This window comes from Siphateles boraxobius, unplaced genomic scaffold, assembly GCF_051911475.1.
Source record: "Siphateles boraxobius isolate OS27281-9 unplaced genomic scaffold, OSU_SipBor_1 3, whole genome shotgun sequence".
NCBI lineage: Eukaryota > Metazoa > Chordata > Actinopteri > Cypriniformes > Leuciscidae > Siphateles > Siphateles boraxobius.
This window is the reverse complement of record NW_027508919.1, coordinates 3,792,136-3,912,431: the sequence shown is the minus strand read 5'-3', so window position 1 is coordinate 3,912,431 and position 120,296 is coordinate 3,792,136. Positions and strand designations below refer to the sequence as shown.

The window sequence follows — 120,296 nt, the reverse complement described above, 5'->3', positions numbered from 1 at the left end:
AGTCACTGAATCATCATTGATCTGATTCGTTCAAAAACGCTGCTGCATTTCAGAAACAAGCCAAGTGACTGGCTGCATCAGAAATCGCATACTCTCTTGAGGAGGTAGCATACTTATTTTGAATAAGTAATTACTACAAGACTGTTATGTTCTATATAGTATGAATGAGTGTAGTATGAATCTGGACGTACTACATTCACCCTGCTGTCATTATCCTGTGACCGACCAGCGACAGTTACGTCTCTTCACTGCCATTTACAAATCCTCTCTCGTGGCCTCATGGGATAGTAAAGTGTCCATCATATGCATACTTCAGAATCTCGCCAGAAGAAGTAGGACATCCTGGTCCTATTTGCTTACTCTTTTATGAGTATAGCTGCTGTAAATTCAGACATACTGTTTTTCACTAACTATAGGGAAGTATGCGATTCCCAAATAGCATGCACAGTTGGGCTGATTCCGGCTGAAATGCGTCACTGTTGTCTTACTGTCGGGATCGGTGAAGAGATAAAGGGCCTAGGGTCTCATTTATAAAACTGTGCATAGGATCCTTACTAAAAGTGTAGATGCGCCCGAAAGCTTAAAATGGCGTACACAAAAAAAATATTCAGACTTATAAAACAGTGCGTACGCCAGAACCTGCGCAGAATTCACTTTATAAATCCCAGTCAGTGGAAGATTGTGCGCACATTAGTTTCCTCCCCGAAATAACCATATATGGAGCTTACAACGCCTAATTGTACTATGCATATCCTTATCTGCATATCATTTGCATATGATTATTTATCCACGTGATAACATGTTTAACAGTAGCCTACATTAGGAAAATATGAAATACGGATGTGCCGTCAAATTAGATTAATACAAATCATTTAGAAGCCTATCCTTGCCTTGTTTTTTTAATAAAGAAATCAAATAGTGTAAAATACATTTCAGAGAAAGTTTTTCTCAATCTTTTCCACAGGCCAAATAGTATTTTTAATTGATTTAAATTTTTAATGGAAACAGATAGACCTTGTTGTGCATTATTTGAACAAAACTATTTTCTCAGACAATCTGCTATTATCATAAGCAATTATCTCTGAAGTTAAAACATGAAAACACAGCATGCCAGAGGAAACGTGTTTGCATCCACAACAAATATTTATATTTATTGAATATAAAAAATGTTGTGTAACTTCTCAATAATGATTTCATGTAGTTTAAATGTTTAACTCCATTAATGAGAATGGCATATTTAATCTAAATGTATATATCAGAAGTAACACATAGTTTAAATCATTCTTTTGTTTATTTAAACTTTTATTATGAACATGCACTGTATTTATGATTAGGACTCATAATGAAGATTTACGGTTTTACTTCATCTGCCGTTATAGCCTATGAGTCAGTTTCACTAAATGATGTTTTATTAACAATATTCCGGAGGAACATGTTCTAATGATCAAACATTCAAGTCATTCCAGCCAGCAGCAATCAGTTATCAACAGGTCCGCTCAATCAACATGAGTAAGGCCTATAAATATATGCAGTCGACTCACCCTTATTTCTCTGCAGTTTTTAGCATCCCTCCACCACCCCATCTCCTCACACTTGCCTGGTTATCTTCCTAACTAGAGATACGGGGGGAGTAGGGTTCGGGCCAGATTTCCGAGCTCGGAGCCCTCCCCTCGGACAGCACACCAAATACGCATAAGGTTAAACATTTACTCTCTGATCATTTGTAAGTGTGAACGTGTGAAACGGCCCAACGCGCTCGCTGGCGCGGACATATAAGAAAGGATAGATATTTAAGTGGAATATTATAAGTGATAGGCTTGGTGAGTGAAATTATATTTGTATTATCTTTCTGTATATGTATAATGTTCTTTAGATTTTCTGTCTAAAAGTTACCAAAAATACATTTAACTCCAGCACACCCTCTGTGTCGCCAAACTGCTCCATGTCCAAAACATTCGTAGGACTACTCGTGGGTCAGAGTTTGCGTACAGGTGCGCAAATTTTCCCGTCAAGTTTGTTTTTATAAATCACAACGTATGCGTCGGAAGTGGCGTACGCCTCTTTCAGAGCCTGTTTTGTGCGTACGCAATGGTTATAAATGAGGCCCCAGATACGACGGTTTTGCTGACTGTGCATAACACACCTGCATGACTGACGGCTTTTTCTGTATATCGACTGAAAGCAGTATTAGCCTACTGGTGTGTCAGGTCCATACTGGTGTAGCGTTGTGTATTTACCACCGGCCAGAGTTCATTTTGTCCTAAGCGGTCAAGATAAACATGGGGTTTTTAAAAGATGTTTGTGATGATAATTACGTAACATCAGAATACCCATTCGGTCCCGTGGAGAGTGTTGATGAGAAGGCCTACTTTTTAGTATGATTGTTTTTTTGTTTTTTTTTTGTTTTTTAACAGAAAAACTGCTGTGCATTGTAATGTTGGCTAATGAAATGATATTGAGTTATATTCCATTTTGTTTGCTAAAATTTATCAACTCGTCTTTTCAACGAGTAATTAGTTATCGAATCATAGGAATCGGACTACGCTTTCAGCGGTTCTCACGGGCGAATCTTTCTGATTTGATTCACTAACCTTTCAAAAAAGTCATTTATTTGTGAATCAAACTACACTGACCACCACGTTGTTGCTGCATTACACCCGCGGAAACAACGTATGGCGAGCCTAAGTCTTCTTTGTTCTTGTTTCAAAGAAAAGTTTAACTTCAAATCAGAGAATGTTCAAATCCTCCAGAGTCGCGGCCAAAGCCGAATCGAAAGACCACTGTTCGCCAGCAGCAGCAGCCATTCTTTGGGTAACACTTTAGAATACGGTTCCTTCGTTAATGAATAACTACACAAGAACCAATGAGTAACACAATATAATAATCTAGTAACTATTATTAACTAACAAGAAACAATAGGTTACTATCGTAACCCCGGTTCTCTGAAACATCGAGTGGAGAGATCCACCTATGGGAAGGGCATCCGTACCTGACCTCTGCAGAAGCATCCAATTGCACCAAGTCTGGCTAGACAGACAGAAGCGCGCAGCCAATGCCAGGTGAGGCCACACCCCCTCACCTAAGGGCATATAACATCTGGGCGCGCTGCTATTCCTCAGTAAGTATATTCGCTTCTCGTGCAGCAAGCGGGGCAAAGCTGGTGGATCTCTCCACTCGATGTTTCAGAGAACCGGGGTTACGATAGTAACCTATTGTTCTCTTTCATCATCTCGTGTTCGAGATCCACCTATGGGAGAGACATGGACAGCTCCCCGATTGCCCAATACACTCACAGTGAGGTTCTGAAAGCCAGAGAAAGACGGTCACCCCGGGGAGGCGGTGCCTGACACGTCCATTAATCATGAACCTGCAAAGGTGACGCCACACCGACTGCTGTGGACACGCAGGACATGAAGCATGCATGAGACACATACATGAAAGTACCCCCAACCCACCAAGGCACATAAACTAAACCCATAACGGGAAGTAAATGTTTGGTGGCAAGAATGAACATGACCAGCCGGGCCATTCACTCTTATTGGTTTCAACAGGGTACAGGGAAGAGCTAAGAAGACCCAACCCCTAAAACCGAATGTGCTACCGAGGTTCTGGTGACATCCAGCCGGTAGTAACGCACAAAGGTATGAGGAGAAGCCCAACTGGCAGCGGAGCAGATGTCCTGCAGTGACACTCCCCTAAACAAAGCCCAAGAGGCGGCTAAGCCCCTTGTGGAATGAGCTCTGATGCCCCTTGGGGGCTGCACTCCCTTTGCTTCATAAGCCATAGTTATAGCGCCCACAACCCAATGTGAGAGGCGTTGCTTCGATATGGGACTCCCTCTGTGCGGAGGGGCCCATGAAACAAAGAGCTGGTCGCTCTTCCGGAAAGCGCTGGTCCTGGTCATATAAGCCTGTAAAGCACGGACTGGACACAGAGCATTCAGCCTCTGATCCTCCAGAGAGGTAAAAGGTGGAGGGTGAAAAGCGGACAGCTCCAACACCTCCGAAGTGAACGCAGGGAAGCACTTCGGCATGAAGGCCGGGTTAGGCTTAAGGGAAACCTTATCTCCACTGAGGGAGAACTTAGTGCACGAGGGGTGAACCGAGAGTGCATGTAGCTCACTGACACGTTTGGCAGATGCCAAGGCCAAGAGCAAAGCTGTCTTGAAGGACAGCAGCTTAAGGGAAATACTCCCCAGGGGCTCAAAAGGATGTTGAGACAGTGCTTCCAGCACCATGGAGAGGTCCCATTCCGGAACAGTTCTCCTGATGACTGGCAACGAGCGGCGTGCACCCTTCATGAATCTGCGGATTAGAGGGTGCTGCCCGACAGTAGAGCCCTCAAAACCCACATGACAGGCTGAAATCGCAGCCAAATAGACCTTAATGGTGGAAAAAGACCTCCCTTTTTCCATGAGGTCCTGAAGGAAACACAAAATATCAGGAACTGAGCACTGATAAGATGTGAGACCGCGCCCATCGCACCACCCTTCGAACACGTGCCACTTACAGCCATATAAGGACCGTGTAGAGACGGCCCTGGCATTCTGAATAGTGGCGACCACACGCGGCGAAAGCCCAAGTGCGTTCAGGTTCGTCCTCTCACGGGCCAGGCCCAGAGAGCCACCCTGTCCGGGTGGGGGTGGTAAATCTCCCCGTTGGCTTGGGACAATAGATCCGTGCGAACGGGAAGGCGCCACGGCTCGGCGTATAACAGAGGAATTATCTCCGCCAGCCATGGTGCCTTGGGCCACCTGGGTGCTATCAGAATGAGAGACAGGCCCTGCTCTCTCACCCTGGCCAATGAGGGAATTATCAGGCACAGGGGAGGAAAAGCATACAGGAGCACTCTGGGCCATGGGTGGGCCAGTGCGTCTACCCCGAGGGGCGCGTCCATGTCCCTTAGAGAGAAGAACATAGGACAATGGTAGTTTTCGCGCGAGGCGAATAGATCTACGCTCGCCCGTCCGAATCTCATCCATAGCATTTCCACTATCTGAGGGTGAAGACGCCAATCTCCGTAGATTGGGTTTCCCCTTGATAGCAGATCCGCACCTCTGTTCAGAATGCCCGGAACGTGAGTTGCGCGTAACGACAGGAAAACCCGTCTGCTCCACACCAAAAGCTTGTAAGCTAGAGCGTGGAGTTTCGACGAGCGCATGCCGCCCTGACGGTTGATATAAGCCACAGCCGTGGTATTGTCGCACCGTACTAGAACGTGATGTCCCTGCAGGCGAGGCAGAAAATGATTCAGAGCTTTCCAAATGGTTAAAAGCTCTAAATAGTTTATGTGCGCTGAACGTAGTCTGTTTGGCCACAGACCGTTCACCGTTCTGCCCTCCTGGGTGGCACCCCAGCCTGTCAAGGACGCATCTGTCGTCACAACTTTCCGCATCGTAACCGCCCCCAGAGGGGTTCCCCGTGCGTAAAAGTTCTCGCTCTCCCAGTGGCGCAAGGTCGCCGAGCAGGCGCGTGTCACTGTTACCGAGCGGCAAAGGTCGCGAATCGGGCTGAAATGTAGTGACAAGACCCATTTCATGAACGCCCTCATCCTCAGAAGTCCCAATGGCACAACTTGGGTGGATGAAGCCATGAGACCCTGTAGCCTGAGACATGTGCGATATTGCACTTTCGCCCCTTCTCTGAACTGCGTCAGACAGTTCATCAGAGAGCGAACGCGCTCTTGAGAGAGGCGCGCTCGCATGGAGACCGAATTCAACTCCAAGCCCAAGAAAATGACATTCTGACTGGGCGTGAAATTGCTCTTGCTCACATTCACTTGAAACCCGAGCGATGTGATGTGCGCGAGCACACGGTCGGTGTCCTGCAACACCTTCTCCTTTGATTCGGCTATGATGAGCCAATCGTCTATATAAGTCAGGATTCTCAGACCTGATATTCTCAGAGGTGCTAAGCCCGCCTCCGCGCACAGACAGAAAGACCGGGGACTCAAACTGAGTCCAAACGGAAGAACTGTGAATTCGTAACATATGCCCTGGTAGGCGAAACGAAGAAACTTCCTGTGCGGAGGATAGATGCTTATGTGAAAGAAAGCATCTTTCAGATCGACTGATGTGAACCAGTCGTTCTGTTTTATGGCACGGGCGAGTGCGCCTTGTGTCAGCATTCTGAAATTGTATTTCCTCAAATGTTTGTTCAACACTCGAAGGTCCAAGATAGGGCGGAGAGAGCCGCCTTTTTTCGGGACCAGAAAATAACGGGAATAAAAACCCTGGTTCATCAGATTGGGAGGTACCACCTGAATCGCTCCCTTGTTTAAGAGAGATGAAATTTCCTCTTTCAGAATGTGAGAGGCGTTCTCTTCCGTGTGAGAAAAGAGAATGCCGTTGAAATGCGGGGGTTTTACTGCGAATTGCAATCTGTAACCCTGCATTACTGTACGCATCACCCACTCGGGAGCTGAAACGGTTCGCCAAGCCGCTTCGTGACTCGCGAGAGCTCCCGCTCGGGCCAGAGCGGAGCTGTGTGAGACCGACAGGTTTATTTGTGATGCAATGGCGCCATCTAGTGGGTACACTAGAGGCGACATGCAGGGGTTCGGAGGGATTTCCTCTCTCTGCAGTGAGATGAATTCTCTCTGCGGAGAGAGGTTTTCCCGCCGAAACGAATTCATTTGATTCGTATTTTTTTGTGTTTTGTGTGTTATGTGTTGGGCAAACACTGGGGCCGAAGCCTTTATTGAGAGAGTGAGGGGAACAGAGTGTGGGCAGTGTGGTGTCACTGAGCTTAAACTTTCCCTTACAAAGGGCCCCCTGAACGTGGGGGGAAAACACACATCTCTCGAACACACGAGCTGGGCAGTCTCGTTTACACACGGAGAGCTGACCCATCCGCGGGACCCCCTGGGTTTTTTGGACGGGGGTCCTAGAAGAGGAGGGGAGTCCGAAGGGCTTGCGGCCCGTGAACATGGACTCGAAGCCCCCATCGGCTGAACATCAGGCAGGCCGCTTGCGTTTCGAGTCGGTGGGGTTGGAATTCGCAGGTCTCCCGGCCGCGGCCGCGGCGGGAGCGGGCTTACCCCAGTGCTTGTGTGTAGGTGCTGGGTTATGTTGCCGAGGGGGTGGTTTGTTGCGGGGCTTTTCTCTGCCCTGATGAAACTGTCGTCCCGTGGCCGGTGGGTTAGGCAAACGCACAGGGGGCGCCTGGCGTGGGACTGACTTCCTAGGAAGGCAAAGTTTGAAGGCCTCATCCTCCTTTTTCTTATCGTCACACCGTTGTTGCATCAGTGCGACGGCGGGGCCGAAGAGAGCCCGGCCGGGCTCCACCGGCGCGCCCGCGATGCGCCGTTTCTCACTGTCAGGGAGTCCCGACAGTTTCAGCCAGAGCGCGCGCTCTCCGACCACGGAAAGCGCCATGGAGCGCCCGCAAGCTTGGACGGCCTGCCGAGCGTTACGGAGGACGAGGTCGTTCACCGTTAGGATCTCCTTCCACAGGGTTTCAGAAGGATTTCCCTTTTCCAATTGTTGCCCTAACTCTTCAAGGATCTCCGCCTGGTAGGCGGAGAGGAGCGAAGAAACGTTAAGGGCCCTGACAGCCACGGCCGAGGACTTATAAGCTGCCTGGTGAACGGAGGCAGCAAAACGGTCCATCTTGTTGGGCAAGACCGGCTTGGGGGGAGCGAGCAGCCCGCCCTGAGCGGGGTTAAGGTGCCTGGCGATGGAAGGTTCGACGGTGGGAGGTTCGCCCATACCGTGCGCCGCCATGTCCTTAACCTCGAGTCCCGTGAGACCGTGTTTGAAGTCGAGCGGGTCGCTCCAATAATTTCTCATGTGCTTCGCGCACGCCGGGAGGATGGGGAAGAGTTGTTTCCTCGGGCCGGGAGGGGGTCCCAGCACTTTCCCATCATAAATATCCCTCTCCTGGTCGGTGGCGCTCTGCGGTGCCGGCCATTCGATGTTGAGACGAGCGGCCGCTCGCTCACACACTTCCAGGAGGATGGCTTGAGGCAGAACCGCGTGGGCCGTAGCCTGGGGAACACCAGAGGGCGGGATGGCCTCCTCGTCCTCTGAAACCCCAAGAATGGCCGCATCCTCCTCTTCGCCAGAACCGGGCAGGTCGTGGACGAGAGTGAGGTTGTCCCCGAAGATGTCCTCCTCGGGGAAGGCGGGATTGGGCTGGTCAGCCCAGACGAGAGACGTTGCGCCCCGGGAGGCCCCCGGTAGCGCGTCGTCATCACCGTGTCCCCCGTCCGAGTCAGAAGGGCTGAGCCCGGTGCACTGTGTCACTGCCACCTTAAGACGGCGTTTTAGCAGCTTCCTAGGCAGCAAGAGGCAGAAACTGCAATTCTCCGGGTTTTCAAGGGCTTCCCGAGCGTGCTTAAGACCCAAACAGACCACGCAAAGCTGATGAAGATCCTTAGCTGCGATGAGGGCACCACACGCGGCCGGGCAGGCCCGTGACATGCTATCCCCTGGAGAGGCTGCAGGCTTAGACAGTGACATACCAGCGAAGAAAACGGAGAAATCCGTGGCGGGCAGCCGTGAGGAGAAACGGTGAAAATAGCGAGAGCGTGGGCGGCTCCGAATGCAAAGCAGCAGTAGTTGAAAAATAAACAACTGTCACGTCCGGCGGAGGCTGATCTGGTCGATATGTCCTCCTGAAGACACGAGGTGAGCAGTGTAAAAATCCAACCGAGCTGTGAGATGCAGAGATCGCGAGAAGCGAATGTCAACTGAGGAATAGCAGCGCGCCCAGATGTTATATGCCCTTAGGTGAGGGGGTGTGGCCTCACCTGGCATTGGCTGCGCGCTTCTGTCTGTCTAGCCAGACTTGGTGCAATTGGATGCTTCTGCAGAGGTCAGGTACGGATGCCCTTCCCATAGGTGGATCTCGAACACGAGATGATGAAAGAGAACTCTGATTAACGAACTAGTAAGTAATAGCGCACAGATGAAAGTGGTAGTTCACTATTAACTAATCAATAACTACTATTTTTTTAATGCTTCCCAGAGAAAAAGTTTATCAACAATCTAGTTACTATACTATTAACTAAAAAGAAACACTGATTAACAAATTAGTAAGTAATAGTGCACAGATGAAAGTGGTACTTCACTATTTACTAATCAATAACTACTATTTTTTTATGCTTCCCAGAGAACTACTGAAAATTTTCATAATTCATACAAAACTAATCAATAACCAATGCAGGATAAATGACTAGCACTACATTAACATTTGAACTGCTATACTGTAAACGAATACACAAGGTTGTTTACATTATCAATATGTAATAGCACAGCAGACTTGGCAGATTTGGGAAAGCTGTTAATAATTGGCCTATGCTGTCTATTTATCAACTGAATAATTTTAAAGAAATGGATTTTTAAATGCAGTTGTCGGGACCTTACTTGTCCAGTGGCTAATTTTCCGGCATTCCTCTGGACAGGCATTGAATCACTAGAGTCACGGTGACTAGGAACATATTGAGTTATCAGCCATCCAAATACCATATACAGTTATTTTATTATTTAACCTATAGCGCTATATATATATATGTGTGTGTGTGTGTGTGTGTGTGTGTGTGTGTGTGTGTGTGTGTGTGTGTGTGTGTGTGTGTGTGTGTGTGTGTGTGTGTGTGTGTGTGCATGTCTTGTGAGTGAGAAGATTCTACACTTTATCGGCTTTTCATTAGTAACTACTGTAAGAATCATGGGAACAAACTAGTAATGACTCAAGTGTTACTACATACTTCTAAAGAAATTTTCTAAAAGTATACTAAAGTTCACCAAAAATCTCAAACGCTTGAAATGACTTTTGTGTTTGGTTGGACAAATCATGACTAGATCATGTAGTAACACTTGAGTCATTACTAGTTAGTTCCCATGATCTTCACTTTAGAATACGGATCCAAATAATTAGTAATTCCCATAGAAGTATGAAATAGGCCTACCACTTTCATCTGTGCACTATTACTTCCTAATTCGTTAATCAGAGTTTATTTTTAGTTAATAGTAGTTACTAGATTGTTGATAGACTTTTTCAGTAGCCTTGTTCTCTGGGAAGCATTAAAAAAATAGTAGGCTAGTTATTGATTAGTTAATAGTGAACTACCACTTTCATTTGTGCGCTATTACTTACTATTTCGTTAATCAGTTTCTTGTTAGTTAATAATAGTTACTAAAAAAATAGCGTTTTTTCCACCAGTGGAGCTAGTTGATATATTAAACTTTTGCCGTATCCGGTCGGCAAAACTCCAAACACATCTTCCTTTTTTAAGAATGACTTAAGTGCCGATCTTTTTTCTTTTCTCAAAGAAACTCCAAGACCTCCAGAGTCGCGGCCAAAGCCGATTCAAAAGACTGCTGTTCGCCAGCAGCAGCGGTCATCTACTTTGTTTTCAAGTAGCAGGGGATTCACGCGGAACCGTCCCAACTCTGCAGTCATTATGTTAAGCCCGCCCACCAACTCTATACACAATGTGATTGGCCTGACTAGAGTTTGAGTTTTCCAGCTCAAAAGCCAATGAGAGTTACTAGACTACCCTGGCTGCTAAATAAATGTTGCTGCCGCTATATGGTGCGTCTAGATTCCTAGGCTATGGTCCCCTGACTGTCAGAGTCTGTTATTCTTTCTTCATTCTGTCACCTGATGGAGTTTGGGTTCTTGCCACTGTTGCCTCTGGCTTGCTAAATTGGGGACACTTATTCTTAATATTATTGATCTGCCTGCAATGACACCATTATGAGAATTGAACTGAGCAGGACCATGACATCACTGTTTTCTGCAGAGCTACTTAATGATTAAAATGAACTCTTTTTATAATTAATATACTTTATACAGTTATTAAACAGAACTGAATCAACACTGAACTGAATTCAGCTGAACAATGACACTATTTTCTTTTTCGAGCAGCTTTACAGCCAAATTAAACTCTGTTTGCATCATTGATCATTTTCCTGTTTAACCCTGTAAAGCTGTCTTGAAACAGTCATTACTGTATATAGCGTTATATATTTAATGGTGACTTGACATTTGCAAAATGAATTTATTTAGTGTTAGAGAGTGAAAGAGAGTTTGTGTGAGAAAGAGAATGATGTTTTTCTTTTAATCATATTCAGTAAATATAATTTACTTGATATTTGTGGTTTAAAAATTGTGTCAAAAAACATATTTCAACAATAACACATCAGAAAATGTTGTAATGCAGGATTTCATTTAAGAATTGATTTATCTATACCTGTATGTGCTCTTTTTTTTTTTTTTTTTTTTTTTTTTGAGAACTTGTGAAATAATAATTTTTAGTCCAAGAGCACGACTACAGTGGAAAAAGCAGTAGCAGAAGATTTGACAGTCCTTTCTACAACACATCCTGACGTCAGACGTCTTTACAGGATGTGTGTGAACGCACTCGCAGATTCCAGAAAATCACTGGCAATGTGAATGAACCAAAATCAAACGATCCTGGGACAAATCCCAGTAGGCTACACATTATCCGTGTATTTTCCGGAATCTCTGTGTGAAAGGGGCTTAAATGAGTCCCTGAATCATTCATTCAGCTGATTTGTTCAAAAACACTGGTTCATTCATGAATAAATGAGTGACTGGCCTAATAAACGAGTCACTGAAACGTTCATTCAATCGATTCGTTGGAAAACGAAACAAGAAATAAATCAAGTAATAACTGTGTTTTGCATGTTGCAACGGTTCTTCTGTGGCTGCATGGCTTCATTGTTCATGGTTTCTGTTGGATGTGGCAAGTGAAAAGTTATTACACTTCACAGAGGTTTTTCTTATTCATAAAAAGATAATTATTATGTGTTATGTTTGTATAGTTTATGGAACTCAAGGCTGTTTCATCAGAGCTGACTCATCTGAGACAGCGCAGGTCAGGTCGAGAGTCCGTTAAGGGCAGGGGATTTACATGTCACTGACTTTTAATTTGGTCATATTTGCATTCTTTGTTGGCTTTATCTGTACTAATTAGCATTTATTTGTGTTTGCACAAGAAGCACTTTGTCCACCAAATATCATTCTAAATTACCATCTGTTGATCTCATATGTGATGTTACAACATGTTTTAGAGAAATATGCACCATCTGTGTTTGGAGTCGTATGTGAATATTATAGTCTATCCCTCCTGCTTTCAGCAGTATATTCCATTGGAGAGAGGGAAGATAAAATGGAGAAGTATAGATTACCTGCTGTAACACATCACAAGCTCCTCAAGCACCTCATTGATCAATGTATAGCCTACGTTTGACAACTACTGTACTGGGACACATTTTGTTGTTACAGTTAAATGAGAGAATGGTTGAATGACTGGAAAACATCCTAAATTAAATAAACTGAAAAGCACTGTTATTTCACAGGTATTTCCTGAATTATCATGATCGTATTCCTTCATTGTAAAAAAAAATCATAAAAAATTGTCAAATGATTGGATGCTAGGGCTGCTAAACAAAAATGTAAAATTAAAGTAAAATATTCTAATTAAAATAAACCAAAAAAAAAAACACTGTTATTTCACAGGTATTTACTGAATTATTACGATCAAATACCTTCATAGTAAAAAAAATCGTTAAAAACAAAGGGTCAAATGACTGGCGGCCACTGCTGCCAAACCAAAACCATAAAATGAAAGTGAAATATGCTAATTTAAATAATGTGCAAAAAACTTTAACATAAATTTGATGTCACCATGATGGAGATCAGTGTTTGCTTTAGTTGGGCTCATAACCTTTAACTTTTAACATTAGCTTTTCCCTGGCTGTTTTAACTATGTTTTTGATACACATTTGTTGGCCTCAAATGCAGAAGAAAATCTCATCAGATGATGTGTGTCACTTATTGGTGATATTATAATCATTATGGTGACCAGATTCACTGATATGACTTCAAGTCAAATCTTTGAGTATAATAACGGAATTTACACAATATGTAGAGAGAATTTAATTTAATACATAGAGTATGTTTATTGTCACAATTATTCATCTGACCGTTGTGACATCAGTATTATGACAGTCTGATATTCTGAAATTATAAAATATATTATACAGAAAATGTTTTGAACTGGGGTTTAGAGACATCAAGAATCAACACATGAATCTCAACAATGGTGACAACAAAGCTTTTTTGTGACTTTAGTAGCTTGTTTTGTGACGAGTTCAGAGTTGATCAGAATTTTTTTCATTGTCAGCATTGTTGCGATTCAGATGCTGATATTTTATGTCTGTGTGAGTTTAGATGATCCTGTCAAAACATTTTCTGTATAATGACTTCATAAAATCTTTCAGAGTATCGCAGCACAATTGACATGCAATTGTGTAATTGTGTACAAATTGTGTACAATAATGTACAATTGTGTACAAATACATTGGCATGCAATTTCCCTTCTGAACAGTTAACATATCTCCCAAGGCATATGCCTGTAAGTGCAATACTCCCACTGTTTAGTGCAATATCTTAAAAATTCAGGTGATATTTATATGTATTTATATTTATTCATACTATTCAAAATACTGTAAATATGTTCATAATCTGTAAATGTTTATTCTGGCAAAAACCCAACTGTGACCATATTTTTTTTATAATTTTATTTGTAGTATTTGTATTTGTGCACTGGAAGCTTCAGTACCAAGGAAAATTCCTTGTGTGTGCAAGCACACTTGGCAATAAAGCTCTTTCTGATTCTGATTCTGATTCAAAATCAACATCCAATTTTTTATGACTTTATCAAATATTACTTAAGGTGATATGATTAATTCAGGCCACTACATGATAAAAAGTGATCAACATCATCTGATCTGAGTTTCTACAAATTTATTTCAGAGACACACAGTTAAATAGCAGTCAGAGAGAAACTAATATTAAAAACGTCTACGGTTACGTATGTAACCCTCGTTCCCTGAGTAGGGAACGGAGACGTTACGTCGGATGACGACGAATGGGGTTTCGCTTAGAAAGCCTATCAACTTCGAGTATTACAAAACGAGCCAATGGCAAAGAAATGCCATGGGTCTGCGGAATTTGCATGGCGTAACTCCGCCCCACCTCGTGGGTATAAAAGGAGGAAGCCGGCAGCAAGCAGATATGTTTCTTCGCTGAGGAGCCAAGACTGAGCTCAGGCGATCCCCGCGGTACAGCGGAAAGTGGCAGGCAGACGTAACGTCTCCGTTCCCTACTCAGGGAACGAGGGTTACATACGTAACCGTAGACGTTCCCTTTCGTTGTCACTCCGAGTTACGTCGGATGACGACGAATGGGGTTACCAGTCTAATCACGCCACCTTCTCAGCTGTCTTCCAGTGCCCTGCGTAAATCGAGATCCCTGTCAGCCTGGACAAAGGACTCCATATAACACAGGAATACCAAGGTACACTGGGAAGCATATCCCAAGCTTAGGGGAAGTATGCAATTAATGCCAGCCCGGAGGGGGGGGACTTAGAGAATACACATATGACCCGAAGGAAGCATATGGAAAACACTGGGGTGTCCAGCCGCAGGTGGAATATTTCAACCCCAGGGGTGGCAAGGTGGCTTGCCAAGGGAAAGACACACGCTCAGAGAGGCTTACAGTGGAAATACACATGTGGGGGTCGCTCAGAGGAGGGACCATGCACACGGGAGGCACCTAGCCGACGCACAGGTAATAGACACTGGCGCCGACGTCAGGAGTGCTGGAGGAGCTCAGGGCTTTCGGAGAAGCTCACCTGAGGAAAATATCGCACGTATCCAGTCCGTGGAGTGGAATGGCGAGCAAGCGAAGACACCTGAGCGGGTCCGGTACTAGCTGGTTGAAGCGAGTACACGAGAGGACACAGGCTCCACTCGGAGATTATAGAATCTGGCGAATGTGTTAGGTGTCGCCCAGCCTGCAGCTCTGCAGATGTCTGTTAGCGAGGCGCCATGCGCTAGAGCCCAAGAGGACGCCACACTCCGGGTGGAGTGGGCAGTCACACCAAGGGGGCACGGTCGACCTTGCTGCTGGTAAGCCAAGGCAATGGTGTCCACTATCCAGTGAGACAACCTTTGCTTGGAGAGAGCCTTTCCCTTCAGCTTCCCACCATAACAGACAAAGAGCTGGTCTGAGGTCCTGAAACACTGCGTTCTGTCTACATAGGCGCGGAGAGCGCGTACTGGACAGAGCAGTGCCAAGGCTGGGTCTGCCTCCTCCGAGGGCAGCGCTTGCAGGTTCACCACCTGGTCCCGGAAGGGAGTGGTAGGAACCTTGGGCACATATCCAGGCCGGGGTCTCAGGATCACGTGAGAGTAAGCCGGCCCAAATTCCAGGCACGCTTCGTCAACGGAGAATGCGTGCAGGTCCCCAACCCTCTTGATGGAGGCCAGTGCAACCAGGAGCGCTGTCTTCATAGACAGGAACTTAAGCTCAACTGATTGCAGGGGCTCAAAGGGAGCACTCTTCAGGGCAGTTAGAACCACTGAGAGGTCCCAAGAGGGAACGAGAGGAGGACGAGGAGGATTCAGTCTCCTCGCTCCTCTCAGGAACCTGATGATCAGGTCGTGCTTCCCCACCGACTTACCTTCGATGAGGTCATGATGTGCGGCAATGGCGGCAACATAGACCTTCAGGGTGGAGGGAGACAGCCTTCGCTCCAGCCCCTGTTGAAGGAAGGAAAGCAAAACACTGATCGAGCATCTCCGGGGGTCTTCTCGGAGAGAAGAGCACCAGTTGACGAAGAGGTTCCACTTCAACGCATAGACGTGTCTCGTGGACGACGCTCTAGCGGAAGTGATGGTAGCCACCACCGCTGGTGGTAGGGTACTCAAACCTGCCTCGTCCCATCCAGGAGCCACACGTGGAGGTTCCAAAGATCGGGACGAGGGTGCCATAGGGTGCCCCGTCCCTGAGAAAGAAGGTTCTTCCTCAGAGGGATCGGCCAGGGAGGTGCTGTCGCGAGGAGTACTAGTTCGGGGAACCAGGTCCGGTTGGGCCAGTAAGGGGCAACCAGAATGACCTGCTCCTCGTCCTCCCTGACCTTGCGCAAAGTGTGCGCAAGAAGGCTCACTGGGGGAAACGCATACTTGCGGCCCTGCGGCCAGCTGTGCGCCAGAGCATCCGTGCCGAGCGTGCCCTCGGTCAGGGAATAGAACTGGGCGCAATGGGTCGAGTCGTGAGAGGCAAACAGATCTATCTGCGCGTCCCCGAACTGGTCCCAAATCAGCTGAACCGACTGGGGATGGAGTCGCCATTCTCCAGGGAGGGGCTGAAGCCGTGAGAGCTCGTCGGCTGCACAGTTCAGCGCTCCGGGAATGAAGATGGCTCGAAGCGACCTCAGATGCTTCTGACTCCATTGGAGGAGGTGGCGAGCGAGTTGTGACATACGGCGGGAGCGTAGACCACCTTGATGGTTGATGTACGCTACAGTGGCGGTATTGTCTGAGCGGACTAGTACGTGTTGACCCCTGAGCAACGCCCGGAAGCGGTGCAGGGCAAGGCGTACTGCCAACAACTCGAGGCAATTGACATGCCACAGCCGCTGGGGTCCTGTCCAGGAGCCCGCAGCAGCATGTCCATTGCACATGGCGCCCCAGCCCGTGGTGGAGGCATCTGTTGAGACAACAACATGCCGGGAAGCTCGAGCCAGGGGGACACCGGCCCTGAGAAAATCGAGGTTCGACCACGGGGTGAAGAACTGACGGCAGGTCGGAGTAACTGGTACTCGGAACGTGCCGTGTAGCCATGCCCACCTCGGGACTCGGTCGCGAAGCCAAAGCTGAAGCGGTCTCATATGAAGCAATCCGAGCGGCGTGACCGCGGCTGCAGATGCCATATGCCCCAGGAGCCTCTGAAAAAGTTTCAGTGGAACCGCACTCTTGCCCTCGAATTGTCTTAGGCAAGTCAGCAGTGACTGCGCGCGCTCGCTCGTAAGCTGCGCGGACATGGCGACCGAGTCGATGTCCATACCGAGAAAAGAGATCCTCTGCACGGGGCAAAGTTTGCTCTTCTCCCAGTTGACCCGAAGGCCCAGACGGGCTAGGTGCCGGAGCACTAGGTCCCTGTGTTCGCAAACCTGATCTCGAGAGTGAGCTAGGATCAGCCAGTCGTCGATATAACTCAGGATGCGAACCCCTTGCTCTCGAAGGGGAACAAGGGCCGCCTCGACGACCTTCGTGAAGATGCGAGGAGACAGGGCTAGCCCGAAAGGGAGAACCGCGTACTGGTATGCCTGCCCCTCGAAAGCAAACCGGAGGAACGGTCTGTGTCGAGGAAGAATGGAGACATGAAAGTAGGCGTCCTTCAGGTCGATCGCTGCAAACCAATCCTGGGGCCGTATGCATTCGAAAACGCGTTTGGCGGTGAGCATCTTGAACGGCATCCGGTGAAGGGAGCGGTTCAGCACGCGCAAGTCCAGGATTGGCCGTAACCCACCGGTTTTCTTGGGGACAATGAAGTAGGGGCTGTAGAAGCCGGACCTCATCTCGGCTGGAGGGACAGTCTCGATTGCACCCTTCGCCAGCAGGGTGGCAATCTCTGCTCTCATGATAGGGGCATTGCCACCGACCAAAGTGGAGCGGACTCCCCTGAAGCGGGGAGGAGACCGTGCGAACTGAATCGCATAGCCGAGCCTGACGGTACGCACGATCCAGTGGGACAGACGGGGAAGCTCTAGCCAGGCTCCCAGGAACTGAACCAACGGGATCATGCGAGCCACAGGCGTCCCCCCGGAGGGGCAGCGAAGCGGAGTAACTGGCCCAGATGTGGACGGCATAGCGGCCCGGAGAGGGGGCACAGTTAGCAACCGCGCCCTGGCAAAGGGGGCCAGGGGAGGACCAGGCTGGTCGTCCCGCGGGGGCCTGCTCTGCCAGGGGTCTGGCGACAGAGGGGGACAGCGGCGAAGCGGTCCGTGGACGGCACGCCATGTCAACCACCTCTGGGACAGAGGGGGACGAGGAGAGCACGGCTTGTGGGCGGCGCTCTGTGACGTCCGAGAACTCTGTGCTCAGAGACGGGAGAATCAGCTCTTTGGAGAATAAGGATTCTTCCCCGGCCCTCCCCGGGGAAAGGAGTGGTCCTGCTACCAACTCCTGGAAAGAACTGAGTCCCATCTCTGAGGAGCCCAACTCAAGAGCGCCGCTTAACCCGGCGTGTAGCGGGGTGCGGGGCTGGAGAGGACTGTGGCGTCCGACCGCGGCCTCCAGAGCCGACCCGGGTGAACGGGCGGGGTGGGAGCCGCGGGGGGCGCCCTCGGCAGTGGGCAGACCGAGGGATCTGAGCGGACGGCGGGGCCGTCGGGACAGAATCAACCTCAGTCTGCTCCATCGCCGAGGTGCCCGTCTCACGAGCGCCGCTTAACCCGGCGTGTAGCGGGGGGCGGGGCTGGAGAGGGCTGTGGCGTCCGCCCGCGGCCCCCAGAGCCGGCCCGTGAACGGGCGGGGTGGGAGCCGCGGGAGGGCGCCTTCGGCGGTGGGCAGACGAGGGATCTGAGCGGACGGCGGGGCCGTCGGGACAGAATCAACCTCACTCTGCTCATGGGCGGCTGAGAGCTGTTGGGCAAGCCCTCAACCGCACCGCCGAAGAGGCCGACCTGGGATATGGGAATGTCGGACAGACGGGTCCGCGCGACATCCAGCACATCAGACAGGTTCAGCCACAGACTGGTGAGCATCACCTGACCCAGGGAGCGTACGGCCACTTTCGTCGCTCAGAGAGCAAGGTCAGTGGCGGCGCGCAGCTCAGTGAAGAGCCCTGGGTCAGTCCCGCCCTCGTGCAGGTCCATGAGCATCTGGGTCAGGTGGACCAGCAGAATGACCATGGCATGCAGTGAGGCGGCTGCCAGTCCCGTGGCGCTATAGGATCTCGCCACAAGCGTAGACGAAAAACTACAGGCCACGGGCGGGTGCTTAGGATTGCGCCGAGAAGAAGCACTCTGAGGACACATAGCATCGCAACAGAGCGTTCAGCCGGGGGAACCCCAGTGTACCCATGGGCAGCGGCCCCATCGAGGGGAGGAAAGGCGGATGAGATCAGCGAGCGGTCCCGAGAAGACAAGGGGGTCTTCTTGGACTTCGAGATCTCATCATGCACGTCCGGGAAGAGAGGTATTGGGGTTTGCCGTGGACGAGGGTCGGCGGCCTTACCCAAAACCCATCGTCCCAGGAAAGCATGGTCGTCATCTCCGGATCAGACTCAGGCACAGCCGTATGCACACCGGAAGGTGGCAGCTGTGACGAGCCCTCACTTCCAGAAGACTCAAACCCACCTAGTGATGCTGCAACAGACATGGCATCTTCCTCTGTAGCTTCAACTGAAACACGCGGGCCACCAGAGGGTAGACTCGCGGGAATCAGCAGTTCACTAGCGGGCACCGTCATTGAAGAGGGGGGCTGGGGTCACGGACACATAGTCGGCGCCTAGATCCAGACCGTAACCCTCAGGTCACCCTGGCCACCAGCCGAAGATCGGGGGGTGGATGAGGGGACTCTCACTCTTGCGAGTTCACCGAGTCTCGACCTATATATGACGCGATGATCACGTTCCCAGCGAGAACATGAGTCACCCACGAGCGCTGTTCAAGCATGATCAAAGCCCAAACACACTAGACAGCGCTCGTGCCCATCAGAGTCCGATACCAGTCCGCTGCAACCAGAAATGCACGGGCGAGCCGTCTTTAAAAAGACGTGCCACGTGTAAGCTCTTTTAGTGAGAGAAAACTCAAGTGTTGAAGCACCCGGGGAGAAACGCACCGACTGGCAGACCACTGCAACAGATCAGCAGGAAGCACGCTCTCGCCGTAGATCGCCGTCACACCAACACTCGAGGTACTCGTTTGTAAAGCTGACAATTCAGAGATGGCTTGTGGAGAGAAGAATACACTTGGCTCCGAAGCGAAAACATATCTGCTTGCTGCCGGCTTCCTCCTTTTATACCCACGAGGTGGGGCGGAGTTACGCCATGCAAATTCCGCAGACCCATGGCATTTCTTTGCCATTGGCTCGTTTTGTAATACTCGAAGTTGATAGGCTTTCTAAGCGAAACCCCATTCGTCGTCATCCGACGTAACTCGGAGTGACAACGAAAGGGAACTGAAGTTGAAGTGAGTGTTGAAATTATGTAATAAAATATAATTATTTAGGCCCTACATTTCTTGAAACATCAGCTGTGCCAACTTTTTTTGCATGAGCATTTTCAGGTAAAATGGGCCAGTCAAACTGCAAAGGGAAATAGTAGGCTAATTTATTCTCAATTTTAATTTTAAAACACAATTTCTTATACAGCCACATGACATTTAAACTGCATTAAACAAACATATTCATATGCGCCATAAAAAAAAACATTTTGCGTGAAAACCCACATTTTCAAAAAACTCAATTTTTGGAACAGCATCAGTAAACTGATGTCAGTGGTGTGTGTGTGTGTGTGTGTGTGTTTGTGTACTCCCCCACGGAGGTAGCCCTAAAGTAAGACTCATGACACACTGGCAATGCGAGTTGAATGAATCAGAAAAATCCAAAAGGTTCATGCATATTTTATTCAAGAGTAAAAAAAGAGATTTGTCCCATAGGGCATGCTCACACTGTCCGTACTGTAGGTCAGGAAATCATGATGCTCAGAATGAAGCTCCAGAGAAAAATACAAGATATAGAATCACAAATAACTCATGAACATTTTCATTATTCATAACATAAAGCACAATGAGCAACCAAATCAAGGATGAGGCAAATTGGAATAAACCAGCAGAACTCTTAATAATAATTAATAATCATAAATAACCAGAATATTGTTAAGATTAGAATAATGATCAGAATATACTTCTCCTTAAAAATGTGAGACACGTTAAGGTGTGTCTATATTCGATTTACATTTGAAATAACCATGCAGTCATGCTTTGGCAGCCTGGATGTCTTTTCACAGAATTATATGTCCCTTCACACCACTGGATAACTTCTGTACATCCATAAAGTAACGCAAAAGATTTAACACCTCAGTGGAGCTTAATTAACTTTACAGCAATGTAAACGAAAAAAAACGAACAAACAAACAAACAAACAATAAATAAATAAATAGCTTGAATACAAAATAAAATAACATGAAAATAAGCAATAACAAAACGTTCCTTAAAAATATACGCCATTTATATACAAAATAAACTCCCATGAATTATGCGTAGCTGGAAATCCGTTCAGCCTAGTGCACCTATACAGAACAATGACCTGTTTGAAACCACCCAGAATGGCCCGACACAATCCCTCAGGTCAAATCACCTTCCTGTTCTCTTTCATCATCTCGTGTTCGAGATCCACCTATGGGAAGGGCATCCGTACCTGACCTCTGCAGAAGCATCCAATTGCACCAAGTCTGGCTAGACAGACAGAAGCGCGCAGCCAATGCCAGGTGAGGCCACACCCCCTCACCTAAGGGCATATAACATCTGGGCGCGCTGCTATTCCTCAGTTGACATTCGCTTCTCGCGATCTCTGCATCTCACAGCTCGGTTGGATTTTTACACTGCTCACCTCGTGTCTTCAGGAGGACATATCGACCAGATCAGCCTCCGCCGGACGTGACAGTTGTTTATTTTTCAACTACTGCTGCTTTGCATTCGGAGCCGCCCACGCTCTCGCTATTTTCACCGTTTCTCCTCACGGCTGCCCGCCACGGATTTCTCCGTTTTCTTCGCTGGTATGTCACTGTCTAAGCCTGCAGCCTCTCCAGGGGATAGCATGTCACGGGCCTGCCCGGCCGCGTGTGGTGCCCTCATCGCAGCTAAGGATCTTCATCAGCTTTGCGTGGTCTGTTTGGGTCTTAAGCACGCTCGGGAAGCCCTTGAAAACCCGGAGAATTGCAGTTTCTGCCTCTTGCTGCCTAGGAAGCTGCTAAAACGCCGTCTTAAGGTGGCAGTGACACAGTGCACCGGGCTCAGCCCTTCTGACTCGGACGGGGGACACGGTGATGACGACGCGCTACCGGGGGCCTCCCGGGGCGCAACGTCTCTCGTCTGGGCTGACCAGCCCAATCCCGCCTTCCCCGAGGAGGACATCTTCGGGGACAACCTCACTCTCGTCCACGACCTGCCCGGTTCTGGCGAAGAGGAGGATGCGGCCATTCTTGGGGTTTCAGAGGACGAGGAGGCCATCCCGCCCTCTGGTGTTCCCCAGGCTACGGCCCACGCGGTTCTGCCTCAAGCCATCCTCCTGGAAGTGTGTGAGCGAGCGGCCGCTCGTCTCAACATCGAATGGCCGGCACCGCAGAGCGCCACCGACCAGGAGAGGGATATTTATGATGGGAAAGTGCTGGGACCCCCTCCCGGCCCGAGGAAACAACTCTTCCCCATCCTCCCGGCGTGCGCGAAGCACATGAGAAATTATTGGAGCGACCCGCTCGACTTCAAACACGGTCTCACGGGACTCGAGGTTAAGGACATGGCGGCGCACGGTATGGGCGAACCTCCCACCGTCGAACCTTCCATCGCCAGGCACCTTAACCCCGCTCAGGGCGGGCTGCTCGCTCCCCCCAAGCCGGTCTTGCCCAACAAGATGGACCGTTTTGCTGCCTCCGTTCACCAGGCAGCTTATAAGTCCTCGGCCGTGGCTGTCAGGGCCCTTAACGTTTCTTCGCTCCTCTCCGCCTACCAGGCGGAGATCCTTGAAGAGTTAGGGCAACAATTGGAAAAGGGAAATCCTTCTGAAACCCTGTGGAAGGAGATCCTAACGGTGAACGACCTCGTCCTCCGTAACGCTCGGCAGGCCGTCCAAGCTTGCGGGCGCTCCATGGCGCTTTCCGTGGTCGGAGAGCGCGCGCTCTGGCTGAACCTGTCGGGACTCCCTGACAGTGAGAAACGGCGCATCGCGGGCGCGCCGGTGGAGCCCGGCCGGGCTCTCTTCGGCCCCGCCGTCGCACTGATGCAACAACGGTGTGACGATAAGAAAAAGGAGGATGAGGCCTTCAAACTTTGCCTTCCTAGGAAGTCAGTCCCACGCCAGGCGCCCCCTGTGCGTTTGCCTAACCCACCGGCCACGGGACGACAGTTTCATCAGGGCAGAGAAAAGCCCCGCAACAAACCACCCCCTCGGCAACATAACCCAGCACCTACACACAAGCACTGGGGTAAGCCCGCTCCCGCCGCGGCCGCGGCCGGGAGACCTGCGAATTCCAACCCCACCGACTCGAAACGCAAGCGGCCTGCCTGATGTTCAGCCGATGGGGGCTTCGAGTCCATGTTCACGGGCCGCAAGCCCTTCGGACTCCCCTCCTCTTCTAGGACCCCCGTCCAAAAAACCCAGGGGGTCCCGCGGATGGGTCAGCTCTCCGTGTGTAAACGAGACTGCCCAGCTCGTGTGTTCGAGAGATGTGTGTTTTCCCCCCACGTTCAGGGGGCCCTTTGTAAGGGAAAGTTTAAGCTCAGTGACACCACACTGCCCACACTCTGTTCCCCTCACTCTCTCAATAAAGGCTTCGGCCCCAGTGTTTGCCCAACACATAACACACAAAACACAAAAAAATACGAATCAAATGAATTCGTTTCGGCGGGAAAACCTCTCTCCGCAGAGAGAATTCATCTCACTGCAGAGAGAGGAAATCCCTCCGAACCCCTGCATGTCGCCTCTAGTGTACCCACTAGATGGCGCCATTGCATCACAAATAAACCTGTCGGTCTCACACAGCTCCGCTCTGGCCCGAGCGGGAGCTCTCGCGAGTCACGAAGCGGCTTGGCGAACCGTTTCAGCTCCCGAGTGGGTGATGCGTACAGTAATGCAGGGTTACAGATTGCAATTCGCAGTAAAACCCCCGCATTTCAACGGCATTCTCTTTTCTCACACGGAAGAGAACGCCTCTCACATTCTGAAAGAGGAAATTTCATCTCTCTTAAACAAGGGAGCGATTCAGGTGGTACCTCCCAATCTGATGAACCAGGGTTTTTATTCCCGTTATTTTCTGGTCCCGAAAAAAGGCGGCTCTCTCCGCCCTATCTTGGACCTTCGAGTGTTGAACAAACATTTGAGGAAATACAATTTCAGAATGCTGACACAAGGCGCACTCGCCCGTGCCATAAAACAGAACGACTGGTTCACATCAGTCGATCTGAAAGATGCTTTCTTTCACATAAGCATCTATCCTCCGCACAGGAAGTTTCTTCGTTTCGCCTACCAGGGCATATGTTACGAATTCACAGTTCTTCCGTTTGGACTCAGTTTGAGTCCCCGGTCTTTCTGTCTGTGCGCGGAGGCGGGCTTAGCACCTCTGAGAATATCAGGTCTGAGAATCCTGACTTATATAGACGATTGGCTCATCATAGCCGAATCAAAGGAGAAGGTGTTGCAGGACACCGACCGTGTGCTCGCGCACATCACATCGCTCGGGTTTCAAGTGAATGTGAGCAAGAGCAATTTCACGCCCAGTCAGAATGTCATTTTCTTGGGCTTGGAGTTGAATTCGGTCTCCATGCGAGCGCGCCTCTCTCAAGAGCGCGTTCGCTCTCTGATGAACTGTCTGACGCAGTTCAGAGAAGGGGCGAAAGTGCAATATCGCACATGTCTCAGGCTACAGGGTCTCATGGCTTCATCCACCCAAGTTGTGCCATTGGGACTTCTGAGGATGAGGGCGTTCATGAAATGGGTCTTGTCACTACATTTCAGCCCGATTCGCGACCTTTGCCGCTCGGTAACAGTGACACGCGCCTGCTCGGCGACCTTGCGCCACTGGGAGAGCGAGAACTTTTACGCACGGGGAACCCCTCTGGGGGCGGTTACGATGCGGAAAGTTGTGACGACAGATGCGTCCTTGACAGGCTGGGGTGCCACCCAGGAGGGCAGAACGGTGAACGGTCTGTGGCCAAACAGACTACGTTCAGCGCACATAAACTATTTAGAGCTTTTAACCATTTGGAAAGCTCTGAATCATTTTCTGCCTCGCCTGCAGGGACATCACGTTCTAGTACGGTGCGACAATACCACGGCTGTGGCTTATATCAACCGTCAGGGCGGCATGCGCTCGTCGAAACTCCACGCTCTAGCTTACAAGCTTTTGGTGTGGAGCAGACGGGTTTTCCTGTCGTTACGCGCAACTCACGTTCCGGGCATTCTGAACAGAGGTGCGGATCTGCTATCAAGGGGAAACCCAATCTACGGAGATTGGCGTCTTCACCCTCAGATAGTGGAAATGCTATGGATGAGATTCGGACGGGCGAGCGTAGATCTATTCGCCTCGCGCGAAAACTACCATTGTCCTATGTTCTTCTCTCTAAGGGACATGGACGCGCCCCTCGGGGTAGACGCACTGGCCCACCCATGGCCCAGAGTGCTCCTGTATGCTTTTCCTCCCCTGTGCCTGATAATTCCCTCATTGGCCAGGGTGAGAGAGCAGGGCCTGTCTCTCATTCTGATAGCACCCAGGTGGCCCAAGGCACCATGGCTGGCGGAGATAATTCCTCTGTTATACGCCGAGCCGTGGCGCCTTCCCGTTCGCACGGATCTATTGTCCCAAGCCAACGGGGAGATTTACCACCCCCACCCGGACAGGGTGGCTCTCTGGGCCTGGCCCGTGAGAGGACGAACCTGAACGCACTTGGGCTTTCGCCGCGTGTGGTCGCCACTATTCAGAATGCCAGGGCCGTCTCTACACGGTCCTTATATGGCTGTAAGTGGCACGTGTTCGAAGGGTGGTGCGATGGGCGCGGTCTCACATCTTATCAGTGCTCAGTTCCTGATATTTTGTGTTTCCTTCAGGACCTCATGGAAAAAGGGAGGTCTTTTTCCACCATTAAGGTCTATTTGGCTGCGATTTCAGCCTGTCATGTGGGTTTTGAGGGCTCTACTGTCGGGCAGCACCCTCTAATCCGCAGATTCATGAAGGGTGCACGCCGCTCGTTGCCAGTCATCAGGAGAACTGTTCCGGAATGGGACCTCTCCATGGTGCTGGAAGCACTGTCTCAACATCCTTTTGAGCCCCTGGGGAGTATTTCCCTTAAGCTGCTGTCCTTCAAGACAGCTTTGCTCTTGGCCTTGGCATCTGCCAAACGTGTCAGTGAGCTACATGCACTCTCGGTTCACCCCTCGTGCACTAAGTTCTCCCTCAGTGGAGATAAGGTTTCCCTTAAGCCTAACCCGGCCTTCATGCCGAAGTGCTTCCCTGCGTTCACTTCGGAGGTGTTGGAGCTGTCCGCTTTTCACCCTCCACCTTTTACCTCTCTGGAGGATCAGAGGCTGAATGCTCTGTGTCCAGTCCGTGCTTTACAGGCTTATATGACCAGGACCAGCGCTTTCCGGAAGAGCGACCAGCTCTTTGTTTCATGGGCCCCTCCGCACAGAGGGAGTCCCATATCGAAGCAACGCCTCTCACATTGGGTTGTGGGCGCTATAACTATGGCTTATGAAGCAAAGGGAGTGCAGCCCCCAAGGGGCATCAGAGCTCATTCCACAAGGGGCTTAGCCGCCTCTTGGGCTTTGTTTAGGGGAGTGTCACTGCAGGACATCTGCTCCGCTGCCAGTTGGGCTTCTCCTCATACCTTTGTGCGTTACTACCGGCTGGATGTCACCAGAACCTCGGTAGCACATTCGGTTTTAGGGGTTGGGTCTTCTTAGCTCTTCCCTGTACCCTGTTGAAACCAATAAGAGTGAATGGCCCGGCTGGTCATGTTCATTCTTGCCACCAAACATTTACTTCCCGTTATGGGTTTAGTTTATGTGCCTTGGTGGGTTGGGGGTACTTTCATGTATGTGTCTCATGCATGCTTCATGTCCTGCGTGTCCACAGCAGTCGGTGTGGCGTCACCTTTGCAGGTTCATGATTAATGGACGTGTCAGGCACCGCCTCCCCGGGGTGACCGTCTTTCTCTGGCTTTCAGAACCTCACTGTGAGTGTATTGGGCAATCGGGGAGCTGTCCATGTCTCTCCCATAGGTGGATCTCGAACACGAGATGATGAAAGAGAACAATAGGTTACTATCGTAACCCCGGTTCTCTGAAACATCGAGTGGAGAGATCCACCAGCTTTGCCCCGCTTGCTGCACGAGAAGCGAATATACTTACTGAGGAATAGCAGCGCGCCCAGATGTTATATGCCCTTAGGTGAGGGGGTGTGGCCTCACCTGGCATTGGCTGCGCGCTTCTGTCTGTCTAGCCAGACTTGGTGCAATTGGATGCTTCTGCAGAGGTCAGGTACGGATGCCCTTCCCATAGGTGGATCTCTCCACTCGATGTTTCAGAGAACCGGGGTTACGATAGTAACCTATTGTTTCTCACACACATATACACAGTCAGCCTATAGTCTGTGATGCAGCTGACAGAATGCTTGCTTCCCGCCGCTCTGCTCAGAGCACGAGAAGAGGCGGGAAGCGCCAGACTCACTCCGAGGGACACTTGGGAATGCCATAGCAACCACAGCACGACTTGACAACGGCGGATTTAAACAACGCAGCAACGAGCACACAGCTGAACAGCATGAGGGGCGTTACGGCGACTCCAAACCTCTCATATTTGCGGATTAATCGTGATAATCTGTGTGAAGTTATTTTGTGTAATATTAGTTATTCTGTAGATATAAAGATTACTAGAGTAGCAAAACATAGAATTGCGAGAGAAGTGTGAAAAGGAAATGGTTATAAGCTCCTCGCGCACGTTCGAACGCAAACGTACACTCCTCCGCTTTCGAATAAATAGAGCGTTGGCTTGATGTTTAACGTTCCAAGGCAGGCCAGGAAAAAAACGGTAAGCGTTTGTGAAAACCTACTTATCATCATATAATTATATATCACATGTCTCCCACACACACAGACACGCACGCAGAAGTGCAAACACGCATAAATAAACATCTCTTCGGACAAAAGAACAGGAAATGCCCTCTTCTCTGTTCACATTTCCATTACATAGCCCCATATCCATAAAACTACATATCCCATCATGCAACTCTCATGCATGATCTCCTTCGTGCGGCCGTTCCGTCCGTCTGTTGTTGAGGCCGTTGAACGTCAAGCAGGGAGTTCTGTTTAAATATATCACATAGTCCATCTGCTACATAGACTGTAGCAGTGAAAACGAGGGGAAAGGGGAGAATTGCATTATGGGAGAAGGAGCAGGGGCGAGCGAGGGACCGGAGGAGTAGATGAATCACTGGATATTGCTGTTGTCGTCCGTGCCGTTGGATTCGGCCATGTTCATCTTGCCCATCGACAGTCCCACGCTGTTGACCACGTCTCGGCGAGGGGGCATGCGCTCGTTTATGCGGTCCAGACCCTTCGCCTCCTCGAAACTGTTGATCTTGTGCTGAGGAGAAAAGCCACGGATGGCTATGAGGAAGAAAAGAGAAGAGTAGTCACCAATTGCGCATTGGCGAAATCGAAAACGGACTATCACACATAGGGCCTACCACAAATGATCACATACTGCTAGATGGGTGTAATATGTGATACAATCACAAAGTGTACTCTTGACATAATGATATATAGGCTTTAGTATATCAAGAGATACACACATGTCCGGGTCATATTTCCCTTCAAAATTATTTGAGGCTTTTTGTGAAAATATTTTTTTCATTCAAATTTTATTATTATTATTACTGTAATGTGAAAACCAAAACAATAAATACAATATTTATTTTAAACACACAAACACATTCTTGTACTCTTGTATCTTTGTGAGGACATTCATTGACCATGCAATCTCTAGTCCCTCTCTAGGACCGGACGAAATGTCCACACTTTACTCTCTTTGTTCTCACTCCAATGATATAAAACTCAAACTGGTCCTCACAATGATAATTGTACAAGTACACACACACACACGTCCAGATGGATAATGGTACTGATATTTTCAGGAACAATAAATTGAATAAAATTAATAATATCATAATGCAACAAATCTTAATATTCTTAATTTGTTCAATATTTTACATTTACTTTTTTGGAGTGAAATGTGACCTGGAATGACTTTAAATTTCCCTCATATACAGACATCTCTTTAAACACTCCACTGATCCTGCTATGTATTAGTCACAGTATTGGCACAAATTCACAACTGCACGTATTTCACAACCAAACACATACACACACAATATATGGTGTACAAGGAAATAGCTGTGGTGATGACACTGCAAGTTACATCTTATCACATTCCCTTCCAGCTCAGCTGGAAAACCCCACAAAGACCTATAGCACAGTCAATGTTTCCATTAGAAAACAAATCCACTTCGCAAGCATCAAATTTTTTTGTAATGTAAATTGTATAGGTTCGAAAATACTTTAATCAGTTCTGATGGAAACAGTGCTTCATCATACCACAGTCAGAGATGATGTGAGACCCTCTCTTGGGTTTGCTCTCAGACCACACAGAAGATTTTGGCTTTCAGATGTATAGAAACTCTTCCCATCTCACCCTGTGTGCTGGGAAAAGAGCTCTGGAAGTATTTTTGCCACTGATTTTCTCCATAGGCATTCCAAAATATTCTTTGATAAGGAGCTATATAAACCTTGAAGCAAATCACCCAACTCTGAGATAAATCACAAAACTACAATATTTGAATTTATTCTTTGAGCTATTTAAAATATCTGGAAAACAGATTATGTACAAGTGTTTTCTTTGTTAAATAAAACTAAGTGCACGTTTACAATGTACTAAAAGCCTTCGCGTTTTCCCGTACAGATGACAACGATGTCAAAATGATCCTCGTTTATACGGATCTTTAAAAGCAACTAAAAACACTATTCTGCTGCCAGGCCAGTAGTTGGCGATGTCACTTTTTAAAAAGACAATACGCGCCTATAGACTGAACACGCAATACCGTTATCGCAAATTTGCGTTTTGTAGTTTACATAGAGACGATAACAGTATAATTTTCAAAAACTTACACTTTGAATCCTGTTTTCAAAAGTTTGCATTTTTAGGCCCGTGTTCATTAACTTTTATTTTGATATTCTGTTGTTTTGTATTGTCTGTGTTTAGTTCCTGTGTCGTTGGCTGACATATAATCATTCAATAGTATTCGTGTGTCCCAAATCGTAGAACCTTTACATGTGTATTCCAAAGATACCCGGATGGTCTACTTTTTCCGGTTAGAATCCAAAGTGCAGATCCGTGTACACTCTAACGGCAAATACTGCCTACAACCCAATGCGCGTTGGACGAGGTTTCGATTAGAACTACAAACACAAATAAAAAGTGTTTAAAAAACTACAAATATGGCAGATGTGTGAGACCAACGGTTAAGAAGAGAGGTTTAGATAAAGGGGTTTGAGGGATTAATTATCAGTATCCAACCGGACTAAAAGATATTTATTCAATGTTAACCACATTATATTTCATCTGCAACAGCATTGTGAACTTTTGTAAAGATACGTTTGGTCATTAACCTTTACATGCATCATTATGCAAACACATGAGGAGAGTCTGCATGAAAGACCCATGCCTGGCAGATCGACGTGCTACTACATGTCTCCCCGAAATGGTGGGAAATAAAATTGAATGTGGAAATTTTTAACCTCTGTTACTCACTCGCTTCACAAAAACAGTACATACCTTTAGGGCATAGTATAAGGCGAATTGGGTCGCAGTAACATTGATTATTGTCTAACCTGTTCCTCGTCATCCTGTGCATTTCAGTTTTCTTCTGTTCTTTGTCTTGTGATAATGTTTCGTGCTGGTATGTATCTGTTTGGTTCCAACTGTTAGGAAATGTTATCTCATCGTTCTTCTGCATCTTTTGTGGATTATCAAGTCAAGCCAGTGCGTGACAATGCTTGGTCAGTCTCACATGGTTAATATGTTAATGATTAAAACCCTATTTTACTGGAGAATTTAAATACCATTTAAACTTCCAGAACCCTCATTGCCCTTTAAGTCATTTGTTTACCAGATATCCGTGACAACGGTTTAGACTCTGAATGAGTTTAAAAACAAACCCTGTCATTGAGAGGTCACATGATCCCTGCAGATCACATGGTCACGACAGACCAAACCCAGAGTGAGTGCGCGAGGAGCGGCGCTGGGGTGATCAGCGTTTGGGGTGTGTAGCTGTAAGAATACTGGGTCATTTGTAAGAGGCAAGGGGCGCATGCCCCAACCCGCCAATGGCCCAGATTGAGCAGAGTCTAGCATTTGCATAAGCAGGAAGACGTGTGTGTGTGAGTGTATGTGTACGTGTGTTTGTGTGTCAGTATATTTCTATAAAACACTATTCAGACTGAATTATCAATTATCAACAGAGGATGTCATTATATATATATATAAAGTGATGAACAAACGACCTGACATTCTTATCTAATGTAATCAGTCACATTAGACCGTTTCAGGGTAGAGTAAGGTTAACCTATAGTCTTTATAATTAGCAAGCCTATGGTACACTACCATATGATTTTTTATGTTTTTAATATTTAACATTGCTGTTTTCTAATTTAACATATTTTACAATGTATTTTATTCCTGTGATTCATTTGCTGCTCAAGAATCAATTCTTATAATTATCAGTGTTTATAACAGTTGTGCTGCTTAATATTTTTGTTGAAACTGTCTATTCATTTGTCTGTTCAGATTAATATAAATTTCAACTTTTGTAACATTATAAATGATCAATTTAATTCATCCTTCCTTAACAAATGTCTTATTTGAACATAGTGTATGTCCCGATTTAGATAAATGTGTGTGCCTGTGTGAAATACACAATCCCTGACCAGTCATAGCGCCCACACGCTCAGTTAGCTAGGCTGCGCTGTCTAGCTAGCGAGCGTGTTACAGAAATCTCTGAGCAGCACAGAGAGATAGAGGCCGGCCAGTTTACCTTCTCCATCCTCAACCGTCTCGACTGCTTCAATGGCCTCGATGGTAGCTGAGGAGGCACAGAAAGACAGACGGAGAGAAGGAGAGAAGGAGAGAGGGAGAGAGGGAGGATGGATGGGGGAGTTTATTGTGACAGTCATGCACGCAGCACAATCTCCCAGCATTAGCTGCCAAGTAGCTGCCACGAGCAGTTAGCATTAGCCGGTTAGTTTCCCAGTATGTTCGTGTGTGCACATTTCAGATGGTTCAATTAGCGAAGAGAATGAACAAAAGTGTTTCACTAAAAGAGAGGGGTTAGCAAACGTGTGCTTGAGTTTGTATGACATTGTCTTAGTGACCTTGAAAGAGAAAAGAGGTTGTGATTGGAAAGTGAAAGAGCGATGCTTGGTTTTGTAACTCACCGCTTTGCAAGGTCTGTTTTCCTCCAGACAGTACACCGCTCGGCAGCATGCCAGTCGGGGTCAGACCTTTCAGGGTTAACACATTCTCACTCTCCTCTCTGTCCAAATACAAACCAGCATACAAGTTGATGTACAATTTAATTAAATAGAAATAGAAAATATTAAAATGTAAAAATAAAAGCTAATTAAAAATATTAACATATGTTATAGTAGCTATATAAATAATGCTAAAATATTACTAAAACCCTATACTGTACAAATCAAGCTGAATAGAAATATAAAAAACAATAAAAATGACTTAAGCACATAATATAATTACTAAAACTTAAACTAGTTAAAATGAAAACAGAAAAAAAATAAAAGCTAGTATTTTTATTTTACAAATGCTATTATAGCATATAAACAATACTATCATACTGCTCAAACTAAACTAAATAGAAATTCAAGCTAAATAGAAATATAAAAAACGAATAAAAATGACTAAAGTGCATGACAAAATGACTCGAACTTAAACTAGTTAAAATGAAAACAAAATATCTAAAAAATAAAAGCTAATTCAAAATATTAACAATTAATTTTATAGTACATAAATACTAAAATATTACTAAAACTAAAATAAATAGAAATTCAAGCTTAATGGAAATAAAAAAACGGACATAAAAATTACTAAATCACAACAAAATGATTAAAAAGTAAAGTTAAAAATGAAAACAGAAATATGTAATAATAAAGGTTAATTTAAAATATTAACAAATGTCCTTATAATATGTTGATTAAATATATGCATATAAATATATTTAAGTTTATTGCAAAATATGCATAATGTTCATAAAATATGTATTTGGAGAGCATAAGAAGACAGACTTGATTACGTCACTTGCAGTGCTTCATGGGAGTGGGTGGAGCCAATGAGCTTTTTTGTCACATTTTGCTTGTTTTGACTTGGTGGAATTTTACAGCATCATGGCTAATGTAGTTTTTCACCACGAATTCCACTGTTAAATACGATTGTTTTAAAAAATAAGTTGAAATAATGTGGGCTGATGGCTTCAACAGCAGCAAATAATCCCATAGTTCATAGTAGGGCTGTCTTCAAAGTTATCGTTAAAAATCAATTTCCGTATGGAGAAATGTTTTACTTCCGGAATCCAACTGTTGCACTTTATTTTAGTTAATCATTATAACAGTGTGTCTCAGGCCATGCAAACATACATATATTGGTGTTTTATTTTAAAAAACAATGTTGTAAACATCCAAACCACAAACATGTGTTCCCAACCCCTTCTAGACTCACCGCAGAACTGAGAACATTTTGGCCATTTTGCCGATGGCACGGATCTTGTTTCTGATGACCTCTTTACGGGCAGCTGCAGCATTAGCTGAGAGAAACCGGCAATCAGTCATATAATTCATAAACAACACACTGAAGCTGAATATTCTGTACAAGAATTTAAAAATTAATTTTTATTAAAGCTACAATATACTGAAGTATCCACAATTGACAGAAAATGCTAAAAAAATGGACAATAGGTTCATTTTAGTTGTCATTTGGTCATATTTGACACTTAAAATTTGGTGAAATAATTTTAAAAGTCTAAACGTGTGTTTCTGAAAACCTTAGAGGAAAAAGTTGAGGAATGTGCGGCCCTCACCATCAAAGATCTCATCTCCATCCATAAGCTCGTCATCAGAGCAGATGCTGAGGACATTCACCAACATCTCTGTCACTGTGGAGGCGTTAAAGGTCAAAAAGGCAAGATGTCGTGATATTTTAGCAAAAACTATGAACAATTACATTAACAACAACAAAAACATAAAGTGTCACTGTAACATTTATACACCAGCTAAACTCGATCTTTTAATTTCCATCTTTATCATATGAGTTTAACTTTTAAAAAAGTTTGACCTGATAGTTTACTTGTTGAGACAGAAAAGATGAAACACAGTTTCGTATCAGACCTATTCCATCTTCTTTGCTTTAACAAGTCAAGACAAACCAACAGAGTATTTCCCTCACACACCCAGAATGAATAAAACGTAAGGAATTTGTGTAACCACAAAGACTGTTTGTCTCCTGGCAGAATCATGATGTCTCATGCTGTTTACCAACACTGTGTTTCCTCTTTCCCACCTTTCTCTCCAACAAACGGAAGCGACCAGGTGAAGACGTCCATGAAGTTGGGCAGCCAGTACGGATGTGGCGAGCAGTTGAACTGCCGTATGTTCATTACGTTGTTCTCATATTTAAGCACAGCCGCTGAGGAGAGGCATTAAGACAGTTATATTCACACATTACATGTTTTAATGAACATAAGAATCACGAATTCTCAAATAAACATCTGTACATTTATTTCTCTTTGCACATGACTGTCATTAGATAAACACAACAAAAACCAAAAAATTGCAACTATCTATTTGATCTATCAATCAAAATAATAATAAATAATTATAATTAATACATTATTGTGTATTATATATTCAATATACATGTATTATATACTTTATTTTAATTAATATAAAAATGTATCTACATTTATAATTAATAATGTTTGATAATAATGTTAATCAAACAATGAACCAGACTATTTGTATGTTGAGCAAGCAATCTCATTGCGCCATGCAATAATGGTTGCTTGTAGTTTGCATATATATATATTATATATATATATATATAAACTTAATTCAGACCTTTGTTGTTGTAAACGTCCAGGTAGTTCGGAGCAGAAAAGATGGTGATGAGAGAGGGGAAACCTGTAGTCTGACTCTTCCTGTACATACGGTAACTAAAAGAGCAAGAAAACAGAAAAGAGGTCGAAGAAAATTACAGAATGACCATCAGAAACATGATTAGAATTACACTGGGATATTTTCATAAACATCAATAATAAGTACATATTTGTGATAAAACCCTGTTCTACTGCAAATATTTGAAGCCTAATGGTTAAAAACCTTTCTCAAAGCGTAGTCTCAGGTCATAATTGTTTTGAAGCCTTTATTCATTATTTCTTTTAAAGAACTTGGCCTTTACTGTGCGAAAGCGTGCAATACAACACAACATTTTTATTATTATTATCTTTATTAGACTGTGTAAAATGAACTAATTTACTCAGTGAGCATGTTGTGTGCTGTTGTACTGAGTATTGTAGATTGTTGTGGAGTATTTAGTGCATTACTGACTGCTGTTTAGTTGACTGCAGGGATTCCTGAGACAGTGACGGATAAAATGGCCTGGGCTTAGGTGAATGTATGTGCATTGGTGACATTTCAGATCAATGAACACTACTGAACTGTAATGTATGTGGATTATGGAGAATCAATGTCTCTCTGCGTCTGTCGGTCAGCTGTATCTGCACACTGATCGTCCATCAACACAAACTCAATCCAGTCGGTCAATATACACATACAGTGAGTGTGTTTTAGGGTTTCTATATCAGTAGGAGGCGAGGAAGAGAGCTGAAGAGAAAAAAAGCAGACATATAGAAAAAGAAAGGAGTCAAAGGTGACGTTGCGTGTTGTTTTCTTACCCTGCGTCCTGCGCCTCATGTGCCCTGATGACCGACAGTAAGTTGTTGGTCTGTAAAAACTCACACACTGCAGGATAGCTGTGTGGATAGCCAAATAATAAAACAGACAAAATGAGGCATGGTAAACAATATTTACAGTTTTTGATAAACACTGATAAAACACTAATTTGGCTAAATAACTGGTTAGCTGGTCTGTTTTTGCTAGTTCTAGAGGGGGTTCCGTAAGCTAATTAAACCCCGGCTAACAGGAAACTTTCTGACAAGGTTCTCTCCTTTATGAACAAAATTTGATGAAATCAAACGACAAATCAAATCAACATTTAATGTTCTTCCAGTAATATTAATAGAATGTTGATACAAAATGATATAGTCCGTAAAACGTTAAAAGGTAGCACAAAAACTTTTCTAAACATTGTTCATGAAACGTTTTTTCTTGTCATGACCAAGTATTTTTTTAACCATTTAAAAAATTTTCTTAACTTAACATTCTTATAACTTATTTTGTTAGCTAAATACCTGCTTAGCCAGGTTGAGAGGCCAGCTAGGATCAGACTGTTTTTTATTTCCAAAAGGATTATTTTAGTGTCATGTCAGTACTAATAGTCCAGCTAGCACTTGTGATTTATATCTAACATCACTTTTGAAAGCTCTTCCTCAGTTTATTATGGTTTCATTTGATTAATATACAACCATCCTGATATTTCTGAGATGCTCAGGAGAGGTGTCAAAAACCATCAAGAGTGGGTTTTAACCGTTTGCTAGCATGTGTATTGTTGTCTTACCACTACGAGCCACCAGGGGGTAGCAGTGATGTAAATATGCAGCATACAGTGAAAACCACCATCATTTCCTGCTCAAAATATTAGAAGGGTCTAAATGTGTTCCTAGCTAAGAAATGAAGGCTCAGATGTTGTGTGGTATGATGCAATGTTGAAGACTAGCCGTGTATGTTATTTATTACTTTAACTTGGCAGTCTTGTCTATTTTTGTCTAGTCTATACTGGCCTAAAGCGCTGCAAACTCTGACACACCAGCCATCCATTGTGTTTCATTGATTTCAAAAGGTTTCATAAGAAGTGAAAACATCGAGGATTGTGGGTAATAACATTCACACGCGAGGCTGCGCAATATTAGCTGCATTAGCTTAGCATTAGATGTCCATTTTTCCCCTCTCTTCACATATATTTTCCATTAGGGCTGACTGAATCTAATTGGGAATTTTTTAAGACAAAAATTGTAATGGCGGTTTAAAATGTGATTTTATGTTTTTTGTTTGTTCGTTCCAGGTTTGCTCTGCTGCTTTTGTTGGGCTACACAAGTTGGCTAGAATATCATATTGTAATGTGATTGTATATCTCTGACTATATATTGTTATTATATTATATTATGTTATTATATTATATATTATTATTATCATCATTAAAAATAAAGAAAGTAAGAAATATATTACTATTGCAATACTTTCATTCACTGTAAGATAAAAAAAGTAATAATAATTTTTCAGTGCAACAGTCAAATTACAACACTAAAATTTAAATCTAAATTTCTTCCATTTCAAACATTAAACTATCAAATGTTTATTTTGGTGTAAAACTGAAATGCTTCTCCCTTTGTCTAAAGATTCTCCTTTGTTGGCTACAGGTTTAAAAATGCTTCACTGTACAAATGTGGTGAAATGCTTCACATAAAATGTGCAGTGTATATATTTATTTAATTAAATCGCAGTCTTTGCAATTTGACAATCAAACATCGAAAGTCATATTGTGATTTTGATTTGATTTCGATTAATTGTTCAGCCCTATTTTCTATCCTCTCTCCTTTTCCTGTTCCATCATTTCTGTCTTTCTCTCAATATCTCTTTCTCTCAAAATTTCTCACTATATCTCTGAATCTTCATATCTCAGCGGATCTGGCAGTAGTAGCCAGTTGTCATGGTAACGGCAGAGTGCAGATTCCCGTGGGATTGTGGGGATTCTGTGTTGTGGTGAAGCTGGTCACCGTTTGGACTTCTTTACAGTTCCAATTAAACTCCCTCAGCACTTCAAGCACTGGACTTTTATCTACACCTTTATTTCACTGTACTTAACCGGTCCTTGAGGAACATTATTTTGCTCAGTGGTTGCTCTTTCATGACTCAGGAGACTTAAAGTGTGACTCTGTCTCAGATGTTTCTCCTAAAATTTCTTAGGGGAAATATAAAGAGACACAAATTACACAATATGTTGACACACAGCAGAGGTTCTCAAACTCTTATGGTCACGCCCCCTTTAAACCTTTAAAAAATGATGTTCTTCTTCGGCTGAATGTAGCAGCTCAGATCATTTGGTCTCGGAAGAATTCATATTGAGATCTCTTCTGATTGTGTACTTTAGGTATCTTGTTAAATCTGAGCACAGTGTGAGAGATTGTTGAGCTGTCTAGGGAAGCCATATGTGAGGTTACTGGTTATGAGAAGCAGGAGAGACTTCATTTGCTGTCTAGGAGAACTCATTGAGATACTAAAGAGATCTTGATTGTATGCTTCCTTCTCTTCCTGTCATTTTTATAATTTCTGCACCTCATCTATCACTTCTCAAAGCGATCTCCATGAAGAAGGCTGAATGGTTTACCTGTAAAAGTAGGAGCATCCACGGACAGAATTGTGGCTGAAGTAATCTTGGCTTTTTTCATTGCCGAAGTCCTCCAGCGGGTCGGCCCACAGCAGATCACACATGGGGCCAAATGCTGGGGGCTCCTTGAACCTGTCCAACTGAGAGAGTGAGAGTGAGTGAGTGAGTGAGTGAGTGAGTGAGTGAGTGAGTGAGAGAGAGTGAGAGAAAGAAAGAAAGAGAGAGAGTGAGAGAGAAAGTGAGAGAGAGAGTGATAGAGAGCTACCTAGTGTCACCATCACTACAATTAAAATATTTTTTTCACACTTTTAAAGTCCCTGTAAAGTCAAAATTAAGTACATGTTCTGAGTTTGTCACGCCACAGAAAAATTTGTTATCAGCCACCCAGCCAAATTTGAATGATAAAAAAGCCGGCAAGTACATAAAATAGTACATAAAATAAGCTATCAAAATCTTGAAAAAATGAGCAGTAGTCTCTGCTCTCAAACGCTGGAGGCGTGTCTGCTGTCTGCGCTGAAACCGCGCCCACTCGTGGGAAAGCTGCCGTCGACACACTCAACTGTCACCGTTAGGGGAGGGGCCAGCCTCAGTGGCTCCAGTGCGTCATCAAGACCCCGTTTTAGCCCCGCCCAAAAAATCCGGAACACAGCAATGATGAAAAACTGTTTAAAGGGTTAGTTCGCCCATTTAAGACATGAAGTTGTATGGAATCCTTACCAGCACTACAGTGCATACACACTGACCCACTCTGTAGTCACCTCCCTGGTCAGAGTTCTGGCCGCTGGAAGTTTTTCAAGAAAGTACTCCCGGTTAGTTTCCAGGGCCTATATATATATACTATAGTTCTGGTAAGGATTCCATACAACTTCATGTCTTAAATGGGCGAACTAACCCTTTAACAGTCTAACTCCACAATTCAGTACTTCACAGTTCACAGTCTTTGTAATATGTTTTAGCAATACATTTCTAACATTTATAATGTGTTTAGAATTTTTTTTTAAATTGCCTTTACAGGGACTTTAATACTACTTTTTTATTGCATAGTTATTTTGCTTTTATTTTTGTTCTGTGTTGGTGATAAAAAAATACACTATTCTTTGCTATAATAAAGCACACTAAATTTAAAAAGACAGGGAATAATAGTTTTAAAAAGCATGCGCCTGCATTTGTGCACAGCCTGTACATTGATAAAGAAAATACAGCAGAAGCATAAGGGGAGACTTATAGAAGATCCGTCAAACATCTGTTGTTAGAGCTCAGTCTTAAAGGCCCACTGAAGTGCCTTGAAACGCACGGCATTATTCAATGTGGGGACGTAATTGCGTCTATTTATAATGTAGGGGGCGGAGCTTCAGATTCTAGAGATCATTTGATTGGGCAGGAAATCTGAAGAGAAGCTGAAGTGCAGAGTGATGTCATCAAAATCATTGATCCATATTGGCGTAAGTGCACGAGATTGTATGTTTTGAATGCTTATATCTTCTTAATGCAATTTTTTGTCATTGTTTTGCAGCACACTAGCTTATAGATAACTGTAAGTCTAACATATACATACTAAAAAACTAAAAACGTCAATTTTGATTTCATGGGAACTTTAAGTGTAAAACATTTTAAATCATCCAGTAATGCTGAATTTTCAGCATCATTACTCCAGTCTTCAGTGTCACATGATCCTTCAGAAATCATCCTATATGCTGATTTGCTGCTCAAGAAACATTTATTACTATTATCAGTGTTTAAAACAGTTGTGCCGCTTAATAATTTTCTGGAAACCCAGATTATTTTTTTTCAGGATTCTTTGATAAATGTTCAAAAGAACAGTATTTATTTGGAATAGAAATCTTTTGTACCAATATCGAAGTTACTTTATATGGATTTAATGCTGAATTTATATATACTAGTCCAGCTCACCCTCTTGATGTCGTCTAACGTGTGTATTTCTGGAGACAGGCCGCCATGAACACACAGAAACTGCTGATTCATCAGTGCAGCCAGAGGCAGACAGTCGAACGCATCCATGCACGCATCGTACACCTGCTCCGAGTATTTGATTTTACCTGAAAGAAAGAGAGACAGAGATCACACACCTGCAGATCATCTGATTTCACCCGAGAGACAGACAGAGAGAGATAAACAAAGATAGCGCAGGAGAAATACAGATGGAAGAGTATGAAGTAATGTCATTCCAGAGCTCAGAAATGAAGTGGTTTTATTTTCTCTGTATGAATCTAATTTGTATATTAAGCTCCTGCATTCATTTACACTTTCAAAGGACACTAAAGGTGTGTGTGTGTGTGTGTGTGTGTGTGTGTGTGTGTGTGTGTGTGTGTGTGTGTGTGTGTGTGTGTGTGTGTGTGTGTGTGTGTGTGTGTGTGTGTGTGTGTGTGTGTGTGTGTGTCTGACACAGACAGTCTGTGCTGTGTCAATCTCACTGCTCCAAATCTACCAATCTGTTCAGCCACATCACTGCATTATCTCTCCATCTCTCCCTCCATCTTTCTTCACAAATACTGTCTCACTAATGACATTGGGTCAATCAATATGTAAAGTTTCTGCTATGCTGTAGTGTAGTAGTACAAGAATACGAATGTGCTATGTGTGGAGAATCAATACTGAACGTGATTTTTACCTTTTCAAATGTGCATCACAATGAGTGAATGTTTAATTTAGTTATACTCTGGAGGAAAATTTGCTGGAAAATGAATCCACAAAACCTTTTATTTTTCATTTCTTACAAGTTTTTTTTTAAACAATGTTATGTATAAATTTGTGTAATATATTTAATCATTAATGGAGTTATTAATGCTCCGTATTAAAATGTTTATTATTTGATTATATTTATTTAATATATATGAATCATAATAATAGTAATAATTGATTATATTAAATATTATATTATACAAAATAATTAATAATAATTTATGTGTATTTATTTATATGTATTCTCATAATATTATTTTAAATATATATACATTTATTTTATTTATTATTTATAAATTATAAATTAAAATAATTATAAAAAACAAGATATTTATAAAAAAAATCACATATATAATTTGTTTTATTTTTTAATGTATCAGATTTCAAACTTGCTGTAGAGAGGAAGATTATTATTTAATAATGACCTAACGTTAAGTTACAAACATAATAATCACAGAATTTTTATTTCTCAAATGAGATATTTATTTTAACTCATTTATTAATTTAATAATAATAAAAATAATATTTTTATTCATATAATAATAAAATGACACTAACTTTAGTTGTATGGTGTGTCCCCATTTAGATAGCACAATAAACATTTTTGTATAAGTTTGTGTGTGTGTGTGTGTGTGTGTCTCCTGGTAAACCCTACGATATGGGAATGTCCCCAGAAAGCTGGCAATATCAGAAATCCTTGTCCTTTTGGGGATATTTTTTGGTCACTGAAAATATAAACAGCTTATAAATCATACATATTTTTACAGGGTCAGTGTACATTAATAAACATAGATGTTAATATGCCAGAATTAACCAAAAAGGGTATTTTTCATCTGTAGACCCTTGACAGAATATTAAGAAGTCACCCTGATGCTCCTGCCGCCATCTTGCTTTTTAAAAATTAGTAGTTTTTTAAAAATTAGTATTAGTAATAGTGTAAGGGGAAAGAAAACAGTTAGTACAGTATAAAAATCATTATGATTAAGGAAAGTCTCATAAAACATGGAAACCCAACGTGTGTGCGTGCGTGTGCGTTTGTGTGTGTGTGTGCGTGCATTTGTGTGTGAGTGCGTGTGCATGTGTGTGCGTGCGTGCGTGTGTGCGTGTGGGTGTGCGTGTCTGTGTGTGTGTGTGTGTGTGTGTGTGCGTGTGCGTGTCTGTGTGTGTGTGTGTGTGTGTGTGTGTTCTGTCAGTCAGCAGATGGTAAAGGAGGGCACTCACTCCTTCTCACTCCTCTCATCAGGGAAATCACACTCACAGGCTCCCTGGGCCCAATATTAACAGGCAAATTAATTTTCTGCTAATCATACTCCCTCTTTCTCTCTCTACATCTCTCTTTCTGTCTAACAAGAGACTGCTCCAGAAAAAGACCTCCTTCTGAGGAAATGAGAGGTGAACTGATGTGTTTATGGGAAATGTATAGTTTTAAACTTTAAATGTAAGTGTAGAGACACCGAAGAGTTTTCCTCATGTCAGTACTCACATTCTTGTTTGAAAGTGAAATATTCAGTCAAATGTCTACATTCATGGTTTCCCCGCAGAAGAAACAGCGTCTTTGGGTAGAGGATTTTCAGTGACCAGAGGTAAAGGACACACTGAAGGAGAGAATATAGATATAAATAAAGATGCTTTCACAGACCACATCAAGATATCTGGACAAAGATGGTGTGTACTACAAACTAGGGTCCCTAAACAGGGTGAAGGGTGACTTACCTCAATACTGAAGTACCCTCGGTCCACATAGTCCCCTAGAAACAGGTACCTCGTTGTTGCAGGAGACCCGCCAACCTCAAATAACTTCATCAGGTCGAAGAACTGTCCGTGGATATCACCACACACTGCAACAACACAAAAAAGATCAGCATTAGCTGAAGGAAACACGAGCGCTTTCAAAACAATAAAATAATTATAATAGTGAAAAGGTTTTAGCAGAATGATCATTTAAAAAGTTATAAATATAGAAAGAGAGGGATTGAAAAAATGATTTATTTATTGAAATGTTTAATAATTTTAACCATATTTAAAATAAATAATAATAATAATAATGTCATTTGTAGTTATCAGTGTAATTGAAAGGCAGATATAAAACCATTAACCTTAAGAATCTTCTTGACAAAGTTTATTAAAAGTACTAAAAATAATGCAAAAAAGGATTTTAGGATTAGAGTTAAAATTTATTAAAATGTCTTACTTAAAATAATAATAATATCATTGGTATACAGATAGTTATCTGTGTAAATCAAAGGCAGATATTAAAACCTTCTACTGAACAAAGATTATTAAAAAAAAACATACAATTCTAAACAATAGTAAAAGTATTTTACATTAATATAGCATTAGTTATAATTTATTAAAATGTTAATTAATTGCAAACATTTAAAATAAATAAATATCATTGGTGCACAGTTATAAGTGTAAATCAAAGGCAGATATTAAAACTTGCATCTTAAGTTTGTACTTACAAAGTTAATAAAAAACAAAACTGCATAAACTTAAGGCTAACCATTTATATATACAAAAAGTTTAATTGCAGTCAGTTTAAGTGCATATCACTATTAATGAATATTTATATAGACAGATATGACCATGAGTTATGTCTATCTATCAGTCTAAACCTTGCTTTCAATGGGAAATACAAGTCAACACAGGAAAGAGAATTATGCTTGTAAACTGATTTCATGTGGTCACGCAAATCAAGTGACATCCTGAAAGCCCTCTTTTTGTATGTCACCTGCTATGAGCTCAAAGTCACACAAGCATTTGTAGTCATATTTGGCCACAATCATGTAAACTCTATGGAGAAATAGTTGTTGTTGTTTTTTAAATTACCTCATTTTAATAGGTCCTATCCAGGACTTGACATCAACTTTTTTGCTCACCAGCCACTGTGGCTAATGGTTTTCCAAAGTTACTAGCCACTCAGCATTTTCACTGGCCACAGTTTTGACATTGATACCATTGGGAAAAACTGTCATATAGATATTTTTAATATTATCTCATAATTTGGCAGCAGATATATTTAGCTGCTGTCACTTTAAGACCTGACGCACAGATCCATTATACTGTTACACATGCGTTTTCATTCTCAACCTTTTACGTTCACTTAAAACATAACTGACTGTGTTTATGTGAATACTCGTCAAGATCAGTATTTTGACATTATTTTGTTTGTAGTTGACTGTTCAAGTGAAATAAGGAGTGAAAGAGAACTCAATTTAGAACTGAAAGGCGGCATTATGTGAGCACACTTTGGGTGTGAGCACAAAATCTGCAGGAAATTAGTAAAATAATGCGCAGTACGTGCAATCCCACGCCGAAATTCAAGCCCTGTAACACCAACGATATTCATCCGGAGCAAATGAAACGAGTGAGTGAGGAAAGGAGGGTTTGTGTGTAACTTGCTGTCGGAAAGGTGAGAGAGAGAAAGAGCAGCTGGTATCGTATCTATTCTGTGGATATCGATTGAAATGTATTGAAAAAAATATATTTTTGACAACACTACATTACACTTAGTTTATTATTTTAGATGCCTTTTTAAAAGACTACAACTGCAAAATGTATATATTATACTGTATTTAAATTTCATTACTGTTCTACACGCCACTGCTAAAATAATGTCAAGTCCTGGTCCTATTAGCAACATTAGCAAATCTAAATGGTTTCTGCATTTAATACATATGTGATGTGCAAAATATGGTTGTTTTGTGTCTGACTGGTAACAAAATTAAATAGTTGCAGCTGAAAATCAGTTTGAAACCATCCAACAAACATCTCGTATATTGAGATGGGAAGGAAAAAGCTGTGTACATGCCAATAGAAAGATCACCATCCTGAATGAAACGTGTGTGTGTGTGTGTGTGTGTGTGTGTGTGTGTGTGTGTGTGTGTGTGTATCTGAGAAAAAGACAAAGATGGAGAAAGATAGCAGAAGATATGGTGAGTGTAGTTTTACATCTAATGAAGACGTCTAATTGGAGCTATTCTCATGTGAGTGTGTTCCCAATGGGAGGTCAAAGGGTTTAAAGGCCACGAGGTCTGGAATGCCTGAAAGCACACAAAGCTAACCATCTCTTTCTCTCTGTAATGGGTTCCAGGGAATTAAATCAGTTATCCAGCGAGCCATTAATTTTTAATGACTCCTGTGTGTAAATTTTCACTAGGCCACCAGCTGATTAGGGTTCAGAAATGCATGCTGGGAGAGAGGGAGAGGTTCGGTCTCAGGTGTGAGGCCAACGCGAGCGGGGAAAGGTCCTGCGTTTTGCCTCTCTGCCTGCTAAATGACGGTTTCTTCATAGCTGAGGAGCAATCTCTTTGTCCTGTGTCAGACCTGCTGAACCTCGCTTTGACTCATGGGAAATTAGAGTCACTATAGGTGCGGTTCATTATCTCACCTCTCCTAACAATATCATTTATTCTCTAATGTCATCTCAGCCTGTATTTTCAAAGTTTTTCTGCTAAGATGAGAGATGTATCTTTTTTCTGTTATAGAATTCATATGTAGTGTAATTCTATGTAGTCTCATCACAGGGAATTACAAAAATATGTGCATGTGCATATCAAACTCCCTGTTGTTAGTCTCTATCGATGTATTTTGTACATTATCATATTATAGTATGCTTATACTTGTGAATGTATCTTTTAATCCTCTGACACGTGCAATTATTCAATCTCAAAGGACAAAATCTTCTATTTTTACTCTAAAACATGAATATAATCATCCCCCCCCCCCCCCCCCCCCTCAGTCACTCAGAACATAAAGGTAATATTCAGCAATGTTGAATTTGTTGTCATTCATAAATAAATAAATAAATATATACAATGACATGCACTACCATTCAAAAGTTTTGGGTCTCTCTTATGCTCTCCAAGGCTGTATTTATTTGATCAAAAATACAGAAAAAACAGTAATATTTTAAAATATTACAAATATTTTTCTACTGTAAAATATTTTAATATGTAATTTATTCCTGTGATGACAAAGCTGAATTTTCAGCATCATTACTCCCGTCTTCAGTGTCACATGATCCTTCAGAAATCAATCTTAATCTAATATGCTGTTTTGCTGCTCAAGAAACATTTCTCATTATTATCATCGTTGAAAACAGTTGGGCTGCTTCATATTTTTCTGGAAACAGTAATAATTTGGGATAAGTAAGAATAAATAAAAAAAGAAAGAAAGAAATTTGTACTTTTATTCACCAAGGACGCATTAAACTGATCAAAAGTGGCTAGGAATAAATTACATTTCAAAACACATTAAAATAGGAAATAGTTTTTACTGTATTTTTGATCAAATAAATGGAGCTGTGGTAAGCATTAGAGACAAAATCTGAATTATTCCAAACATTTGACCAATAGATTATGTATTTGATATTAGTTTATTTAGAGATGAAAATAACCTATAATGATCATATATGTTGATAATAGAATAACAATATATGTTTTTATCAACAGATCATGCCCTCTTTTCTAGTTAGAGATGAGTAACCTGTGACGGGGGCCTCTATGTCCAGCATGGTCTTCTCCTGGCGCAGGATGGCGCCCCCCTCGTTGATGATGCGCAGGGCGACGGGCTCCTCGACGCGACCCTCTTTAGTGAGGTGAGCCTTCAGCAGGTCCACCCGCGGTTTGCCCTCACTGTCGAACACCTCTCGCATGTTCAACCTGTGGCTCAGCGGAAACGGCACCGCTGCCGAGAGAGAAAGAGAAGAACCTAGTAAATGGTGTAGAAAACCAAGAGGGAACAAGATTACAAAAAACATCCAGTGTATAGAGACACATCCAGAATGCTGAACAAACTTTATTCCTGAATTCAGCTAGCATTCAGGCCAGGACGTACAGGACACACTCAATAACACACGTTTTGAGGGCTTTCAGACGACTTTGAGAGGAAGATGAGAATGAGAACCTGGACTGACTTCACAATTTAGATGATGGAAACTCAGGAATATCAAAAATATTCTACTATAATGCTAAATAATACTATACTGTTGATTTCTCAGTGACCAGGCATACATTTTTCAAATTGTGGACGACAAAACAAATGAAAAATCCCATAGACTGAAGGAAGGATCAACTTGAGGGTGGGCCAACATTCCTAGACATGCATACCAGTAAATGTTAATGTACTAATTAAACACTAAAAAACTAACACATTGACTAGAATTTCTAAACAGCTTATTTACAGTTGTTTCAACCAATTTAATTAGGATTTTACAGTCACCATGATCATCAAAATGGACAATTTTTATAGAAAATTGCAGTATTTATTATAAATGATATATCCATGGACATCTTTTTTTTTTAAATTAATGTCGCTTTGTAGTCTTTAATCAAAATAACTTCCCCTCCATCTTGCAGCGACATCTCTTTTCTTCTCTGATGACATGTTTGCTGGCGTGAGGGCGGGGCAACCTGTCACTTACAAGAGATCAACCAATAGCAAACTACGACCATCCAATCAATACCCTGTGGACAAAATTGAGTCCCACCCAACATTTCTTTTCTTCTTTGAGAAAGCGATTCACTCATAGTAAAGTAAATCTCTTTAATATCTCAATTGTTTCTCGAAGACAGAAATCATATGAAATCAAGAGCAAATGAAGATTTAAAGGGATAGTTCACCCAAAATTGAAAAATCTGTCATTAATACTCACCCTCATGTCGTTCCATACCCGTAAGACTTTTTTTCATCTTCGGAACACAAATGAGGATCTTTTTGATGAAATCTGAGAGCTTTCTGTCCATCCATGGACAGCTAAGCAACTACCACTTTAACGCTTCAAAAAGTCCATAGCGATTGTAAAACTAATCAATATGAATTATGAGGTTTAGTCCACATTTTCTGAAGAGACTCGATCGCGTTATATCAAATCAAAATCAAATCAAATCCTTTTATTGTCACACAACCAAATACACAAGTGCAATTCTTAGGTGCAGTTCCGAGCAACATAGCAGTCATGACACGATGTGACGTAAACAATTACACCAAACATCAGATTTACATAGATTACACATCTAATGTGCGCACAATTACTCACAGTACCATATACACTAACAGAACAATAAATAATATACAATGTACAATATACAATATACAACAATTTACAATATACAACAATATACAGGTCCTTCTCAAAAATTTAGCATATTGTGATAAAGTTCATTATTTTCCATAATGTAATGATAAAAATTAAACTTTAATATATTTTAGATTCATTGCACACCAACTGAAATATTTCAGGTCTTTTATTGTTTTAATACTGATGATTTTGGCATACAGCTCACGAAAACCCAAAATTCCTATCTCAAAAAATTAGCATATCATGAAAAGGGTCTCTAAACGAGCTATTAACCTAATCATCTGAATCAACTAATTAACTCTAAACACCTGCAAAAGATTCCTGAGGCTTTTAAAACCTCCCATCGGAGAAGGACCGATTCCAGACCTTGGGGGACCTGCTGAAGCAGTGGACTGAGCCTGGAGTAGAAACATCCAGAGCCACCGTGCACAGGCGTGTGCAGGAAATGGGCTACAGGTGCCGCATTCCCCAGGTCATGCCACTTTTGAACCAGAAACAGCGGCAGAAGCGCCTGACCTGGGCTACAGAGAAGCAGCACTGGACTGTTGCTCAGTGGTCCAAAGTACTTTTTTCGGATGAAAGCAAATTTTGCATGTCATTCGGAAATCAAGGTGCCAGAGTCTGGAGGAAGACTGGGGAGAAGGAAATGCCAAAATGCCTGAAGTCCAGTGTCAAGTACCCACAGTCAGTGATGGTCTGGGGTGCCATGTCAGCGTCTGGTGTTGGTCCACTGTGTTTTATCAAGGGCAGGGTCAATGCAGCTAGCTATCAGGAGATTTTGGAGCACTTCATGCTTCCCTCTGCTGAAAAGCTTTATGGAGATGAAGATTTCATTTTTCAGGACGACCTGGCACCTGCTCACAGTGCCAAAACCACTGGTAAATGGTTTACTGACCATGGTATTACTGTGCTCAATTGGCCTGCCAAATCTCCTGACCTGAACCCCATAGAGAATCTGTGCAAAAAGAGGTATTTATACATACAATAGATACACTTAAGGTGAAAAAAAAAATATATATATATATATATATATTATGTAATATGCAGTAGGTTATGTTGTGGTGTGTTGACAGTTAGACTGTTTATGGTTATTGATCATGAGGGATCAAGAGTTCCCTCAAGAGTTCAAGTAGAAATCTAATTGCTTGTGGGAAGAAGCTGTCATGGAGTCGCCTGGTGTGTGTCCTGATGCTGCGGTACCGCCTGCCTGATGGTAGCAGTGAGAGCAGCCCATGGCTCGGGTGGCTAGAGTCTCTGATGATCCTCCGAGCTTTCTTTACACACCGCCTGGCATAAATATCCTGGAGGGAGGGAAGCTCACCTCCGATGATTCGGCTGGCAGTGCACACCACCCTTCGCAAGGCTTTGCGGTTACGGCTGGTAGAATTGCCATACCAGGCAGTGATGCAGCCAGTCAGGATGCTCTCGACGGTACTGGTGTAGAACTGTGTGAGGATGTGACGGTTCATTCCAAACTTCCTCAGCCGTCTCAGGAAGAAGAGGCGCTGATGAGCCTTCTTCACGACGGCCTCAGTGTGGACGGACCATGTGAGTTCCTCTGTGATGTGGACACCGAGGAACTTGAAGCTGCTGACTCTCTCCACCGGTGCTCCATTGATGGTGATCGGGCTGTGATCTCTGTCGTTCTTCCTGAAGTCGACAACTAGCTCCTTGGTTTTGCTGATGAGGGAGAGGTTGTTCTTCTGACACCAATGTGTCAGAGTGAGCACCTCCTCTCTGTAGGCCGTTTCATCGTTGTCGGTGATCAGATCTACGACGTCGTATCATCAGCAAACTTGATGATGGTATTGGAGCTGTGAGTTGCCTCGCAGTCATTTGTATACAAGGAGTACAAGAGTGGGCTAAGAACACAGCCCTGTGGGGCTCCAGTGTTGAGGGTCATATGATGAACAGACGTAATTTAGGCTTTTATTTACATATGCTGTAATGTTCATCAACTCATGCATCAGTTAAGCTCAATGTTCGCTTGACGTGCGAGAACCAGTGAGGTTCATTCTCGTGTGACGCAGCACGTTTGAGCTTCTTCAAGAACCATTGTGGTTCATTCTCATTCTTAATTCATGTTCAGAAGATGAACGAAAGTCTTATGGGTTTAGAACGACATGAGGGCGAGACAGAATTTTCCTTTTTGGGTGAACTAGCTAAGGCTGACAAAAAAGACAAAGAGTCTGTAAAAAGGTGAAATGAGAGCAAAACTGTGGCAAAGTGTTACCGGGCAACAGCAGCCAGAGGTTGGCATGCCACCAGTGAAGCGCATCACACACACACTGAGTCATAGCAGCCCACATGCTAACCCATTTCTATATCCAAAAAATGTTTTTTCAAAAACTTATTTTTCAGCCTTTATTTAAGAGTTTGAGCTGCGCAGACGTGCTGCAGCATCCAAAACAATAACTGTGAAGAAGATGAATTCAGTCAGGTAACATTTACATATTTCAGAAACAGAGGAATGGAGTCACTTCCATGATACAGAGCATCAGATCATATAAAGAGCAAAGTTTCATTGCTCAGAGGTTGCTTTTTTGTTAAATTGAAGTATTAACTTTGTCTCAGAAGTTTTTTTCCAATATTTCTTGGAACAAATAAAAATGGACGGAATAGAGACAAAGGTTGACAGAGAAAGTATAGAGCTATATAATGAATGTGGATTGTAAAGTTCAGATCATTTGATCTTCAGGGTGTGTTCACACTAGGCAAGTTTGGTCCAATTAAAACGAACTCTGGTGCGATTGCTCTGTTAGTGCGGTTTATTTGATTAAGTGTGAAGGCTGTCATCCGAACCCTGGTGTGCAGTGCACCAAACAAGCAGACCGAGACCCACATTTTCAAACTCTGCTGTGGTTTGACTGAAATATGAACGCAACATGGATTTGGATGAGGAATATTTAAATTCATAACATAATCTCTGGCTTTTGATTGGAGAACATCACAAATGAAAGCTCTTTAATATCTTAGTTGTTTCTTGATAAAGTAAATCGAGAGCAAAAGTCTTTTGCTTATGTCTGCTGCCTATCAGTTATTTTTCCCACGTGTGTCTCCTCTAGAGTTTCAGAAGAGACATCAACAATGTCTAAATGAATCTGGGATGAAGATTTGTAATGGCATAGAATAGAGTTTATAGAGTTTATAGAGCCATAGAGTTTTCGAAGCTCCAAAAAACGCATCCCATCCATCATAAAATAAATCCATTCGGCTCCAGGGTGTAAATAAATGCCTTCTGGAGCGAAGCGATGGGTTTTTGAAAGAAAAATATATTCATATTTAAAACTTTGGCTTCCATCAACAGCCATACGTGTGTGTTTACGAGAGAGTTGCGTTCTGGCGGTCGGGTGAACTATTTGAACTATCCTCCTTCGCACGGTCGAGTGGGGCGATACTTCCGCTGGCGCCCGCGACATCGACATGACCTTTCAACGTGATGACGTTATATATATATATATATTTTTTTTTTAAATTGACGTATCGATTCGCTAGATAAGACCCTATTCATCAGCTGTGATCGTGCAGAGCATGTGTTGAAGCACTTCAAAGACATTTGAAACTGCATTGATTTGGACTTAAAAACCCTAGTTGTCATTGAAGTCCATTATTCGAAGAAAAATCCAGAAATGTTTTCCTCAAAAAATTTATTTTCTCTTCCACTGAGGAAAGAAAGACATGGATATCTTGGATGGCATTGGGGTGAGTAAATTATTAGGAAATTTTCATTTTGAGGTGAACTAACCTTTAACCCACTGGATTCATATGGATTACTTTTGTGATGGATGGATTCGCTTTTTGGAGCTTCAAACACTATTCAAAGCTGGGAAGAGCCAGGATATTTTTTAATATAACTCTGATTGTGTTCTGCTGCAAGAAGAAAGTAATTTACACCTATGGCTTGAGGGTGAGTAAATTATGGGATAATTTCCATTTTTTGGGTGAACTATTTGTATTTCTCCCTTATATAGAACATTTTAGCATAAAGTGTTCTTTAAAATTGATTCAAGAACCCTAGGGTTCTATGCCACCACTAAACACCAGGTGTAAACGAGTATGTGACTCCCTCGTCTACTTGTGATCTGATCAACCAAAACGCATCGAATCCCACTGAACCTTTTTTTTCAGAGTATATGCGCAATAAAATCTTTCTCTGAGTTTGGCATCTGAGTGTGATTCTAGTCATATATATAGAACATAGTTTAAGACACTGTTGAAATCTTTTCTAAAACACATGTATGAAGTGAAAAATGTGTGAGATTACTAGGGTCTTTTTCTAAGGAGAAACATCTGAGAAGTAGGAGATTCTCCATTTATTCTTCATTTAATCCCAATCCAGTCTAGGAAAAACATTTGATCTATCAGAGAGATGTCATCTGTGATTTTCCTTTCCTGCTGATCAGAACATGACGACATGCACAGTGAGTTTGGACAAGCTTCAGAATAAGCGTCCTGAGAATCTGATCTGCTCTGTATATGATTTGTTATTGTATGTGTGTACAGTATGAGTGTGTACGTGTCTTTATTTAGCAGTATGGAAGTATTATTGAAGTGCAGTATGCAGCAGAGATATCTTACATAACACTGTCTCCTCAGGCAAGTGCACTGCTCTCACACACACACACACACACTGCCGACTAAACAAGCATTCACATGCATGTGATAGATGCACACGCGCGCTCATGAGAAGAGAAAAGAAGTATATGCACGACTCGTACAAAATGTTCATAAATAAACATGTGAATGCACTTATTTTGTGCATGCATTTTTTCAAATATTTTTCAAAAATACTCAAAAATACTCTTTAAAAACCTCTTTAACCTTTCAACTGTTTCTCCAAGAGGGAATCAGATAATTTGCAGAGCAAATAAAGATTTAAGGTTGCTCAGATCATTCTACTGAGAAAGAGGCCCTGTTTTACACCTGGTATTAAGATGCGTTTTGGTCGATCGTTGGACGACTCTAAATACAGGTGTAAACGGGGAAAAAAAAATATTGAGCTTGTTCATTTTCGTTCGCTTCCAGAGGTAGTTGAAAATGCATTCGACCGGATTGATTTCGTAGTGGAAACACTCATGTGGTAGAATGCGTTCAAACTGCCACAAAAGACGCGGACTCTCCACCAACTGACCTAACGCGTAAACATTATGGGAACAGCTCTAGCCAGACGGGATTTAAACTTTGTCGACTAAAGACCAGGTTTGGTTCGAAGATGAAAAACGTACCAAACGCAGTGTTCTCTCACCATTCCTGATTTCTATCACATACTCTGTCAGAGCAGAAATGAAAGCTAATACTCTCCGTATGTTTTTCTGTCATCTCTGGGTGCATTTATATGTAAATTACTTATTTGATCCATTACATGGAAAGATCTGGAAAAGCCCATGCATTTACTCGCCCATAGACCTTCTACTCGAAGAAATCAGGACAGAAGTGGTGAAAGTGGACACCAGGTGTAAACGGGTATGTTTCTCCCTCGTCCACTTGTGATCTGATCAACCAAAACGCATCTTAATACCAGGTGTAAACAGAGCCAGAAACCCCAGTATTCTCACATGTGTCTCCTCTAGAGATCTTAACAACGTCTCAAACTCTGCTCAGATATGCCAAGTTACCAGAGTCTGCAATACAATGAGATTCAATATCAATTCTCATATATTTCTCATCAAATTCTTCCAGGATCAAATTATCTACCCACATAAATTTTATCTCTGTAATCTTACTCCATGTCAACAACCGTCTCATTTGTGTCTATTTTGATTTCTCCAAAGGAATTATGGGAGTACCATCTGAGGAAAAGCTGATACTTAAAACGGTCATAACTGAGAACGTGCAAACTCTGAACAATAACATTTTCCTCTGGGTACCTAAAACACTTGCAGCAACACAAACACACACAGTCCAGATATTTGCATACATTCCTTCTGAAAAAGCACATACACTGTCCTCTTTCTGAACATGAGAGTAATTACTGTTGTCATGGACACTGTCATACAGCGACGGGCTTTACACGCCCTCTCATGTCAACAAACACACATGTGGTGCATCTTTTCACAAGCATTTTAATGTAAATAAACATGTTGGATTATGAACCACAAGATTGAAATGAAACTCCATGAATCATTGATCAGACAAAGGGATGAACCTGCGCGAAACAATGTGAGCTAAATATAAACACGACTGTTGCAGGGACACAGCTCAGGCCTGAACAATAAACACAGTATAGTTGATGTATAATGTGTCGTGGAGATTTATCTCTCTCTCACTCGTGTGTGTGTGTATATATATATATATATGTAATGTGTGTGTATACAACCCAGTTGATACAATAAGCTGATAAATGGTCTAATGATTAATTATTTAAATTCTATACTATTTTATCAAAAGACAAAAATTTTAAATAAACTGAATTTTGTGAATTTCGGCATCACAACATTATTATTACAGAATGAAAAATGCATATTCATTTTGGTAAAAATGTTCACTATTTTTAATCACTTTTTTGACTTCAGTAGTTCACTTGAATTGTTATGCCGTGATTTTTTTTTAAGTACAAATATTCCATGTAGACCCTAAATTATTTTTTAAAAAGCTGATAATTATTTTCATTATGGTCAAAAAATGATAAATAGCTATAAGCTATCAATAGCTATAGCTATTAAAACTATAAGCAAAATTGCCTAAAATTAAAAGACAATTCAAAATCAACCATTTTAAATACTGAATTTAGCTATAACAGCATTATAATGTACAAATCGAAAAATACATATTTTGAGATAACTTAAGAGTATTTTTTTTAACTTTAGAGTTAATTTATTTGTATCACTTTTCTTCAGTAATTCATTTTAAATGGTCCTGCATTGAGTCAATACATTTTTTAAAAGTACAAACATTCCATGTAGACAATTAATGAAAAGCTAAAAAGCTTATAAAAGCACCAAGCAATTATTTTAAATAATCTATAAAAATAAATGAAAACAAATAGACAAAATGCAGCTTAAAATAGGATACGCAAGACATGGTATTACTACCCAGTACCCAAATACACATTTTCACATATTGTGATCAGCAATGTCAATACGGAGCAACCATCTGCTCTGTGTCAACAGTGGTGTTGACCTTTGACCTCTGGTATGGAAAGTTAATATCAGCATTTCATGAATACTCGCTGCGCCTTTATTTTATTTTATCTGTCAAATTTCCTTCTTGCCCTTTCACAGCCTGTAAGCTCTCCACATGTGTGTGTGTGTGTGTGTGATGGAGCAGGTCAGGGCAGGACAGGCAATGGCAGTGTGAGGTCAGGATAACTGACCCACGTGTGAGAGCGTGTGTGCGTGTGTGCGTGTGTGTGTGTGTGTGTGTGTCTGTGTGACACCCTCCAGCTGCAGAGACAGATGCTGAGACTCCTTTTGAATCTACTAGAGACTCAAGAAAAAACACCAGACCAAACTCAAACACACACACACAGATCTCTAGCTCTCACTCAAATGCACACACACAAATGCACTCGCAAAGCATTTGCAAACAAACAAAAAACATTTCTGACTGCTCACATCTCATTTCTGGCAGATATTTCTCTGACTTCTGCTGAGTTTGGTTATCATGGCTTCCCCATATTCTGTCATTTACTCACTCTCATGTCGTCAAACCTGTATGACTTACTTTCTTACACTAAACAGAAAACGAGACAGTGTTTACACTGCTATTTTCCATATAATGAAAGCATACAGTGACCATCAAATATAAAAGGATATAAAAGGGACGAAGAAAGCACCATGTCGGTAGTCTATGTAAATTAACAATGTTTACTCGTTCTCGTGTTACCTAGACCGAGATATTCACGTTTATTTGTCACCAAAATACTTTTGACAACTCCAGTGCTTTTGTGAAGACTACAGATTATACTTCTGCGGCATTCTCTTCAAGATACAAACGTATTTGGATTAGTATTGTGGTTGTCAAACATTAGTGGAACTATGGTTAATATGATTAACTATGGTTTGATATTTTGCTATACACTATCGTTCAAAAGTTTAGTTTTTTAGAATTTTTTTTTAAAGAGAATTACATTACAGAGGTTAGTAAAAACAAAAGTTACAGTAAAGACATTTATATTTACATTTACAAAAGATTTATATTTCAAATAAATGCTAATCTTGTTGATCATCAAAGAATCCTGAAAACAAATGTATCATGATTTCCAGAAAAATATTAAGCAGAACTGTTTTCAACATTGATTATAATAAGAAATGTTTCTTGAGCAGCAAATCAGCATATTAGAATGATTTCTGAAGTATCATGTGACACTGCTGAATGATGCTGAGTAATTCCAATTTGCCATCACAGTAATAAATTATGTTACAAATATTTAAATATATTAAATTGTTATAATATTTCACAATAATGTTACTGTGTTTTGATCAAACAAATTCAGCCTCGGTGAGCAGAAGAGACTAAATCATTTTAATAATCTTACCAACCCATAATGCAATGAAATTCATCAATTTTACAGTTGACTTCAGTGTCCGAATACATTTTGGGGCCACTGTATGGTAGTTAAACTTGTTATTTCAGCTAAAATTGTGCTGAAATAACAAGTCAGTGGTTGACTCTGAAGAATGTGACAGTTTATTGAATCAACAGAGATGAGAGTAGCTCTCACAGAGCCAATGAAGGAATGATCTGAGTGGTCAGACAGCTGAGGGATGGTCTGAAAACTCACCAGGTTTGTTGACATACCTAATCTCCAAAGCACAGTTCATACTAAAAAATCGGGAAGTCCACACTGCAACTATAACGATAACGACACAGAGGAACGATAAAATTGGAATCTTTTTCACAGCGTTTTTTTTTTTCAGCTGATGAACGATAAAAACATTGACAGCTAATCAGAATCCACTCTGCGTTAAAGAGCTTGAGCATTTAAAATGATGTATGACAAAACTGCAGCACATACTTATAATAAACAATGTTATTGTCCGTTGATGTGGACGCAAATATAGTTATCCTTCTTAGTGTGAATAGGCCTTAATAATGATGAACCGATGTAAATCTGGTGATGGTGTAAATTGAAAATGTTTTGTCTTTCTATTTAGCCTCTAAATAAAGTTTTTTGTAAAATAATTTTCGACCATTATGCGTGCGAGCTCGTCTCCAATGATGATCCGGAATATTCCTTTAAAATGATTTCCCGCCTTTTCTATTCAAAACACTATCATTAATTTTCTTACACTCTTAAAAATAAAATATCCAAAAGGAGGTTTTTCACAGCAGAGCCGTTGAAGAAAATGTTTTGGTTTCCCAGAGACCCTTTCAGTGAACAGTCCTTAAAACAACCATTTTTTTTCTTAGTGTGAAATAAATTTAAAAAATCTAAAGAACCTTTTTCCACTGTAAAGAACTTTATGTGGAATGGAAAGATTCCATGCATGGAAGCACAGATGCTAATAAAAAACCTTATGAGACTAATAATTAAATATTAATGTGATGAACAACATAGTAGAACAATAATGTGCAGGTGTTTGGTTGATAATATCTTTGCCTTTTTCTTTCTCTATCCTCCTGCTTCCAGTAGTCAACCTCACCTTGACTCCTGACTGTAAGATACGCTCCGCTCAGAGTAACACTTTCAAACGCCGGGCCACCCTCACACGTTCAAGAGGATTGTTCTGCGGATCCGTTGAGCCCGCTGAAGCCCCACCAGTGGTAACACAGATAATGGCCTAGAATCATACTTTGGGAAAGTAGGCCGTGACAGACTCGCGCTTGTTCCCGGACCCCAGAGGTACGAGAGGAGGGACTCATTCAGGTCACAGCTGTGCTAGAGTCTCTCACTCTTTCGCTAACTCTTTCCTTGACCGTTCACTCCTGCCCTCACCCCGTCCTGACCCCCACAAACGGGAAGACAATCGCAAAGGTTTGCCTTCGAGAGTGAAGCCCTGCTGTGTAGGAGAAACCATCGGCACACTAGCGCAGAGTAGCACCATGAGCGCTCCTTTTTTATAAAGACTCACATTAGCTAAACATTATTCTTTTTTGAAAGGTTATAGGTCGAAGGGCATGAAAGTTGCACTTGCTTGATTTTGCGTGTCAAAAGGTATGTTCCCCCGCCTTCTAAAGCGAAGCTATGTGTTTCTGTAGGAATAATATCCGTATTTATACATTTATAAACTATAATCACTGGCTTCTGGTAACAGCCGTAAGCGAGTCTAGTTCTGTTGGAAGAGTGACTTCTGACCAGTTGATTGATGATAATACATCACATTGATAATAATAAGAAATGCTTCTTGAGGAGCAAATCATCTCAGAAGATTTCTGAAGGATCATGTGACACTGAAGACTTGAGTAATGGCTTCGGGGAATTCATATGAAATATTTAAATTCAAATATATTCAAATAGAAAACACTAACAGTTCTTTTAAAAAGATATAATATTTGAGAATGTACTTGTATTTTTTTAATTCAGCCTAGGTGAGCAAAAGAGACTTCTTTAAAAAAAAAAACATTTTTAAAAATGGTACCAACCCTAAACTAGTGTATTTATTTACAAATGAAAACCTCTCCCTTTTCCATTACATAATGCTTACATAGTGTGTGACACCATGGGTACACTGCAAGTAAATGGCGTGACATGATACAACAGTCCCAGCAAAGCATTTTAATCAACAAATCTGTCTACATTGTAAACGTCAGGTTATAGTTGTCACTTGCAAATTATATAGTGAGGATAAACACTTGTCCACTGCAAAAAAATATAACTTTCAATTTCAAAGATCACCTCCATTATGGAAGAGAGAAAGAGTTGGTGAGAAAAGGAAACAAAAGCAATTAACATGTAGCTTTCCATATCAAGTAATGGTGCAGTGTAATATGTTATATTTATTATGCACTAATACAATAATGTATTAAATGAATGAAAACTGTATCAAAATCACAAACTCTGAACCCTTTTTTCCAGTTCTAGCATTAGCGTAGTTATTGTGAGCATTCTTGCTCGCCAAACAAGTTTGACTGATCTGAGGGAAAAACCTGGTTACGTTCACTTCGCTAATGACAACTTAGAGAGCAAAAATGAAAATGATGTCATAATTTACCTTCGTGTCATTCTAAAGAAATGCAAACATCATGTTTTCAATGACAGAGTAAGTAAATTATGACGCCTATTGTTTTAAGGTGAACTATCTTTTTAAAATATGAGGAAATATTCAGCCTCCACATCTTGAACTTTGTACTGGTGACAGTAAGTTCTGCAGAGGCAGAGTTTCCCATCCTAATGAGGTCATACTGGATAATTAGAGATCCCACTGTACAATACAACATTGCCGCTGCAGATATTGTCAGTGGGAAGCTCACTTCTGGCTTCGGGGGTGGTCGGGGTGGGGTGGCCGAAGTAGGGCAGAGAATTTCAGAGATTTGTGGTGTCGAACAATAAACTAGTGAGATCTGAAGCGGCATTTAGCAACCAAAAACCATCACACACCCACGGTGCCGTTCTAGAAGCACTTCCACAGCACTAAATGCAACATCCTGTAATTAAACTGCTGACAATCTGAAATACATCATCCTGTGATCACACAACCGTGGGACTGCTCTGTTTCAGCCCCCGAGACCTAAAAACCATGGACGACACATTTTGCTGCGTGTCAGACAGAAGTGTTTTGTGTTACTACAGGCGAGTCTGAAAAATACAGCCACCACGTCCTACGACAATTCCATAATTCTGCAAAAAGATGAGACAAAGAGAAAGAAAAGGAATGGGAACAGAGAAAACTGACTAAAGAGATGGATAAGAGAAAGGGAGGGAGACTCGCCGGTTAGCGATTGACCCAGATTGGGGAAGGTAACGTAACATCACATGCCTTAGACGGAGGGATTTTTACAAGCGCCATTTGATGTTGCACAATTAATGCATGCTTCACACATGAAGGCGCCATCTGCACGTGCACAAAAGCGGGACTTCGAGATGACAAACAGGCCAATGAACCAATCAGCAGAGTGAGCTGGGTTGATTGACAGGCCAGATGTGATGAGGTCATACAGCAGTTAATACAGGATGAACAGTATACGAGATCTGTTCTTCTGGATTTCTGGATCACAGAAACGTTCCTGCTTTCGCATGGCCTCATTAGGTTTCTGCACTATCCAGTGTGTCCTCTGCGCTCCAAACTTACACCCAAAGTATTTATGTTAAAGAGGCTAAATTTAGTCTCTCATATTCTTTCTCTCGTCCCTTTTCCCTCTTCCTCTGTTTCACCTTTAGTCTGTTTTGAACCAGATCTACGGATGGGTATCTGTATGTGGCGGCATGTTATTTTTAAACCAGTCCACTTCCTGTGTTGTGCACTAATAATTTCGAATATCGTACAATTTTCTGCCAGTAACCCTGCTGAATCGTCTTCCAGGTTTAGTGTCAGTTTAAAGTAACAGTTCTCCCAAAAATGAACAATCTGTCGTTATTTACTCACCCTCGTGTTGTGATAAACCTGTATGTTGTCTCTCGAACCCAAAACAAGACATATTAATGAAAAAAATTACATTCATGGTTCAACCATAGCTCCATGGTTTGCTGTGCTTGTTATAGGGCTGCGCAATTTGGCCAAAGATTCAGTGTTTATATATGAATATAAAATAATTTTCTATTTTGGTGGAAAATGGCAGGGGAACCTTAGAAGTTTCTCTTTTGTTGACAACAGCCAGACAATCATTATTTACTCAAATTAATGTTATGTCAAACCTGTATAACTTTATGTTTTGTTAGCAGAAAAAAATGAAGCTGCTTTATAGCCAAAAATAACAGCTTGAGGAAGGAAAGAACTGCGTTTTTTCTGATAAAAAAATGATTGTTATATCAAACTTAATAAATTGATTTATTAATAATAATAATAGTAAAGAACCAAGTTGGCTGTTCTTGTTTGTTGGGCTGCACAATTTGGCCCCAAAATGTTGTGATTATATATCATTATGACTATAATAATAAACAAAATAAAAATGATTTTGATTAATGATTAATATTATAATAGTTCACTGCAAAATAAAAAGGTATTTATAAAAACTGTATAAAATAAATAAAAAACTCAAATTAAAATAATTATTTTTGTTTAATCTTAATTTTTTCATTTATAAATGCTAAACCATCAAACATTAATTTGGATAGAAAACCACACGGAGCCCTTAAAGCTTCTCTTTTGTTGACAACAGCTGGTTTATAAGCCCTTCTCATTACAAGTTTGGGAAAATTGTTGGCGCGTATTGCATTTTCAAATGCACACTATAAGTGACTCAAACTTCATGTGTGGGGAGCTCATGTGAAGCAGAATTTACTGTAAACCAAGCTGCTCTGAGACACTGAAAACACCCTCATGAGATGTTCGCGTGTCAAAGAACACAGTGGCGCGCTTCACTCTGAAAAGCACAGCGCGTATATATTTATTCAATTAAATCGCAGACATTGCAATTTGATAATTGCACTGCTATATTGCGAATTTGATTTTTTTGTTTCGATTCTTGTACATCCCTAGGCTAGCATACAGGTTTGTAAATACTTAAACAATGTCAGAATTTTGCTGTTAGGAAGTTATGACGTATGTAATGATGAATGACAGACCCTTACAAAAAGTTAACTTTATTAAGTATACTTAAGTAAAGTTCAAGTATATTTTTAAGTATACTTTAAGTAGAAAGTATGCTAATATCAATGTACTAGAAGTACACTTGTAAGTGTACTGATTCAATACTACTTTGACCCACTTTTTATTGTATAAAAGTATACTTTTGAGTATACTTTAAGTGTAAAAGTAGTAAACTTTGAGTAGTAAACTAGTTTACAACTAAGTTTTTCGTTTGTTCTTCAACTATACTACTAGTGAACCTAAAGGTAAACTTATGATTGTTTACTAGTAAAATACTTGTAGCACATTTTTTAGTTTAGGAATACTCTCAGTAAACTACTAGTTTAGTAGTTTAATACTGCAAGTATACTTGTAAGTTTTTTTAAAGGAAACATAACATTATACTTACAGCTTACTATTTAATGGTTTTTTTGCACTTTAAGTATACTATTATGTTCCTATTTAGGTATTAATGGTTTATACTTGAAATATAACTGTACTTTAACTCTTCTCATTTTAAAAACATTTGATACTAGTTTCATGCATCTTTTTTTATCAACACTTGAACGTGGGTAAGTTTCATTGAAAAAGCAAAATTTTAAAGAAAAAAAATCAGGAAAAAAAATCACATTTTTGTAAAAGACTACGCCCAGAACGATAATCAAAACACAAATGGAGTAGATCGAGTTCATCTACATCCCCACATCTTCACAGTCGTTTCCTCTTCATGGGTCGACATTTCATTCGCGAACGCTACGCAGTTTTACTTAAATGCTGTTTTAATTTTCATGCTCACATTATTTTACTTTGCATAAACAATCGTTTATCACTTGTTTCTGCTTCTTCTTCGCCTGTGTTTTGATCTGGAGATTCTGTACTCTTTCAGAAGATGTGTCATAGCGCCCCCTACCGTATAGCACTGAAAACATGGACAGCCTGAAAATGTAGTCAATGGCGGGGAAAGAGTCAAGTAGATTTGATGTAGCCTACACTACCAGTTGACTAGCCTTCACAAAAATTCTGATATTCAGAATTAGAAACATCTGTTTTCTTTATAAATCAATATTTTCAAACAGTGTAAGTTTATAAGACAGTATGTACAACTATATGAAAAGTATACTTAGAATGCTTAATTATACTTTTAAGTATCTCGATTAAAAAGATTGAGTACAAGTATAGGCCAAATAGGCAATACTTAGACTTTTCTGTCAGTATAAGTATCAAGTATACTTAAGTGTAATCTTAAGTATATTACTGAGTGTCACGGTTTGCTTGTGTAAACAGCACGATGACGAAGGAGCAAAAAGATAACAGTCTTTTAATGACAAAGCTCAAGAGAAAAGGGAGATATCAAAACTACAAACAACATAACACAAACGAGAACGGACCAGGAATGCAGAATAACACAGGTATTAACACAGGTATATACACAGTAAATAACAAGATAACTAATGAGACGACAGGTGAAATAAATGACTAATCAGGAAAACACAGTGGAAACACAATGAAATGAACATAACTCTGAGCAGTACATAAAAGTAAACTGAAAGAATACTTTCTTATTTTTAGTTTAAAAGAAGTATACTAAAGCACACTTAAATAAACTTCTTTTTTGTAAGGGTAGGTGAGCCGGAAGTCCTATCCAGGGCATAGATGACCGCGTTTTGTTTTCCATCCTACAGCGTATGTGAGAGAGACACACAGATAGTGGTGTGTGAAGGTTGTCAAGCGTGTGAGCGTTCTTTATTACACATACATCTGTATGTATCGGGGTGTGTGCGTGCTCAAGTTAACATCTCTGTTGACCCATAACATATGTGTGTGTCTGTGTGTGTTTGTGCATCTGTGTGGGAGGAAACAGTTTTCATCATTCTCCTGCAGTCCTGTATCACTGCATTTGATGCGAGATTGCCTCTCTCTTTCTCTTTCCCGCTCTCTCTCTCCATTGCATGATTCAGGTGGGCGATGAAGTTGATTAGCTCAGTATCTGGTTAGATGGGCAGCACTTTAGTCATGTATAAAAACGATTCTCGCATGCATGAAAGCAGAACCGAAGTGTGTGCTACTTTCGGGAATAGCATACTACAATACTACTCTTACTAGTATGTATGCTGCATAAAGCATGCACGTTTTCAACTACTACATTTGCCAAAATGTGCAGTAAACAACAGTACCGCAATGCAATGGGCACTATATCCCACAATGCACTGTGCTCAACTTGGCCTTACATCTCCATTGTGACAAATGAAATATCAGCTGCAATGTTTTTACATCCTTTTCTGGCCTCATTACTTGAATAGACTGCCAAGAATTAAGATGAGTTTACAGAAATTTTTATAAAAAATGCAAAATAACTCACTGTAATATGCTGCCTTCAAGTCATGAAAGAATGATTGTATGTCATGAAAGAATGATTCGTAATTCTTTACGCTCTGACTTTCTAACCTGAGGCGTGTACATTTCAAAAATCATTGTGGAAACGAATTATTAAACTACTAATTATTGGTTATGATAAGTAATTGTGAATGTTTTCTGTACCCTTTTTTTATTAGTGCACATTTTGTACCTTCTAAGTAAAGGAGAGCGATAAAACATGCTTATTTAGGCGCTGCCTAGCAACAGGTTTGTGCGTCAAAACATTTCCCATCATTCTCTGTGGCAGAATGAGAATACACTGATAAAGTATCCATTACAAACCTATGTGCAATTTTTTACTTTAAAACATATTTGTCAATAGTGAAATCAAAAGAATTTTGAAATTGGCCAATGCATCTATTTTTACCCCAACCAAAATCACTAAAATGAACACATTAACGCAATCACATTGTTATCTTCCAGACTACAGGAACATCCTATGAGGATTAAACATGCATGTAATGAGGTCATGTGACAAGATACTGCAATGCACAAAATGACGGCTCTAGTCCTGCCTTCTAAATAAAAGAGCAAATCGGCGTTGGAAGCTCTGGCTTTCCATAGAAAATAATTCAATAGATAGGAATTCAAATAAATAGGAGTTGGTCTTGCTAGCCTGAGGCCTCATCCACACTACTGCGTTTTAGTTTAGAAATGGAGAATTAAAACGAATACGATCTCCGTCCACACCAGCGTTTTAGCTGCGTATTAGAATTGATCTCCGTCCACATTAAAACGACTGAAAACGCGGATCACGTCACCATACACCTACACTGGGCATGCGCGTTCTGGTGTAAACAGGAAACGGATGGACTATTCCTCAGATTTCACTGAGGTTGATAAGTGCCGATCTGGACATTCAAGAGTTTTCGCACCATTCTTCAGGAACTACAACTTCATTGATAAAATTATCCCACCATGCGCTGGTTCTTCCCGGCTTAACTCAAAACCGCCGCTCCATGTACGGTCGATACCGCCGCTGCACACGGGAACTGTCAGATCGCTGGAATAATAGCTTGCCTCCGGCGCATGTAGGCAGTTATAGCATTGTGAAACGCAGCATTGACTTGCACTAACGTAACTGGTAGTCCAGGCTGTTGTTGTGCGTTTTCTTCCATTGTATGACATCCAATCAGAGAGCCGAGCGTGAGCCTCTGCGTCATCGTTTCTAAAGTCCTCCGTTTTGACCCGTCTACACTAAAACGCCCTCCGGAGATTCAAAACGCAAAACCGGGTCGGCAGCGTTTCTAAACTTCTCCGTTTTAGGTCTTTTTGCCGTTTTAGTGTGAACGGGAGGTACAAACGTAGCAAAAGGTCTGTGATTCTAAACTGAATCGTAGTAGTGTGGATGGGGCCTGAAACAGCTGTCCGAAGACATTGCAAATATGGCCGCCAAGTGTACTGACTTTCCTTAGAGTCGGTATGAATCGGAAGTTGTGATTGTCTTTTTTTCCCTATTGTGACGTATATCCAGGTGAAACGGCTTCTCAAACAAGACAAAATGTAAGGTGTGGAATTGTTTGGATTGTTGCGGTTTGCTATTGCTATGATGTCATGTGAGTGACAGGTTGCCCCGCCCTCGCGACAGTAAATACGTCATCAGAGAAGAGAGGGAGGGAACATTATTTGGATTAATAATTACGAGGGCACATGAATTGAAGAAAATAAATAATGATGTGCATGGATAAATCATTTATAATAAATACTATTCCATTTTTTTTTAAAAGACAGTTTTGATTTCATGGTGACTTTAAATAGTTGCCAATTTTCAGTGCAGTATCCAGTGCTCTAGAATTCTATTCCAAATGTTTACCTGTGTGCGGGAGAAAGAGATTGCTGGGACACAAGCGCATGCACATCCATCCATCTATCTGCTGTCAAGTGCCTAATTCCCCGTCTCTCCCACTTCTCATCCTCCGCACTTTTCACACATTCCCCCCTCTCTTTTCTTTCACCTGCTCCCGTTTCATTTATCACCAGGCTCATGTCAACACTCTCTCTTAGTTTCTGTGTCGGGCTTTAACATCTCGCTCGTGTTGTGTGTCGGTGCTCAGCAGGAGCCATGCATGAATTAACAGACACACAATCTGGAGAAAATGTTGATCTTTGAAGTCGTTTCGATAATGCCTTGAACGTGTATTTCTGACTGCACGCAAATAATATATTTCTGTTTTAAAACCTCCTAGGGGCCAAGGACACCTATTAGTACCAATCATAAAAAATACACTCTGATGCAATTAGAATAATCTAGTCATTATTGTCGCATTACTACATTCCTTCAGGAGACAGATGGCAGTGAGGCGCATTTTGTCTCGCAGAGAATGCAGCACATAATAACTTGTGGAAATGAGCAAATTCATCTCAAGCACTCTACTCACTTACTCACTTTGTGTTTCTAGCATGCCATCTTCCATGCACCACTTTTACTCTGCTATTCCCTAGAAACATTTGCAAAAAGTACTATGGTGTTACCATGTATTTATGGATTATGGTGATACTATGATATCTTGGATCAACATCTAAATACGTATATGCCAAGCATTCTATACTACAAAATATTGGACATTGGTACCACAGTATTCCCATAGTTTGTAGACTAAAATATATATAAAAAAGCATGGTAATACTTTGTTTGACATGGTATTCTTTGAAGTTTCTTGGAGTAACATGTAACCAATTATCCCAAGCACATCATCTTCTTCACTAAAAACACCACACCATGATATTATCATGTTTGTTAAGGGCAATGCAAGTGTATTGCCATGTTTTTTTCTGGACACTGCAATATAGTAATATTTTGTTTTTTTGGACATTGTACAGCTATTACTATGATTATATTGGAGCAACATCTAAATAATTATATCAATCATCCCATCCTCCAAATATTGGACACGGTTACTATAGTATTACCATGGTTTCAAGACTAGGACACATACAAATAATTATGGTAATACCATGAAGTTTATTGGAGTAGCAAGTAAATAATTATCCCAAACGCAACATCTTCACTAAAAAATACTATAGCATGATCACGCTTTTTAAGTGAAAAGCAATGGTATTACCACGTTTTTGGGCATGCACCATAGTATAGTATATTTTTTATGTACCATGGTAATACCAAGGTATTTTTACAGTCCTGTGTAAATAGTTCTCAAGAAATATTCCAAACCTTACCAAACAAGTACTGTGGCAATACCATTGACATTGTGCAGTGATGGTTTCAGATAATCATAATAATAATAATAATATTACAGTACTTTGAAATATGCCATAGCACTGAAATTCATGTACCATGGTATACATGGTACTTCAAAGAATACCATGGTAATACAAATGTGCATGTCCAAAATATCATCGAAGTACCATGGTACGTTTTGGTACATTTTAAGTGTAACAAAACCGTACCGTTGTAACATCATGCTTTTTTAAACATGGTAGCATGTTTCTTGATTTTTGGACATGCGGTAATACAATGTTTGGCCTACATTGGCGTGTATGTAAATACCATGCAATATATGCACATCAGTTTATGAAAGTACCATGGTATTACCATCTTATACACTGTATCATGGATACACCACAGGATACTTTTCCCCTAAAGGTTTCCTGAACAATCAAGCATTTTCACACTTCAGCTGTATCCTAATACCTTTCTCACCTTCACACCAGCTGCTTTGCTTTCCTCGTACACCAGCTATATCTGGACACACTCTCGCACAGACCTTCCCGAAAGCTTATAACCCAGCATACCTAACGGTTAATATTACATAAATGTGACACATATGCCACACTATGATTATTTAATGCAGAATGGCATATGTTGCTAAATAATTACAGACGGCCACACTCCAGGGTTAAGGAAAAGCCCTTTACAATACACACCACATCTCTCTCTCTCTCTCTCTCTCTCTCTCTCTCTCTCACCCTCTCTCTCTCTCGCTGTCCATACCTCCCTTGCTCTACACAGTACAGTGGTTCAAAGCATGCCTCCCTTGTCCGCTCTTATTGTCTTCCATAATCCAAACAAATTCCAGTGTTGATCACATCCACACAGGAAACAGATGCCTTCGGGCAGCTTTTGCGAATGCACAGCCATCACTGACGTCTAATTAACCCCTCTCTCTACTAACCGCCCACACTATACATCCACATCCACATATCCCAGCATCCAGTGATGCTGCAATGCCCACATCCTCTCTATATGGCCTTTTTAGTGGGTTTTATTTAATCTTTTTTTTCTTGCAAAAACTAGAAATATAAAAATGGCTGTAAACACTGATTGGTATTGGCATTATGATGGGTTTGCATTAACCTATTTGCTCATCATGATCACGTGAAATATATAGGACTGCAATGCACTGAAATGCAACTTGCTTCCTGCAATAACGTTGAGCTTTTATGCCTTTGGGATTTCCGCAGGCATTAGATGTAGTACATCCTCTATGTGCAGCCTTGTTTACAGTGTGTAACTCTGTACCAACGAATCGATAAACTGCTTCGGAATGATAGACTAACATACCCTCATAGGCCATCTATGCAAGGATGTCCATGTCAGTGCACGAGCTGACATTGCGAGCATCTCAGAACATTTCCCCCGCATGACAAGAGTGCACTTGTGCAAGGGCTCGAAGCATTGCGAATTTTACATAATTACACGCACAATCGATACGTTAACAATCATCTCGTTATCCGAGTGCTGCCATCCGACAAGCGCGCGCACTGACATTGGAGTAAAAGATGCGTATGCGAGTAGGCAAGGAGATGCATAAAATAATGCAGGAATGCAATGCAAAAGCCACGCTACCTTTAAGTCGTCCTTTCGCTGTCATCCTCAAACTGCCAAAAATATTTCATTGGATCGAGATGTTAATCTCTCTCTTGCTCTCCTCCCCCCTCTATCTCTCTCTCTCTCTCTCTCTCTCTCTCTCTCTCTCGGGTAACCTGGCACTGTATAACAGTTCATCTATCCGCCAGCAGGCGCGCGCAGCCGTCGATGCGCTCCACATATGTGGCAAGCCGGTTTCACATTTTCTTTAAAACGTTTGTCTAGATTTATGTTTCTAGTATTTACTTTGAATTTCTATGTGCCTAAATTCAGTGTAAAGGTAATATAGATACAAGTACTTATTCCATTAGTAACTAGTGTCTAGCCTACTTCACTTTACTGCACGTATTAGATAGGGTACAATGGGGCTAAACTGGCAGACCTTAAGAAAAAATTGCTTTTCACTACGCCCATAATGTTTGATTGAAGAAATGGAGCAATAGAATTATATCATAACAGTGGTTTGTTTAAAAATCTTGTAAATGTCTAATTTTTATAGCCTACATTATGCCCAGGTTAAAAGACACAAATACTTTAGCTAAAAATAATATGTTAATGTTAATGATGTCTAAGTTAATACTTGTTCAAATCACTTTAGCAAAGTTTGTATTAATTTCTATTTATTTAGATAAATAAAATAATTCCTTTTTGCTCAATAAATATATTAAAGGGTTAGTTCACCCAAAAATGAAAATTCTGTCAGTAATTACTCACCCTCATGTTGTTCCAACATCGTAAGACCTTTGTTCATCTTCGGAACATGAATTAAGATATTTTTGATTAAATCTGAGAGCTGGATCACTCCTCCATAGGCTTCTTCAGGGATTGAAACTTGCCAGCCCCGAAAAGTTATTGATTAATGAAAGATATTGTTAAAAAAGTCCAAGTGACTACAGTGGTTCAATCTTAATTTTATCAAGCGACGAGAATACTTTTTGTGCGCAAAAAACAAACAAAAATAACAACTTTATTTCAACTATTCATTTCCTTCTCTGTGGGCCTCTAGTCAGTTAACGTAGTGTAATAGCGTAGAGCTACGTCACACGTTGGCTCACTATTGGCCGACGCTGGTCATGTGTGTGACGTACAACAACAGAAGCTTACGCTATATCACTAGTGAACTGACTAGAGGCTCACAGAGAAGGAAATGAATAGTTGAAATAAAGTCGTTATTTATTTATTTTTTGCGCACAAAAAGTATTCTCGTCGCGTGATAAACTTAAGATTGAGTCACTGTAGTCACTTGGACTATTTTAACGATATCTTTAATAACTTTTAGGGGCTGGCAAACTTCAATCCCTTAAGAAGTCTATGGAGGAGTGATCCAGCTCTCAGATTTAATCAAAAATATCTTAATTCGTGTTCCGAAGATGATCGAATTTTTGGGTGAACTATCCCTTTAAAATTCATTAAAATATGTTTATTTAGAAAATACAGAAACAAAATTATTTAAAAAAAACTAAAGGTTCTGAAAGCATTGAGATCCCAAATTTAAGATAGCATTTTAGTAACAATAAATATGATGTTTTATTAATATCATATATTTTTATAATAACAATAAATATTATATCAATTTAGCACAGAGTTAACTTTGTGCTGCTGCCCACGATCGCAGACAAATTTCCACGTGCATCTTGAAAAGGAAAGTTCTGCGCAAGTTTTTGTGCCATCTAGTGTTTTAGAGGAGAATATAATCAAATGCGTCTTTTGCCCTGGTGCGCCTTTAGCCCTGTTTACCCTACTACATCATTTTGAGTCACTAGTATCTACAAGTCGTAAGTAATAATTCTTTTCTCAGTAGTTAACAACAGTGTTTTTTTACTTTGCTTTTTTGAGATAGTGACTGATTGCAAAAAATAAGGACTTTTCTGATGAATGAGCATTAATGCTAGCCACTACTAGAATACGAATTAGTATATAGCCTAATGAGGTTAATGACGCAGAACTGAAAAAGATACTAGTCCATGAATTACTTGCAATTCATAACATAATAATAGATGTTAGTTTTAAGGAATAAATGTTAAAATGGATTGCCATATCTCGCCTGCATCAGCATCACTGAACATATAGGGAGCCTTAATGGGTTTGCCAATCTCATAAAGAAAAGAAAGAGTTTTTTTAATGCAAACACCATCTGATCATCCTTTGATCACTGATCAATCATTGATGCATGAATTGTAACGTTTTCAAAACCTTACAGTGCATCATCAAAAAAAACAGAATCATCGCAACCCATTCACAATCGCATAATGCTGCATGCTTAAATGTGCTGAGTATGATTAATAAAGAACACAACAACAATGCACTTACATTTGATTACGCGATCGGTAGGGTTTAAACCCATGATGTCTGTGCTGGACATTCTCATGGGTTGTTGTAGATAACGGGGAAAGTGCGCCTACTCCTAACGGGTGAGCGTGCGGTCTTCGGTGCTGCGGGATGCGCGGGCTGCAGAAGCCGCATCACTTGGTGCGTCTATCCTCAGTCCACCGTCGGTCAGAGGGAAAGATGTGTCGCAGCTGATCCGGGGGAAATAGTGATGCTGGGGATGCTGGACTCTGCCTGGTGCCGTGTGGGGGCGGATGGGTAGACAGACAGATAGATGGATGGATGGATGGAGCAGTAGCAGCAGGAGGGGGGCTTGGAGACTTCTGCTCGGTTCAGGGTATCCTCAGCGAGTTGCAGCACCACCCCGACATGGCGAAGACAGGAACTCCCACGCTCTGGCTTGCAGGGACTGCCTCATACCGCCATCACGCGGAGGTTGATTTGGGGTTTCCCTGCGCACGAGATGAGAGAGAGCGCGCGCGCGCCAAGGCATTGTTGCTGCTTTATTGACGTCAGTCTATTCAATGCTTCATGGCGTAGAAACTCTGAATCTACAAAATTCAAGAAAATGTGTATTATAAACGTTAAAAGAACAGCCAGCATCTAAATGTGTATTATGAATGTCAAAAGAACAAACAGCTTCAATGTCATTATTATTATTAGGCTGTTTAAATTATCTAATCCATCCATCCATCCATCAAGAATGTTGTATAAACACCATTAGAACGCTGTTTCGTTAGCCATGTGAAAAAGACGTAGCCTATTATTAAATGTATTAAAGTAGTACTTTAGTATGTTCTTACAATACATGCATGTTTAATACATTTACCAGTACGTCTTTTTCACCTGGGTATAACAATTGTTTTTTGGTATTGCAGCATGTTAATATCATGGATTTTGGACACCATGGTGTTATTTAGTAAGCAACCTTATAATAGCATGTAAATAATGTATGATAGTCATTCAGTACCGGAATATTTATCATTGCATCATCTAATAGCATCACTTTATGGTACTGCCACAGCACATATTTTGCAGCATTTTATTGTCTTGTATTAATAATCAGTATTATTTTGTATTGCATTGTATGTTGCACATAAACAATTCTGTTCTATTCTATTGTAACCGAATGATTCCGTTTTTTTCTTTCAATGAAAGTGTTTGTCTGAATGGGGCAGAGGGCATAAATCTGTGCTGCAGGATAAAGATATCACGATGAAACAAAGTATTTTAGGAATATAGGCCGATAGTTTGATCTTTTTGGATTTCTGTAATCAGGATTATGAGGATCAGACAAAAGCACCTAAAAATATGTGCTATTAATTGTTTAGACAATCAAATATTAGAAATGAGAACAGAGGCAGGTAAGACAATAAATAAAAGGGTTCTAATGCATCAAATAATTTCCAATCAGAATATATAGATAGATAGATAGATAGATAGATAGATAGATAGATAGATAGATAGATAGATAGATAGATGGATGGATAGATGGATAGATAGTGTTTGTGTGTGTGTGTGTGTGTGTGTGTGTGTGTGTGTGTGTGTGTGTGTGTGTGTGTGTGTGTGTGTGTGTGTGTGTGTGTGTGTGTTAATAAAAAAAATTAAACCTAAAAATATACAGGTAAAGTGCATACTTGATAACAACTTTATGTGGCATGTATGAAAATTTTTTATATATATATATATATATATATAATTGCTAAACAATAGCTAAAACTTGCACAGCAGTGGTTCCTAGTTTCACACATATTCCCTTATCTATATAGATAGTGGGTTGTTAACTGATAATCTCGTATTTTGCCACGATAAAACATTAATTCCACAAATATCCCTCCGCAATGGTGAAACTTCCTCTAGTCGAGGGTATGTATGTAACTGCCATTTATGTTGAAATTGTAAAAACTGCTCTCCTCATTTGAATGTAAATATGACTTACAATAAACATCTCGTCAGATCATATTTATATTCTCATAGTTCTTTCCATTATATTTCTGAGATGATCATCAAGCTCGTTTGTCGGCTCGAAATGGAAGCTTTCAACCACAGGCTTTCATTTGGGCTCAATAGCATTAAAGTCGCTGAGCACTAGCCGCCATTTTGGCTCTGCTATTGCATCAGTTTCGTGTTTCACTAAAGCATTATCTAGCAACTGACGTGGGCGCGCAATCTGTCCCCGGCGACTGCGTCCATTGGCGGAAGGATCTGATTAGAGCAGCGCAGTCTGCGTGATGCGGTAGCTACTCGCTGCCGCTGCTGCAGGAGGAGGACCGAACCGCTACCAGCACCACCTTTCAGTTTCGCCTTCAAATTACACCAACCGGCGCCGTCACACACATATAACACCGACTGAATTATCATCCCAAGGCGTCCTTTATTACGACACCCGAGGGGTTGGCCGCGTCGAAATCAAAGAAGCGCCGTTTTAATCGACTATAAGTCTGGTTTTGTGTATTTTTGACAGCAGTAACAGCACAACAATGGCTCTGAAAAGAATCCACAAGGTAAGAGAAGGAAGTCACGGGCGCCATTGCCCTATTCCGCGTCATCCTTCCTATTTACCCTGGAAAGGCGATTTAAGGGATGTTACTGAGAAGTTAAAAGTGTTAAGTGTGCCGCTGGTGGGATGACAAGTTTAGTAAAGCACCCCGGTTCGACGGTTCGGCCCGGGCTAACGGTTAGCATGTTAGCTGGCGACCCTCCGTCGAACTGAGTGAGACTAATATGTAATGATTCTACTGTTCCACTTTTGTTTGTCTCCCATCGCTTTTATCTCAAACAGAAATAACATTCATTTGAAATGGTAGTCGGTTTGCAATTTCTCACTTGAGGATTACTGTATCTCATGATAACGTGTTAGCATGCTAACCCTTCGTAGCCAAAAATGCTAAAGGCCCGTTTGAAAACCTTAAACAAAGATCGTTTATATCCTCCGCAACATCTTCAAGTGACTCTGTTTTACCATCAATATATTCATGTACAGTTACAGTATTATTATGTTGCATTTGTTTATATCGTGCTGTTATGGGTTGTTAACTGACTAACGTTAACCGCTCAGGGAGAGGCATCTGGCCCATCAGTTTGCTTTCGCATTTATGTGTTTTGTCATTTTCTGATTATATAGGTGGTTTGTATAGTAGAATATCTTTTTGTCCTTGTCAACATCTAAATTTGTTGGTGCTTGAGTCCAACTGTTGGATTTTGAAGCCAAACTCTCACATTATATATCTGGATATTTGAGGTTAGCTCGTGGCGCAAGCAAATTGACGTTATGAACGTGGTCCAAAGAATTCATAATCACACTTATGGCCCCTTGTTGGGATTTTCTGCCAGTTTTGAAGGTTTTTAGTTCTCTCAGTATTCAGTAGAATGTACTAACCTGAAAACAAATGTTACATAAGCTGTGGTCACCTCTCATGTCATTACGGCAGCAATAACTCCCATTACACACACTGTTATGTGTCTGATTTGATATTGACCTCTTTACTCTCTTCTTAGTTACCCAACCAGTGCATTGGTTTGGTGTATTTTATTGTCATTTTGTCAAATGCACATATATTTGGAGTATTTAGTTTCTGTGTCAGTTTCTTCGTTTCGTTTTGGTGATTCATTGTTAGCTGCGTGTACTGCAGGTGTTTCAGGAAGGTGATATGGACAGGTGATTCACAGCTTTACCTGCTCGATTCAAGTCATCGTAGGTGAGCACTTTTTAACCTCCATTTTTGTTTCTGGTGTGTTGCAGGAGCTGCATGATTTGGGCCGTGACCCACCTGCTCAGTGTTCAGCGGGCCCAGTAGGGGATGACAGTAAGTAACTTGTTTTACCCACCAATATATTTGACAAACTAGTGTGTTTTTTCTTCCCAATTCAATGTACAGGTATTTTGAATATGAACACTGGTAATATCTGCTTTGATTGTGTAGAAAATTCAACATTGACTGTTAATCCATATTCCTGGTTTTATGTGGATGATTCATGGTGCATGTTATTCTAAAAACAAAACATTTTGTTTTTGTAATTTTTGCTGATGTAATGAGTTGTTTGCCAGAATAACCTCTCTTTCGGTTCTTCCTCATCAACATCCTTCATATAGAGACCACTTATCATGAGGCAATTCATTCAAATGGATAATAAATAAGTTCTTAAGCCATTTTTTTAGTCTAAGGTGCTTCAAAACTTGAGCATGTTTTTTTTTTAGATTGTTAGACATTGTAAAAGCCTGTATTGTAAGTATGCATGTTAAATTAAGTTTGAGAAATACTACTGATACATTATGGTGTAACAACTAGTCATCTACTGTCTGCTGACTTTTTAAACAGTGGAGTCTTAAAGGCATAGACATGCTTTTTATTGTTTGTTTTTCCGGAGTGTTAAAAGTTTAGAATCAGGTCTATATCATTGCTGTCGGGTGGGAACCATGTATCCAGAAATGCTAATTTTCAGGAAATGGAAACAACAATTTTTTAAATTATTATATAAATCCACAATATCAACTTTGAAAACATGGAGTTTAGTCTATGTTCAGACACTTGCATGGGTTGTTATATTTTTTAACATTTTATTGAAATAAGATCAAAAGTAGTTAAAAGGTTTTTGACCTGCGGATTTAGGAAAAATCCGGGCATACGCGTTTTTAGCGGCCGCATCTGATTTAGTAGTTGGACTTGGTACATCAAATTACGTTTTCAGCAACATACAAATTATAAAGTTTATTGTAGCTATGTGGGCGCTCTGTTTTTTGTCATTTGGCCAAGATTATTTAAGACATACTGGCTATGACTCGATGACAAATGCTTGACTAAGACACTCTTCTCTGCTCAAATGCATAAAACATTAGCCTTATATATAGTGTTTGAGTAAAGAAAACACAGTACTTATTAAATAACCAGTTCTTTATTTACTTTCGCATTGCAAACCGGCAGAGATGGTACAAACTGCACGCCATTCTTCATTTACGATAGAAGGGAGTGGAGTTATGAGGTTTTAGCGACAGTTTGTGGAGCCAATGGAGTATGAGGTTTAGTCTCATGCTCTTTTAATACTTTTCATTGATTAAATGTTTGCAAAACCGACAGACATAAAGGCTGACCAATCGTAATGATTTATGACAAAATATAAAGATGCAATGTTTTTGTCCTACAGCGACAATATGGTAACTTATAGGAACTTAATGGCTTCAATCACATAATGTCAGTTCTTTTTCCTGTCTGATCATGTTTTCTGTGTGCCTTGATAAATTTGCTCATCAATATCTAGTGTAAGGCTCAACCACAAGTCAACGGATTGTTTGAACTGACAAATATCATATATAGCTTCCCTCAAAAGAGTCGCCACTTTATTAAACCATGAATCAAACAATCATCTGACCCACTTAGTGCCTCAGAGACTTGACTGAAATATGACCGCATAATTGTACCCAAATTTGCTTCATCATATTTTATACTGTATTCCTCAGTGGGCTCTTTTTTATTTCTGACAAGACTGAGCTTGAGCTTGCAGATCAGAATTGTATCTCTTGATTTTAAGAATGTACGATAAACATGATGTTATACAGGCTTTCTCTGACGTTTCTGTCTGTCTTGTTTCAGTGTTTCATTGGCAAGCCACAATAATGGGACCAGTGAGTATTTTTCTTGTATCCCCTATAGTAGCACACAATATTATAGAAATCATTTGAACTTGAAACATGATAATGTTGTCTTGAAATTATGTTGTCTAAAAATTTTAAATACATGTTTTTTTTATTTAAGATTAATAAAGTTAGACCAGGTTTAATTTTAGAATTTTTATCAACGATAAACAGGAAAAAAATATATAATTCTTTTAAAATTTTGTTGGTCTATACATTTTAAACTTTTGTTAAATATATTTCCCTTTTTTTCTCTCCATGAAATATAGCTGGGGTTACTGGTATGGCGTTAAACTATAACCAGACAAACACTTTTAATTCTAATTAAAATGTTTACCCTACAGAATGATAGTCCTTACCAAGGTGGAGTGTTCTTCTTGACCATACACTTTCCCACAGATTATCCCTTCAAACCGCCAAAGGTCAGTAACGTCCACACCAGTTTGGCACAGGTTCTCCGGTGTGTTGGTTATTCTCAGGTGCTGCTTAATTATTTGTGCTGCTTAATTAATCATCTCATTTTACCAACCTGCACTTTTTTTTGGCATGACATGAGGAAATTGTTTTCCTCCTACCATATATTCAAATAATTCATTTTAGCATGACCGTATTCCATATTCAGTTACTGGATGCAGATAATCTTAATGAATTTAAAGAATTTATTTCAAGGAATCCAGTGCTTGTGTTTGAATTTTAATCTACATTAAGAACTGTTCTTGTGTTGGCGGTAGTGATACTGTTTAGCCTGAAACTGGTGTGTTTTGCGTGCTTATGTTTGTTTCCTTCCTTCTCAGGTTGCGTTTACCACAAGAATCTATCACCCAAATATCAACAGCAATGGCAGCATCTGTCTGGATATTCTGAGGTCACAGTGGTCACCGGCACTCACCATCTCCAAAGGTAAAACACCACCAGGTTTCAGCTATTAGTTTTCAAATCTGTCTTTTTGACAATTCATTCCAGAAATTTTCTTTTCTTGGCCTCAAACTCTATGTTCCCATGGTAAAGCCTGTATGGATTTTATTGGGTTGCTTCCATATGGACCCACATGGTGTTTTGGAGAATTCTGTCATATCCTAAATTAATATAGACAAAATATTCAAAGCTGAATTGTGTTGTTTGGATGGTCAAGCTCTCTCATAGCTCGACGTGCTGTGAGAACTGCTTTAAATGTAGCACTCCAAATCCTATTGGGTATTAATTTGTTTAAAGTCAAATTAAAGAATTTTGTGAGTTATGTGCAGAATGTTCTGATCTTTTTAAGCTGAAATTTATCAAATGATTATCTGTATCTGCCATGAAAAGCTGGTGTGACAAATGTCTGCATACAGTGCATAGGAATTATTTCTATGAATAATCTGATTCTTTAGTTTAAAATCTGCATCTTTAACATGAGGGAAATAAAAACTAGAGAAAGCAATGTTGGAGAATATTTTCAGTGTTTCTTCCTTTAGCGTCTACTCGTAAATGCATGCAACTTAAGGCAAATTTGATGCTTCTCGCATAGTATGTTTAGTGGGGTTTGTTAGAAAGTGCCTTTTGTGTTATTTTTACTTAAATTTTTTTTTTTTTTCTTCTCTCTTGCACTTCAGTTCTCCTGTCCATCTGCTCCCTGCTGTGTGACCCCAATCCGGACGACCCCTTAGTACCTGAGATCGCCCGCATTTACAAGACTGACAGGGAAAAGTGAGTGTCCTCCTGTGCACTAGATCAGTACCACACACTGTGTTTGCCCTAACGCTCTTCCCCATAGGTGCTGTCTTGCAATCATTTGCATTATTAGCCGTGTTATTGCCTACGCAGTTTCCTATTTATATTTGTCACCTTTTTTTCCTATGGAGGTTACTCTGAAGATTTGTTTTGTGAATAACTTGCCTTTTTTTTTTCTAAGCCTTGTAGTTGACTAAATCCAAAGAAAAGTGGAAATGCTTTAAGCTTGAGAAAAAAAAAGAAAAGATAAAACTGTCTTCAATAGCTCAAAAATGCAACAGTGTTTTCTTTTATCCAAACAATACTGCAATGGGTGTAATATTTTGAACAGGACAATTTGTTTATAATCAAATTCAACAGAAAAGGTAGTTAAATGCCTGCATGCGCCTATTAGAACTTTTTTGTTTTGAACTACTGTTACTGGCAAATGTAGGTGGAAAAAGCAGTTGAGGCTGTGGCAGAACCTTGTGACAATTCAAGGGATTAGTAAAGAGTTCCTTTTTAATAGCATGTCAGTCATTGGTGATGCCCAACATTTTTTTAACATGTTAAAGGGATCAAATTACGTTTTCATCATTCTTTAGAGAAGTTGGTTGTACTTCACAAACACATTGTCAATAGCATTCTTTCGGCTGTATACATTCCTGCACTGATGTTTAAGTCGATTGTAGTTGTTGACTGCCCCATCTTTCAAAGTCTGTAATACCTGTTATGTGTCATGCAAATATTTAGCTGGAATGTGATGCTGATATTTTTATTTGTCTTCCCTCACAGGTACAACAGAATAGCTCGGGAATGGACACAAAAGTATGCAATGTAGTTTTGGAGTTGGAATCATGATGGGAGAAAATGACACCTCTCCATCTTAAGATTAGGGGAGATTTTGAACGTTCAAAAGATTAAAAAAAGAAAAAAGCGTAAGAAAAAAAAAGATCTTGTTGGTTTCCATTGGAGTGCTTTCTTTAAGCCACGCCTCCCCTCACCAGAGCACCTCCCCCACTCTTAGCCCTCTGGCAGCCATGGTGTACATACTGAAACTTCAGCTGTAGCCCCTTTTCCTCCCCAAATTCAAACCTCCACTCCACAGCTCCTGCTTTACCTTCTCCGTTGCTATAGCGACGTACCCGCTGCTTAGGATCAGTCCGTATCAATTTTGCTGTAGAAGATGTTTATGGCTCTAAAAGCATTCCTTGTTGTTTTTAAGAACTGGGAAGGGAGGGCTATATTATCATTTTTTGATTCCTCCCTGCAAATTTGTGATAGTCTGGACATAGAGGGATATGTTTTTTACAGTTTACTTTTTCATTTCCATTTCCTGGGCTTCCAACTGTACATTGGATCAGGAAGTTGTTTTTTTATTTTATTTTTATTTCTTTACTGCAGAGAAGGGAGGGGTATGCTGGCTGTCTTTTTGTATAAAATCTATCAAAGGAATTCTTTTAAAATCATAGCAGTTAAAGGAAAATGGACCTCCTGTCTTCTCCTCTGGAGTATTCTAATGGACTTGAATACTATGAATATATATATATATATTTTGTTTCCATTTGCCATTGCAAAGACTCTCTACCCCTTTCCTTAGCCACGACCAACTTCACAAACATTCACCATCACGAAGGGTTTTGGACCAGTTATTTAAAGCAGTCTCTATAACATGCGTCTTATTGTTTTTCTTTAGTTTTCTCTTTCCCCCAACCCACCCTTGTAACTCTTAGTTTGCTTTTTTTCTTCTCCTTTTTTTTTCTCTTCCCTTTTTCTGCTCTTGTTGAATTAGATGCTAACATGGTTCAGCCAGACTCGATTGGGTCCCTGGGTGGGAGGACACAAACTCCTCACAGACAAACTTCTGTATATTTAATTTCCTGACAGGCTCGTTGAGCTTTGTGTGTTGATTAAAACTGTGTAATAAAATGATTACTAAAGTCTGAAATGTTTTGTGTCTGCATGGGTTTTTTTCTGACGTATTTATTAAACAGGTGGTACAGGTCTTGTTGCAAACACTAAATGTGTTGAACTTTGTCCTTTGGGTTTAATAGTAAAGTAAAATCGCTGAAAAATAAAATTCACTCATCTGCTTGCCCAATCAGTGGTCATTTTCACAGAAAACAAATGTAATCAATAGCACAATGATTGCTTAAAAATGATTGCCTTAGAAGAAAACATTACTGGTGTGCATATTGAGACAAAACAATGACACTGACATATTTTAAGGTATGTCAGTGCAAGTTGCTTTCAGTTAAAATGGCTTAACATACATTTTAGTCTGAAACTGGGGGTGAATTTATCACATGCACTGCAATTCACTAATATTTCAGAAAATAGTTATTTTACTTACTACGGTATGATTTTTGCAACCAGGTGTCATGGAATGTTTAACAATTGTGTTATGGGCTATTACAAAATAATTAAATTCATTTGAATTATTTACTGATTTTTATATTTTGGTTCTTCATTCTTTTTCCATATAAAATCCTGTCGACTGACAGTTTAATGATGTCTCAATTCCTTTTCGCAGTTAAGTTAACGACCACTGTTGACGTTTTGTTGTTTATGAAATATTTTATATTACGACATATTTAAAAATCGAGACTTAAAACTCTACCAAACTGCTAGTGGAGCACTAAGAAGGGATTTGGGCCCAATGTTTACAGCAAGTGCGAGTAGATCACGCTCTCCAGCCATTGGTCAGATGTTCAGTGACGCAATCACGCAGAGTTTCCGCAGTCACGGCGTCCCTCTGTTTCAGCGTCTCTCAGACCTTGTGGTGCCCTTAAACTTAAAGTTATAACAAGTCTACCGTCATGGCATCTCAAGTGTCTGGGCTTTCAGCTCTGATTAAACCGGGTTTAATACCGGGTTTCAAGGTTTCTAAAGGTAAGAGCGATTTTTGTTTTAATATAAAGCCGATGGCAACCTTGATCGATTGCAGTCTAGCAATGCTGAGGAATCAACACATATTTGTCGACATGTTCAATTTAATGCTGTGAATACGAATATTAATTAATTTTAAATGATTTTAGATTAAGTTATATTAAATCGGGATTCGTTAAAGACGCTTACTGCATGCACGCGTTATATATGTCAAGTGCAGGCATTATACAATGCATTTGGGATATTTAAGTCAATGCAATGATTTAGTTGGCAATAAAACTGCATCTTGATGACATGTCACTGTACAGCATTTGTTATGCGGCAAAACATGAGTTTGACTTTGAACTCGGGAAACATGACATAGCGATGAACGAATAACGTTAGTTATTTAGAGTTATTTATAGGATCTTTTAAATGAATCATTTGTAACAGATCGGTCTGTACGATTCGTTTACGTTTTAGCTTTCACGTACTGGCAGCAATATGTTTACAACTCTTTTTATGACTGTGTTTAGAGTATAATATAGCATGTCGAGATGTCAGTGATCACGTGATGACGTGAAAGAATTGCGAAATGAGTTGAACAGCCAGAGTTGAATCCTTCTCACCTGACCAAGATGAAAGACAAATGTACTATTACATACTCGCATAGTACGCGATTTCGGACGCAGCAAAACACTACTAACGTCCAACTTGGATTTACACAGTCTGTATCGGTGTCGTGACTCGTGAATACATTTTACTGCTGATTAGGTTTCATGGGTTTAGGCCAGACAGGTGTCATGACGATTTTAGGTCACATGACACATACAGATATTTCTATATAATCCCAGTAAATACCTGTATTCTGTACAGCATGTGTTTTGTTTTGTGCTATTACAGATATAATATTTATCTGCAAACCATTGATTGAAAGTCCTTAGGCTGTGTATTTGTTGTGTGGGCAGTCTGGGCACTGAGCTTTTAGGTTTACTGATACAAAATTGTAAAGTTATTTTATCTAAAACTGTTTGTTCCGATGGGCAGTTTTTAAAAAATTTTTATAATTGTTAATTAATAACTACCTGGTGTGTGAAATTGAAATTCATATCGATTTTCTTAATTCATGGATTGCAGAAAATATGGGGGTATTGAATTTGGCAAAATGAAATTGTGAAATTATTTATGAAGTTATTTGTAAATAATATAAATAATTGAAATTAAAGATAGAAAATCATAGGTTTAAAAATAAAATATGGCCAGAAAGCTTTGAAATATGGCCACATGCTTTTTCATTACTGACATTTAATCTAGAAAAAAAATATGTAAAAATGGAATTTGGATAAAATATAAAACTGATGTCATAGTGCCCTACCTATAGATCATAACATCCAAAATTCAGTTTTAAGATGTCTAGACTTGGCTGAAGGGTCCACAATCAATCTGATTTCTGCATGTTCCCACCACAAAAGAAGCCTTATTGTTGAAATCCATTTCTAATCTTCTTTTTTTTTTCATGTAAAAGACAACATTTTGTCTCCCTCATCAGACCCAAAGTTTAAACAAAAGCTTACCTAGACAATAGAAATATGTGATATGCTTTTAATAATGAAAGTGATGCTGAGTGAGTGTGTAGAGCAGGCAACCTCCCGGCCCTCTCAAAAACGAGCGCCTCCTCGTTTGTACATTTGCAGATCAGCTGACCACCATCGTTCCCATTGCAGTGGCTGCGGCTCTGAGCACATACCTGCTGACGCGCTACTTCAGTTCACAGAGCAGTCCCGAGAGCAGGGTCAACATGTCAGTCAACAAAGACAGCCCGAAAGTAGTGCACAGCTTCGACATCGAGGACATCGGCAACAAGGCGGTCTACTGCCGCTGCTGGAGGTCCAAGAAGGTGAGTGAAACCACCGCGATGAATCATGTTAATAGGATTTAAATGCCTGCTGAATGAACCCGCTGGTCTGTTTGGAGATTATCTGTGTGAACTATTTTTAACCCTATAAAGCCTACTGTATCATATTTGATGCATGAAATTCTAAGGCCCCTAAATTATCAACATGATTAAAACTTTGCTGAAAACCTCTTGTACACAATCTACTACAAGCCTTCTGTCGTCTGATTGGTAGTTTAAACTTTTTAAGCAAGTAAAAGACATTTTAGTATAATTCTAAAAACATCCCCCTTCAGGTTGTGTACATGTGTTTCTGCTGTGAAATATTTACAAATAAACATAAGAATAACTTTTATCGTAAATAAGATTTCAATATGAACACATACTGGACTGAAGCAACTTCGGTGTACTGAATTATCCATTAGGCCTGGGAATCCTTTCGATGCATCGATGCATCGTGAATTGAGAAATGATTCTGGATCGATTCCAATTTTTTCCGAATGCATCGCGATTCTCTGTCAAATCGGTTCTGAGCTTAGTTTTTAACGGCAGATGGCACTGCGTGCCGTAATCTGCTGCCTTCCAATGCCTTACACACACCACTTGAACCTTCAATAAAAGACCTTCGTTCATCTTCGGAACACGAAGATATTTTTGATGAAATCTGAGAGCTGGATCACTCCTCCATAGTCTTCTTCAGGGATTGAAACTTGCCAGCCTGAAAAGTTATTAAAGACATCGTTAAAATAGTCCAAGTGACTACAGTGGCTCAATCTTAAGTTTATCAAGCGACGAGAATACTTTTTGTGCACAAAAAAAAACAAAAATCACGACTTTATTTCAAGTTGCGATGTAGTACTCGAGTCCGAGACCGGTCTCGAGACCAATTTCTGCTTTCTTGGACTCGTCTCGGACTTGTTCCTTGACTTGGTCATGACTCGGTCTCGGACCACAGTGGGAGGAGAAGGACTTGTAATTTCAGACCGAGTCCTCGAGAATTTTTTTTCCAACGCATTTTTTTATTTTCATATAAAAAAAACACACAACACATAACAACAATAATAATAAAATGCAATGTTGATGGGCATTATTTGAAAATGACATCCCATGGTGCAATGCAAAGATACTGCCGTCAGAGCCGTCAGTGTCTTCAGTAAGATGAGCAACGAATCTGCCATCATCAAATTCGCTTTTCAGAACCACAAACCGTTTACCGGAAAAGATTTGAAGAAAAAGCATACTGCGCGGTGCCAATTCTGCAACACTGAGGGGAGGGGAGGAGGGTGTAAAAGAGTCAGTATCGTCAATAACTGCATTACACAGTGCAATTGTGTTTATGTAATGTTTTTGTGTGTTATGGAGGAATAAAGTTTTAAAAGATACTGAATTCGAGTGTATTGTCAAAATATTTAAAATTGGGAAATATTTGAAAATGTTATAAAGTAGCTAAGCGTACTAATTTAGACATGCCACTAGAAAATTTTTATTTGCTCTGCATGTCCGAACTGTGATTAAAAAAGTCAGGGTGGGCTTAACATGTTGATTAACACTGTTGAAGCATTTTAGAAAAATAGGCAGAAGATGATGCATGTGGTAGGGATTTTTTTAATGATAGTAAAAGCATAGTCCAAGACGTTAAGACTGCTCCTCTAAACAATTCCCAATCTAGCTTAGTCTGTAGGCCTAACTGTTGATTATTAACTGGGGTGATATTAAATCATGAATATCAAAACTGACATGTTGAGACAAAATCTCGACTCGGACTTGCTTCCACAAAGACTCGGTCTTGACTCGGACTCGACTGTATTTGAAAAACAACGGTCTTGACTCGGACTCGGCATAGGCGGTCTCGTCCCCATCACTAATTTCAACTATTCATTTCCTTCTCTGTGAGCCTCGAGTCAGTTCACTAGTGATATAGCGTAAGCTTCTGTTGTTGTACGTCACACACATCACACACATGACCTGTGTCGGCCAATAGTGAGCCTACGTGTGACGTAGCTCTACGCAATCACACTACGTTAACTGACTAGAGGCCCACAGAGAAGGAAATGAATAGTTGAAATAAAGTCGTTATTTTTGATTGTTTTTGCGCTTAAAAAGTATTCTCGTCACTTGATAAACTTAAGATTGAGCCACTGTAGTCACTTGGACTATTTTAACGATGTCTTTAATAACTTTTCGAGGCCGGCAAGTTTCAATCCCTGAAGAAGCCTATGGAGGAGTGATCCAGCTCTCAGATTTAATCAAACATATCTTCGTGTTCCGAAGATGAACGAAGGTCTTACGGGTTTGGAACAACATGAGGGTGAGTAAATGCTGACAGAATTTTCATTTTTGGGTGAACTATCCCTTTAATATAGTTCGAAAAGGTTGAAGCGAATTACAAGGGTGTTTGCATTCGGCTGTTTACATTAAACTCGCGTCATAAAAGCATTCTGAGAATCAGCTGAACATGAGCGCTCTTCTTCGAGAGCATGTGTAGCCTACAGCGCCATCTGCTGTTAAAAATTAAGCTCAGAATCGATTCACGATGCATTGAATGCAAAAAATGTAAAAAAATTTTTTTTAATAAAGATGCAAAAAATTGGAATCGATCCACGAATCACGATGCAACGATATATTGTCCCAGCCCTATTATCCGCACATAATTTTATAGAAAAAGCATGTTAAAATATAAGAAACACTTGAGACAACAGGCTTTTGAGGAAAGTTTATTTGTTTATCTCTTTTTTTACATATACATGACAACGATGTACTAAAAACAGAAACGTTTTTTTCCTTTGAGTTTTTCACTTACAAATGACAACATTGTCAAAATGATCCCCGTTCACACGGATCCGCATAAATGACTAGAAAGCTTGTATTCTGCTACCAGGCCAGTAGATGGCAATGTCACTTTGTAAAGAACACAACACGCTGAACCCGTGATACGCATGCGCATGAAGTCACCGTTTTCACAAATTCGTGTTTTTGTAGTTTACACTGAGAAGATAACGATTTTTTTTTTTTAAACGTGCACTTTGAAACCTTTTTTCAAAAGTTTGCGTTTTCAGGCCCCCAAAACGTTGTTTCAATTAACAGCCAAAACGGATAGAAAGTTTTTAATTTTTAGTCGAAAACAGTGTCGTATAAACTGCCCCTTAATCATAATTCAGTTTACCCACCTGAATAAAAACTATAGAACTTTGATCATAAAACTTAGCATTTAAGTTACACTATTAAATTACACGTTTACATGACAATGATGTACTAAAAACAGTAAGAACCGTTTTTCCTTTGAGTTTTTTGCGAATAGATGCCAACGTTGTCAACTATTCCGTTCACATGGATCAGCGAAAACGACTAAAAATGCTGTATAACGCTGCCGTGCCAGTAGTTGATGTAAGAGACACTACGTGCCTATAGACTGATTATGTGTTAACATTGAGAGACATAGTGATAACTGATATTTATATGCATTTTATGTAGGTAGTCTGTTTAACTGTTATAAAGAACTATAATGTACTGATTTACATTATACAATCTTATGTATAACATATACATACATGCATACTCTAAATGCATACTAACATATTTTTGCACAGTTTGGGTTACTGAGGTGTTTTCTTCCTCATAAATTATACTATATGAGCCATAAAATCGTACTGTATCAAATATGATACAAAACATAATTCTCATATTAATATAAATCTTCATTTGTAAGTCGTTTTGGACAAAACCATCTAATGTAAATTAAATGTAAATGTTTTTCTTAGATGTACTGTACACATTTTAGATAAAGGTTCAATAAACTGTTTCATTAAAGTTATTTCTCACTATTATTTGAAATGTCAGGCTTTCAAGGGTTAAACGTATAATTCACCCGAAATTGTGAATTCTGTAATTTACTCTGTGGCATGTTTTTAATTATAAATCTTTCCTGGGTCTACTTCCTTCATATCTTTGTACATACATCTGTATAAAGTATGTGTGTAGCTATAGCCTACGGTCCCAGGAATTATTCTTTACTGTCTGTTCCAGTGGTACGTACTGAATTCGGGAAAAAGGCATTTAAATTTGCTGCTCCCTTTGCCTGGAATAATTTGGAAAGTACTTTGAAACTGATGGAGCTCGTTTCATTGGACACTTTTACAGTAGTTTTAAACGATTTGATTTAAACGAGAATGACACATCGGGCTGTAGATGTTTTAAGTAGCTATGTATTGATATTGAATCTGATTGGATTTGCTTGTGTGTGTATATGTGTATGTATTGATGGATGTTATTTGTTGAACTCAAACGAGCTGTGTCTGTGAGTCTTGGCCAGGACGCTCTTATAAAAGAGATTCTTAATCTCAATGTGCTGCTTTTCCTGGTAAAATAAAAGTAAAATAAAAATAAAATGGATGCACACTCATGTCACTGTTTGCCGCGTCCTGAAGCGCCCTGGTAATCTAGAAGAGCTTCCTGTGGATGTACTAATGCAAAGTGCTGGAATAAACATCAAAAACCACATGTTGCGTGCAGATACGCTATCATACTCTGAAAGATCATCATGCGTGGTTGTGATTTGTATGTATTTGTTTGTTCCCTGGACAGTTTCCCTACTGCGACGGCGCACACGCCAAACACAACGAGGAAACTGGTGATAATGTCGGACCCCTGATCATTAAGAAGAAAAACCCCTAGATGTTCCATCAGTGTTTGCCATCCACTGGAGGTGAGAGTAACCGGGCGAGGATTTCAATTCTCAGTGTTAATGCATCTCGTTCACACAAGGACTTCCTGTAGCACCGCAGACATGCATCAGCAAACATACTGTAAACGCGGTGTGGTTTTACGCTTGGTCTTCCTCTCCAACTCTAACACGACCCATATTATTTAAATGTACTCTAAAACAACTTTACACTACAGTGCTGATGAATGTGGATGACTGGCGGGCCAAAACTCTTACGCACAGTTTAATTAACATTTTAGTGATTGTGACTTGATCATGTAGTTTTTACCATATTAGGTGTAAAACTAAACCGGTTCCATTTTCAAGACTGCATATAAGTATATTTTGCTGTACAATGAAAAATGTGCATTTTGAATAAATGTGATTTGAAATGGTCGTCCTTGTCGTTGTTTCACGCTCTATTCTGCGTACATTCACTAAGCAGGGTTATCTCTACCCACAGTTTTAAAACAGGATGTGGGAGATAATGTGCTCTACTTCCTGTACCGCTGCAAAACACAGGAAATTAGAAGATCCCCTGCTGCAGTTCTGCTTACATCCAGCAGAGGGAGCCACTTTATCAATTCACTGCTCCTGGTTTTATTTTGAAGATATTGTGATCACCCCTGTGGTTCTGAAGGATGTGTGAGGTTTTAAGATAAAACGAAAGGCTTGAAAAGACTTGACTCAGTTGATTTTTAAATGCTGGACACCCTGTTTAGCTTCTTTAGACCATAGTTGTGTCCCAAATGACGGACTATACACTACTATGCACTTACTACACGCCAGTACTCATGCCACACATGTACTAAACCATGTAGTGTATGAATTTTATAAGGCTATTTTGTCATCCAACATCAGGATCTGATAGTCCCTCCGCTACATAAGTAAAGACAGTTGAGGGTCATGAAGTGTCCAACATTCCACACTTTTTTTCCGGTTAATTAAGTGCATCATCCGGGTATTTAAAGTGCACTTTTTACATGTGGAATTTTCTTCGTGAACACACTACTCGCACTATTTATACCACAAAACAGAGAATAGTGCATAAGAACACAAATTGGGATGCATCTCATATTCTTCAGGGGTATTTGAAAGTTCTGGAGCAAATAATCAATACATTTCCGTTATGAAAGTATGCATATCAATTATTTAGTTGTTTTATGTTTTATGTAGCTTTAAGGTGCGGTCACATTAGCCAATTTGTTTTCACTAACATTTTGCTGCCGTAAAAAGTCATTGTCAGTAATGTGAAAAGTCACTTTCAAATCAAGCAGCTTTCTGTTGGTCAACATGGCAAATCCGAGTGACCAACTTGAATCAGTTGTGACATCTGCGCTGGAATTTTTCACTCACGAAACTCTCAATCACGCAAATTCCATTGGACAGATTTGGCTATTTGGCAGAGCAATTTTAAATGTGACATCACCTTAATTGCAGTCATCTCAATAGGAATTCAAGCGATCAGGCACATGGGAGGCAAAAAATGTCCTGCTTCAGATGTCATGTTGGATTCATGTTTGTTTAACTTTTAACATGCATATTGGCTGCGTTTATCAATATACAAAGTTCTGTCATGAAACTCTAGAAGGCGTAGTCTGATAGATCATTAACGCAATCTGCTTGCAATCACATCATTATCTATAGGGGACAGATGATTGGTTCCTGCTGTATCAGTAGCCAATGAGCTCGCAGCTCAACTTTCAAATACTTGGTCAGTATTTGCTGTAGCAGTTGCAGCGCGCTTTCAGAAACCCTCCACCTTCCCCAGCTCCACCTGTATAGATCTGCTACGGGTAATTCTTGTACGCTATATTGTACATCAGCAGCATGTCTTACTTGCTCACAGCAGTGTGTTGTCTGTTTAGTAACCTTTAGTTACCATCAATAAGGATGTTAGTCAGTGAGACTAAAGATAGGTTAGATAACATTTTGCTGGGTCCAGATGTCGATTACAATATAAGTCTTTAAGATTCAATTTTATGTCTGATTGCTAATACGAAGTGTAGTGTACCTCTCCTCAACTGGCCGAACAATTTTAGGTATCATTGATGTCTGAAGTACAATTGGCATGGAACAGGTTAAGTTTAATTCGTAGGATTTGTTAAAATCAAGTCTCTAAAAAGGAAACTGCAGGTGAAATAGAGACTAATACCAAGACCATTAATAGTCTGCATGTTATTCCTTGTCCAATGTATCTTTCTGAAGTAGTATGTGGATGATCTTAGTCATTGAAAAACAGGAAGCTCTGACAACATGGTGCCCAAAACCACAGGTAACTCAAGAGTGAGAAATAGAGAGAGCAGAAGAAATACGGAGAGGGTCTCAAGGGGGAACGAGTCTACTGCATTTCTATGTTGGAGAAGCGGGCTGACGGCATTCCTCAGCGTCTGAGAAAACCGGACGTTTGCTCTATCTCTTTCTCTTTTTTTCTCCTCCTCCTCCTCGGTGCCGTCGTCTTTCAAGTGGGTTTTATCCCCTCCTGTGGAGCGGGTCATGTGTCTGGCTGCCAGAGAGAACCATGTGACGTTAATCTCCCCCCCCCCCCCCCCCCCCAACACACACACACACACTCCCACCACCACACAACCCCCCCAAGCTCAGAGAGGAGGAGGGCTCAGCTCTCAAAGTTATCTGGGAATTATGTGGCCACAAGGAAAGGCTAGTGTGTATTTGTTTATTTATTCACCCATTTTCATGATCTATCCTGTGGCTTCATTTGGAGATGATCTGTGTTCTTTCACACAGCAGGGAAACCGCTGAATACTACAGGAACGTCCTCCACGGTGAACTCAGCGGATGATGCAACTCAGAATCCAAAGGTCTGATCAATGACTTCGCAAACAAACCTGGCTCAAGTCAAGCATCCTGGAATAGTTCTCTGTATAGCCCACTTCCACAGTGATTGGTACGGAAGGGTGTAAGGCTGTACAGAAAGCTAAAGATTTTTTTTTTAAATGTATATTATAAAAATTATATTATTTATTTTTGGTTTATATATACTTTTTATATATACCACAAATATACATTAATTGTTTTTAAGTAAGATTATATTCTTTGAAGTACTTTTAGGTGGCTTATATTCTATGATGAATATGGTTATATTATATTAAATCAAATAATTATATTAGGCTAATCATATTAATATAAATTAAATATAATTTTCTTATCTTAATATATAATTATAAATCTTAGAAGTGGCTTATATATACTGTGGTATATGAATATGGTAATCACATAGTACCATGCTATATATCAAATTACCGAGGTTCTACCATGTTTTTAGAAAACTGATGTAATACCATGGTATTCATTGAAACACTATGGAGTGCCATCTCTTACAAAAAAATGTACATAGCTGCACCATGGTACAGTTGTGGTATGAGTTGGTAATATTATGGTACATTAATATATAGCTTACCACATTACTTCTAAAAGATAGTGGCATTACAATGGTATATAATACCATGATAATGTTTTGGAGGTCCTGTAACTAAATAGTATGGCATTTTAATGTAGTAATCACATAGCAACATTTTAAGATATAAATGTTGTGGGAAATGACCATGGTATTCCATAAAGTACCCATGTCAATAATATGGCAAATGTTTAACACTATGGATTTGACCACAACCCCCAAAAAATCCATATTAGAACCATGCTCCTTCTTAGTACATTTTTTGTAAGTTATGCAACTATGAGCGCAAAGTACTATTGCCATGGTTTTGGACTGAACCATGATGGTAATACTATAGATTAAAGCTATTTACGTGAAATGTAAATGAATATGGTAATTATACTATGTAATGGTTTTGACAGAACTTTTCATAAGGGAAAAGGGAAAACTACTGACGCCTTAAATAGGGTTTAGCATTTTGTGAATACAGTTAGGCCTAAATTGGAAAAACAATGATGGGAAGTGTAGTGTCACTTTACTCAAGCCTAAACTTTCCCGTTAATGCAATTGTGGAGGACTGTAACACGCAACCCCCCCTCAAACCTGCAGCCAGCAGCGCCGCACTGATCGATCCGCATTGATCGTCCCTGACGAGCTGTTCCACTTTCCAGCCAATGCACGCGCGCCCGTCTGCGGTTGGGAAGGAGCCCGAAACGGAGGAAAATTTCTGCCGCCCTGGCGGTGTCACTTCCCCACACTTCAGCTGGCCGCCTGCCAGACACACGGGACGCTCACAAGAGATGGAGTGGACTCAAAGCGACGAAGAGGAGCGGACGGACGGACAAATGGACCCACAGCTAAATGCCTCTTCGACCACAGAAAGTCAGCAAACACAAAGAAACACGACGATTATGGTAACGACCCTTTAGTGCCTTCCAATTCTGACTCTTATGCTGACTGATAGACAAACTGAAATTAATGTGCTTTATTGGATTATTTTGCGGGTACTCCTTTTAAATGGGCTAGGCATTAATAAATTGCATTGATATGTCTTAATTATAAAATATAATTAATATAATTAATGTAAAAAATAATATACAGCAAATAAAATACATTGTCAATCTCATTAATAAATATAAATTAATACATTTTATAAGAGTAGCCTATACTTTAAAACACACAGCAAACAAAATACATTAATCTAATTAATAAAAGTATACGATAAACAATATATTTAATCTAGGCTATGCATAATGACATGTTGATTTGATAATGAATGCATTAATTATTAATAACATTACAAAGTAGGCTAATTATGAATTAATTATATTTTGATTTAATTTATTATATTTAAATATCTTATAAGCAATATACAAATAATTATAGTTTTTTTTTTAAATTATATTATTAGGCTATTATTTATTGTTATTATGTTTCAGTGTTCATAGACGTACAATTATTATTTACAATTTGCATTTCATTCTCATTACCAGAGCACCACATGGGGTTATATTTTGGAGTCGTGTTTTGCATAGTAAAATATCAATCAGCACCAAGTTCCTGGAAAGCCTGAATGTGCAAAAGTTCTGATATAATAAATCAATCACGAGCGCAGCCAACAGCCATTAAGAATGGAGTCAACAATGGGCTGAGTGTCCAGCCCTCTCAAAACTATACTTCATTCATTATTCCACTCTCATATGCATCACCGCAGACAGCCCCTCGCGCTCATCCACACCTCTTAAAGGTTATTTATTTTGTCCCCGACAGAAAGTCCACTTCGGTTTTTGTGTGAAGCTCCAAAAATCTATGAAATGTGTTTGCATGTTCTTCTCCGGGCGCGAGGATGTGGAGGTGGGATAGAGAGACGCGAGAGGCTGGAGGAGCGCACGCGCTCGCTCTCGGACAAAGTGCGTTCTGCGTGTATCTGCCGGTGTTTGGGGGCTATTGAAGGAAACAACGAGAATAATTCAGTCTGGGTGAGCATTTGCTTTCGTTTGGCTCTTTTAGCTTTTATTTTCTCTCTCTTTCTCTCTCTCTCTCTCTTTTATATAAATTTCCGCAGCGCGTGAGAGCACCGGACCGCTCGGACAGTCGGAACGCTCCCCTCGGCTCACGAGCGGTGCGAATGAAAAGACGCCTGTGTTTGCAAATATGCAGATACCCTATATTTATCAAAGGGAGTGGGATGAGACTTTGTTGAGGACTGTTCAAAGTTACAATGACATCCAGCCAAGACGAATAAGTTGGCACTGAAATAACAAGGGAATGTGCTTAACCAACGCGACGTGTTGGCGCATACCGCGCGCTGTCACCATAGACACATCGGTCGAGATGAGACAAAAGGGATTTTGTTTTACTTTCTAAATGATCGGCGTTACATCTGCTTGATAATTTGCCCATATGCATTAGATGCATTGGTGCAACTTTGGCACGCGTTACCAAATAGGCGCAGGGAATAGTTAAATTTACGGCTATTTGTTTGTTGTTTGCTTGCAATGTTGTCACCGTAAACACAGCTACTATTGTGACATTTTCTGTTTTTATTGGTTGTCTGGATTGAAATATGTGGCATATACCGAGTGGGAATTTCTGAATTATTCAGATTTTCTTTTGGAGAGACGACTGTAACTATGAATGCACGTTATGCTGTTGATTATTAATCCATTATGAGTTGTATGCAAACTTTTTGTGCGTGGTGCGTACAGTATTTGCATTTTGATTATTTAAATGATCTTTTGTGAACATCTGCAATTAATATGGTCTTTTGCTGGGATTGATCCAGTAAGGGTTTAATTGAGGTGATTGTTAGACAGAACATGTAGATCTTGATAAGCAGGTCATCTTGTTTAGACACAGTTGGTCTATTTGTGCAGGTTTGGCTATTGTTCCCTGGTGATGTCCAGATCTCTCTACGTCGAGCTATTGTCCCTCTGGCTCGCCGCAATACTGGACACAGCAATTTCCAAGCCACATATATGTTTGACATGAGGTAATTCAGTATTACATTGCTGAGTGAGCATTCAAACTGTTGCTAGGAACTTATTTATCTGTAAGCCAGGTCAATAATTTACGGAAACCCTCACTAGATGCAGCTTTTTTCCTGGTTTACCTGCAGTTGAGGGGTACCTGTCTCCAGTAAGTTTTTATTACTGTGATGACTCGTAATTGATATTGTCATCTGTTTTGATATGGAAAACAGGTATTGTAAAAATGTTTTGGCAGGTACAGTAAAAGTGTTTCACATGGTATATGATTTAACACATAGGTTTCACTAATTAGTGCAATTTTTAGATCAGTTTGAAATAGCTTACTGCATGTGTGCACTTTTTACTACTCAATATGTATGGAAAATATGTAGAAATAACCGGGGCTAGTTGTCACATATGTTTACTTTTGAAAGTGAATTCCTATTTAGACACAAACTTTACTGTGTTGATTACATAAAAGGCTAATGATTTTTGCACTGTTATTTCACAGAGAAATACAGTTAATTAAACACATGTTGACCTTTCGTGACAGCATTGTCACAATGGAATCTGAGTTAAATAGCAAAATTCAAACAGCTCTGAAACACAAACACAATTCTTGAAACATCCAAGTAAACACACAATAGTATGAAACCATTTTTTAAAACCAACATTATTGTAATGTCACTAAATGTGACAACTTGCCCCAACCTAATTTTTTGTTAAAAATACTACTTTTTTTTTAAACAAAATATTTGAGACCAAAATTCAAAATCTTATAGTAAAGACAACTTCCCTGTTTGACAACTAACTAGCCCCGGTCTCTCTGATGTGCATTTTTATTATTTTATTTAAATGTATTCTTTCATTCATGCATGTTTGTTTGAATGAATGGCCAATTACATCATCTTCAAAGACAGTCACTCACAACTCACAAGTCATTTTTTTCTCTAATTATCACCGATAGCATGCTTTACTGAGCATGGCAGTTAATTGAAATGTTAAGTCGTTGAAGAGCGTGCATATACGTGCGTCAGTGCGGCTGAGCTTGCACCTAGACATCCTGATTTCACTGTCGGCTCACCCCAGGGGCTTTGCGCTTGAGCTCACGATTCCGGTTTCGTGATAGAACAGACCGCCTGTGGACCCTGATAGACGTCTCTCACTGAAGGAGAATTGCTGTCACCAGGAACGAGCTTTTGCACGTAAAGGTTATGAAATATAACAATTTAACGGACTCAAACCGTCCAATTCAATATCCAAAGAAATCTCTGCTTTTTTTTAACTTCACAGTGAGTTTCAGTTCCTTGGAAGCACAGCGAACAAAGCGTAATTGTCACTAAAACAGATATCTAGGACAGATATTATGTATAAATGTTGTCTGAGGAATCAAAACGGGTCAGATGAGGCCAAAGCGAGCAGCGGATTGTTTGTCAAAGTGAACTTGTGCCTATTTCTGCAAGCCAAAACAATAAGCTAATAAACATGGGATATGATTATGCGCATGATTATTTCGAAAGTATTAGATATATTAAAAATGTGTGTGCTGACGTGCTGTGAGGAGTGTAACCCACATGTGACGCACCTCTTTAGGTTTGGACACCGTTCAAAAGTTTGGAATACTTACGATTTTAAATAATGTTTTTGAAAGAAGTCTCCTATGCTCACCAAGTTTGCAAAAATACAGTAAAAACAGTAATATTGTGAACTAATATTATAATTAGAAAAAAAAAATTTAAAATGTAATTTATTCTTGTGATGCAAAGCTGAATCTTCAGCATTATTACTCCTTCAGTCACATGAGTCACATGATCCTTCAGAAATTATTCTAATATGATGATTTGCTGCTCAAGAAACATTTCTTATTATTATCAATGTTGAAAACAGTTGTGCTGCTTAATATTTTTTGTGGAAATTGTGATGCACTACCATTCAAAAGTAAGAAAAGAATACTTTTATTCAGTGAGGACCCATTTAAATTGATCAAAAGTGACAGTTATGACATTTATATAATGTAACAAAAGATTTCTATTTCAAATAAATGCTGTTTTTCTATCATAGTTTCCACAAAAATATGAAACCATTTCCAACATTGATAATAAGAACCATTATTAATAATTGAGCACCAAAGCAGAATGATTCACGTGACTACGAAGACCGGAGTAATGATGCTAAAAATTAATCTTTGCATCACCGGAATAAATAAAAAATAATAAAGACTGAAATAATGTGTCACAATATTACTGTTTTTACTGTATTTTTGAGCAAATAAATGCAGCCTTTCTGAATGTCATCTTAATTATTTTCAAACTTTTATCCAGTAGTGAAACACTCTGCCTCTCTTCATGAACCATGTATATAAACCATGCTTGCTTTAACCTCTTTGTGTATCTTCTATCTTTCCTTTCTAGGATTCTCAGGCCTTAGCGAATGGATGTGTAAGATGTTCATGAGGCTTGATTAGTGTGAACTGCTGATTCTCCAGCTGTGTGCGCGTCAATCTGGTTTTGGCTTCGGTCTTCAGAGGAACGTTGCAACTCTATCCCCCCCTTCATCCTAAGCTCCCTCATCTCCCTCCCCCCTCCCCCTCCCCCTCACGCTGTGGCCCATGTCTGCCAGCGGAGGGTCCATGGAGGGAAGTCGTGCCGTAGAGGATGAGGAGGCGCAGGACAGCTGCTGCGGGGATGAAGACACATCCCCGGTGGTGGAACGGAGAAACCTCAGCGGCATCATCAGCGCTCCTCTCAGCAAAAGCCTGAAGCGCTCACGGGCTCTCTCGCAGTACATCGCGACCTGCTCGGCCGCTGCCGTCGCCAGTGTCGCAAACGCTAACAGACTCGCTCAGAGCTCCATGGTGGCGACGGGTGTCAAAGCTCACGCTACGGCCAGCCAGCACAGGTCACAAGTCGGGTACGCCAAACTGGACCGGGGCGCGTTAATGTCCGGTCTTCTGGACTCTCCGAGCGGCCTGCATCTCGCACAGGCCGCCGAGCTCCTGCGACGGGCGGGAATGCTGCTTCCGGTCAGCGACCCTTCCAATGTCAGTGTGGGAGGGGACATGGAGGCGGTCTCGGCTTCTGATTCGCTGGGCAGTGTGATGGACTTCCCGTTGTTCGGCAATGGTGGAGTGGGCGGCAGCTTTCCGTATCACCCGGGGCTCTTCATAATGACGCCAGCGGGAGTGTTCCTCGCCGACGGGGCGCTTTCTCACGTGACCGGCGCGTCGGAACACCAGCAGACGCAGAGCGAGATTTCATCGGCCATCAGCGCCAACGGGAAGAAAAAGCGGAAGCGCTGCGGCCTGTGTCCACCCTGCCGGCGCAGGATTAACTGCGAACAGTGCAGCAGCTGCCGCAACCGGAAAACCGGCCATCAGATCTGCAAGTTCCGCAAGTGCGAAGAGCTCAAAAAGAAACCTGCTGGCGGGCTGGAGGTAAGATGGTGAGCAATGTACAGTAAATTCATAAAAAAGTATGACTGCAAACTAGCATCACCTGCAGGGGCACCACAGCATAATGCATTGGGGCACATGTGCTAAATCACTTGGCAGCCCTTCTGACACACTGAGCTGTGATGCTCATGCAGGTGTTGCAAGTTTGAGTGTGGTTTGTGTCATTTCTTGATTCCATTCCCTCATCTCCTTATCGTTACCTGTTCTCTGTACTATTCCTGTGAATAAAAGTAGCACAAGTCATGAAATACTAGCAGAACATATTTTTTATAGCGAAATCAGTCTTGCATAAATTACTGATTTCAGTTCAGTTCAATCATGGATTTTAGTAGTGTTTTTTTTCTTCCATCTGAGCTATTTCCACTACCATTCAAAGTTTTCGGTCAGCTACATTTTTTTTTTAAAACAAATTGATACTTGTATTCAGCAAGGATGCATTAAATTGATCAAAAGTGACTTTAAAAACTTTAAGAATTTTACATTTTACATAAATGCTGTTCTTTTAAACTTTCTAGTCAAGCGTATCACGCTTTCCACAAAAATATTAAGCAGCAAAACTGTTTTCAACTTTGATAATAATCAGAAATGTTTCTTTAGCTGCAAATCAGCATTTTAGAATGATTTCTGAAGGATCATGTGACACTGAAGACTGGAGTAATGATGCTGAAAATTCAGTTTTGTCATCACAGGAATAAATTCACAGGAATAAATTACATTTTAAAACATATTACAATAGAAATTGTTATTTTAAATCGTAATAATATTTCACACTGTTTACTGTGTTATGGTATTTTTTTTATCAAATAAATGCAGCCTTGTTGAGACTAAGAGACTTCTTTCAAAAACATAAAAAATATTACCGACCCCAAACTTTTGGGCATCTCACAAAAATAATCTGGAACTACGACCAAAGAAGTCATCTCACGCATGACCATATAGAACATTTTTTTTAAATGTCATGTGTAAACAGCTCCTAAATCTAGTTTGTTTGCCACAATAATATAATGGCTTTAATTTCTCAGGAACTATTGATATATTGTGATTTACTTCGGTTAATTTATCTGCACATCATGTAATTTATTAGATTAAAATGTTTAATTGATTGACAGCCCCTAGTTTTTCAAACAGAGATTAATGCTGCTTGTGTTCGCATATGAACATTACTCATCCTGACAAAGGGCAAGCTGAATGTAGTTTCCCATCTCTCAGGCAGCGTAACTAGAGATGTTTCTGCCTTGTTTACAGGCAGGTTCAGGTGTGGGAAAACTATCTCTGAGTCTGTGCTGATGTAAGCTAGTTAGGGTCTAACTCTGCGAGATTGGTGTCATGGTAAGATTGGTCTAGTTGGCGACTTTTTTTTTTTTTCTCCTTGCAAGGAAAATGTTAAGGCAGCCTTATAATGTTCCACAGGTAAGGTTCCCCTTCACTGCCTGCTATGATGAGATGATTCACAGTTTCTGCTATCACATTTAATGAATTTGAATGAGTACAATGAATATAAAATGAGCACACAAGTTTCTGAAAGTACTGAATGTGGGAAGAGACTGAATGTGGGACTTTGGACCTATAAGATTTCAGTGTGGGGCGGGGCTACCCAACACACACAAGACAACAGCATATGGTGTATTTCAAGTCATGCCGGAAAGATCGTATTTATGAGTTGAGCGCATATGAATGCCACCAAGTTGTAATTACAAGTGGGAAACTTGTGGGATTCTCATTAAGGCCAGAATTTCTGAATTGGCAGTGGATGCAATGTCTGTATTAATGGTAAATTTGCTAAAATTATTACATTTTTGCATTTACAATTAAACAAACTGGCATGTATAATATACCGTAGTATTGAATAATTACAATATAATATTTAACAATTTAATTTAAAGCACCTTACATCATAATAACTCCCAACTCGAAAAATACAAACTTCCCTTGAACACACCAATACTTGATTACTGCCGTGCCATTTATAAAGCTGAATTTGGAAAATCATACTAGCATACCACTCTTACAGTTTATTACATATCTTTACGTATATTTTGCACAAATTGTAAGATTATGCTATTCAAAATTCAGAGGCTATGTTTGGAATAAATATTAAATATTTAAATATTATATTGGGGTGGTGATGGCGCAGTGGATAAGACACATGCCTTTGGTGTGAGAGCAGGGTGGGAATTATGTAATTTTAGGGGCAAGGCCATTTGGCCTCCAACTTTTCTTTTTTTTTAGGGGCACCAAGGCCATATGACAGGGCGCAAAGGCCATTGAATACAATTCGATGGTTTTCCCATTCAGATTGATACCATAACATCCTAATTTGGAATAAGACATGGATTATGACTTTTTTTTAATAAAAAATAATTTTTTTACCTTCTGTGATCTGATTTGGCTTCAGATAAAAAAAAAAAATCAGACAGAAAATATAATATTTTATGTATAATCAGGCATGAAAACGGTTCAGGGGTGAAAAAGGTGAGAAGGATATTACCCCTCTAGGGGGGTCCGGGGGGCATGCTCCCACGTAAGAAAATTTTATATATACCATATTTTAAAGCATCAATCTGATGCATTTTTAGATGCATTTTTTTGCATACCAGCGCAGTTAAAAAAAATCAAATAGAATTTCTATAACGGTGTTGAACTGATAATCACTCTTTTGTGTGTTAAACACAATCTACTTAATACAGACAACTTCATTATAAAGAAAAACAACAAATAAAAAAAAATATGATCATAACCAATCATGACAAAAATTCTATTATAAACTAGATTAGTGGATAACTCAGCTGTAAAATTTAGTCTAGAAAAATCACAAATGTACAATAATTTTATCAAATCTGAACATTTAGTAAAAAAAAACATTATTTACTGGGGAACAAATTAGAGACAATAAGTGTAGCACTAAATCTGCTAAAACGTTACACATTGCTCTTTGTATTGTTGTAAAATACATGAATGAAAAACAAGATAAAAATCAGAAAGATCAATTATTTTATATATAGTCTAGGCTACTATAAAATTAAGACATTTTTTTAAATGTATATCACAGCTGTTTAATGAGGCAGCAACATATGATAGATAGGACAGAACAAAAAAGGCTATTAAGAATCTTTCATTGCGCAAAAGTATTATATGATTATGAAAGGATCCAATACAGTGCGGAACAGAGCGCTTATGCGCATCCCGAGCGCAGAATGATGCGCTTGAAGCAACACAGAGTCACAGCGCGCAGCGCGTCGAGTCCGCACTCCGCATTGAAAAGTTCAAAGCTCGTTACGACATATGAAAAAGCTTACACAGAAGTCACTTTCAAACCAAGCAGCTTTCTGTTGGTCGACGTGACCTGCAAAATCTTTATGTCTAAATTTCCAGAACGCGTGGATTGGAAATGACAAGATTTCGCTGTGAAAACAATGGTAAATGTGACTGAATTTTTACTTGATGCTACAAACTTTTTCTAAATGATTGATTTAGGCAGGATAATACAATTATTTGTTTGAGTGCATATGGGGCTTTTCGTACATGTTGTGTGACTGTGTTTTTTTAAATTTTTTGTAGCATGTCAGTTTTTATTTGTGCATATGAGTTTGTTTTCATGCATGTTTGCGTACATGCATGTGCATGTGTGTGTCTCTGTGTGTGTGGCAGCCTCATATGGTCCATCTGGCCTTTGCGTCTGTCATCTGGAGCGCCAGGTGTCAATGTGTCCCAGAACCCCTCTCTTTCTCGTCCTCCAGAGGCCCTGAACCGCACGTGTGTGTGTGTGTGTGTGTGTGTGTGTGTGTGTGTGTCTGCTCGTGTGTACAACCTTGCAGGAAGAGGCAAACACAGCCCCTGCGAAAGTCATTATGGACTTTGTGTGTTTAAGAGGTGTTGTGTATATGTGTGTGTACTGACCAATGACCAGCCTGGTTTCTTTGAGAATTACAGCCTTGAGGAGGTAGAGATTGTGGTGTAACGTTAAGTTTAGAGGGTTTAGTTTGTGTGTGTGTTTGTGTTTATGTGTCTCTATGAAGTCTAAAGGTGATGATACACAGGGCAACTTTTTGAGCAATGTTGCTGGCAATCTTGCAGAGTGAATGTTGCTTGGCACTTTCCCATTGAAAATGGGCAATACATTTCTATCTGGATTATTTAGGTTGGTCGTGGGCCCTGTGTCTCACCTGGTGTTCCATTGACGGCAAAATTGCCCAGCAACATTGCTCAAAAAGTTGCCCTGTGTATCATCACCTTAAGGCCCAAAATACACTTGATGCAAGTATGTGAATGCAAACGCTTTTAGCTACGTTTTCAAACTTTGTCATATTTCTAATCTATAATGCAACACAAATATGTTACCACAAGGAGTGCTATAGTGAGAATTTGCATAAACTGTCTTTTGTAGTGAGTTTTTGTCTTTCAGGTCAACTACTATCATGGTCGGCAACAGTTTCAATATAATCTTGCTAAGCTATTTAAAATCATTTTTTTTAACTTGAGCAGCTTTTATAGATTGGGAACTCCTAATATGTGATTCACACAGAATGTGTTTCTGTGTTTTTGAGGAACAGGGCAGGGCAACACTTCGAGTGCAACGGTCAAACACATCCATCTAGTTCCAGTTTACATAGAAAAGCAATGGAAAACCAGCGCCGTGTAATGCAAAAACTAGGTCAACAACTGTCATGGCTTGCAACCGTTTCAAAATAATCTTGCTAAGCGATTTTACATTTTTAGTTTACAGATGCGTAACACTTAAGAGGTGATTCACACAGATCGTCTTTTTTTGCATTTTATAACATGAAAAGCAGGGCCATGGAATAATTGTGCGGAGCATTTCTGGAACGTTGTGTCATTTGAAAGATGCAAACAATGAGTGCAACGCTCAAACACTTCGGTCAAGGGCATGTTTACTACAAAAACAATGGAAAAGCTAGAATTTGCATACTTGCATGAGTATATTTCTTGCCTAAAGCCTTGTTCACACTGTTGAGGTCCTAGCTGACCTAGTTGCCCTAATAACGCATATGAACATTACTACTGCTGAGATTACATAACATGATGACACTGAATCAGTTTTTTAGTTCGAAAAATGTATATTTTGGAGGAAACAAATGCTAAATATTAGTTGGACCAGTGCAACATGCATCATTTAAAAGATCAACTAGGAATGTCTCATGGCCGGGTACACATTGTACGATTTGGGGCTTTTCTCAGACAAAAGATGACCAATCGTGGTGATCTCTGTGGTCGTGGCTCCTAAACCGTGGTCGTCGTACAGTGAGAGATGTTCAAAGACGGCCGTTGTCATGGTCTTGCGACCAGTAATAGCCTGCAATCCTCAACCTCAAGCCCCATTTGCAAACTGGCATGCCTATCTAGCCAAAACTGCGTCCATAATCTCATCCTTCACTTATTCCTCTGTTTTAGTTCATCGCACATAAAAACCACAATTGCCAAAGTGCGATTCATCTTGCTCTATTTGTTTACCACTAGCGCATGCTGATGATGACGTTTTATTCTTCTATACTAATTTGTGTTGTAGACTATGATTCAATAGATGACGTCATCATCGTACAGTCTACATACATGTCATACCCAAGTTTATTAAATCAATGTTGTACAGTGTGATTTGTAATGATTATATGCAGCACATGATGTTAGGTTGTTCTACTGCTGGAAGCATAACTGGGGTTTTTATTGTCTTGATAGTGGTTTGTGCTTTTTATGTGCATGTTTTTGAATAAATGTTTCTCAGTGTGTTTTTAAAATGTTTTAGGCATATATTGATGTGGGGTTTGCATATATTACTGTGTGTGCTTGTGTGCTTTTATTGACAGTGGGGTTGGTCTGGTTGAAAACGGCATATAGGACTTATGGAGTTTAAAGAGCCTTTATTGACAGGTCACAGTCAGTGGTGTGGGGGTCTATTGACTTCTTGATGTGCGTATGTGTGTGTGTGTGTTTGGGATGGATAGATGTTTTTTTATGTGTAGGGCCTTTTATGTGTTTTGAGCCAGCTTAGGCCTGTGTGTTTTGTGCAAATCTCATTCGATTTCTGGCCATTGATCTTACCTTGCATGTCATTGCTTGCATCATTTGTTGATGTGTGTTTACCTCATGGTGACACATCTCACTCCATCTGTGTGGTGACCGGTATCTCGGAAAGTCCCCGATAGCTGGAAGTAGGAGGAGATTGAGTGGGCGGGGCCTCAGACATTGCCTGACAGGCCCCTCCCCCTCCTCTAGAGGAATCTCAGTCTCACAGCCAGGCGACTAAAGTATTTTAGGAACAAGTGTGTGTCAGTGTCTGTGTATGTGTGTGAGAAGCAAAGACAGACAGACACACATATACATACATCTGTACCTGCTTACTTTTACATACATTTTCTCATCGGACATTTCTTTAGTTATGTTTGATAAGGCAAATATCACTATTACTATTGTTCATACTGATACCTCAAATCCAGAGACTTGTAGAGAGGAGCTTGCAACCTGCCTGAACACCCTAGCAACCACATAACTACTGACAGATACTTAAAAACATACTACAAACTCCATAGCAACTGCATAGCAACGGCAATGACTTCTGCACAAACACCACTCACATTTTCATCAAAAAATTTAACAAAATTTAACAAAATGTCTACTGTACGTTTATTAAAGATAGGGGGATAAATGGTTTTACCAGATTTTTAATTGTTTTTTTGTTCTTTAGTATTAAATGTAGCGATAAATTCCCACAGTTTGTTGGGTTTCCAAAAAAAGAATAAAACAATGATATTCACGCATATTGTTTTTTGTATCAGAAATAAAAAATAATAATTAAAATATCATAAAATAATATTAATAATAATTAAAGAATTCTGTTGTTGCTCAATGATAATTTTGTTGTCAAAAAATAAACAATACATTTAATTGCATTAATAATAATATTTAAAATTCATGTTATTTTTGTATAGTTTATTAATCAATGTCAAAATTCAGAAAAAAACAATAAATGTAATTGCAGAAACAGCAACAAATACGGCAATAATAATTAATAATAATAACAATATTATTATTAATAAAATATTCACAATGCCTATTTTTATTTTATTCTCATAGTATAATGATAATTTAGTTTAGTTATGAAAATAAAATAGAATTTCAGTTCTGCTATTTAGGTTAAAATCGAATGCATCGATATCAGCCATAAAAAAACTATATTGTCTATCTCTAGTGTTTATTGTGCCCTTGATCCACTATTCTTACTTTCATTCCTGTGTATGTTAATGTGTTTGTGTTTGAGACACAGAGGAGATGATGGGTTAAAAAATAACCTTCGAAATGAATCTTGTGAGTGTTTGAGTGTGTGTGTGTGTGTGTGTGTGCACTCACGCTCAGTCTGATTGGCCATGTGCATGGGCCGACAGCCCATCTGTGTTGGCTTGTCTGTGGGGTCGATGAGGGAAAAGGGGGTCTGGATGCGTGTGTGTGCGCATACAAACGCCAAAGCCCTGTCAGAGAGTAATGAGAGAGTGGGAGAGTGTGTTTGGGAAACAGAGAGAAGGACTAGGTCATGTAAGGTGAAGTCATTGCCTGTGCATGTTACTTCATGATGAAGGGAACGCTCCCCTCCCTCTTTTTCTCCCTCGGTCCTTCGTTCTTTCGTTCTGGACGTCTTCCCGGGAAACGCTGCCGTTGTCTCCACTCTCCCAAAGTCCCAAAGCCATAGACTACCCCTGCCCAGTCCCAAAGCAGGCTGGGAAAAAATCTGCCATTTGCACCACTGCGGTATTTCAGCCCTTTACGGTCGTAGCAAGTCTGGCTCCGCAGAAAGAGAGGGATTTGCAACAGAACGAAGAATGGTCTAGAGATGAGGGTTGAGAGTCCAGTTTAATGAGACCTTTCCTATTTTCTTACTGTTCCATTGCTTGTTTATGTTGAATTATCAATGACTCATGCTGTTTTTCTTCCTTGTTTCCTTCCTCTGTCTTTCCTGTCTTTCCAAGAAGGTGATGCTGCCAACCGGAGCTCCTTTCCGATGGTTTCCGTAGGGCAGCTGGACCCTCCCCCCATGACTTCCATCCCATAATGAAGGACTCCTAATGGAAAGTGACGCTACTCCCGCTCGGAACGCCGTGGCGCTTGTAAACACTGGGTGCACACAAACAAATAAAACAGACGAAGAGTGGAATGAAAGCACTATTTGAAAACGAACATGTCCTGAACCAAAAATAAACAGTGAATGGCGAATTGTCATTCTGTTTTTCTTTTTTCCTCTGTTCCATTTGAGGAACCATCTGAGTTCTACTTCAGAATCTTGCCCTTTATTGGATGCTCTGGAACTATTTGCCGCCAAATGGAAAACGGACAATCATTTTTATTTGTGTGTTTAGTGGTTTTGTTTGTCCATGTGTGGAGAAATGCCGTAATTTCGTTTAGAGAATGTAATCCCAAGGCTCTGTTTTAAAGCTTGTGATAATTAAGGAGCACTATTGTAATTTAGCACAGTGGTTCTTACTGACTGCCTCAATGTTACGATTGCCTTTTTTGTTTTGTTTTGTTTTGTTTTTTGATATGTCAAACAGTTTTCAAGTTGCTCAATATTTGATACGAAGATGACCGTGAAAAACACTCTAATGTAGCATCCCTTACTTCAAACATGTTTGAAAGGTCCTTTTGGGTTTGTCGTTCTGGTTGTTTGTTTTTAAATGCTGAAGGCCTGTTGAGATTGGAGGGAAGGTGAAGCTGGTGGAACTACAACATTTAGACCAGCTGATGGTGTATTTGCATACCAGCTATGCGTAGGACCCGCCTCCTTTTTCATGCATTTTCAAGCCTTATGGGATTGGTCAGAAAGAATCCACAGTCCTAAGCATCTGGACTGCCAAAATTCAGGAAATTTTATGATATGTTTTATGATAATATTTCTGATTAGGATGTTTTATTTTCTGAATTACCCTAAGTTCCAGAGCTCCTTTAAGTCCCTTTCACATGATTCATGTCATTGAATTCTCAGCAAGCATTGCGCGAAATTGGTATTCTGAGACACTCAAAGTTTAGACTATTTCAACTTTGACCCCATTAGTCATTGAGTTTTCATAATGTAGACAAGGATTACCAGACAATTCGCCTTTTGTATCATTGCAACAGATTGAGCTGTATGACACAACATCTAGAGCAACCAATCTTGTTCCTGGAGATCTGCCTTCCTGCAAAGTTCAGCTCCAACCCTGACCAAGCACAACTGAACAAGCTAACTAAGCTCTTCAAGAGCATGTGATAATTACAGAGACAGGTGTGTTGGATCAGAACTCTGAAGGTAGGTAGATCTCCCCTGGTCAAGAGCATTAAGGGAACATTTTTGAGAACTCTTGTCCCAGATTTTTTCTTGGATTTTTTAAAGCTCATATAAATGGTAGCTCTTTCATTTTCATTGTGTACGGTTCTCTGATTACTTTCTACCCAGCAACCTCCTGAATCGGCCTTCTGTAATGTTATCTGTAACGCTTTTCATGTGAGCGTCAAAGTGCATGACGCTTGTGTTGAGACGTGCACTGAAGCCCTGACACGAGTCATGTGAAAGGGGCCTTAGGCTAACCACATAACATGGACACCATGTTGGATAAGTGACTTATTTTTAGCTGTAATTGTCATTTTGGTGTGTTTTTTCCCTTCAATCTGAACAGGTCCACTCCAGCTCAAATACTGATCTAGACTGAGTTAAATGCACAGTACCAAAACAAATTCAAGACAAAATCCAACAGCACGCCATTCCCGTGCCGTATGGGGCCAAATTTATCGGTCTGCGTAAATGAATGCATGTATTTGTGTCCAAAGCCAAACATTGGCAGTCCTCAATTTAATAAACCGAGGTGCAAACCAAAAATTTCTATTGTCCATGTCGAAATATGTCATATTCTATAGCATTTGCACGAGGATGAACTTTTTAAATGAATGATTATTACTTGTCTTGAGCTTGAGATATTATCAAAGGGATAGTTCAAAATTAGTTCTGTCATTAAATACTCACCCTCATGTCATTCCAAACCTGAAAGACCTTCATTCATCTTCGGAACACAAATTCATTTTTGATGAAATCCGAGAGATTTCTGTCCCTCCATTGACAGCTACACAGCTAACACTTTGACGCTTCAAAAAGTTCATAAAGAGTTCGTAAAACTAATCCATATGAATTGAGTGGTTTAGTCCAAATTTTTTATTGAATTTAGGCTTGACCTGCTTGACGCGCAAGAATAAACCTCATTGGTTCTTGCTGAAAGCTCAAACGTGCTGCGTAACACGAAAATTAACCTCATTGGTTCTCGCACGTCAAGCGAACATTGAGCTTCCGTTCACCACAACCAGGGCCGTCGCCAGAACATATAGAATGGGGGGGCATTTCATTTTCATGGGGGGGCACACTTTTTATGATCTACAAAACAGAAAATCACAAAAACAATAACATCCCCTATTTAATCTAATATAACTGAAATAGACCAAATTCTATATTTAAACAACACCAAAACACAAAATATTAAGTTTCTGATCATTGGAGGAGGGTGAACCAACACAATGAGGATATGGCTTCCCCTTTAAAAACATTTACTAGGCTATATGCAGGATTTGACATGGCAGAAAGCGTGCAAAGAGCACCTATTTTATTATCTTTAAAAAGCGGTTATACAACTTCATCGCGATCTCACAAAGTTCCTAGGCTATCAGTAAAGCTGATACACAATAATGCATTATTTACATAGCCTAACTGCTTATTATAACGAGAGGATTTGCACGCGCGTAAACTAATCCACTCACCGCTCAAAACACCGGAGTTTAGCCAATATTCTTTTATTACGGAGAAAACTGATCCTAGACCAGCATTTATGGACAGCTTTTCCCTCTAAAATCAATCAGAAGTATATGGAAGCTTGTTTTCGCCCCGGAATAAAAAAAAAGTAAAAGATAATTGCGACTTTTTATCTCACGATTCTCACATGGATTTCTCTCAATTCAGAGTTTTTCTCACAATTCTGACTTTATAACACGCAAATGTGACTGCATATCACTCAACTCTGACTTTATAATTTGCCATTTTGATTTTATATCACGCAATTCTGAGAAAAATTACCTTTTTTTTACGTGGAAACAGTAGGCTGTTTTTAGCAGGCAAATTAATCAGAAAATTCGACAAGCCCGCTTGGCCAGGGGAAGGTAAGCCTTGCGCAGAGCCTTACACGCTCCGACTAATTTTCATATTTCTGAAGACAATGTGTTATTTAAAGTTACAGAGATTAGTGCACCTGTGTGCTAAATGCTGCTGACGACATTTCGTTAGGGAATACGTGGATACGTTTTTTTGCTCTCAATAGTTTGCTCAATGACCATATGATTAGGGGGGCACGTTGTGTCATCTGGGGGGGGCACGGCCCCCTAATGCCCCCCCTTGGCGACGGGCCTGACCACACACTGATGTGTGAGTTGATGAATGTTTATATGTGAATAAAAGACTAAATTAAATCTGTTCATCATATAAAGCATACGAGTCTCTTCAGAAAATTTGCACTAAACCTCTCAATTCATATGGATTAGTTTTACGAACTCTTTATGAACTTTTTGAAGCGTCAAAGTGGTAGTTGTGTAGCTGTCAATGGAGGGACAGAAAGCTCACACATTTCATCAAAAATATCTTCATTTGTGTTCCGAAGATGAACAAAAGTCTTAAGGGTTTGGAACGACATGAGCGTGAGTAATTAATGACAAAATTTTCATTTTTGGGTGAACTATCCCTGTAAGCTCTTTAAAATGTCTTTATATGATAATTCATTTTCATTTTTGGTTGGTGTCCACAACTAAGTCATGGGTGGAAGAAGTCATGTGAGGTGAAATCAATGAGCACTCATAATTTTTCTCTGACTGAACCGTGCGCGAGTGTGTGTTTGTGTTGTGGGTGGGTTAAACCAGTGAACTGAGCGTGATATTTTTGTCCGTAGTGTAGGAGTGAGTGAGAGTGTGAAAGCTTTTTTTCTCTCTCTCTGCAGGCCGCGTCTGTCTGTCTCACTCCTCGTGGCCATCAATCCGATGAGAGCGAGCGAGCCAGAGGGCCGCATGGGGAGAGAGCAAGCGCAGTGTGTTGTGGGGGTTGCGTGGAGAGGAGGCCGAGCGTGATTTGTTCTCCTCCAGGTGCACGGCCATCAAAAACGATTTGAACGCCACCCTGCCCCACATGCGACGTGAACGCGAATCTCTATCTGATTCATTAGCATGCAATTTAGCGTGCGTGTGCACGTATGAAACGATGGGCCACAATCAAAGAGCGGCTGAGGGACGCAGCAAAGCCTCCTTCAGTCTTATCAACATCACCCAGACCCTTCTGTGCTCACGTCTGCAGCTCTGTCCAAAACACGCACACACACACACACACACACACACACACATTCGCAGCTAGGGCTCTGGCCTCTCACTCAAGCGACGGGGAGCGCGTAGAGAGAGAGAGCGCGCGGTAACCAGGGCGATGGTTGATAAGATATTCGCTCCCCCACGGTTCATTCGTTCCAGGGGAACAGGAGCACGGCGCTACTATGGTAACGGCAGAGCGAGATGTTGCGCTATAATTGGTGCAGTGCTGCGAGCAGCATAGCGGCACTTCCAGGTGCGCGTGTCAGCGCGCAGGAGCCACGATATTACACTCCCGCTGGGAGACGGCGGAAAAGCACAACGTGTCCGGTTCTCATCTCCTCTATCCTCCACCACCCCATTCTTCTATCCGCTGTTAGTTTAGTCACAAATTAATTGTAGCGCGGTTGTGTTTGATTAAATTAATTTTATTAGACTATATTCCATTTTTTTTTGCCTAAAACCCTCTTAACCGTGCAAATTGGACGGTCTTTAAAAATGCAGTGGGGAAGAGCGGACCATTTTTTTACCCTTTTTAAAATAATTTTGATGATTCAAATCAATGTCGTTTTTCTTTGAAGTAGGCCTGTTCTTCTCTCAATCTGAAACTTTTATATAACTCAAATAGCAATTTAAACTTAATCGTTTTCAATAAGATCAGTCAAATAAACAATCAAATTTGATCTCACTTTGACTTTACCTATATTACTTTGTAGATTAATTAATTAATTAATGGCTTTATTAGCATTACATTTAATTATTACTGAAACAGAGGGGTAAAAAGAACCACTCGTTTTAGGCAACAATAATGTGACTGCATTTCCAAGAAAACGCATCTTTCATTCATCTGTGGAGAAAGAGAGTGCATGGTAAATGTTTTTTATGTCCACATGTTATTTTTCCTTTCCAGTTGAATTCCATTTATTTCCAGATGCAGATATTACAGTTTAATTGGAGCTCTAACACAAGTTAGCCTTATCTTTTCCCCCCAAAAGACAAAGGCCTGAGATAAATAACTATTTAAGTATATGCATTAAATGTTTTTTGTATTTTGACCAATAATCAAATAACTTTTTTTAAGCAAACATGCATTCGAAGTGGCTCGATTCTTTCTTGTTTAATTACCTGTTTCACTTGGAAATAAATCACATTACAGATAGTTGCAATAGTTGCACCAACCATGGGAAAATGATGCCGGTTTTCAAATAGGTTTCCTTGGAGAAAGTTGTCCATTAGCATTCCCATCTCAATTGCACAACTGCAACTTTCTCTCCTTATTTGTTAATCAAAGATCCAAAAGATCCGATGTGAGCCTCAAGAGCAGTGGCAGAGCCAGAGGGGTGTCCAGGATGCATAATTTGTCGTTGTTAATGTATCTACATAATGACTTTACCCTAGACTGAAAGAGTGTGTAGATATTTTTCAATATTTATCTTTCTCTGTATTTAATAAAGTATGTGCATATGGAGAGATATAATATATATTGGAATTTCTGTTTGCACAGTTTTTACAGCAAAAGAAATTGACGCCACTTTTTTCATTCTTGAAGTGAACTTTTTGTTCACAAATATTATATACATAAAAGTATGGCAAAATTGCTGTCTTGATGAGAAACATAAACACAGTCGGTTATGTCTTAATCGAATGTAAACAGTTGAGAAAGAAATCGGATATGTGTCAAATACTGGATTCAATATATTGCATTCGGTCTTAAAGTGACAGCTGTCTAATAGCCTACATGTTGCCGTCTGTCGTTAAAGTTATCAAAGAAACAAAAGAAAAGGGAAAATCACTCACTAATCTTGACTGAATAACTTTTGTAGCTTTAACAAGGATTAATCTAGTAATTTATACAGTGAAGATTATGCAATGTTATTTTACGTTTGATAATCCAATTTTACAGTTAGACCCTAAAAACTTCAAGCACTTAATTCTTAGCACTGTTCTCATTTTATTACTGACTGTTCACTTGTATTCAATAGTGTTTTAAGTTTATATTAGTTAGGCTTGTAGTTTTTGCTGTAGTATATAAGTTGGAATTGAGAATTGTGACATTTCTCTGGTATCTACAATTTTGGTATCTTATTTATAGTATACAGTGTTACATGGGTCATAACAATGAAAGCAAATAAGTATTACATATGACATTCTTTCAGTTTATGGACCCCCTGAAGTAGCCTTGGCCACCCCATGTATATAAAAGTATAATTTCATTGTTTTTAAATACAAGATCTCATATAGATGAATTTAATTGAGTGATTACTTCTTTTGCTGTAAACAACAGCAATAACGTTACATATGGATCCATGTTGGCGTTAGTTGCCATAGAAACGAATAATTTAGAGTCTGAGGACATAAACAGCCCAAGTACTCATTTTCCCGTAATTACGGTAATTCCAAAATGACGTAAACGCAGCGCCATTTTATGAATTTGAAGTATCAACCACTAATTCAGAAAAGAAGAAAAAAGCATACGCAGTCATTTTAAGCACAAAACGGTGTCTTTTCAAATAGACGTGTAATTTTGGCTCCATCTGCAAAAAATACAGATCTTTTTTCGAAGTGAAACCTCACATGGTGACAGTGCGTCCGCAGGCCAATCTACTAGAACGGAGACTCGGGAGAGGGCTATCACCACAGATGGAAAGAAAGATTTCTTTTTCCTCTCGTGAAGACCCCCCCCCCCCCCCCCCTTGTCCAGGCAGTGTCTGGCTTTAATTGTGTACGGTGGCAGGGAAACGCTGCTGGCCACGGTCAGGTCTCTCTCAGGGAGGAAGCCATCTAATTCATCCCCCCTCCTCCTCTTCCACACCGCAAACACGCAAGCAGCACAACTGACGTCGAACTGAATCTCCTGCGACCTTTTCTATATATTTTCACTCCTTTGTCAAACATGTGCAATACACAAGACAACATCTTCCATGCTTGCACACACAAAATAGTAAAATAATCGCACACAGAATGTCAACATAAACTATTATATTCCTCTTTGGCCTAGTGGCCATTTGTCCAGAGATATATTTTTATTTTTTGGTATATCCACTGAATCTACACTGCAAATGAAATTCTGAACACATAATGAGAGTGTGCGTTGTTATGTGACATGACAGAAGTAGATTGAAATATAACTCGATCAGTCCCATAACCATGTTACACTGATTAATGTCATTGCGCACTTGTATAGACTGCTTTGTTGAATATAATAGGTGCTAGTTTTATTGCCTCATGGCCTTTGGTCTCTGCGTGTAAATGGCTTTCATTGGTTGATTGATTTTTCCTAAACAAATGGCTTTGGTTTCATAATGAGGTATTAAAGGGATAATTGACCCAAAATGTCAACATTATTCACTCTCAAGTCATGCCGATTTTTTATGGTGTTTTTAATCTCACAATGAAAGTCAGTGGGGTCCAATTGACCCCCCCAACTATTCCAACTATATCTCTATTCTCAAAGAATTAGAATGATTCTATTTAGTTAGAATAAGTCTATAGACCTTAGTCAGGTTGGACGCCATATTGAATTTAACGCAGATGAAAACAAGGTTTTGAGGAATAGACGTGCAGCGTTTATGCATTGTATAAAGGTCCAATAGAATAGATCACATCATTTTCACAACTCACAACTTTTAAAACTGTTTTATGGAGTTTTAGTCTAATGAAAGTTTTTTTTTCTTTTCGCAAAGAAATTTTGCCAGCTGATTTTTCCCCGTTTACACGAAGGGAAGACGCAGATATTTCCCTGCAGTTTGGCCTACACGAAAACCCTGTTTTTATCACAGAAAACGATTATTTCTAAAAACTCTGGCCAAAGTGGAGATTTCTGATAACGGCGGTTATTGCTGTGTCAGGGTTTTAGATTCTCAAACATCACATTATGCGTCAGAAGATGCTTAACGTCATGTGAGCGCCCAGTTTGGCATATGATGGTGCTCGATGGCGTATTTATGCAGGTTGATGTAAAAGACAACTTTTTTGAAAACGATGTTGTGTGCACGATGTTATTATTGAAAATGGAGGGGGGGGGGGGGGGGGGGGGGTATTCGTTTCTCTAAATACCTGGCTATGTGTAAATGTGGCCTGAATCGTATTGTTGTTAAACAACAGTACAATTTTATTGAACTCACATTAGTCTTTCACTCACAGCCATATTTTCATTCCTGTCAAAAATGAAATATGACGCTACCCTGACCACACTGCAAAAATCTGAACCACATTATTTATCAGTTATCACAATTTTTTTTATCTTTTATCAAATCAACTTAGGCCTATATAATTAATGATTTTTTTTTAGTGTAAGGTCTATTGTGTTTTTGTTGTTGTTATAAACTTTGTTTCAATGCAGTATGCAAAACAATTTAAAAATTCTTTAAAAAATCTTTTTAAAAATGTGTAAAAATCCTTAAGACATTTTTTAAATCTTCTTTTTCAGTGACATGAGGGTGAGTGTCAGAACTTTTTATGATTTTATGAGAACTATCCCTTTAAGAAAACACACCAGTTATTATTTTAAACTCACTTGTGCTCAATGTTGAAATCACACATCTTTTTATCCGTCTTTCATGATGATGTCATGTTTCTAAGCCTCACGAACTGCGAGAGGTCCATCTCGCTCCTAATTGGACATGGCCGCTATCCGACAATCTCCCCTAAACCAATCAATACACCACGTTTACTGACGGGAATTATGGCCCATTCGACAATTGCACTCTAACGCAGTGGGACGTGTACACACACAAATCTGCAAAAGTCTTGCTCTGCTTAACCACTGCATGTCAAAACTGGAGGGAAAACATTTCATATTCACATTAACATGAACTCTGAACACTTTATGCTTTGGGTTTGAGAGGTTATATTTGCTGGTGTTGTAATACGACATGAGCGTTCTTTCTCTCTCGCTCTGATGGTATGGTGCAGGGCAATGGGAGGTGAGAGGGGCGGTCAGGCACTTCCCAGGTCTGGGGGATGGGTGGTTGTGTGTGTGTGTGTGTGTGTGTGTGTGTGTGTGTGTGTGTGTGTGTGTGTGTGTGTGTGTGTGTGTGTGTGTGTGTGTGTGTGTGTGTGTGTGTGTGTGTGTGTGTGTGTGTGTGTACACAGTTTTCACCTCACTGCTCGAGTCACCAACAGAGCCTATTAAAGCCAGCGGCCTTCTCCAACAAAGAATGACTGCCAATTACAGCCGCCTGTCCTCTCTCTCTCTCTCTCTCTCTCTCTCTCTCTCTCTCTCTCTCTCTCTCTCTCTCTCTCTCTCTCTCACTCTCTCTCTCTCTATCCTTCCTCTCTGCCAGTTTCTCGCTTTCAGTGTCTTGCTTTTCCACTCCCGGATCATCATGCCTCTCTCTGTCTATCTGTCTTTAACATTTATTTGCTACAACCCATCAACGTAATCTCTACATGCCTCTCTGCTGTCGGTGGCAGCAAGAAACAGGTTTCCTCTTAAAACTAGATTTTAGAATGGTGCTTTCCCTGCAAAATGCTGCCACAATGCTAGGGTGGGTTTTAGCATGTTGCTATGTGGTTGCTAGGGTGTTGCTAAGTGGTTTCCTATCTGTCTTTATGATATTCCCACAATTCTGGTGTTCTGGATGGTTGTCAGGGTACTGATAAACAGTTGCTAAATTGTTTTAAATAATTTTTACCACGTTGCTGTGTGGTTGCTAAGGCGTTGCTACATGATTTCCACTGTGTCTCAAAGATGTTCCACCTGCTCTAGTATTCTGGCTGACAGGGCACTGCTATGCAGTTGCTAAGGTGTTCACTAGCTCAAGTGAAAAAAGCTAATCTCAAAGTCCCCAAATTCTAGCTGGTTGCCAAGGCGTTGCTATGCAGTTGCTGAGTTGTTTTTAGCGGTTGTCAGCACTTTGCTATGTGGTTACTAAGGTGTTCTGAATTATTTTTTGTAATGTTGCTATGTGGGTGCTAGGTGGTTCAATACTAGCCCAAGTGAAAAAAGCAAACCACCAAGTCTCAATGATACCCCCCCAAAAAAGCAAACCACCAAGTCTCAATGATACCCCCCAAATTCTGTCTGGTTGCCAGGTTGTTGCCATGCGGTTGCTGAGGTGTTTTGAGTGGTTGTCAGCAAGTTATTATTCAGTTGTTTAGGTGTTATTAGCTATTTTAATATATTGCTATGTGATTGCTAGGGTGCTATTAGTTGTTACTAGGTGATTCCTCATTGGCACATGTAAAAAGGCCACCCCCAAGTCTCTTTCCCCCATTCTGATGTTCCAGTTGGTTGCCAGGTCATTGCTATGCGGTTACTAAGGTGTTCTGAGTGGTTCTTAACTCATTGCTGTGTGCTAGGGCATTGCTAGGTAGTTCCTTACAAGCCCAAGTTAATTAAGCAGAGTCTTAATGCTAGACCTCAAATTCTGGCTGGTTTCCAGGGAGTTGCTATGCCATTGCTGAGGTGTTTTGAATAGTTGTCAGCACCTTACGATGCGGTTGTTCTGAGTAATGTTTAATGTATTGCTAGGGTAATTTAGGTGGCTGCTATATGTCACCTATTCTGATGTTCTGGCTGGTTGCCAGGTTGTTGCTATGCAGTTGCTAATGTGTTCTGAGTATGTGGTTTCTATGGCGCTTCAGGTGGTTGAAACCAAAGTTGAAATACTTCTAGTTAACATGTTTTTCAAACTTTTTTCACGTAATATTAGCAATCAAAATATTAATGCTTGACATGATAGCAAAAAACATTAATTAAAATATATCTATAGTATCTGAAGTAATACAACAAAACTGCAAACAGCAAAATACCCATCATTCAGGTATTATACGTTGTTAGCGGACAAAGCTACACTATAGCAAGTCATATTGAAGGGATAGTTTACCCAAAATTCTGTCATTATTTACTCACTCTCATGTTGTTCCAAACCCCTAAGACTTTCTTTCATATTTGGAACCCAAATGATGATCTTTTTGATGAAATCTAAGAGCTTTCTGTCCCTCCATTGACAGTCTACGCAACTACCACTTTCAAGCCCCAGAAATGTAGTAAAGACATCATTAAAGTAATCCATGTGATTCCTATGGTTTAACCTAAATTTTATGAAGCGGCCCAAGCACTTTCTTTGTGCAAAAAAAACAATTTACCACTTTATTTTCATCTTTATTTGTGTTTCTGAAGAGGAACGAATGTCTAGCGGGTTTGAAACGACATGAGGGTGAGTAATTAAAGAGTAACTAAACCCCTGGTCAGAGCCTGACTCCACCCACTGGCAATATTTGAAAAATGCTGGAAAAGTGGGCAGAGCCCAGCGGAGGGGGCGTGCACCTGAGACGCATCTGTCTGTATGGAACTTGCCTTCCTCACCAACAACCCCTTACGTCACGAACCTCCCCAAACATCCAATAGGAAAATTCAACTGCAGTAGCCACCGTTCAACCTGAAGAGGGCAGCATTCAGACGTTTTTACACCATATATTGTAGAATTAAAACATTTTATACACAAATGTCAAAAAAGTTACTCGAATCAATGAACAGTACTACTAAAGCCCCATTCTTACAGATCATTAACTAAAAAAAGTTGGTTTAGGGTTTAGTTACCCTTCAATGACGCAATTATCATTTTTGGGTGAACTATCCCTTTAAAAATCTTCTCCTCGGCTTAAAATTGATAAACCAACGAGTTTAAGCTTGTATGAATTGCTGCAGGTGAAGTCTATGACTTGCTTGAGGGTCTTAAATCTAACAGAGGATGTTTTATGCAGCTATCCAACACTGAAGCAGAAGCTGATGTAGAACTCAGGTTGTGAGGGGTGGAGGAAGGTTAGCTGAGTCGTAGCCTATGGCTGTGAATCTATATAGTACACAAACAGTATTTTTCCCTCTCTCCTCTCTCTCTCTTTCTGTTCACCTTTCCCTCGTCTATCTCACTCTGGATATTTCCCTCTCTCTCTCTCTTATATTCTGTTAGCTCTGCTGATGTGACAGGGGCCTGACAGCACAGGGAATTCACCCAGAGTCCAGAGAGAGAGAGCTGCCACTGCATGGTGATAAGATGGTGGACATAAACCCTCAGGCACTGTCTGTGTGTGTGTGTGTGTGTGTGTGTGTGTGTGTGTGTGTGTGTGTGTGTGTGTGTGTGTGTGTGTGTGTGTGTGTGTGTGTGTGTGTGTGTGTGTGTGTGTGTGTGTGTGTGTGTGTGTGTGTGTGTTTGGAAGAGACGGTAGCGAGGGTATTTGACAAAAGAAGCAGTACCGTGGGGAATTGACCACTGCAGGCTACATGACACTTCCCAGTATCCTGTTCAATCTTTCTTTCACCCCCTTTTCAGTGTCACTGGGACATATTTTACTTTCCTGTTGTGATCTCACTGCCTCCCAATTGTTTTTTTTTTTCAGTAATTTTTTTGGGGGTTTTACATAAAGCTATTCGTATTTTTTTTTTGATTTTGAAATAATTATTATCTTTTGAAAAGCCTCAGGCAACATGCCCACAAACCGCCCACAGTCCGTTCACTGACTGTCTGATGCATACTGCACACAATGGCTGTGTTCAGAATAACATACTGCCATACTACTCTAACTGGTTCTGCACTATACACTATACTACAATTTTTCATATAACCTACTACATGTTCAGTATACAAATGGACAAACTGCATGGGAAATTATTTCCCACAATGCAATGCGTCAAATAGGAAGTAGCCTACATCAGCAGAAATTTTACCTTAATTTTTTAGTAATCATTATTTGATCTGACTGCCTAAGCTAATATATATAGGCCTATATATATATATATATATATATATATATATATAGGCTATATTTTACACAAGACTGGATATTCAATCAATTTCTAAGATAAATGGAGGCTATCAGCAGAGGAATGCGCTCACCCCATGTTGCCTAATTACCTTAAATAAAGCTCAGTATGCTATAAGTTCTACAAGACTTTTTACAGTTCAGAATCAAAATGGCCTTGAACGCATCTTGTCATGTGACAAACACAACAGTGTATCATAGTGCTGTTTTAAAGATTAACTGTTGTTGCACAATACTATTTTCATATTGTGTAAATATACTGTGCAGTATTCTAGCTTACCTAAAACATGTACAAGTTAGTAGCTTGCGAGTGCCCCTATTAGGCATATTACATTTGAAATTAGGCTACACATATTCTATGCACATTTTCTGTTTTTTTGTTTTTGTTATTTATTTCTCTACATTCGGTAATTGACTGGCACTGCTGCGGCACTATTATTGCGAAACGAACTATTAGGGTGCAGATAAACCAGCCACTAAAAAACACTAGATGTTTTTTCCATGACAGTGTGAACGGCACAAACTACATATAGCCTAAACGTTAAAAAAACTCTGCTCTTTTTCGCATTCTCTTCTGTTTTTTGATATTGTCAGCGCATAAATTCGCTGGCTTCCGCGACAGATCACACTATAATTAAACGCGTAATCACTATTGAATGTCCTCCATGTGTTCTTTTTTATGACAGCATGCTACGTGTTGTGTTTTTATTGTTCTTGAGAATTCGGGTCAGTCCAGGACCATGATGTGTTCACATTGGAACCTGATATTGGTCACATTTAAAACAACAATGTGAACAGCTATACAAAAAAGGTTAGTTGTTTTTCTGTTTTCATTCCATTCATTTATTTTATTTTATTTTACTCTTAAATTCAGCTTCATTAATCATATGAAACATACAAAAAAATCACAGTTCTAACTTCATTAAATTAGTTAGGGTTAGGATTAGTGTGTGCACTTTTAAGTGTGCTGCTCTGTTCCTGTTTCTCCTGACTTCCCATTTTCCACGTGAGTGCTCCCCCTCGGTGGTTCCCGCACCTCTAATTCTGCTTTTCCGCAAATCTGTGTCACCTGCTGTCCTTGCTGGCTCGTGCCCGCTGCGACACCAGCTTGCCAACGTGCCAGCGGGCACTTCTGCCCGGCAGGATGGCAGGATGAGCGAGCGAACAAGGGAAAGGGAGCAGGAGAATCAGAAGAAAAGAGCAGTAGGCTACTGATTTGTGGAGGAGGATGGACTGATATAGATAGCAGGATAGTGATGAAATATAAAATGAGGAAGGTGAGAGAGACAATTTAAAACTGGAAACTAAAGTAAGAGATATGCACCCGGTAGTTAGGAAAGTTTTTAGGAAAGAGGAGAGAGAGAGAGAGACCACAAGCTTGTGAGAGTGAGAATAGGTTAGTTACT

At 40.4% G+C, this 120,296-nt stretch overlaps 6 protein-coding genes across 20 annotated transcripts; 4 read left to right on the top strand and 2 right to left on the bottom strand.

Annotated features, from left to right (window-relative positions):
* Nucleotides 1-3,565: 3,565 nt before the first annotated feature.
* On the bottom strand, nt 3,566-4,858 carry LOC143756654 (uncharacterized). The gene has a single exon (XM_077247215.1). The coding sequence runs from the start codon at nt 4,856-4,858 to the stop codon at nt 3,566-3,568; it is 1,293 nt and encodes a 430-aa protein (XP_077103330.1).
* Nucleotides 4,859-20,429: 15,571 nt separating this feature from the next.
* On the bottom strand, nt 20,430-73,218 carry ppp3cb (protein phosphatase 3, catalytic subunit, beta isozyme). 9 transcript variants are annotated; one of them, XM_077247455.1, is made up of 15 exons: nt 73,111-73,218; nt 71,154-71,722; nt 46,403-46,603; nt 42,629-42,753; nt 42,399-42,510; nt 40,127-40,272; nt 38,216-38,355; nt 35,607-35,684; nt 34,771-34,865; nt 34,214-34,339; nt 33,735-33,809; nt 33,377-33,461; nt 32,083-32,180; nt 27,109-28,200; nt 20,430-21,220 (listed from the first exon to the last, which is right to left on the bottom strand). In XM_077247455.1, exons 2-14 carry the CDS (start codon nt 71,209-71,211, stop codon nt 28,022-28,024), a joined length of 1,518 nt encoding a protein of 505 aa, XP_077103570.1. In that variant the 5' UTR covers nt 71,212-71,722; nt 73,111-73,218; the 3' UTR covers nt 20,430-21,220; nt 27,109-28,021. The 9 variants fall into 9 exon arrangements, with proteins under 9 accessions (XP_077103570.1, XP_077103569.1, XP_077103565.1 ...); XM_077247454.1 differs by having other exon boundaries at nt 20,430-21,185; nt 27,144-28,200; XM_077247450.1 differs by lacking the exon at nt 73,111-73,218 and adding an exon at nt 31,683-31,730 and having other exon boundaries at nt 20,430-21,185; nt 27,144-28,200; nt 71,154-71,602.
* On the top strand, nt 25,205-26,497 carry LOC143756653 (uncharacterized). The gene has a single exon (XM_077247214.1). It carries the CDS (start codon nt 25,205-25,207, stop codon nt 26,495-26,497), a length of 1,293 nt encoding a protein of 430 aa, XP_077103329.1.
* A 164-nt stretch (nt 73,219-73,382) lies between the features above and the next one.
* Nucleotides 73,383-80,437, top strand: ube2d2 (ubiquitin-conjugating enzyme E2D 2 (UBC4/5 homolog, yeast)). The gene is made up of 7 exons (XM_077247438.1): nt 73,383-73,675; nt 74,914-74,977; nt 76,760-76,791; nt 77,145-77,222; nt 77,595-77,700; nt 78,393-78,486; nt 79,285-80,437. The coding sequence occupies exons 1-7, from the start codon at nt 73,652-73,654 to the stop codon at nt 79,328-79,330; spliced, it is 444 nt and encodes a 147-aa protein (XP_077103553.1). The 5' UTR covers nt 73,383-73,651; the 3' UTR covers nt 79,331-80,437.
* Nucleotides 80,438-81,217: 780 nt separating this feature from the next.
* LOC143756752 (CDGSH iron-sulfur domain-containing protein 1) lies at nt 81,218-88,346 on the top strand. 2 transcript variants are annotated; one of them, XM_077247424.1, is made up of 3 exons: nt 81,218-81,381; nt 83,082-83,254; nt 87,833-88,346. In XM_077247424.1, the coding sequence occupies exons 1-3, from the start codon at nt 81,309-81,311 to the stop codon at nt 87,920-87,922; spliced, it is 336 nt and encodes a 111-aa protein (XP_077103539.1). In that variant the 5' UTR covers nt 81,218-81,308; the 3' UTR covers nt 87,923-88,346. The 2 variants fall into 2 exon arrangements, with proteins under 2 accessions (XP_077103539.1, XP_077103537.1); XM_077247422.1 differs by having other exon boundaries at nt 83,052-83,254.
* A 4,817-nt stretch (nt 88,347-93,163) lies between these two features.
* cxxc5b (CXXC finger protein 5b) lies at nt 93,164-107,620 on the top strand. 6 transcript variants are annotated; one of them, XM_077247432.1, is made up of 3 exons: nt 93,164-93,326; nt 96,728-97,749; nt 105,744-107,620. In XM_077247432.1, exons 2-3 carry the CDS (start codon nt 96,925-96,927, stop codon nt 105,783-105,785), a joined length of 867 nt encoding a protein of 288 aa, XP_077103547.1. In that variant the 5' UTR covers nt 93,164-93,326; nt 96,728-96,924; the 3' UTR covers nt 105,786-107,620. The 6 variants fall into 6 exon arrangements, with proteins under 6 accessions (XP_077103547.1, XP_077103545.1, XP_077103550.1 ...); XM_077247430.1 differs by having other exon boundaries at nt 93,174-93,326; nt 105,741-107,620; XM_077247435.1 differs by having other exon boundaries at nt 93,185-93,326; nt 96,728-97,757; nt 105,741-107,620.
* Nucleotides 107,621-120,296: the final 12,676 nt, after the last annotated feature.

Excerpts from the sequence above, each read along its gene's own strand:
- LOC143756654 (XM_077247215.1), bottom strand. The coding sequence starts at position 4,858 with ATGGCCCAGAGTGCTCCTGTATGCTTTTCCTCCCCTGTGCCTGATAAT.
- LOC143756653 (XM_077247214.1), top strand. The coding sequence starts at position 25,205 with ATGGCCCAGAGTGCTCCTGTATGCTTTTCCTCCCCTGTGCCTGATAAT.
- ppp3cb (XM_077247450.1), bottom strand. The coding sequence starts at position 71,211 with ATGAGAATGTCCAGCACAGACATCATGGGTTTAAACCCTACCGATCGC. Across the intron at positions 34,866-35,606 it reads CATGAGGCGCAGGACGCAGG|TTACCGTATGTACAGGAAGA; the intron begins GTAAGAAAACAA and ends TTGCTCTTTTAG. Across the intron at positions 33,462-33,734 it reads TGGAGATGAGATCTTTGATG|CTAATGCTGCAGCTGCCCGT; the intron begins GTGAGGGCCGCA and ends GGTTTCTCTCAG.
- ube2d2 (XM_077247438.1), top strand. The coding sequence starts at position 73,652 with ATGGCTCTGAAAAGAATCCACAAG. Across the intron at positions 73,676-74,913 it reads CTCTGAAAAGAATCCACAAG|GAGCTGCATGATTTGGGCCG; the intron begins GTAAGAGAAGGA and ends GGTGTGTTGCAG. Across the intron at positions 74,978-76,759 it reads GGGCCCAGTAGGGGATGACA|TGTTTCATTGGCAAGCCACA; the intron begins GTAAGTAACTTG and ends GTCTTGTTTCAG.
- LOC143756752 (XM_077247422.1), top strand. The coding sequence starts at position 81,309 with ATGGCATCTCAAGTGTCTGGGCTTTCAGCTCTGATTAAACCGGGTTTA. Across the intron at positions 81,382-83,051 it reads GGGTTTCAAGGTTTCTAAAG|ATCAGCTGACCACCATCGTT; the intron begins GTAAGAGCGATT and ends GTACATTTGCAG. Across the intron at positions 83,255-87,832 it reads GCTGCTGGAGGTCCAAGAAG|TTTCCCTACTGCGACGGCGC; the intron begins GTGAGTGAAACC and ends TTCCCTGGACAG.
- cxxc5b (XM_077247430.1), top strand. The coding sequence starts at position 96,925 with ATGTCTGCCAGCGGAGGGTCCATGGAGGGAAGTCGTGCCGTAGAGGAT. Across the intron at positions 97,750-105,740 it reads AACCTGCTGGCGGGCTGGAG|AAGGTGATGCTGCCAACCGG; the intron begins GTAAGATGGTGA and ends TGTCTTTCCAAG.